The 144,179-nt window shown below is 41.3% G+C and overlaps 1 protein-coding gene across 1 annotated transcript; it reads left to right on the top strand.

Annotated features, from left to right (window-relative positions):
* Positions 1-41,920: 41,920 nt before the first annotated feature.
* On the top strand, positions 41,921-121,217 carry TMC1 (transmembrane channel like 1). Its single transcript, XM_074953791.1, has 20 exons — positions 41,921-42,058; positions 56,307-56,372; positions 58,032-58,413; positions 64,562-64,702; positions 76,919-77,009; positions 77,963-78,044; positions 85,485-85,591; positions 87,373-87,471; positions 92,427-92,569; positions 96,148-96,292; positions 98,431-98,625; positions 104,131-104,310; positions 105,035-105,187; positions 106,748-106,876; positions 111,423-111,490; positions 115,591-115,830; positions 117,575-117,700; positions 119,510-119,588; positions 119,695-119,818; positions 120,940-121,217. Exons 1-20 carry the CDS (start codon positions 42,019-42,021, stop codon positions 121,215-121,217), a joined length of 2,868 nt encoding a protein of 955 aa, XP_074809892.1. The 5' UTR covers positions 41,921-42,018.
* Positions 121,218-144,179: the final 22,962 nt, after the last annotated feature.

The following is a 144,179-nucleotide window of genomic DNA, read 5'->3' as shown; positions in this document are numbered from 1 at the left end:
AGCCAAGGGTGATGACATCAGGGAAGTGAAGAAGGGTGAATGGGGTGGGGGGGAGGGGGGAAAAGAGAGTTTTATACAGAGCCTTGAGATTGAAATCAGTCAGTTAATTTCAGCCAGTAGAAAAAGGAGAAACCCAGGGGAAAAGACAGGATTTCAAATGAAATTTAATGTGGAGAGTCAATGAGGTGGGAAGGAACGAACATGTAGGCTATCCCAGATTTCACGAGCTCAAGAGGAGGGGACTTACACCTACACTAGAAAGATTATGGAAAGAGACGGAAAGGCCTTGTCTATGTTAACTTTTCTGGTGTAATATTCCCCACTCTTGCAATCCCACTTGTGGTAGCAGCAGTGGGAGTGCTAAAGTGGACAAGGTGCCAGCAGCTACCAGTTTTAAATGTCATATTATCTAGACCTGCTTGGAGCAGGGCAAGATGACCAAGGGGTGAAAATGCCAGAAGCCAGTCTCTGCTACTACTGCTACCAGGGGTGGAGCGACACCAGTGGGAAATTTTAGAGCTACAAAGGAACCACAAATTTTAGAGCTAGAGTCACAAAGGAACATAGGCGTGGTGATGCTGAGTGTTGCCACACACAAGCTATGAAATATATGACCCTCTAGTACTTTAAATGCTGCAATTTTCCTGTGTATACAAGGCCTTAGTTGAATTATTTTCTCTTGTATACAAGGCACTAAATGATGGAGGATGAATCAGTTCAGCCCCCAACTACCCTGGCCATACTCTATCACCGGCCAGTGGGGCTGCATGATTTACCTGTGTCTCCCCTGACTATAAATGTATTCCTTTATTTTGGGTACAATTCTACCACCCATACTCACGATACCTTACTTCATGAGTAGCTCCATTGACTTCAACAGGATCCCCTCATGAAGTAAGTTACTATTTGGTGTGAGTAGTAGCTGCAGTATCTGGCCCATAGCTTTTTTTATAGGTCTCTGTTGAGCCCTGTGATAAATGTAATACTTGAAACTCCTTATAGCTGTGACCTTGACATGTTTTACCTGGGCCACTGTTAACTCTCCCTTTATACTAAGTAATGCATAAGCTTGGATTGCTGCAGTAATGCAAGTGCAAACAAACAAAAGCCAACAAGGAAAGCACTACAGCTCAGCATCTGCTGTCTTTTTATATGATTGTTTAAGAAGATCTTGGAGGAATGCATAAACAAAAAGGACAGAGACCAATTACTCAGCACACATACTGAAGTCTGGTTGAGTTTAATTAGCAGTGAACTCCATGACACCAAGGAATTTGTTTTTCAACACTGCCATCATTTACAATTTGAAAGGGTGGAAAGGGCAGACACAACAGCTTTGAGAGAATCCATCTCCAGCAGCACAGCAGGAAGTCCATAATGAAGCCTCATCAGCCATTAAACTGTTTAAGTGGCATAGATTGTGGATTGGGGCATAGGTTGCGGGGGGCACGCCAAACTTTATCTCCTTATTGTGTGGACAGGAGAGGTATAGGCCTTTCCCCCCTCTCATTTAGCAAAATGGACCGAAGAAACAAAGAATTTCCATGATTTATTTCAGCTTGTGGAACTTCATGTGACCAATTTACCATGCCACCTCTGCTCACATTCCCTGAGCAGCTTCAGAGAGTTAGGGCAGTATTATACCAGCTGTGATGTTTTAAATGTTTAAACCATTAGGATAGCATATTGCCATTTTAAAAGGGAGAATAATTAGATGGAGTACATGCCAAGTAACCTTTCTGGCCCTTACCCTATATTCACTGGCTGATTTCTTGTAGGCACCACGGTGACGGTGGGTCCTGAGGAGAGAGAGAAATAAGAGTAGAAGGTAGTGGCCATCTGAGGCAGTTCAGGGAGGGTGTTTCATGTGGAAGGAGGCCCGAAGGTGTTTGTGTGAAAAATTGACAAATGAGCCAGTGAAGCTGGCACCAGGAAAGAGGGGTGATGCAAGAGGAGACTAGACTGAAGTAGCAGGAAGAGTTGTGAAGGCAATTGAAGGGCAGGGCATGAAGCTTGAACATGATCTGAAGAAACAAGGGAAGCCAGCAGAAGGATTCAAAGAGGGGTGTAAAGGAGAAAAGGAGTTGATCTTGGCAGCCATGAAGGCAAGGGAGGAATTAGAGAGGCTGGAAGGGAGGAGGATACGGTATTCAAGGTGGGAGATGATGGGTAGATGCAAATGAATTTTTGCTGTCTGAACAGCAAGAAGATTATGAATCTTAGAAATGCTATGGAGGAAGTAGCAGCAGCAGCAGCATTTGAACCCAGCCTGGATGGGTGGTGCAAAAGAGAGGGTAAAGCTGAAGATGACTCCCTGCCCTCAGGCCCATAACCTGAGAGAATGGTCATATTTTCCACAGTGACAAAATATTGGGGGAGTTCAGATCTGACAGTGTTAAATTTAACATGATGGTGAGGCATTCAGGAAGAGATGTCAAAGAGATAGGTTAAGATATGGGATTGGATTCAGGAAGCCAATTAAGGGAAGGCAGATCTCTGAGATATTGGCTTAGAAATAGTAGTAGAAACTATGTGAGTGGATGAGATCACCCAGCCAGATTTAAAGGGAGAGTAGGAGGGGCCAACAACTCAGCGCTATGGTACCCCACAGAGTGAGAGAGGAGAAGAGGCGCACCCACTGAAAATTATAGAACTGACTTCATTACATCTCAGTGTAGTGGAATAATTCCACTTATTCTACAAGTATTGCAGAAAAAAGAGATCTTTAATAAATGTTTGCATTTGTGACTTACCAATGTCTTTTAAATTTTTATCCTAGCTACCACTAGAAGGTTCAGAAATAAAAACTTAATAATTCACCAAGGAAAAATCAAGTTGTTAGAGAGAGTATATATATAAAAAAAGTATCATTCGCTATTAAAATCCTAATAAATGTCTTGCACTTGACTGAAAATGTTTTGTACTGTTACCAGACTCCACATTCTATCACTAAGTCATATATTCTAATAGCCAAGTGTACAACCTCCCCGACCAGAAAGGATTGTTAAAATCAGACTTTTATTTGTTATGGTTAGTGGGATACACAACTTTGTATGCTGTGTACAGAGTATCACAACAGTCTGCAAGAAGAAAGGAGTTTAGACTGCCAGATCCTCAGGCCAGGGATTTGTCATTTGTGTTGTGCTTGTCAAAAGAAACTGTGATAAAGTAGCATGTACACTTATGGCACCACAGAAATGTATAAAAATAATCATTTTATTGCATTTTTAGTAAAGAGATTTTTCTCCAGAGACTGCTGGTTGTTAATTTCTGCTGACAGAAATTTACGACTATGGTGATTAGAGAGACAAGGTGGGTGAGGTAATAACTTTTACTGGACTTTTTCTGTTGGTGAGCGAGAAGCTTTTGAGACATACAGAACTCTTCTTCAGGTCTACAGTGATGACTCATTATGGGGGCATCCTTTTTAGTGAATCCACTGCTAATGAAAGATGCTGGATTCACAGCTCTAAAGACTGCAATCTTCTGATTTTTCCATTGAACAGCGGATATAGAAGGAGGACAACTTACCTCACACTGCCCCATCAATGTGCCTCACTCCTCACTTGAAAGATACTTCTAAGGGATACGAGTGATATACAGTTTCCAGGGCCCATTTACTCTTTGGATTTTTCTGATGAGACTGACAATATGGGTGCCAATTACAACGAGAATGGGTGGTTTGGGGATACTGATGCCTGTCCACAAGCTGGACTGAGACCTCTTATTCATTGCACATAAGCTACCGAACAGCCATTAGTCACACACTGGCAACTATAAGGTTTTAGACCAAAGTTCAGACATACATTAACAGCATCTCCCACTGCAAAAGGTAATGTGGCCTTAGCCTGCAGCATTCAGCTGCATAGCTGAATTATTCAAAAGCAGAGAACAGTCTTTAGAGGATTACAATTACAGTGTCAGAGATCAAGAATGAAAGAAAAATTAAAATGGTGGCAAAGCAAAGATTCAGAGGCATAATATCACAAGCAAAACATTACCTTCCTCCTTATTCAAATAATGGAATTCAGACACAGGACAAAGAAACAGCAGCAATGGGTAATACAAAACACATGTACCATGTCACATAATCCAGACTGAAACACACAAAACCATTGGGTTAGCATTGAAGACCATTCAGAAGACAGAGCTAGTGCAGAATGCTTGGCAGTATGAGCTGAAGGGAATACACTATTGATCCAACCTTTTTGTGTGGCAGGGCATATATGCTAGGGCTGGTGAATGCGGCACTATGTTGCCTACCCCTCCACAGCCCCTGGTGTAGGGGTAAGTTGGGGTTGGGAGGAGAGTGCCAAATGCAGGAGGGGAAGAGCAGCCCATAGGCAGGTGTAATGAGGCTGTTCTAACTTATGCCAAAGGGTGCATGATCTCTTGGAACAAGCAGAATCCAGGATGTGCAAAGGTAGATTAAAATTGTAGTTGTCCAGAGGATGACAATTCTGTTTTGTGACAGCTTTCGAAGTTTCAAAATTTGTTTTAGCTCTGCATTGGAAGGAAGACAAAACTTTTTGAATATTTTAGTACAACAGATTTTTTGTTGAAACAGCTGTTTTTGGATCAAAAAGCCCAGGCTTTAGATTCAGGTTTCTATATCTCATCACAAGTGACCAGAGAGCCCTGGATACAATTCCAGACAAATACTTAATATAAACTGATCCATCTTGACATATCAGCATATTTCAGTAACATTTAATTGAGCTGAAAATGTTCTGATTAGCTCGACTTAAAACTAGGAGTCTCTCAGGAAGCATACCACAGTACCTAGGCCCAAGTCTCTAAATTGTACTAGTTTCCTGTTTAATTCACTGTATTGGCTGATCCATAAAACCCTAAGAGGCTTGTGAGTCGCTCAGGAGGCGTACCACTGGATCTCTCATTAGCTGAGAGACTGCCTCCATGTTCATGTGCCACCATTAGAGAGAAAAGGTGGTTGAGGTAATACCTTTTACTGGACCAGCTTCTGTTGGTGAGAGAGACAAGCTTTTGAACTACACAGAGCTCTTCCTCAGGTCTGTGTAAGCTTGAAAGTTTGTCTTTCTCACCAACAGAAGTTGGTCCAGTAAAAGATATTACCTCACCCACCTTGTCTTTTCAACATTCTGGGACCATTGGCTGCAACAACACTGCATGTGCCACTGTGGCAACTGATACCAGGCAGAGCACTTTGGCTGACAGTCCCTGGGTTTGATTATCCAGGCTTGGCATTCTCGGTGGAAGCTCCGACCCTCCTCTTAGCTAAACCAAACCCAAATGTATTTGCCATTTTCATTCTCTGGCTTTTCCCTGAGAGGGTTATATGTTGTGTAATAGTGAAAGAGTTTTTCATAGTTGACACTGGTCAGAATGTTACGTGTTATTCTTATTAATATTGTTCAGTGAGCAAGGGCTCGGAGTCTAATCCTGCTCACCAAAAATTGTCACTGACTTCAACAGGAGAGGCATTGGTACACAGAGGATGGTGGCTTTTATAAAATAAAAAGTAATAATAACAACATATGGGGTACTGAATTAATAACACGAACGAGACTGCTAGGCTTAACTAAATATACCTTTAAACACTGATAAAATATGACCTAGTTAATTTGATGAGCAACTGCTTTGTTAATATCTATTAGATTATTAACCCAACCAGTTCTTGAATAATCATTTCTGAATTTTAATTAAAGTTGTGTTGTAAAAGTTTCTCAAATTTTTCCCACATGCATATTTCCTCCATTTTTCATGGCAACCATTTCATATTTAATCACATTTGCCATATTCAGCTAAGCTGAGAATAATGCCTGAGGTAAAACTTTTGAGCAAGTCATGACAAATTTGGTGGCCAATGCATAAATCAGATATAGAAGCCCAGTCACCTCTACCCTTGAAGCCCTCAGAATAATGATAGGAGTGATATAGAGATTTGAAACCACATGAACCCAGATAAAATATTCTAATCTAGACCTGAAATGCTTTGTTATCAGACGTTCATCACAAGACCAGTGAATACCTAAGGCCCTGATCCTAAAATGAGCTTCATCCATGTTGAATTCTGCTGAAGTCAATTTGTTGCAGTTGCACTGATCTAAATATGCACCCACACGAGTCATTTTGAGCCTGACCCCAGGTTCTTTCCATTACCGTCACTTCTCTTGCCAGTGTCATATATAGTAGTACTGCCTGATAAAAATAGGACTATAAGTCATAAACAGAATCACCAGCTGGTGTAGAAGGCACATGTAAAGGGGAGGATAATGATGAAATTATTCAATCATTTAGTAGATGGTGCTTAACCCTGGTGTCTTGGACAAAGTCCAAACAAGATAATCAATCTCTCTACCTATATTGCCCTGTTCATTTAATTGGATGAGATCTCTTTTCACTTCCTGTGCCAGATTGGTGTGAAGTGTGGTTGGCACCGTTATAATTGCAGTCATGTTCAAGTGACTGAATTTCATTTCTAGGAGAAACTCTGCAGGGATTTGCTGTTGCTAGAGTATGGGCCACATAATTTGATTCATAGTTTGTAATTCTGTGAAATGCTTTGAGGCTTACACCAAGTGCTATATAAATAAATGCACAGGAATAATAATCCTTGAAATGTAATCTGATTACACAAAATTAACAACTCTGAAAATATGTCAGCTTGTTTTATAAATTCATATTTTTGTGGCAATGTTGAACAATTTAACAGAATTTAATGGAAAAATGGAGCAGTCCAAGAATTAGGACATTTGTGTGAAAGTTGAAAAAATTGCAAAGTCAGGTGCAATTTAAGCTTGTCAAATAAAAATGGATACATGGGAAAGGATGGGGAAATTGTAACCTAGAGACCATGTATTATTTGTTCACTATGCAGAACAAAGAAGCAGGTTGAGGACCATGGTAGGAGGAGATCAGAGTCAGAAGAAGGTCAGAGCCTTCGTTTTACATCTCATCATAAGGATGGCACCTGCAGTGGCAGAGCACCCCAGCATTCTGATGAGGCATTGGTAAGGTACTGACTCTGAAGTGTGTCATCCATTGAATCCATCAGTGTCACTTTGTGCAGCACCCTGGATTTTCCCATGCAAACAACAAACAACATCAACTCTGCTCGCCTTAGAATCATAGAATATCAGGGTTGGAAGAGACCTCAGGAGGTCATCTAATCCAACCCCCTGCTCAAAGCAGGACCAATCCCCAACTAAATCTTCCCAGCCAGGGCTTTGTCAAGCCTGACCTTAAAAACCTCTAGGAAGGAGATTCCACCACCTCCCTAGGTAACATGTTCCAGTGCTTCACCACCCTCCTAGTGGAAAAGTTTTTCCTAATATCCAACCTAAACCTCCCCCACTGCAACTTGAGACCATTACTCCTTGTTCTGTCATCTGGTATCACTGAGAACAGTCTAGATCCATCTTCTTTGGAACCCCCTTTCAGGTAGCTGAAAACAGCTACCAAATCCCACGTCATTCTTCTCTTCTGCAGACTAAATAAGTTCCCTCAGCCTCTCCTCGTAAATCATGTGCTCCAGCCCCCTAATCATTTTTTGTTGCCCTCCGCTGGACTCATTCCAATTTTTCCACATCCTTCTTGTAGTGTGGGGCCCAAAACTGGACACAGTACTCCAGATGAGGCCTCACCAATGTCAAATAGAGGGGAATGATCTTGTCCCTTGATCTGCTGGCAATGCTCCTACTTATACAGCCCCAAATACCGTTAGCCTTCTTGGCAACAAGGGCACACTGTTGACTCATATCCAGCTTCTCGTCCACTGTAACACCTAGGTCCTTTTCTGCAGAACCCCTACGTCCTTTTCTGCCTTGTCAGGTAACGACCCAAGTTGTGGTTAGCGCCTAGCCAACAGATTACAATAACAGTTTACATTATGCAATGCCATCCTGAGCAGTAACTTGATTACAGAGTGGTCTGAAAAATAACATGGAACACATTATTTTCTCTCTGTGGGCAATCTTGTCTTTCTGTGATAAGTGTGAGTGAAGTCATGGTGCCCACAGCCTTGCTGTTCAACTCCCACACATATGGTGCGAAAGTAACTGTCAGTCTGTAACTGATCCAATTAAGGAGCCAATTATCTTAAATTGTACGACATTGTTGTATGAAGTGTGGTTAAGGCACAGTATTGATAGGAAGGAGAGGTGAGCTCTTTGGGGAAGGGACCATTTTTTTAATGTTAGTACAGTGCCTAGGACAATGGGGCCTTGATTCTGACTGGGGTCTTTAGGCATTACCGCATCAAAATAAACAACACTAATCATAATAATCAGGATTTAAACCTCAGATTTGTGATTGCCCAAAGTCAAAGTCACTTACCTTTTTTGTGACTCTCTTTGATCACCTGTGAAATGGGGACAATAAAAATACCTACTTCACAGGGGACTAGACTGTGACAGGCCCTTACAGAGTATGCTGGGGTGAGCAGTGCACAAGGAACCTTCTTCCCATCTTATCCCTTGTGTTCTCTGAAGCCTGAATGCAGTCCCTCTGCATGGGGGAGTGCCAGGACTGTTCTCTCTGGGCACCCCTAAGAATGGAAAGAGTGGGGAGGAGGTGGTTCCCCTGCTCACTTACTGCCCCTGCCCTCTTCTCTCCTCCCCACACACTGGCTAGCAGAAGAGATGTAGCTCCTGAAGGAGCTTAGCAGGAATTCTGCCATTCTGGACATTATGTTAATTCATTAATGTTTGCCAAGTGCTTTGAAATCCTTGGGTGGAAGATATTCCAGAAGCACAAATCATTCGTAATAATTCTAGGTTGATTATTAAAAACCAACGACTAGGATTCCAGGTAGACATTAGCATCCCCACATACTTCCCCATAATTCACTTTTGCCTTTGTTGTAACTGTTTGGAGAATTACTTCAGAAGCATTGCATGAAACACATGCACTGCAAACTAAAAATAGAAGTCAGTCTATCAGAGGTCCTTTAACACATTCATTTGACTAGCTCCTCTCTGACAATTTGCTCAGCAATGTAGATTACAAAATAAATGATAAAAATATCTGAATAGTGCCTTTGTTGTCTGATTTTTTTCATTATTCCTTAATAACCTTTGAAGCAGCACTGAAACTCTGCCAGGAATTCTTCCATTTCATGATTATATTCTGGCTGACCTATGATATCATTTAGCATTTCACCTACAGTGGTTTATTCAGATTTGATTGTTTGATCATTACACACCACAGACATAGTCTACAGCTTTTGCAGATAATTTATCACTCATTTGAGCTAATTCTGCACTCATTTGCTTCATGGAAGAGAGACAACAGTTCTCTCAATGTTTTTAATGACTGGCTGTATTAATAGGAATGCCTTATGATACTCCAGCCATTATGGCCATAAATCATATGCAGGCCCAGATCACCCTTTGTCCCAGAGAAATTTGTTAGAAGGGGTAGACAACGCTGAGGTGAACTTCCTCAAATTGCCATCAAAGCATCCCCTCAAGGGAGCATTTGGGGCAATACAGTATTTGCAGACGGTAAAGTCTCCCAACACTGAACATCCGAGGGATCCACAGGGAAGGAATCCCTAGATCTGCAGAGAAAGGAGCCATCCGCATGTAATGATCCTCATCTTCCCATGTTCTCCCCCTGGCATCATGGTTCCTGAAGGAGCAATGCAGTCATCAGCTGGGCCTTGCAGTTGCTCAGCAGCAGACGCAGAGGGAATTAATGCAGCGCTGTGCAATATCAGTTCTCTCCTGGATTTCTGTAGGGAAGTCCAGAGCGGGGGGTGCAATGAAGGAGGGCCATGTTGGTGCTCTGCCCCTGCTGTTCATGGCACTCCTCCCTTCTGAGCAGGCATGGTAGTGCATTATACTCACTTCTTCCCTCAGTGTGTAAACAGGTTAGAGCATGGAACTGCTATCTGTTTGGCACAAGTACAGTATAGTACAGACCTGCATGCACTGTGGTGCCATATAAGGGGTAGACTGTAACCTGGACTGCATATCCACACAGAGGTGTAAGGTGAGCAAGAACCCTTCCTTACGTCCATTCCCTGACTACCCAGACCTTGGGTCCAGGAGTGCATGGGCAAATAGAAACTGGGCACCCACTGTTGCCCCCCAAACGGTATGTGGGGAATGGATGGAACCTTGGCTCTGCACTCACTATGTAGGTTAGCAGAACTGAGCCTGTGCAGGGAAGGAGAGGTAGTAATTTGTGGCTGAGATGAGTCACAGATTTTGTAGTGAATATCTAGTCATTTATGTGATATTCAGACTTTGCTATATAAGTTTTGTAACAGATCACTTTAGCCACAGGGCATTGTTTCTGTGCCCTGATTGGATGACTTATCATGAACAACTCCCCCCTTTGCCTCAAATGCATTTTGTTTCATTTCCTAAACACATTTCTTTTTTGATTAAGCAACATTTTGGGCTTAAGCCCAAAATGTTGATATTTTGAAAAGTTGTTGTATGAATGTTTGCAAACAGCAAATACCAAAGGGGTGTGAACAGACCAATTCACAACGTAGCTTTGAATTCAGGGAACTGAACAGATTTTTACACGAGGAATTCTGTAGCAACATCTAAAGCCTAGACGTTAGTTGAAAATTGACTGATTTTTTCCTTTGACCCCATTCTTGAAAGTAATCCTTTCTGGAGGTGTTACTTTTGGAGATTATAGTTGCAAGGTGGTATTTCAGATTGCTCATGCTGTAGAAGGCTGGGAATTTTTGCTGTGGCTTCTAACTCATAAAAGAGGTCATTTTGATTCTAGCCTCTCTCTGCTGGTGGCCAATAATAATAGTAGTAAATTGTGTAAAACTATGTACAGCGCTGCTCTTTGATAAATAATTATTGTAGTCTAAACCCTCTTTATTTTGTATTAGTGACCTTGCCAGAATGCTGATATTTTAATCTAATCTTTTATGGGCAATTAATGAAACACATGGCTTTGGGAGCCATTTGATTTTACTACCTTTCTGTATTTGAGCAATAGTGGGATACCATTAGATAGGATACTCCCATCTAAAACAAGTAGCACAGAGTTCAGGTGCTAACATCCTGTTCTTGTATATTTTGTATTTGTGCTGGGGCTGTGCATATGGGTACTACTGGAAAGCAACAGGTCAGTATTGCGAGGGCCATCTTTCTTGCAGAGAACCATTATGGGTCCAGTATAACAAAAGATCTGGTCTTCTAAAGTTATGTTCACCATCTAGAAAGTGAAATACTGGGAACAGATCAAATCTCTCATTATTTGGCCTCATGAATAACTCTGATGCTTTGTCTACACTGGGAAACCAATTTTAAAACTGGTTGGTGCCAGAGGCCACATCCACACTACAGACTTTTGGTCAGAGCTATGAGGAGGTACCATCTCTGACTGATAGCTGCACTCAAAATTCCCTCGTATAGACACAGCTATACTGGCAAGACTGTGCAGCTTTTACTGATATAGCATGTTTTACTCGGGGAGGTGATGGTGAGGCTAAACCAGCAACAGCACAGCGTTGCCAGTGTATGCTGAGTCGATAATAGGAGTGCTTTGCTGGTATAGTATACTGGCATTAGCTGTACCACTAAAGCACTCCTAGGGCAAACCAAAGTCAAGACAAAGCTTTGGCAGCTGGAACCGTTTTTATAACTGGCTTAGTGAAACCTGCTTCCTGGAGGTTAAACTAAAGTTGAGGACATTTCCAGTTTTAAAACTGGCTTGAATTTCTGGGATGACTTCCTGTGTGTAAATCAGGCCTGAGGGATTAAGACAGCCAGTGATAACAAGCATGCACAAACACACAACTGTGACCTGTGGTGTCCAGGACAATGGGTGGAGCAGTTTTGTATATTTAAAAAGATTCTATTGAAGGACATCACATAGGGCTGGTGAAGGCAGAAAAATTTAGAGCTGGGCCAACAGATTTGGATGGACTGAAATAAACATTGGCCTGACCTGTCACCCAAGATATTAACTGAACCTATTTATTTATTTATTTATTTATTTATTTATGGGATTTGAAAAAGTTTGGCTAACTTAAAAGAAAAAACAAACAAACATCCATCTTTGTGCTCCTTCCTAGTTTTGACTGAAGGAGAAACAAAACATCATGAGGTAAATAACCCTGTCCACCCCTTTCCTTGGGATCATGGAAGCCAGGAGCCTGCAAAGAAGCTGTGCAAACCCTTTCCTATTCCATACAGCTGAGGATGGAGTTAGGGTGAATGATGCTGGTGGATTTGCAACTACATGATGAACTATTGGATATTCTCACTGCCCCCCTTTTTCCCCACACAATGGCTACTGTTTCCTCCCACATCTGTTGTTATTATTATTTATATTATGTCCTGCTCAACGTAGCATCCTAGCACCTTCAAGCTGCAGGAATGCCGACTGCCTTTTCTCAACCTGGAGGTGGATGGGAGGATTCCACTGAGGAAGAACTCCAGCATGCAGCCTGTATATCCAGCATGCAGCCCAGGGATGAAGATTTGCCTCTATTAGGAATCCTAATGAGAACAGAATGTGTTGTAGATATCTTGCAAGAAATACTCACTGGAACAGGCTTTCAGATGGAATTTTTGCACCAAAACAATTTGGATAGTTCCCCTTAACACTGGGATGCCTTTACCCAAGACCTGATGGGGTTTTAGCATTAAAAATTCCTAAGGTATGTTTTTGAAAACTTACTGATTAAAAAGAAGGGAAACAGGTTCTTCATACAATATATGAAACAGCATCAGCTCCCAAACCTCCAAATTCACACATATCGCTCTTCACTTAAAATGTCCACATAAATGCATTATAAAAGAACTGAATCATATAGAAAACATAATCAGTATGAATACTTAAAATAAGGAATTATCTGCAACCCAGCTGATTACGGCCCAGCCCTGCAGTCATTTCTCAAACAAAATCTCCCACTGAATCAGGGCTTAACTTAATTAGATGTTCTATTACATTTTATGGGCCAGATCCTCAGCAGGTGTAAATCAACATGTCTCCATTGACCTCTTAAGGGGTGAATTTCAGCTGGTGTACATCCGTGTAACTCAGTAAAGCTAGGCTGATTTCTATCAGCTGAGGAGATGATCCAACATGGCTTGGGATGTGGCTGTTATGGAAGGGGGGGCGGGGTGTGTCATTTCCAGAGTCCATCAACTGTACAGTTCAGTGCAGTGCAGTACTTTGGCCTCTCCCCTGCTTAAGCTGCCCCTCAGAAAGATTTTACATTCTTAACGGCATTTAGCACTCACCATTGAGATTTCCTGTCTGCACAGGCCCTGATAATTACAGAGTGGGAGCAATGCTAAATCATCTCTGTTGTTACTGCCCGATCCTACCCTATAGCACTGCCGACGGCTGTCTGCTCTGTCTGCAGCATGTGTGGCATTGTGTAGCGAGAGGAGGAGGGCTGATAACTACTGTACTGAACAAGAATACTATCACCTCTTTCTCTTAGGCTGTTATACGTGCTCAGCTGAGTCCCAGGCTAGATTGCAGGCGATGTTCTTTTACTAGCACATCCTGTATGACACCAGATATCCCAATAACACAGCAGGAAAACGTGGCCTGAGAAGCCTCTCTGTGCGTGCTCAACATATTTATAATTATTTTAAAATAGCCCTATTCCTACAAGACTGTGGGGATGCTTCTCCCGCCGTTTACACCAGTGTAAGTCAGGACTCAGAATAACTCCAACTGAGGGTCAGAGTTGTGACCATGAAACTGGTGTAATGGAGAGAAAAATCAGGCCCTATTTATTAAGAACGTTGGCGTTCCTTATACGATGTTAGCTTGCAAATAACTGCTCCAGCACTTCGTGCACCAATGGAAATATTTTGAATAGCATACTATGGCAATTTGCAACCTTCTTGAATGAGGAATGTGTTTTCTCTCTCTTGTGGATCTTCCTTTGGGACTTACTGAACTGTGGTTTTATACACATATGGATGGGCACACTTTCTGGTTGGTCTACCTTAAAGCTGGCTGCTGGCCTTGTCTGGTCCCCTGGGGCCTACCTGTGGCCATGCATCCTGATGGTTCCCTGAATCTCTCTCCCCTGGTCTGGGATCTGTGCTAGGTGAGGGGATGAAGACTGAGTGGACTAAGAGGAGACGCATGGAGGATGCACATTGCTACCCTTCAATCCCATGCAAATTAGCCAGAAAGGATGACCCTGCCTTGCAGCATCCACTCCCAAACCTGGCAGATCTATGTTGATCACCAGGAGCTAACTGGTATGCATGTAGGGGATCAACAGAGGGAGGACATGGAAGAACAGACCATCCACACAGGTGATCCTGGCCTCCCATGGATCCCAGGAGATCCACTCAGATCCCTAGTAGTCTACTAAGTTTGGAAGCAACCCCCCCCCCAGCCTTTTGCATACAGAGGAGAGGAGGAGCCCTGGGCTCCCCCCACCCCCGCTCTGGTGATGTGGGGTAATAGCTGTGTGGGGATCCTTTAACCCCATCCTGTGGGTCTTTACATGGAAGGGGATGATTTGGGCCAATATTAATTGCAGAGGAAGACTGTTGAAAACAGGTGCAACCAGTAGCTGGTGAAACCAGTACAGCAAGCAGATATGCTGTGTCCCGCAGATTTTCTGCATTACCCTCATGTTGACCCAACATCCAAAATAATTGGGTTCATCCTCTGATCACTACTCTGAGGCAGGTCATTTCTATTATTTAAAAATGGATCAGGAGGAGAGCTGGTCTACCTGACTGCCATGCTTGCCTCCCTGGTATCCTTACTCAATTCATTCTTTGGGAAAGAGGTGCAGAAACTAAGGCAAACCAGCTGCGAGTGCTGACTCTCCTAACACTCTTTACTAGAGCTGTTTTTTCAACAGAAAATTAATGTTTGACTTTTAACCCCAATGTGGTAAATATCCGTTTGGTTTCTTGTTGTCTAGGGCAATCTATATCAGAAAAAGGAAGTAGTTGTTTCAAACACACTGTACATTACCGACTGGTGTAATAGGCAAGGTGTGTCTAAGATGACTTAGGGTGACTCAGAAGTATGATGTGCCTATCATTGATTTAAAAAAGAAAGTCATTCAAAAACTGTTTGTGTCTCTTCCCTCTCTGATTTTTTTTGCTCCGTCCGGCTGTGTGACTGAAAGTAGTAGTAATATCAGGGAGCACAGCTCTTTTCTCTAAATTAATCACTGCCATGCTAAACACTGCTTGTTCTGAAATCCTGAATCACATTTGAATTCTTGGTCACAACTTTCTATGGTATGTCATCACCTGGGGTTTTCTCTATTTTAAATCCAAATGCAACTCCAGAATAACGTAGAATGGTTTAAAACTTGACTCAACAGTTACACAAGTGCAACCATACTAACTTAACAGGAAATGTATATGTGTACTTCTAAGGATTGAAATAGACTCAGTGATGGGAGCTATACATGGTTTAATGAGTGTTTGGTAACACACTGTAAAACATTTTAGAGATTTACTGAGGCCTGATGTTCAGAAACTTGAGCCCTGAGGTCTGTGTGCATTTTGCACATAGAGCTACTGCAACGACAGATGCTAATCTAATGTGTGCAAACAGGTATTTTGCTCTGCTTTGCATCTGTAAATACACATTCTGCTGTGCAAGAGCAGCAAGTGCATTCACAAAGTAGGCATGGAATAATATGTGCGTGCAGTTCTCAGTATTCTGGAAATCAGGTGCTTAATGTTTTCCCCAGCTACAGTGGGGTTTCCCCCCCTACAATTTTACGAGTTTTTGTGATGGAATGAATGCCTGTATTCGCACCTTACACACTATTGTAATAATCTTTGTATAAAATATGCCTTGTCAGGTATCATTTGAAAACTAAACTCACGTGATTAAATGTTGCTATACACATTATATTTAAAGTTATACATATAAGCTGAAGTCAGGTCTGAAAGGTGTTTACCATACAACCAGTTTCTCAGAGACAAAAGACAAGCTGATGCCTCTAGCTATGTATCAAAGTTGATGGGCAATCATCTGTCAAGTGGCCATTCTTTGGCAAGGAAGTGGGGAGGAACAAACGGATCTGCCTCTTAGCAAGCAACAGCATGGAATCCCTTTCACCACCAGACCCCTTGTCTTTGTCCTTACAGCCAGAATGACCATCAAGAAAGTGTATCTCAAAGGGGATTGGACTATAAAAGTGAGGGGAAACACACCCCAAAGCATCTCTCCCTATCCATCTCTCTTTTACTTAAGACAACAAAAGAAACAGCCTTTGGGAACAGACTCTGACTTGAGAATTTGGTCAGCAATGTTACTGGGAACATGTGGTAAGGGATTTCACCTTGAACCAAGTCTAGTTTGTTATGTTTTAGTACTAGGAAGTGTTTTATCTTTATTTCTTTTGTAACCATTTCTGACTTTAATGCCTTATACTTGAACTCAGTTGAAGTCTCTCTCTTTGTAGTTAAATAAACTTGTATTTTTCTTTGATCGAAACTAATAGTGTTGTGAATTGTTTGGGTCACTCCATTTAAAGTGGCAAACTGTTGTATATTGTTCCCTTACAGGAGCAACAGACCTAAAACATCTGAACAGTCCAAGAGAGGGCTGGACAGTGCAGAACACATATTTTTGGGGAAAAGTGAGGATTAGGAGTGTGTTGGGGTCACCCTGCAAGCAGTAACCAAGGCTGTTGGAAGCCAGAGTGGCAGGCATGCTGCTGGGGTCAGAGTTGCTGGACCAGGGCTGTGGCTATATACAGACACTCACGGTGTGACCTGAATGCTGGCAGGCTGATTGTGAATGGCCTAAATTGGCAGGTTTCGGAGTGGAAGCACCCCAAGTTGCAGGGCAGGGGTGACAACCCCTCACTGACCTGAATTTCACCCCAGAATGTCATAAGTGGTATAGTCGGCAGGATTTATACACAGCTTGCAATTGTAACTGAGATTTACACTTTTGAAACTGTTACACCATTGCTTAATGAGTCTGCAGAGTGGTGGCTGGGAACAGTCAAAGAAAGGTTAGTTTGTTGTTTTCTGTTTGGTTATTTCAGGTAGGGGAAATAAAAATAAAGCATAAATATGAGCACTAGTGAAGCAGATGTAAAGCCAGAGCTGGCCAGGCTGGAGAAAGAACAGAAAGACAAAGAGTGTGAACACCAAAAAGGCAAGATGCGATTAAAGCCAAGGAGAGGGAGGCAAAAAAGCAGCAGCAGGAAGAAGCACATGAGCAGAGAGAGGAGAAAGAAGCAACCACCCACCAATGAGCCAAAAGCCAAAGCAGCACACTGTTTTTGTTTTTGTTTTTTTAAGTATGAATCACACTGGAAGTTCCCACACTGGAAGTTTAAGCAAGTGGGGTTGTAAAGCTAGATTTGCAAAACAGAGAGCCAGCAGCTGACTGTTCGTGCTCAAGTCCTCCCAATAACAGTTCTGCTTTTGTGCTGTGATTCCATGACCATCTCATGCAACCTTTGCAGGCTGGACAATCAGAGAGAAACGTATGCTCCCAGCCGACAGCTTCTTTATTTAAGCGCTTTGCAGAGCACTTCCAACAGCCTGGGAAGGGAGATTAAAAGAAAGGCAGGTATTTGAGGGAATGAAAAATAAAGTGGTTTGTCCTGCTATGAATTTACTGGCCTCCTACTTCTCTGTGCCTTAAAAGGCAGGGCTACTTAGGCCAGACCTATGGTCTCCAGAGGCCAAGTGCACACCTGAGAGTGTGGGGCATTGCATGGTCACATACACTGGCTGATTCTTCAGGGAAATGGGTTGTTAATCAGTATTACTGCTAAACCCAGCTGAGGGATTAATTTGCAAACTGGACACCATCAGATTAGGCCTGAATAGAGACTGAGGGTGGTTGGGTCATTACAAAACCTAGACTTAAATTCCCCAATACTAATTTCTCCCTACTGTTACTCACACCTTCTTGTCAACGGTCTGAAATGGGCCACTCTCTTACCACTTCAAAAGTTATTTTTCCTCCCTTGGTATCCTGCTGTTAATTGATTTATCTCGTTACACTGACCTCACACTTGGTAAAGCAATCCCCCATTCTTTCATGTATTTATATCTGCTCCTGTATTTTCACTCCATGCATCCGATGAAGTGGGTTCTAGCCCACGAAAGCTTATGCCCAAATAAATTTGTTAGTCTCTAAGGTGCCACAAGGACTCCTCATTATTTTTGCTGTTACAGGAATACAGCTCAAATGAGCATACGGTAAGCAAGAAAGCAAATGAAGCGGGAGGGTATTGTCTATGGCATAAGGGGAATGGGAGGCCAGGTTAGCTCAATTAACTGAGGGAATCTGTTGTAAGGTAGAAGAAGGGACTAGAAGAGAGAGAAAGTCAAACGAGGAAATAAGATTTGCTGGATTGAGGCAGGATACCTGGAGAGGGGAGAGTGCACATGGGTTATGGAGAGAGAGAGAATAAAGGAGGAAACGCTTGAGCATGTGCTTAAGCCCATCCTTAGTGAAGCTGGATTTCAGGCATGTGCCTAAGTCTCATTAAGAGCAAGGAGACTTAAGCACATAATTCAAATTAAATAGGCTTAAATATGGTGCTGAATTATAGTCAGAAAGAGCACCTGGGGTCTGGATGGAAGGCCAGAGGGTAAGAGCATGTGGGCCTAAAAACAAAGGGCCCATGAAAGACGCAGCATTTTCATTACAAATCCCTATTGTCGGGACTTTCAAAATGAGGGTTTTTTTGTGTGTGTGTGGTTTTTTTAAATCATTTGGCCAGCATATGCATGCCTCAGTTTGAAATGGATTGATTTAGTCATTTTTTTGGCATGTAAAAGGCCAAACTCCCCCTCACCCTTTATAGAAGAACAGATCATTGTTAATAGCTTCAGTTAATGCATTTTTTTCTCCTCCTTTAAGCAAACTGCCAGGGGATGGGAGTGGGGAAGACTAGCTGTGCCTTAAAAAACAACAAAACAAAACAAAAAGACAGGCATTTAATATTGAATGTGGACTAATGCCCTTTGCTATTTGAAATGGTACTTATTTCTTTATACAGCTGAGCTAGAAAGGGCCCAATGCTTCAAATAGCTACCGTCCAGCAAACACTATTGATTTCATTGAGATAACTTACTTTAGGGTCTATAGAATCAGGATCTCAATGTATAAAAATGTTGCCTGTATTATAAAGAATAGCTACTTTTTCTAAAGCTATTATTATATCAGTGGCATCTGGCTCCCTGAAGCCCTGGGTGTGAAATGCTTCTATTGATTTCAAATAATTCCATTGACCCCTCCAACTCTGTTCCCCTGGAGCCATTGAAGTTTTATGCCCTTACAAAGGCATCACTGTCTTTAAAAAGCTTTCACTTTTACTGCCGTTATTCTAATTGTTTCCAGCTACATATGTAGATTAAATGACCAAATGAGAGAACGAGCATTTCAGATCTCTAACATTCAAAAGGGAATAGGAGACTGCCTGGCAAATTTTGCTCCTGTCTCGGTCTTGCTCCTGGAAGGTCTTGACTCAGTATTTTATTGTCCAGGCAACATGGCACTTCTGTTGATGCCAGTGGGAGAGCAGATGATCCCAACTGGCTGGGGAATGAGCTTCCAAATTTGCCCTATAGTGGCATCAAGGTACTATGATTAGTCTTTCAGGTTGATGTAGGGCTTATAAAGATTACTAATTGGACTCAGGGTTTCCCCACTATATAATTTGTCTTTGATTTAAGTGGGTTCTTTCTCCCTGTTTAATATTCTTTATTAATTGTATTACCATAGGACCCCAACTGAGATCAGGGCCTCATCATGCTAGGCACTGTATAAACACATAGTGGGAGGTAGTTTCTCCCCTGCCAAAGAGCTTACCATTTCCTCTTACCATGTGGAAGAAGAAACAGAGGTGGGAAGTGACTTACCCCAGGTAACAGAGCAAATCAGCGGTCCAGCTAGGAACAGATCCCAAATCTCCTGATTCCCAGTCCCATATTGTCTCCCCTCTTTCTATTTTGGAGTGAATGAATTGGGAGTGATCTGAAAAAAATGGCATTCTGTTTGAGCTGCAGGGCCCTCAAGGTCTGCCAGTTTTAGGGAGTGATATTTCAAACAATTATGAGTGGAATTCTAATTGTATCACCTGTGAAACTTGCACAACAAATCCTCTAGACAAAGAATATATATCTCCATCCAAATTCCAGTTATACCACTGAAATCTAAAAAGTCACACAATTTAATTCAAAGTAACTCAGTGTCAACAGGGTAAAGCAGAATTTATCCCATTCTATATACAGTCACAAACTCTTTCATATGGATGGGATCGTCAGCTGGTAGCTACAAGACAGAAGTCAACCTATCAACTTCAGAACCTCTGAAAGATCTATCACTAGTCTCCTTCATTAGGTATGTGCTTGCTAAGTATTCTTTAAAAGCACTTATTAATTAAACTTTAGGAATATTCTCAAATTACAAATGGGCTTTTAATTGTGGGGTTTTGGCACTTCTCAGGATTGGACCCTCCAATTTCTACCAGATCATAAATAAAGAAAATTTAGAAAAGAGATTTTGAAAGAATTTGAACTTGTTTTCTGTAGGAGATAAATCCAGACTAAACTGAACTGAATTACAATCCCAGTCACACTGAGAATTAAACCACATGATAGAAAACCTCTGAAGCACCGCACCTTAGACAGCATTCCTGCCACTACAATGTAAACATGGTTGGCCTAGTCAGCAAGGACCTACTTCAGAACAGGTTTTAAATGAAAACAGTCATGCCCAGTCCACAGCTCAAAGATGTTTAAACTATATGTTAAAGAGGTTCTGTTGACACATTGTAATTGTCAATGAGATGGGGCCTAAGTGTCCCCATTACCCATAAACCTGAGGGCATGTCACATTCTAAGATTTGAGCCAAGATTTACAAATGGAAGTAATACGTGCATTTCTCATTCAGAGATCATATGCTGTACATATTTTCAACGTGCTACACATGTGCATGGACTCTACTATCTGAAAGGGGGCACATTCTTATATCTCTGGGATATCACACATCTGAACTGTCCATTCATATGCTGTGTCTAAAAAGAGTTCATACACAGTATGTATATTTTTATTTAATGAGTCAAATCCAACATTAAATAATAATGGACAAACTTTAAAAGATTTTGAGAAGGCACTGGACAGTTCACTTGTTTCTCTGAACTATCCAAACTTCTGTGTCAGCAAAAATTATCTGGAAATCTCACTGGAACAGATTTTCTCATGAGATTTCCAGTTCTTTCTGCCAGGACAGAAATAGTTCAGTCTTTCTTGTAGAATTTCAGCACTTCTACTTCCTGTCCCAGCCAGAACCAGGAACTGAAGAAGGGTACGCAAATTCATTCTAATGGCAGTAAGACAATTTCAAGGCTCTTTGGGGCAAAGGTTCATTTCTTATTTTATCCATTCCAGTTTTCATCGTGTTTTCTAATTAGTAGCCAACAACAGCAGCACCAACTCTTGCAAGTCTCACAACACTTGGTGTTTTTCTTAAAGTCCTAGACCACAGATACGGAGACCTCAGTGGTTCAGAAGCCAACTTAACTATCAACATTACCCAAAAGAGCCACTGTAGTGTGAATAATTCATGGTTTCATTTACTTTAGTATATATTCATATTTTAACAGTCTGACAGGGGAAATATTTAGTATATGTATATATTTTATTCTCACAACAAAATGACTGACCAAGTATTATAATAGTATCAACTGCAATTGATTAATAACATATTAACCAATCAGGATGCTTTTACTAACTTAGGCTGGTTAATAATTAAAATCACACTGTTTTAATTTCATGTGCTGCGAAGAGCCGCAGGAGACAGATTAAGGAGCCGCTTGCAGCTAGCAAGCCTCCATCTGAGTATCACTGCTTTAGGCCAAGGCATATGAATATACCATAATCTCATATTCTATTAAAAAAAGTTTTCAGTCCTTAGAGATAAGCTTACCAATGCACTCTTAAAGTTTCAAAAACCAGAAGTAAAATAAAAATAGATTTGAACTTCTTTTAAGATCTCGTGATTATTAAACCAATTTCATGGTTTTTGGGAACCTGACTTCTGATTTTTGAATGCTTGGGGTTGGCAATACTGCAAACATTAATGAGATGTTCCTTAATCCTGCTAATTATGCCTGATACTTCACAGGGATGGATGATACTGAACAGTCTCTGAAAAGACATAATTAATCAGAGATTGCAATCAATCTGTGCTTTAGAGGATTTAATAATATTAAGGTTCAGTTTGACTAAGCACCCAAAAGCCTAGATGTTTATCAAGACCCTCAGCTGCATTGTCAGACTGCATTTCCAAAACTGATATCAAACTCACAAGATTTCCATAACACTAGAAACGACTCTGAATAGAGCCTTATGCAAAAACTGAATAACTTCAGGATCTTAGAATTAAGCATGAAGCTTGTTTGTGCATGAGGCAGGTTTTTCTCAAGGGCTGAATGAACTCCTTCACAAACTGCCAACCAGCACAAATCTCTCCAGCTTCCTTTCCAAATGCAATGTGTAGTTCTTTGACCTTGTCTTTGCTAATATGACCTACAATGTACATTTAATACTATACTTACTTTTTTTAAAAAAAATTAACAGTTCTATCCTAGTGGAGAGGAAGAGGGAAAGAAAGATCTTCATGTTAAAGATGTCAGTCTTAGCACATAATATATTTTTGGAAGGTGCTTGGATACTGTGATGAAGAGGGCTATGCAAGTGTAATAGCACAGAAATTATCATGTCCTTTCTTTACCCCATCGACCCTCCCTGTCATTTATCATCTAATTTTGGACAGGTCATTGTATTTGTTCTGAGAGATACTTGTGGGCACTACCTAAATAATACTTTTGCCTCCTGTGAGAGACAGAACCAGGAAGTACAGAGTGAAGCTAAGCTGAAAAATAATAGAGAAAAGTTAACCCAAATAATTCAGAGCCTTCCAAAAGGTTCATTTTGGAGGTAGACATAGGCAAAGATGTGGATTCTGCTGAAGGTGAGTTATGTTTTATGGTGTCCGAGCAAACATGTGTTGTTTGTTTATATAGAACCCTAGATGCACATGGCCATTAGGGAGGCAGCGCTACCTAGTGGCTACAGGAGTGGACTGGGGTATGAGACTCTCTTTGAGATTCTCTTTGTGGCTCTGCCACTGGCCTGCTGGATGACCTTGGACAAATTACTTCCCCTCTCTGTGACTCAGGTTCCCACTCAGTAAAATAGGGTTAATGAAACTGACCTTTGTAAAGGAGAGTCCACACGCTACCTATACTAATGGGAGGCTCAGCCAGGCTCTCTCAGGCAGAAGCAGCTCCATCCCACTCCCTGCTGTGCTGCCAGGGAGAGCAGCCAAATTTGCCTGCGGAGAAGCACAGGGAGTGAAGGACAGAGAGCCCCCACCCCACAGGTAACATGGGGGCAGGGAGAGCACTGCAGCCTCAGGCTGAGTGCAGGGCAGGGGAGACACATGGGGCAGTCACGTCCCCATACTCTGGGGTACAAGCTATCTATGGGTGCAAAGGTCTGTACCTAATCATTGATCCCCCAGCCCATCCAGTTCCCCACACCCAGCACTTCTCTGCCTTTTATAGGCTTGCCGAAAGAATGACACCCCTCCTATTCTGGAAAGAGGAAATCTATGATATGAATGAAATCCTCCATTTGTTTAGTCATTCTTCTGCAATGATTGCCTCATATTCCCCATGATTCAAGGCCAAAATTCAGACCGACAATCTCACTCGTGGATGGCAATTCAAGGGAGCAAGGAATAAGAATACAAAATAGTGACTCCCATTTTTTGGGCCAGTGGATCGTGAGCCCATATAAAAAGCACAAGCACTTTAAAAACATGCCTCAGACCAATAGCCAGCCTGTGACACGAGCTCAGTTACATTAATTTGCGGATGTTTTTAACAATTTATAATAGTGCACACTGGGCACTTGTCTATACTGTAACAGCTGCCCCCACTGGTTTAAAATGTAATTCACTTTTCCTGTTTTTAACCAAGCACATTTGCTATGTGAGAGATGTGCCATTGTTCCAGACCATGCCAAGTATATCTGGGATACTGATTGGGTTAAGTAGACCATGCACCGGACTGTCTTGGCCCCTCACAGGACCTGAGCTGAAGCAATTTTTGGTGGGCAGAGGCTGCAGGTTTTCTAATAGTTGGCTACAGTGGAAGAACAAACCACACATTTTGCGGGAGGAGAGGGCTGTGTGTGCAGCTGGTTTTAAGTCTGGGCCAGCTGTGCACCAGGGGACAAAGTTACAAAGGTATTACAGTGCCTAAAGATGCACAAAGGTGCCTAAGCAGGTTAGGAACCTAACTCTCTCCCAGTTAAGTCAATTGGGATCCAAACAGACAGACACACACAAAGTTCAGTGGCCATGTCTGAAAATGTTGGCCCTACTATGCCTCCACAGTGAACTGCAGATATAAAAAAGTGTGTGGGCAAAGTTGTGCCCGCTAAAACAGAGACTATCACTGGAAGCCATTAAGCCTACTCTTTGTATTGTGATCTCCCTTGATATGTTTTTGAAGAATTATATTATACATTTATGACTCTTATTTAGTGGGTTAAGGACAGGAAAGAGATGGATGCATGTTATTAGTGTGACATATGTCAATTTCCCACAATATCTTTGAAAGGCTTTATGGCATTAAGCTTGTGTATTATTGTGGGCTGGGATTGTATGTAGCTTCTTTCTGGGAGAGATGGAATAAATATTACAACCCCAGGCTTTGGGGGTCAATTTTTTAACTGAATGGTTGATGTATGATTGTGTTCTATTCCATAGAGGAGGGCTACCACAGCTCCATTAGGAACTAAAGACAGTGGGTGGCGATTAAGGCAAGGTTGTAACTCCCCAGAAAGGTATCACCTACTGGGGAGGCTTGCATGAATTTTTAAATGTAGACAATAGATTGTTTTTAGGCAGTCTCAGTGTCTATGCCAGTGGTAAGGAATCATGGAAAGAGTCACTTTCTTCTAATACCTAACATGGACATTTATTAGAATGAGGATAATAATGGTAGCTAGTGCCTGAGTTTCTGCTCAAGATTTGCTATCTTAAAAAACAAAACAAAAAACAAACCCCACAGTAAATGTACCCTTGCCCTTGGTCCTGCTCACTTGTGTCAATTTAAAATGAAATCTTTATATATACTTTGGGTTCAGTTTTTCAAAAGCACTCAACATCGACCCACTGCTGCTCCCATGAAAGTTTACCCTTGACTTCAATGGGAGCAGAGTTAGGCCAGTGCTGAGTGCTTTTGAAAGTCCCCACCTTTACTTCTCAGTTTAACCATGGTTCCTCAACACAGTAAAATTGTACATATGGCCAGCTTCTCGGGGCAGGTGAAGGATGGGTTCATCGGCAGAGAGGGAAAGTTGATGTGGAAGTCTGGCATTAGAGCCGCTGGAAAACAATTTCATTTTGTGAAAACTTTCGAAGTTTGTTTTTCTGTATTGGAACAAAACCAAAACCTTGCTCACACTGTCACAAAACAGAATCAGTGGCATTGGAACAATTTTTATAGTGGGTGCGCTGAAAGCCATTGAACTGTAAATCCTGTATGTGATGGAAACCACTTCAAGCCAGGGGTGCTGCTGCACCCTCAGCACCCCTAGTTCAAGCATCCCCAAACAGAATTGTAAAACCCTGTCTGTTTTTGAATCAAAACGGTCAGGTTTCCAATTTGGCTCACTCTCACTTTAAATGACCACATTGGAGAGTTCACCCTGGACCTCAGGAAACTTCCTGTCAAAATAGCCATCAAAAACTGATATATCTTTGCAAAACAGTTTGGCTTCAGTGAAACAGAGTATTTAAAGGCGAAAAAAACTGTCAAAAACGCTCTGACCAGCTGTATTTGGCATCTTGGGTATTCAAGACTTCTCAAAAAGATGTGGTGGAAGGGGACTAGATGTGGTCCCTCTGTGAGAAAGATGGTAGGTCCATTTGGCAACTGGGAAGGAGTGGTGTTTGTTGCTGTTTTCTATGTGGGCTACAGAACCTATCACTCTATAGAGACTTTTGCCTAAAATGTATCAATACCCAAGGATACCTAAGATCCTAACTTGTGATGGACCTTACCAGCACTGTCCTTACTTATTGCTGGCATTTTTATACCTAGACAATATACAACACAGGCTACCTACTACTCCAGTTATGTGTTCATTTTATGGCAATTCGCAGAGGTTTGAGTAGTTACAATTCAAAGAGAACCATGCTGTTGGGCTGTGAGTACATAAGGGAGAGAAGGTATTTGTTCTCATTCGATAGCTCCACCAAAGAGATCTGTGGAATGTGATCAATATTCACTTTGCAAATATCCAAACAGGCAAATGGCAAGTGAGCAAAATAAGTTAAGAACATCCCTCCTCCTCAAACAGCCTTGTCCCTCAAAAAAGCACTTATTTCCCCCCAGTTAAAATTCAAGATCCACTGTCATTTATGTCATCTGTAAATATCTTTTTCTATATAGCTCCAAAGTTCACAAGTCTAATTCATCTAGTTTTGAAATACCTAGGGTGGGCTTAAATAAAAATCCTAAATTTGACCATCAGGCTCTGGGAATATTCAGATCCACATCTGAACTTCATGTCTATCCATCATCCTTATAATGGATTATAAATACCCTAGATATAAGAGAGTTCAGATCCTGCTCTAAACTTTGTGGTTCTTCTACACTATCTGCGCTTTGTGTGGAGAAATACATGTTGTGTCATAGAAAAGAACAACTTGAAGCATTACAGACACACACACACAAGAGCCTTTGAGACCACTGATTAGAATCTCCACTTTTCAGAGTAACAGCCCTGTTAGTCTGTATTTGCAAAAAGAAAAGGAGTAGTTGTGGCACCTTAGAGACTAACCAATTTATTTGAGCATAAGCTTTCGTGAGCTACAGCTCACTTCATCGGATGCGTCTTATGCTCAAATAAATTGGTTAGTCTCTAAGGTGTTACAAGTACTCCTTTTCTTTTTGCAGTCTCCACTTTGAATTCATTCATTGTATTTACAAGGGAACAACAAGGTTCTTTCTAATTAGAAAAAGATGGGAAACCCCCCTCCCCCCGATATTTAAAGAAACCACCACACGTTTGAAATGTTACGTAGCTCAGCAGATTTGCAAATGTGATTAAAAATAATTGGAGAGACAAGGTGCCAAAGATACTTAAAAGTAACCGATGGCGGAAACCAAGTACTTGATAGAAAAACAGAACTCCTCCACCACTTCGATTTAGCTATTTCATGCAGCACTACATGAAGGAAACCTCTTGATTTCAGCAGCACTGTAGAGTCGGGGTTGTTTGTTTTTGTTTTTTTTTTGGCAAGGGTAAAAGAATTTGGTGGCAGGTTTTAATGAAGCCTAAGGCTGTTCCAAAGCAGTAACCCGTCTGACTGTCTCCCGGGTTCTGCGGACGCAGACCTGGGAGCTGCAGAGTTCTGAGAACCTGCGCTTCTCCTGTTTCCCGGCTTCCTTGCTCATGAATCATTCATTGGCCACGCCGCGTGTTTAGCCATTGCAACAGAAGCGTCTGCGCGGTGCTGCAGGAACAGGAAAACGAGCACATCAAGAGGCAACCCTGAATGCATCTTGCCATGGGCTGTTCTGGTAAAATGTTTAACAAGAGTTAAAGTAGCTTTATTCCAACTGGAACACAGGGCTTCGCCTTTTAGGCACAATTGAGCCCTTTGGCATACCTGTACTGTCTCTCCACTGCCAGGTCAGGCTCTACGCCACTGCTCTAATTTGCATGGCTGTAAATAGACTTTCCAGTTGGACCTGTATCCGCAGCACTGGCAAGGAAACAGCTGAGCAGAGGCTGAGGCAGTCAGATTCACGGAAACTGCAAGGGCTGGGTGAACTCAAAGATCCAGAGGTTTGGCTCGGCTAACGTAAGACTTCGGGATGCCTATCTGCATGTACCCCTTCCTACAGCCGCTACTTGTTTCCTCATTTACAAAAAGTATTAAAAGAGAGAGAGAGTCAGGATTAGGATTCCTCCCTTCTGTTAAGAACTGCATGTAAAGAGTCTAGAACACCATCACGTTTATTAGTCCTACAAAACCCAGGAACAATGCTGAATATTCTTGAGCGCCATCTACTGGCACTCTGTTAGTTTTGTATGTATTCACTGGTTTCAGAGTAACAGCCGTGTTAGTCTGTATTCGCAAAAAGAAAAGGAGTGCTTGTGGCACCTTAGAGACTAACCAATTTATTTGAGCATTCTATGCATGTATTCACATGTATTCACTGCATGTCTGCTTCATAGAGAACTTTCTTCACCCTTTCCTCACAACTCAAGACACCCGGCAGTTTCCAAGTCTGCATCCCTATAACCCTCCATCCCTCCTTGGTTCCTAAGCCCACGAGGTAACCTCTTTCTTCTTCACTGCACGCCAGCAGGCTCCTCTGAACTTCCCAGATATTTCACATCCCACCGCCCGTGCCGCTTCCAGCAGCTCCGGCTGGCCTGGAGCAGCGAACCGCGGCCAGCGGGAGCCGCGCTCGGCCAAACCTGCAGATGGGGCAGGCAAACAAACCGGCCCGGCCCACCAGGGGCTTTCCCTGCACAAGCGGCAGAACAAGTTTGGGAACCACTGCCACAGTGGATGTTTAAGTTCATTGGCAATTCCAAAAACTAATTAAAAAATTATATTGGTTAAAACAAAAAAGGAATAGTTTGAAATTCAGTGAATTGAAAAGTGATTTTGGGTTGAACTACATTTCATACAAATAAAATGTTTTGTTTCAATTTTGAGCATTTTTAAAGGTCTTGAATTGTTTTGTAATGAAACTGAAGGGAATTTCAAAACAGCAATTTGAACCAAACCCCCAAACATTGAAAATATTGATACAAAAAGTTGGTCTGAATTTTGTTTTTGATTGAAACAATTTGTACCAACTGATGTGTATTTGCAAGACAATTTGGTGTTGCCAAATCTACATTTTTGGCTGAGAAACGTTTTGCCTGAAACATTTCACCCAGCTCTAGGACCTATACGTTACTATGCACAAAGTCGAGCAGAATGGGGCTCTGACATTGAGTAGGGCCCAAAAGGCTGGGCCCCACTCAAACAACAGTCTTCAAAGGTGATCGTGAACACTGGAAGCAGGAGTCATGGCGATGGAGGGCTCCTTCAGATGTGTGGACCCAGGGAGAGGAAAAACGAGGGTTATTTTAAAAAGGTGGAAAGTGTGACTGTTCATGTCAGTTTTATTTGAAATGGTTTATCTGTGGGTCAGTCTAGGTACTTAAATGGCTCACATCACCATAGCATCCACAGGTCTCCCAAGTACTTAGAGAAATAAAAATCCCACTCTCCCCATCCTCCTTCCAAATTGCAGGCAAAATAGCTTGATTAATTTATAGGTGGATTGTTTGCTTGTCTGTCTGGGTTCGTCTCTGTATGTATGTATGTCATGTATGGTATATAGAACTTGCTGATGAGAAACTGAGCCCTGGTCTACACTAGGACTTTAGGTCGAATTTAGCAGCATTAAATCGATGTAAACCTGCACCCATTCACACGATGAAGCCCTTTATTTCGACTTAAAGGGCTCTTAAAATCGATTTCCTTACTCCACCCCTGACAAGTGGATTAGTGCTTAAATCGGCCTTGCCAGGTCGAATTTGGGGTACTGTGGACACAATTCGACGGTATTGGCCTCCAGGAGCTATCCCAGAGTGCTCCATTGTGACTGCTCTGGACAGCACTCTCAACTCAGGTGCACGATTGTCTGCTGTTGCTCTGATGCAGGGAGGGGCGACTGACGACATGGCTTACAGGGTTGGCTTACAGGGAGTTAAAATCAACAAAGGGGGTGGCTTTACATCAAGGAGTATTTCAGGCAGGAGGGAGGGAGGGAAGGGGGGCCTGACGACATGTACCCAGAACCACCCGCGACAATGTTTTAGCCCCATCAGGCATTGGGATCTCAACCCGGAATTCCAATGGGCAGCGGAGACTGTGGGAAACTGTGGGATAGCCACCCACAGTGCAACACTCCGGAAGTCGACGCTTGCCTCGGTACTGTGGAAGCACTCCGCCGAGTTAATGCACTTAGAGCATTTTCTGTGGGGACACACACACTCGAATATATAAAACCGATTTCTAAAAAAACGACTTCTATAAATTCGACCTAATTTCATAGTGTAGACATACCCTGAAACAGAGAAATGAGTGTTGCAGTTAGTTCTGAAAGTGGCATGGCCTAAGCTCATTCTTCGTTCTTGTGGGAGTCAATTGCACAGGCTAGGTTCAGATGCTGTGAAAATTATTGTCCTTAATGCGGGGGGGGGGGGGACCCACCAATCAGTGAAGATGAATTACGTTTCCCATGTCATTGGGAAACTGGCCAAAAATCACATTTCATCTCTGTCATCTGCAGAGATGGGAGATCAAATGAAATATAGTAAATCATGGAAAGTATGCAATGCTCCTATCCACAGAAGGGCCAGTGTGAGATTAACATGATGAAGCTTCATGCTGTCACTTGCTACTCGGAAGAAAAATCAGCTCTCTCCTTTCTTGATTAACTGATGAGACATTTATATTTCATTGCCTGCAATTTTGTTCTGAATTGAAGCATTACATCCATCTGAGATGGAACTACTTACAACTCCATCTGCTGGTAGCAGCTAAAACTGCAATTCCTCAAACAAAGCATTTCATGCACTAGAGTTTGTCAGAATAAAGTATAATTAAATGCCCCCCCCATTTATATAAACAATAACAAATTTAGAAAATGCAAAGGTTGCATATTGCTTACCACACTGAATATACTGGATGTGCTTACAGATGTTTATTTTCTATATATTGATTTATCTAGATCCTGTCAGGCACCCATCATTGTTATATTTTAGTAATTCCTTGTCTATCACAAGCTCTCATTCTTTCCCAGCGGGTAGGTTTGACTGGTGCATTGTGGTGGGGGTTGTGTTTCTGTGTATGGAGAACTACCCTGGGACAGTTGAGCTGAAGAGTTCAGTTTTGCATTGAGTGAGACAGGAGTATTTGGTGACCTAACATTAGTAGTGGGTCCCAGCTGCTCCCTCTTCTCTTACCTTCCAGGAAAGGAAAGAGTCAGAATCACATATGATGGTCCTTATTGCTGTTTCTGCTTCAGTGACTGCCACTTATGTGAACAACAGCCCCACTAGTAATCAGAACTATGATGTATGTGCAGTGTAGTTGAATTAGTTACTTTGAAAATCTTAACTACACACCCTAACTTTGAGGGTGACTCTAATCTAAGGTTGAGCCAGTTTGTACCTAGCACAGGTGTGTGAGTCAGGAGGAGGAAAGCACAAGGAGCCAGGCAAGATAACACTCCCAGCTCCCCATTCTATCCCTCCCACCCCCAAGCTGTAAATCACCACCACGATGATCCAGTTTGTAGTATATGGGACATTAGCCAGATAAAAGCTTTGGATGCATCCCCCGACATGTCTGTAGTTTTAGTACAGAGAGGATCCTATTGTCTCATCTGCATTTTGACTACAAGGCTGTATCTTATACAGAACTTCACTTCTTTAGATTATGTTTACTTGCTGCTGCTCACCACCAGAGATACATTAGGTACCTCAAGAAGAGGCCAGACCGATATTGTAGATAATGTAAGGAGATTCATTTACAGATAAACTATAGAAATTTACAAGACAGGCTGAGTTTTGCCCAAATCGTCATTTTAAGATATGGCTTTAATGTAGTCAATCCTACATTTATCAATTTTTCAAAAGATCTTTGATAGTGTGAATCATTCTTTATTGGGCAGTAAACTTTACAGCTTTGGTTTTAAGTATATCGTCTAGATCTGCGTGAATAGATTTGGGGCTGGAGCAAAACAGTCATTTTCCCAGCAGTTCCGGGCCTCCACAAGTTTGTAGTATTCTGCAGACATTGCTAGAATGGTTGCTTGATTTTCAAAAATACTTTATCTTTCATTGAGCCTTATCTGTCTCTGCTGAGGAAATGCAGATGGCCTCTCCAGATTAAAAAAAAAACAAAAACCCCCAAAAAACCCCCAACCCCAAACTCATTTATTTCTCTAATAAATTGAATGTTGGGAGTCATGTCTCAAGAGATCAGTAGTAATAGTACAGGGAGCCTTTAGTTAACTAGTAAGCCTTAATCTGTAGCAGGAGTCTGCCACTCATCACTGAAAACCAGAAGTCATTACAGTCAAACAGCTGTTTAGAGATCTATATGAAACAAGTTAACTATTTCAGCGCCTGTCCTAATGGAGAGATGCCTACATCCCAAAAATTAGTATTATACTTGACACTAATTGGCACCCATTTGGCATCTCAGTAGTGAGAACCAAGAGTGAATGGAAATGAAGATTAACAACCTCTCACTTCAAATCATGACTCTTCTTACCAGCACTGAGGCCACTCAGGGGAAGGTGGCCATCTCATTGCACATACAGTAGCTGAAGGTATTAAAAGATGAGTTAGTCATTTTCGGATATGAAAAATTTTCTAGATTTGAAAGGTGGAGCCCAAGCCCTGGGCCCCTGCGGGTGGGGCCAGTGGAGGGGGAATTGAAACAAAATGGTGTGTTTTGGTTTTAGGTTGAAAAAGCCATTTTAGCCAAAGTGATTTTTTTTTAGTTTTTGAAATTGCCAACAAACCAAACAAAATCCAGTATTGGCCCAGCTTTAGTCACAGGCGTAATGGAGCCAGAACATCATTTTGGCACTTTTGCCATTTGGAAGATGTCATTTTGCTCCCAAAATGGCATCCTCTGCACAGCATGACCTCACACTTGCATGGGAGGATCACATTATTTGCCATGCTCCCTGAGCATCCTGGCTGTATTCCCCTATGCAGGCAAAAGGGCCTCCATTCACATTCTGCTACTACAGCTGTACAACCCCTGCTAGCAAGTGCTTCCGGCACATTTAGCTCTTAGTAGTTTTAAAATCTACCTCTCTGCTTGAAAGAAACAGGCAACGAACGATCCCAGAGAAATAACGATCTAGGCTTCCTTTCTTGACTCTATAGCAACAGCTAAGCAGCACAATACTGTCACCAGAACAGTCCCATCATCAGTCAAGGCTACAGATGCTGACTACAGCCAGCTGTGGTGACAATGAGTGAAATAAAAGGATATTAAAAAAAAAAAGCAGCTATATTAACTTTAGCTCTGATAAAGACAAGAAAAGTTATGTTTGCATATAGAAAAGAACGTGTGTGTGTGTGTAATCTCCACTACTTACACACACACAGTTTTCAAATACAGCATCGTCCCCCAAACATTTTTTGGGTACAGATTTTAGTCCAGCTGGTCTGAAAACAGAAGACAGTTATGTGAAAAATCACCACGCAATACTGTTGTGTTTTTCTATCAGACATTTCAATGAAATCTTTATGGACCATCTCTGTTTTCAAGCTTCTAAAAGAGCATTCCTAATAATGATGGATAAACTTTAAAGACTCAGAGATCAAGGCCAGTTTGAATAATTTCCCCAAATTACATATGCTCATCCAAACCTTTTAAAATCTGCATAATGTAGCTGAAAAACTGCTAAAACTGGCTCCCTTATGAGATTTGAGACTTTCCGCTTGAGTCAGAAGTACTGCAGTATTCTTTTTCATGGTATTTAAGTACTTGGAGTTCAGGGCCTAATCAGAACCAAACAGTCCAGAGGGACGCAAACAATGACTAGTATACTGCAGAAGTAACATTTCTGAGAGGTTTGGTTCTAGCAAGGGCTATTCAAATGGCTCAGGAAACAAGGCCTGAATATATTTGTTTGAATTCCAAAGAACTGTTTGGTTCAGCCATATTAATTCCCTCCCCCCCCCACCCCCCCACTATCCAGAAATGTTTACACAAATGGGATTTTTGTTGCACATAAGGTTGTGTAGCTACTTTTTGTACAAGCAGCCAAAATGAACAAGCCACTTGAACAAGCTTATTTGTACGTAATAGTCTCTATTACTTGTCAGTTCCACGTCAGCACTGATGATTTTCCCCATTTGAAAAGTTTCAGTCTTCCAATCTAATTCAAATCAATCTAGCCATCCATTCAATCATGGGGCAGAAATGATACCGTGGGATCGGTTGACCAATTCTTCACCACAAATACTGCACAATTCATGAAAACCTATAGGATGAATGCATCCGATGAAGTGAGCTGTAGCTCATGAAAGCTTATGCTCAAATAAATTTGTTAGTCTCTAAAGTGCCACAAGTACTCCTTTTCTTTTTATAGTATGAGAATATGTGTCAAATATTGATCAATTAAAAAAAAAAACCAACCCACACACCACATGTGCAGAAGTCAGGATTGTTTGCAAATGATTCACCAGCAGGAAAAAGAGCATGTATTCACAAAAAATAAAATAAAATAAAATAAAATCAGTCATCACTAATTGTTAAGTTACATACCTAACACCAAATTTAGGGCTCCTCTACACAGGGACACTCAGGAAAGCTATCCGAATTAATTATTACAGTGGATTAGTTAAACTACATTAAATCCATGTATATTTTTACTCAGAATTAAAGCGTTAACTTGGTTTAGCTTAAATTCATTTCTAAAGTGAGTTGGAATAAGATCATCCACACAGGGTTTTAATGCAGTTTAACTAATCCACTGTAAATTCACACTTCTAGTTAATTTGGATTAATTTTCCGCAGTGTCCTTGTGTAGACAAGCCTCCAGACTTCATTGTGGGCTCTCTCTGTGTGAAGACTTTGGGACAGTGCTCATAGAATTTAACTGGACAGCAACACTTCTTGTCGTCTGACACATCTATATTGAATATTTACAAAGAGACAAGTTACACCCCATATAACTAAGGTTGCATAGGTGTAATTTGATGTAAAAGCGTTGACTCACCATTGGCACACCCTCACATGACTGGGCATGGCATAAGCAGGCTTTCCTCCTCTACTGTCCCCTTCTGGTGGTCACTCCACTCTCATGGTAGTCTGCCTCTTTTTGCAGCTTGGCTCTCCAGCCTGGGCATGTTTTAGTTCCATCCTTTCCAGAGTAACAGGAAGTCCAACAACTAAAAGTCCCAGTCCTTATACCAAAGCCCTCTGGTTCTGGCCTCACAGGCTTCTCTCTACCTTTAGCCCAAGAGAAGAAACTTCCAGCTACCTCTCACCTGGCTCTCTCTCCCCTCACTGCCCTTTGCTCCTTCCTTTCTGAAGATCCAGTTCCTCCTGAGCTGGGCTTGCTCACCACTCAGACCTGACCCAACCCCAGGTGCCACCTAGTGACCTAATTGGGCTCAGGCTACTGTTAGCTCATGGTTAACCAGTGTGGAGTTTATACACCCATTACAGTTGGGTAGAATCTTTGTTACATTTAAGCATTTATCATGCATCTGGTGGGTCTTAGAGCCAAGCTGAAGTGAATGGTTTGATAATTTACAGGGCTGAAGCCTTCAAGTCTGCAAAACTTCAAGCAAGAATTCAAGCTGGCTATTTAGAATCTATAGTCATATGCCAGAGACGAAGCTCTGGGTCCTGCTTGACTAATATGAAAGCAAAACCTCAGTTTGGATTTTTGTGGATATTTGGAAAGAATTATGCCAGGAGTTGCTTTCTTCCTCCAGATTTCTTGTCAAAAACTGGGGCAAGCTGGCTTCAGCCTGCAAATTGCTGAAGTTATGTGGATTTAACCAAGGACTATACCTGCTGCTACAGATCCACAAGATTGTAGGGGCCTACGCAATTGTTTGTCTTTCTTGTGTTTTGAGCTGCCCCAAATTTTTGGGAACCATTCATGTATATATTCGTTTTGCAAATTATCCTTCATTCACTATTGCAACCCCTCAACATTGAGAAGTCATTTGTCAGGCCTCAAAATCGTGATATTAACTAAGAAATAAGGTGGTTTTTTTTTTAAAATTAGTATCAGGTCTTTATTTTTTGCTTATTTCTGATTTTTGAGATTTAGGTGACTTTTGGGCTTTTTTCCATAACCATGGGGCTAGAAACGTACTTAAAAAAAGAAACCTACAGAAGCTAGGGCTTTAAGACAAAAAAAAAAATAGTGCGAAACTCATGGGAGTGGACAATATGTGTTTGTACTCTTTATCTAGGACTAGATTGCCACAGCACCTACTTGACCATGCAGAGAAGTAAGAAAGTGGAGGTTTGGGGGGCCGGGGGTGAGGCTTAGCCCTGCTAAGAAGCAGGAGAAGCAGAGGAATTGTGTCTCTGAGGTTCAGTTTGTTCTCTAGGCTGCTCCTGTGATTGTGCAGTTACATGGCACCCCCTCCTTAGGGCAGATTGTAACTTTACAGTCTAACCCCTTCCTGCACTTTTAAAAGCAAAATGTTATTGTAGTCAAAGTTTGGGGCTTTGTGGATGTTCCAGTTGGAGGTAGAAATTGATGGAATCTGGTATTTTCTTTGGTGCTGTCTTTTTTATTTACAAGGAACGTGCAGATTCCTGAATGCAGAAGACGACAAAAGGAGCAATTTCTTGGTTTATAGCCCTCAAGCCTCTTTAGCCAATAGATCCAAAATTTTTTCTCTAGCTTTTTCCCCCACTATGGTTAGAGGCTCCTGCTTGGCTTTCTTGCTGCTTCCTCTCTTTCTTCTTGTTTGTTCTCAGTTTTTGTGATCTCTTCCCTCCAAACAATGCTCAGTCAAAAACTCCTGGGTAGGTTCACACGCACCCTGCTTTTGTCTCAGGTGGGGATTTATGCAAACAGTAATGTTAATTGAAGGGTAAGTTCACACCTGTCAATCTCAATGAGTTTTAATTAAATCCATAACAAGGTCCCACCCAGCTCATAACATTATGTTGATAATCTATCACAGTAGGAACAATGTAGTGACTTTTATTAGAACTTTGTTGTGAAAACATTAAGAAGCCATTTATTTGTACTGTATTTATAGCCTGCCAACTAAGTGCATCTTATACATTGAAAAATAAATCAAAAGCATTCCATGATCTGAGAGAGGATGTGCATAAGTGACAGAAAAAAATGACATTTATTTTGTAGAGGGAGAGTTATAACATGTTTAAGTTAAAAATGCTGCTTACTGACAAAATTGAGTTTTCAAATTTACTAAGGAACTAAATATTCTCTCTAAACACAGTCATCATTCATTTGTTTACTCTTTATTATCTCTTCTGTGGATTAATCTGGTTGGCAAATGGATACCAAATGAGCAAAATTAAAGCCCTTGGTGTGGATTTGACCCAATAAAAAACCCCAAACAAACAAAAAAACCAAGCTGGGACTCCTTCCTGGCCAGGGATCATCCTCCCCCAGTTCAAAGTCTTTGTCTGCCAGACATGTTTTGAGGTGTTGAGTTGTGGGTGGAGTGAGGCCACGTGATGATGTCACTTCCCCTCTTTTATACTTTCTTCCAGCTTGTTGTAAAGATCTTTGCTGTGAGGTGGGTTAGTCTGCCTCCATGGCATACATGCCTCCTCCAAGAAATCTCAAGGATAGTGGATTCTTTTCTTGATGAGACATTCACGCTGTCTAGCTACTTTGCTGTTGTACCTGAAAGGCTGGTTGTGGGTGTTCCCCACCTCACCACATTTCAGTAACATATATAGCAATACTTTATAAACCTCACATAATGATAGCACATACAATCCAAGAGGATATTAATGTTCAACAGATCAGGACTTTTAAAGTGATACCTCATAAGGCATACTTTTGTACAAAACGTATCATAATTATATGACAGTGGTGAATATGGAGGTTTTAGGGTGCTGCTTTGAGGTACAGAATGTCACCACCTCATTTAAGCTAAGCTCAGCCATACATGGCAATACATTAAAGGATCTTATGGAAGACGCTCACAAAGATGACAACCTTGACACACATGCAACTTCAAGGAGGTTCTTAGTAACATTGGTGTCAGCTGGCCCTAGTATCTAATGGACACAAAGGAAGTGACAGGAGACTACTTTTAAGTAAGTAAAATGGACTCATGACTAAAGGTCATTGTATTGTAATTTCAAATTAAATGAGAGGAGAAATCCTTAACCTTATCTAGGAAGGACGTTGAAGATTAACGAAATGCTATGAACTGGCCAACCAGTCATTGTGGTGGCCAGGCATCAGCAAGGATGTAAAATAATAAAGAATCACCTGTGAACATTGCAGAGCTAACAGACCAACACAACACAAAGAACTTTTAACACCTCTACCAGACAGAACAAGGAAGAGACTAATTGCAGATTTCTGTGAATCTGGAGGATGTCTACCTGGTCGCAGTGGACTATTTTTCCAGGTATATAGAAATACATGTACTTGAAAGTCATGACATACCATAGTATTGAGAAACTGAAGTGCACTTTTGCTCACTTCAGTATTCAAGAACAAGGCTCAAAATTCACTGGTGGATGACAACTCAGAACTACTGCTCCAACTTTGGAACAGAACCTAACTCCAGAGTGGTAAGACATGAAGATAACAGCCACAAAAAAAAAAAAAATCAGATAAAAAGGCAAAAAAAGAGCTTACAAATATTTTTACAACAGATAATTAAAGACCTGCTGGCTGTAGAACCTTTGTGCATGTCAAACTTGATAGGCAGGGAGGGGAGGGGGGGGAAAGACAGCCAACTCCAGCTGCTGTAAAGGAAAAGAACTCATTGCCCAGATCATATATGTGATCAAGACTACAGTGGAGAGTTCAACACAAGCCATTAACATCTTGAGTTTGTTCCTCAGAAAGAGCAAACAGCAAAATCTACAGATGGTGATGCAGAACAAGAAGCCAACCCCAGCCAGTCATTGCAACTAATGGACAGCCAGATGACCAAGTTGTTACACATTTGGGTTGGGTAATTAGAAAACCAGTACAATTCCGAGACACTTGCAGGCTGATACATACTGAATTTCAAAGAGAACATGATAGTGTGTAGCATACCTTAATAAAGCTAACATCAGCCATACCTGGCAGTGCATTAAAGGATCTTAGGGGAAGACATCTTTGGAAGCTCTGTAGTCAGTCCATATCTGATACAGAAGCCTGACCTGCTAGTAGCAGTCCTGCAACCTACTATGTGCATGTAAATTTATTTCCTAGAATGTAGAATACACAAGAACCCCAAAATGGAGAGAAAACAGACTGCACCCAAAGACAGCAAAGCACAACACACCTCACCTTACTTTAAGGGAGCTCTTTCCTGATGGACTCTGATCACATACTTTGCTAGAGAGCCCCCTAGCCTGCAATCAGGGCTAGGAAACCTCTCCTCCCCTGATTACAGTACAGTTCTCAATATACTACAGTGAAGATAAACTAATGTTTGTGAAGCACTTGGATACTGTACTGATGAGTGCTTTAGAAGAGCCCATGTGGAAGTTAGTAATTCTGTCTTCAGAGCAGGGTCTTAATAGTGTTCAGTAAATAAGGCATAAGGTCACACGTTGAGCAGTAAGGCTACAACAAAATATTGAACAACTGCTCATTCGAAGGAGCACTGTCCATGCTGTGCTCTGAATGAGGCAGGGGTTCTATAAAAAGTAGGTGACCATGAAATTAAAGACTATCATTATGAGTATATACCAGGCATGGACAGTCTTAATTCTGGCATTTCCTTACTTTTAGTGCTTGACTTTCCAGTCTAAGTATTATTGTTAATTCCATACAAAAAAGAGAAGTCAGACAAGCCAGGTCTGCATTTATAGTCCTTTCCTTCCCCTTTCCCATACAGATAAGTGGTTTATTTCACTAAATATTTTCAGTGTGATTGACAAACAGAAATAAGATATTACTGAACTGAAATTCTTCAGGATGAAATATAAAAAAAACCTCTGCCTAGGGTTTTTTCCTGGATAACAGATTGATGTTTTTCATTTGCATTGTAATTAAAACATGCACGATTATAATGCTTTCCTTAAATGCCTACAGCTTCTCTTAAATGCCTGCAGTGTCATGAATTTGACTGTCATGTTCATGATTCCTTTAAAGTAAGAAAATATGAAATTAAACCCACAGGGTAATTTACAAGACTTTTTGTACTGTTATTCCCTTTACAGTTTTTTAAAAAATGAGGGTGGTTGGACATGGAATTATTCTGGATTTACACTGGGTATCTGGGATCAGAATCTATCCCTATATTTCTTTCTGAACTACAAATGTTTCCCTGGCTCATCTCATATGAAATTTAATTTTCCATGATATGAAATGTAGATAAATGGGAAATTTCACTGTAAATCTTTTCCTAATCACATAAAAATCATGAGAAGCTATGTTTTCCCTATAATGAATTTTAAATTGCAATAAGTGAAAATAGTTCAAGAAGCTAATTTTAGACAAATGTTCAGGAGTGGTGTAAGGCTGTCATAAAGAGAGAATTCTTATGGTTATAAATGCAGAATTCATCTTTTTGACTGGGGGCATTTATATTGCTGAGGATTAATGGCCTGGTTGGAATTAAAACTGAACATCTTTACATATTTTGTTATTAACTTATGTTGCAGTGGAGTCCAAATAACACACATCAAATGTTAGTCTCTTTTGAAAAATTCCACAACTTCCAGAAACCAAATAAAATGAAAACCCCAAATCAACACGCAACCTCAAGATAATGGACAAGCAAGGGAAATAAACTGGGAAGGGATCCAGCCAGTTTCCATTGCCATATCACCCTCCATCATTCACGTCACCTGGTTTACACCACCCACCCAAATGTAACTTTGCCCCTACAATTTGCAAAACTATATGCAGAAGTCAAAACAGCTTGCTAGGATTTTATAAAATCTTTTTTCCTGTTCAAGGAATCAGTTTCCAGCAATTTCTTATTTTGAGCTGTGTATATATTTTTGCAAATGTTAGGGACAAAATGAAGGAAGGGTGAGTATGAATGAAGAATGATTTAGATTTTAAACGCTTCAGGGCAGAAATTGTAATTTCTTATATCTTTATGTTAGTCACTGTACAACGGGATCAAACCTGGCTGAAGACTTTAGGTGCTAATGCACTCTAAATGTTAAACAATATTAGGACAGTGGTAAATGTATAGTTCCCTTAACTATTTATTTCCAGGCAGTAAAAGATTGTATTAAAAGCAGCAGCAAATATATTTCAAAGGTGAACTCTGTTGCTGTTATCCTAGCCTTTGGACACTTATATTGGGAGAGATTCTTTTTGCTTCTTTTCTTCTAATGCTTTGTCAATCAATTTTTGGAGGTGTAATGAGAATTTTAAAAAGTACTTACCTATTAATTGTAGAGGCCAAGATTTTCAAAGAGGATCCATATTCAGGGATCTAAATCTGTGGCCTAATTTTCAGATATACTTAGGAGCTCCTGGACGCTCAACATCTTTGAGAAATCAACAGGGATGCTGGAACAATTTTTATAGTGGGGGTGCTGATGATAGAAACCATGGAAACCATATATTTGGGGTTTGTTATTACTACTTCAAGCCAAGGGGTATGGCAGCACCCCCAGCACTGTTAGTTCCAGCACTACTGAAAATCGGGCTACTTAGTTATATTCCATTTCTACATGGGAAAGCTTTTTCAATATAAATTAAGCTATGAATTTAAACCAATATACCAGTATAAGCTCTCCCCTCCCCCAGCGTAGACACTCTTATTCTGGTATAAGAATACTTTTTTTTGTTTTGGTTTTGGTTGTGTTGCTTAGGAAGAGGTTTAACATGGACCAAAAAAGTCAACTCTATACCAGAATAAGAACATCCATGGGGGGTGGGTTGTACCTATATTGGCAAAACTTTCCTGTTTAGACAAAGCATGAGGTCCTGATTTAGCAAAGTGCTTAATCATTTAAACAACTGTGCTAGCTTCTGTAGGAGTGTATATTCCAAAAGAATTGCCGTTCCTTTTCAAATTTAAAAACAAAAGGAACAAAAAACACCCTGTAAACAAGCCCTCCCTTCCTTTTGACCCCGGTACTCCAACCCTAAATGGTAAACTAAACATTCATGAAAAGTTAATCACTTGGGAAATTAGTACCTTCTTATGTTTCAGCCCATGAAAGCGCCTCCTTTTCACTGACAGGCAAAACTCGGTTGATATGCTAGACACTTTATCTTGAACGACTTATCCTTCAAGCAATCTCCTGTACAGGCAGCAGCCAGAGCAGCCCTGTGAAATACAGTCACGATGCCTAGACACGAAAAGCCAACCATCACTGAGAGTGCTGGTAATTACAAATATAATTATACATCTTATACATGTATTCACTTACTGTATGCAGCTCAACATTCTGCAAGATTGCTTGAAACTATTTCCCCTGTATTCTTCCTGGTAGAACTTTACCTTCAAGGTGTAATTCACTATCTGTTTAGCAATGTATTTTACTTGAAAGCACCTTTGCTTTTAGTTTGCTTCTTATAAGAGGTCAACTAGTTTTTCCATTAGCTCATAAATCAAAACAATGCAACAACCGCCATTGCTTGACCCACAATTCTATCAACAGATGGGACAGCTGAAGAAAACAAAGAATTTTCGGTGCCTCTTGCAGTTCATACTCAGGCAAAAATCCCAGTTGTTTCAGTATTTAATATGAAATGTAATACACATTATTAATCATGAAAGCCTTTAGTAGTATTTCCATGTTGTTGCTGCATCATTATGTGTTGAATATTAGAAATGTTTTTTCTAGGACTGTAATTATCTAAGGACTAGATCCTGCAAAGTATTGAGCAGCTTCTGAAGGTGTGACATATACTTTTCTCTCATGGGCAATGCTGCAGTTTTCTAAATGTAGTGGGCATGAAATATCTGATTTTTCTCCTGGAAGGAGGTGTGTCAGGGGTCTTATATCAAATTGCTTTTAACAGGAATTCATCAAGTCTCATTAAGGACCATGGATGATACCACAAAGCAAATTTTTAGCAAACTCATGTTGTACAGAAATAATGCAGTAAATTCTACTTTTATAACCAGTAGCTCCAAGAACTGCTCAGCACTTTGCAGGATAGGGCTCTAAAAGAAGTAATTTGGAGTTATATTCTGAAATACTCTCTCCTCCTCTCCAAATACCTTCACATACATTTTTTCAGTCTTTTTTTCTCTTTTATTGATTTATATAATTTTCAGAGTGCTTGTGGGGACTCTAAATTGTTATGTATCAGTGGAATCTAGTTTTAGTATGGGACAAATTCTGATGTCCTCACTCAGGCTTTACTTAGCTAGAATTCTTAGTGACTTCTGTGGGTGTTTGTTCATCTTTAATAATGTCTTACTTGGACAAAAATGGACTACAGCATTCACCCATATTTGTAGGAAATGGGTACTGTGCTAAATTTTAATCCAGCTAGCTAGCTAGTCAGCTGCCAGCATTTGCCCTTTGGGTCTAGATATCGGACTAATAATTCAGTTATGTTAGCATCTGTCAAAAAAAGTGATTCTTACCAGAATTAGTATTTCTGAGATGAACAAGAATGGTGTTATATCTTTTCTGCACTGGATAATAGGATCATAATTAAACTTTAGGTAGATTTTACATCAGATTTTATTAGTAACATATAATATTCACTTCACAATTTATATGAAAATCCATTTGGCATAGCGAAATTATCTTGATTCTATTTAGAGATGGGCTCATGCTGCTAAATTTAGGTCTGGATCTGGATTTCAAATACCCAAAGTTAGGTTGTGTTTAGTTCTGGAGCTTCAGTTCAGCTTATTATAAATATATAGGAAGCCTCTGAGAAATGCTCCATGGTTGGATTTCATACTCTCTCAAGGGCTCAGGATGTTTGATTCTGGTGTTTGGGTTCAGGCTCATCTCTAATTTTGTTGCTATAAAGGTAAATTGTATTATATTATTGCTGGACCAAATGATTTTGGTAACAATCTGTTTCATAATATCAGTCATGGTACTTTATCAGTCTGAATGAATTTCTGTCAGAAACAATTTGGTATAAGTAGGTTTAGCAAAATTCAATATTATTTTTATAATGTTGATGGATACGTTCATTATTTTAAAGTTTTTTAAATTTTTATCTATTTAAATGTTCACAGTTGCAGGAAATTATGGCGGGGTGTCAGACAAATATTTAGTGACAGCAGATGTTGAGATTCAAGAAGTTAAAGCTTTAAACCACAAATTGTCAACATCACAAGTCTAAATATGAAAAGTAAATATCCTTAACTCAACAAATCATGCCTGTTTTTAACTATTCATTCCCTAGCCCATAAGCCTAATTCACTAGTCTAGATCACTGGATTTCGACTCTAAGAAGTTCCCAAGCAGTGTTTTTCTTATTTTGCCTATCTGTAAATTTCTATCATCGTCGACAGAAGTATTTTTTCATTGGTTTGTATGTGTATGGTGAAATAGAAAATTACCAGCACCCTACTGATAAAAATCTAACCCTTTCAAAGCTAGGTATAAGACACCTGACCCACCTCTTTCCATGAGCAGCAATGCTTCAGACATGTCTGTAATGAGTGATATCACATCCATACAATTTAGAAAAGTGTAGCATTTTCTCAAATGTTTGGCAGATGCATTGTTTCTGGGGCATGTTCAGGATGGTGCAACACAGTCATTTACTGTCATGTTGCATGATGTGAAGTGATCAGTAAGAGGTGCAGAAATAGGTGGACTCCTGAACATTGTCTGGTGGACCAAGCAGGGGCATGGGAGTCAGGACTCACATCTTCTATTCCCAGCTTTGTGAGTGATTTGGTGTATGGCCCTCACCAAGCCACACAGGGCTCAATTCTGCCACGCTTACTAGCTGTGGCCCAGGAACATCTTAGTGCTAACTGGCAGAGGAGAAAGGAGGGTGCACAGAGTTTAACAGGGATTCCCTGGGTCAGATACATGCTTAATAATTCACTCGAGGGGGGCATGTGAGGATGCTGCTGAGAGCCAGTAGTCTGTTGTCATCATCCATCCATACATTTTGCAGTGATGTATGATTATGTATCAATACTGGAAATTATATTCTTAAGTTCAGGCATGTCACCAGGAGGAGACATGTCTCAGCCAAGTTCCTTTCAACCAGGAGGTAACAGATGCTTCTCTCTCTGTCTGGTCATCTGTGCATACTGAGCCAAATGTTAATCAAGAGATTGAAATTTTTTCTTCCAAGAGAGGAAGCTTAAAGGAAGAAATAAACAGAAGGGGATCCTGGTTATGAATATAGACAACGGGTTGTTGGGGGTATAAGTTGCAGAGGTACACCCTGGATCCTTCACTGAGGAAGCAAGTTAACAGTAGCATGTATCTTATCAATGGAGGTCACAGCAAAGCCTGACTGTAAAACACTGGCAGAACTTGGGTGAGCATTGCTCTACAAGATATGAAAGGATCTAGTTAAGTAAGTCTAAGTTCTAGAATGCATGTTATGATCTTATATGTAACCATTTGTTTCCAATACTTCTATTTGCTATCACTTGAATTACTACACTTTTCTTAAGCTTTTCTTTGTTTTCACTATAAACATTTCTAAGTGCTGTGTGCCAAGCAGAGCAGTGATGTGAGGTATAACTGGTAAGCTGGGGTGTACTGCTTCTTTGGCAGGACAGCAACAGTGAATACTGCAGGCCTCCAGTGGAGCAGGAGCTGGATGCTTCAGGGAGATGCTCGGAGGGCTCAGAATTGGAGTGTGCCTATCAGTAACCTGTAGAGAGAGAGCACGGCTTGTGTAGACCTAGACTTTGTGTTGGCCATGGCCCATGGAGTGAGGCAGGCTGACTCATGGCAGGCAGAGTGAAGGCTCTCACACTAAGGGCAGGTGGTACTGGGTTGCCTCACAGCCCTGGGTACTCCTGGGAAGTGTCACCCAGTGGGATTACTTTAGGTAATACTCAACATGAGTGCATCTCCATAATGGAGGAGCCCCAGAAGAAAGGTAATGCAACCCAGGGTCACACAACCTATTTTTCCTGATCTCTAGAGGATCAATGCAGCCCCTCCCCTCAGTCCTGGCCAGCCCATTCATCTAATTGATCCAGAGTTCTCTCTTCAGGGCCTGGAAGTGGATGGAGATGACCCTGATAATAGCGAGGCACTGGGTGGTAGGATTGGGACCAGGTCTGTTTTATGTACACTAGACTTGGAACTTGTACAGAATCTTTCTTTTCAGTAGCTAGCAGTACCACCTGTTCTTCTCATTACCAATGCTGTAAATGGGAGAATGGGAATAAGATGAGCAAGTCACACTTTGGAAACTGTAAAGGTCAGAGACATACAATTTACTACATTCCCAGTTTTCATAGACAGTACTGGGCATTAATATTTTGATCCTACAGTCTTAGGACAAAGATTGTAATGAGAATGGGAAATGGCCCTACATCAATCTGCTCAATTGACAAAGTGTTAACAGAAATAGGAAGGAATACAGATGTAACCTGTTCTAGTTCTGGTCTTACGTGCGTAGTTTAAGGGGTTCTGCAGGCTTCACAGACCCCAAATTCTACCTATTGTAAAGCACTATAGGTCAGCTCCTCTGCTGGTATAAGTCAGCATAGCTCCACTGAAGTCAAGGGCTTCAATGGAGCTATTCTGAACAACATTGGCTGGTTCCTCTTTTTTTTTTTTTTAACTCTTTCTTCCTGACCTGATCTAGAAAAAATGTATAAGCTTGCACCCTGCTTTCCACATGGCACCAGGTGTTTTGCAGCAAAACCCTAGATTCTCAGGTAGGGGCCTAATTAAAAAAAACCAAAACTCTAAGCAATGAGTAGTTTTCTGTTCTGGGTATTTATGAGCATGATGCAAGCAAGGCTGTCACACCATCCTTCTGCCTACCCATCTGCTCAGGAGACATGGGCTGGACAGGCAAAACTCGCATGCCTTTTGTCTCAAAATTGTCCCAAATTCAGCAGGAGTGCTCTGAACAGAAACCCTTGTTGGCAGGGCACTGACTTATACTTCACATATATAAAAGGTTTTAATCTCCTAGCCCCCCTGCATGCATTCAAAACAAAGTCAGTATGGCCTGTCTAATGATAGGGCTGAGCACAACCTTGATATTGGTGATGCTGTGCAGAACGTTTCATTGTAAAGCAGGCCCAGGAGCCCTGAGGATTCTGATGGGTCCACAGGGCTTGGGGAAGGACAAACCCTGTGCTTCCCATGATGGAACAAGATGGGGGAGGGAGGAATTCTGAAGGATTTTTTACTGACGTTTCCTCCCCTCCTCAGCCTGCTTCTGTGGGTTTTAATGGCAAGGGAGAATAATAAGGGCTTGATTCTGCAGCCCTGCAATAGGCTTATCAACCCTTGAGCTGAAAGGGAGCTTTGCCTGAAATAGGAGTTTTAAGTCTTGCCCTAAACTTAAAAGGGCAACAAATGAAACCTGTGATGTACAAGTACAGAGTAGTAGGAAACTGGAAGCGGCCAGCCAGATTGTAGGATACCATACAAGTGCATGACAAGATGCCAACCCTCCCAATTTAGCCAGAACAGTTCCTATTGTTTTGGCAAAACATTTACCACCTCTTCATTCTACCAACAGAAACCAGTTGCCACCCCACAGAGCTGAACAGAGTTGAAAGAATGTGTCCTTCCCTCATTTACTTCCTACATGTCCCTGTTTATAACTTTCAGATGTTGAGGAGGTTGCACATTGTCAGGCAAAAAAGTCCTCTTCAGTGAAAGCCTGATGTAGGGAATGGATAATAATAAGGCACATGACTGACAACTAGGCAGTTGGGAAAGTAGTTATTGGGGGAGGGAAGAAAGAAAATCTTCTTTTAGTTATCTGAGCCTGGTCATTAAAAACTGAACCTCATTAAATTTATGTAGTGATGACATTTTGGACATGTATAAACAGTCTATTTAACCAGCTCCCCTTAGCACATTTGAAATGTAGCCTGGAAAAAGAAAAGAAGGACAGTGAAGGCAAGTGGGGGTTGCAGAGTTCCTGTATCAGCCTTCTAGAGTTTTGCAGTAATCTGATCAGCTTCACATATAAGGTCACATCAGACAGGTGACAAGCAAAATCTGACAATATACTAAAATGGTAAAGAAAACTGGAACGTCTCAATGTGCATTAAATTTGCAATATAGATCTATAATTAAGTAGAGGTGAGATGTTTGCTTAAAACAGCACAAAATCTCTTGATTTTTGTAGATTGGATCTTGGTTACTTGAAGGACTTCGTCTCTCCCCATGTGCTACACTATAGCAGATGGGATGCTGCCACCGACAGTTCCCTGGTTAAATGAGATAGGGATGCTAGCAGAGCATCCTAGGGGAAGGATAATTGAGCTGAGCATAACTTGGCCCCTTCAGGTCATCTTTAAGGTCTAGTGGTTTTCCCAGGGTTGGGTTGCAGGGAGGCTTGTGAGTGGATGGAGGTGTGGTGAGGTATTTAGGATCTCTGGGACTACTTATTTTGGACATTAGTCTATTATTCAAGGGTCAGAGAAGAATGTGAAGGGAATTTCTGAAAGGAACACTTACACCAGGGTTCTTACCTCAGAGCCCAGATAAAACTTAAGTCCTAAAGCAAAATTCTCTAAGTTCCAGAAGCAGCTTCTTGTGTTGTAAGGCCTCAGGATTCCCCAGCTTGTTCAAGGTCTCTCTCAGGTTTTCCCTGTCTGGATAGCTGTTGCTTAGATCAAGGTCCATAGGTGTTCCCCTCCTTTGGAGCTTCCTTTCTCCTCAGAAGCTTTTATCAGCTGAGATCTCCTAAGCATTTTATTTGGCTCCTTACTTAATTAACTGCCTTCCAGCTACATAGGCAATTAACTACACCCAGGTGGAGCAGGGTTGGCTCATTCCCTTCAGCGGAGCCTGTCACAGGTAGGCTGGGCATTTGACTCCAGGTAATTGCTTGCAAGTCTGTCTGTGCTCCAGTATATTGTCTTAATGATTAAATAATAAAGTCACAGTATTCATTTTTTATGTCACCCTTTATCCTGAAGAATCTTACAATATTTTCCAACTACATACAAAACATTTTTTTGCCGATACTGAAATGCAGCCTCCTCCAGGGTGAATGCAGGCAACGGTTGAACAGTTGCCAGCCAACAGTGTTACACACCTGGACCATATTTCATGGGTTAGTTCTGAGGAACATTTGCATGCTGCATCGTGCTATCAGAACAAGACCACGGGGAAAGTTTGTCTGTGAGAAAAAATAGAATGAGCTAGAAAACAAAAATTAAATATGAATGCTTCCCTCCATTCCTCCCATTTCAGCTGCACAACATATCATCAAGTGCAAAAGTCAATGGCAGGATGGATGAGGTAGGAATTTATCAGTACCTACAGTTCTAAATCTCAGGTTTATGAGGGCAGAGTGACTTGGGTGAACAAGGCCACTGAATGGCCACCCCACACACAATCTGTCTCTATATCTCATGGAGTGCTCCACTTGTGGCCATCAAAGGGAGAAGTTTCCAGCTTTTCCTCTGAGCAGTCTGTTGGCATCTATGAGCCAGGCTTCACTGCAGCATTAACTCAGCCTCTTACTTGGGTGTTGCCCCAACCCTTCATCCCATCTACACACAAATCCCTCTCACTCAAGTTTGGCGGAGCTTTCAGCCCAAGCTAGCTTGCCTGACTGGGGCTATAGGCTAAAACTTGACTGAGTCTTTGGTTGGTAACCTGACCACTTTGCTTTGAGGATGAAGGCTAAAACACTTGAGTGGAGAAAGTCCTTTAGTACCTTCCCATGACTCCCTCCATGAACTCAGAAGGACAGAGAAGTTCTCCCACAATTCACTGGGAACGAATCAGAGTGACTCAGCTTACCACCGCACAAAGAACCACTGGAGGCATATCCTGAAGTCCTAGTGACACATCCAGGTGCAGCACAGTAACTCAGGCAGAGTTTTGCAGTGTGGCTGCGCACACTAGGCTAGGCTAACCTGGGTGCTCAGATCCTGGTGCTGGTCACCCAAGATAACTGTGCAGTGAATACGTACCCCAAGATATTTGAGACCCTCTTCAAACCTTCTCATTAACACTGAGTCATTCTAGATGTTGCTGCATAGCTCTGCCCTGCTTCTTGGAGCTGTTCACAAGTCTGATCATGTGTAGGCCATTTTGAAAAAGCTGGAAACAAGTGACAGTTATACAGCTAAAAGCATCCCACATACTGATGTTTATGGTCTTGCACCAAAGATTATAAATAACGACTTCAGCAAACCAGTGTATCATGAAGCCTTCAGTTTTGGTGCAGGGTAATAGTAAAGTGTCTGAGGAATACTTCTCTGCTATTTCTGTAGGCTGTGTCATATAGAAGTGTATTGAAGTTTAGTGCTAAACAGCATTTAGATTTAGTGTCACCATGAAATGTAATTTGTATATGGATGAAATGCTCCCCTAATAATTCAGTAAGACAGGGCTTGCCATGAATAATGGTAGCATTGAATTGTGGGCTGCTTAGCCCCTTCTTTTCCTCTTAGAAAACTATTACCGAGTTAATGATCTGAAGTAGCTTTCTAGTAATAAGGCTAAGTACATTTCTATTGCTCCTATCTGCCAAATGTCCAAACTACCAATAATGTTGGTCTTTTAGATATGTGACGAAACGAACAAACAAAACCAAAAAGTCAATTATTAATACAGCAAAGATCTTAAAATTATTTGTATTTCTACGCATGTGGTCTTCGTCACTCCAGCAGCTGAGAAGGGATCTGTTTCTTTCATATGTATAATATTTGCTAGTTTCATGATCAGTTTCATGACACAGCTTTTCTAATGTCAATAAAGTGCAGAGCTACGTGAAATGTTTGCGAGGAAGCCACTAGAAACACTTCGGTTTCTGGCTTTTTTTATAAAGTCCAAACTTAGGTCAGGTGTGTCAAAAATCTCACTGGCCTTTCAAGTGAACCTGAACAGATCCTGTAATGTGTGCATGCTCCCCTGGAGCAGAGAAAGTTTTGGTACTCACCTAACAAGTGCCACTTGCCAGGCCTACACCCTAGACCTCATATTACTCATACAGCACACCCATTTTTTTCTGCTTTGCTAATGTGCATTGTCCACCATGTCAGGTCAGAAGTCTCATAAGTATTTTAAAAATTGGCACCGGTAGCAATGTTGCTGACACTGATTACCATGAAAGGCACATGTCCCAAAGTCTGGTGCTCTTTGGCTGCAGCTCCTCTCCTGATACTTTCAATTATCATTGAACTGTAGCTGTTGATACTCTCTGCTCAGCAACATACAATAACGAGTTATAATCCAATAGCACCACCCTAATAAATAACGCTTTGTACCAGACCACACTGTGAGCTCTGTAGGTAAGAAATAAAGATAAGAAATTTAACATGTCCAGACCACTCTAGAACTTTTGAAGCAATATATTCTGTATTGCCCTGCCCCACCTTTTTTCAAATTACTAGTGATATTTGCATGGACCAGGGTTTTTATCCATGTGAAGTTCATTTTCCCTGCTGCTTATTCCTGTCTTGTTTATACTTGAGCACGTTTGTTACTTTCTGTGTAACATTTCTGTAAAAAACAGTTTCGTTAAAAAAATGGTTTCCCAAAACAAGTCTTAACAGGTTTCATTAGCTGCACATACATCAAGCAGAGCAGTTTAGGTCTCATTTACATGGTGTAAAGGCATTGCAGTAAAATGGCTTAAACTGGTAACAACTGCACAACACACATACAACTGCTGCCCAAGCATTTTGCAAGCATCAGTTATATCAGCTGGATGGAAAGCTGGGGATGAGGGGTTTTTTTGCTGTTTCTAGCATCTATTTCTGTGAGAGTCTTGTTTTTGCTTCCTAACATGCTTGCTCTGGGAAAACTTCTGATAGAGCTGAAAACTGGCCTGAGACCAATATGAGAGCTCTGCTTGGGATATGGAATGATGAGGTGTTCCAGGTGGAGCTCATCAACATTGTCCACAAGCAGCCGGTCTCCAGCAAGGTGTCACAAAGTTTGGTGAATTGGGTGTAGTGCTAACCAGTGCTGGGACAACATCAAGAGGCTGTGGGACCAATATCATAAAAGAGCATTGTCAGGGCTGCTTGAGTCACTGGCACCTCCATCTTGGGCCCTTCTATGCAGTGCTTGTCTCCATCCAGGCAATCATTCCAGGTTGTCGGTGCTTGCGGTGGGTGAAGGTGAGGCTGATGAAAATTGCCAAGAATCAGGAGCGGAGTGTCCTGGAGTCCAAGGGACAGCTGACAGAGGAGGATGACTGAAATGAAGATGAACTATCACAAGATGAGAAGACACTGACATAACTAACTGTCTTCAGATTGTAAGCTTTTTGGGACAGATACTGTCACTTCCTCTATGTATTTACAGTGCCTGAGACAATGGGTACCTAGCCTGTCTGAGGCCTCTAGGTGCTACTATAATAATTATAATTAATAATAATAGACACACTGTGTGTTCTATTTGATGTCATTGTGCCTTATTGCCTTTTTTATTTGTTTGTGCTTGAGGGAAGAAGAATCCCGGAACTAACAATACCAATACCATCAATGTAGTACTGAGATGTTTCTTCAAAGAACTAGTAATAGGCATCCATGTTCACTTGGAAATTTATTGACACTCACCATCACCCCATCCAGCTATCATCCCAACATAAAATACAGGTCTCATCCAGAATGGTGCTCCACTCAGGAAACGTTCATGGACTGCAAGAAGGCAAGGTTCGTCTTCAGTGCCTGCCTGCTGCACCAGTAAATTATTCTACAGCTGATCCTGGGACGTTTGGCTAAGGGGAGTTATGAGCACTGTGACCATTAACTGAAAACTCAGGAGCTCTTATCTGTTCCTGAATTCTGCCTGTAACACTTTCCAATCTTCAGCAGCAATGCAACTAATCAGTGGAAGCTGTGTTAAGAACTGTCACTTCTGCTCCAGGGTCGGGTCTATGTTGGTGCTCATGTTGATGCTGATACTGACTGCATCTGGGAATTCTGGGGTATTAACAAACAACTCTGATATCCTTTAACTCCCAGAATGTTTCACTATGTGGAAATTCTTCTCTCTTATCCCAAGACTACTTATTTTGCTTACGAGCCTTTGGTGAGGGACCTTGTCAAAGGCTTTCTGAAAGTCCAAGTACACCTATGGAACTCGTTGCCAGGGGATGTTGTGGAGGGCAGATGGTCAGGGACGCAACCCCATGCTCTGGGTGTCCCTAATCCTCTGAGTTCCAGAAGCTGGGACTGGATGACTAGGGATGGATCATTCAATAATTGCCCTGTTCTGTTCATTCCCTCAGAAGCATCAGGCACTGGTCACTGTCAGAGGACAGGATACTGGGTTCGATGGACCATTGGTCTGACTCAATGTGGCCATTCTTAAGTTCTTATCTACTGCAGAGAAGGCCAGAGTGTTTGTGGAATGAAGCACAATAATGTGTAATTCCAGCAGATATAAAAGGAACCTGTAATAATTTGTCACTTAAATGTTGCCACAATGGTTTCTGTTGCACAGTAAATTTGTTTTTTTTAGAGGGTCTCTTTAGGACAAATGGATTTAGCAGGTTTGCATGGTCTATTTTTGCAGAAGAATGAGGTCATGGAGGCAGGAACTACCTTTCAATCTAATGCTGTAAATTGTCAGCTTTTGCAAAAAAACCAAGATTGTGCAAGGTCTGCACTATGAACTCACTACTCTTGCAGTTGCGTGATCCCCTCTAATCCTCTCTTTGCACTTCCAGGCTAATACAATGCTTTTTGTCACATCCTTTTCACAGTAATATCCACTTCTATTTGGCCCTATGTTTTTTTCTTTGTTTGTTGTTTAAAATCTCTGCTATTTAGCACTTCTACTGCTGGTCACATAGATAATCAAGCATGTAAACATGTTGACTTTCTATTATTTATTAGTCAGGATGATGAGTGATCCTATTATTTAGTGCAACATATTATCTTGTCCGATATGCTGGATTCAGTTTAGCACATTTATTATCTTATGCCACTATATTTAATTAAATTCAATCAATTACTTTCTATTGCATTTAAGTTGCTACGCTGCATAGGCATTGTTTTTATTTGTTCCAGATAAAATGTTAATTTCTGCATGATATACTTTTAGCTCCAGCGAATGATTCAGAATATATTCTAACCCCCCAGCTGTTTGCTTATTGTCTGCACTCATCAAAATCTGAAGTAAGGCCAATCCTATATCATTATAATGCTTCCTTGGGAATTTCTCTTTGGCTGGAGGAGCTCAGCAAAGGAATTAGTTGCAAATAAAAGACGATGAGCTTCTGTTGCATGCACCCTATCTTTTTAGAGATGTCTGTCTTCGTCATTGCAAGCTCTCAATAGCAATGTAATGATCTTTGTCAAATGTAGATCCAGTTACTGCCAGCAACAGTAGGCATATGTCCAGGCCGAACAAAAGAGCACTTATTTTCACATCCCACTGATGATATTGCATGATTACATTTTTGCATAGCCTTAAAAATTATTATGCAGATGTTGTTCAAATAACAGAAAATACTATTACAAAGAGATGCTTTATGGAGGGAATTTAAATTTTGTGCATACGTCCCTGTTTTAATGTGTCTGTCAAATACTGGATAATAATCCTTTCCATGTTAATTCACAGACAGAAACAAGACTCTTTGTTGTTTCTTGTTTACAGCTTTACATATTTTACCATTTTTTGATTTATAATCTCCTATCTCGGCAAAGCTAAGCAGCAATGCCTGATTGTTTGGTTACAGTTTTCACTGGATAAATTAACTTCTACATCATCATTTAAGAGGTCACAAGCTGCTTAATATGAGTCCATGACAGAAACTGCGGCGGAGGGGAGCCACTACAAGAGTGAGGAAATGTGAAAAGGCACACAAGGAAGTGAATAATAATGATAATTTTAGTTTCCTGTTGACTGAAAGGTTATTTTAGAAAATTTGAGTTGTACAACTTACTATAGGCTTACTGTCCTGACACTACAGGGAGAAAGTTAGGTAGAACATGTCTGAAAATATATGGTAAAAAGTAATGGAATAACAGCTGCATAGTTATATTAATGGACAATATTTCTTAATTTCCTCCTTAATTCTTTCCCACTACATATCAACTTATACATTCCATTGGCATACCTCAAGCCCTCTCCCTCATGCTTCTGGACCTCCAGGCTCAGACAGAGACACCTTGAGAACTTTTCAGGGAGCCGGCTGCAACCTTCTCCTCATACAACAGTAGAAATCTTTCTGAGGGAACATCACTGGTCTCCACACCAGTTGACCAACATCAGGTTGACACCAGGTCACCAAATAGCTCTTTTCTACAGTTGAACTTTTTTGGAATTAAATACATAGGGTTCCCTACCATCACCACCACTGGTTCAAAGTGCCCCAGGGAGATTATCTGGGATATACTCCTGGTTACTTGTGGCTAGCCGGTACAGGATATCTCCCGCTCTACTCATTAGTAATCACTATTAGAGCGGTGTGAATATTTGACTGGAATTTCAACTTCCATAAAATGAAGGCAGGTTTGTGTGTTCTAGATCTCTCCAGGAATAATCAACCCAGTTCCATAAACATTTAGGTAACAGGCTTGATAACGTTTGCAGAACCATAGATCCACACCCTCCAACCACATATCAGTAAACAGAGCAACTCAACCAACCTCCTCTATTCATTACAACCAGTGTCCATAAGTGCCCTTCTCTCATTAAGCCAACCATCAGCTTCCTCCATCACTGCATTACTGGACTCCCTCAGACAGTAACACCGCAGCCATGTCCCTCCACTTAGGACCGGGGACCCCACTCTAACTTAAGTATTGTTGTCCTGGGAGTGGAAGGTGGCTAGTATATAGGGTCCTCTCCCTGAAGTCTCCACTCCCTATCTTGTCTCTTGGGGGCTATGAGGTAGGGCAAATCCCTGTCCAAGAAAGAACAAAATAATTTCTTGCCACTTTGCTTAGAGTTTTGAATTCTAAATCTGAAGCTTCAAGAGAAACTCCTCTCCCCTCTTCTGGAATCCTCTACCCATCAGCTGTGCTGCTACTCCTAAATCTCATTCCCCCTCCACTCAGTGTTACCAGGAAATGGCTCTTTGTTAAAGCTTGCAGGTGATCTTAGAAGATTCCAGAGCACTAGTCACTGCTAATCTTGCACATTTTAAAAGAAAGTTTGAGAATTGCCTGGGGAGGCAGCAGTTTTTTCATTGTCTTTCTGCTAATCAGGAGGTAGCTGCTAGTTACCTCATCTCTCCATGAGACTTCTACCTCTCACATGCTCCAACTTCTTCCTATTTGAAAAAGTAAATCTCAGTTTTTATTACCACCATTCTCAGCTCCAGTGCTCTGGCTGAAGAAAGGGGGACAAGGGGTGTCACATGCCACTGTGTTGTTCATACTTCCCCCGTTGTACTCACAAAAATATATATTCTAAAACTTCAGTGTTCCAGTATGTTGGGTTTTTGTAACTAAGAGCCCAAATATGACACATTCAAGTCATTTCAAAGCATATTTTTTAAAAATGTCTTTAATGACTATTCATCTTTCAATGTACAGCACAATATGATTTTCTTTCATAGTGGGCATTGAAGTTGACAATGAAGAAGGCAGTGCAGCTGAGAGCGAAGATGATGACAGCAAAATAGGTAATCAGTGATGGACAATTTCAATTCTCCATTCAGACAGTTTCTTGTTGCAGTGCATGACATGAAATGTGGAGGCTTAATCCAGTTCCTGTTCGGCAGGTCTCCACTTAACAAAATGACTGTTTTTAGTGAAGAGACTCGGGCTGGATTTAAACTAGTCATCTGAAGTGAAGAGCTCTATAGCTTATTACTATTCTTTTGAGACATCCTGATCCCATAGTTCATGAATTACTGTAATCATGTTTTGACCGAAGTGCACTCTGAATTTCATGTTTAAACTAATATCTTTGGAAAATAACTCCAGTGGTTGGAAGGCAGCAGGGAAGTCTATCAGCTAGGGTGATAATATAATGAAATTGGTATCTTAATCTGTCAGGGGTATAGGAGTGTTATGAGCTCTAATGATAGAATCATAGAAATGTAGGGCTGGAAGGACTTTGAGAGGTTATCCAGTCCACCCCTGGCACCAAGGCAGGTCCAAGTATACCTAGGACTTCCTTGACAAGTGTTTGTCTAACCTGTTCTTAAAAATCTCAATAACAGTGATTCCAAAGTTTCCCTGGAAGACTATTCTGGAATAGCCTTCCAGGGAAATTTCGGAATCACTGTCATAGCTTAACTATCCTTATAGTTAGAAAGTTTTTCCTAATATCTAACTTAAATCTTCCTTGTTGCAGATTAAGCAGATTACTTCTTCAGTGGACATGGAGAAAATTGATCAATGTCCCCTTTATAACAGCCCTTAACATATCTGAAGATTTATCAGATCCTGTGCTGGGGAACAGGGGGTTCAGGTCTGCTCCCAGCAGCATCGTAGTACTCTGGGATATGTCTCACAAAGTGAGAGTCAGTGGCCACTTTGCCCTGCAGTGAGAGACAATGGCCACGTCACCCAGTGGTGAGAGTCAATGGCTGGAGTCAGGGAAACCTGACTCCAGCCAAAAGGGAAACCTGGGACCTCCCTGCTCCACCGGGTTCCAACCCAGGGTCCAATGAAGCAGTAATTAAAAAATGTGTGACCTAAGGGGCAGGGGCCCCTATATCTTCTCCCTGGGCCACTTCCTACCCTAGCTTCTGTTCCTCTATTGGTGTCACTGGTTGCCTGGGGGTCCCTTCTGAAGCTCTCGCTGTCCATGCTCCGAAGGGTCTTCTTCTCTCAGCTATAACTTGTTGCCAATCTCCGCAATTGATAGGTCTGTGGTGGCTTGGCGTTGAGGACTGGGCCTGGCCACATAGGGCCACAGTGGCTTCTTGGCAGGAGCCTGCAACTGTCCACCCAGACTGAACTAAACTGTTCCCTTCTGAGCTTAGCCCCTGCTGTGAGCATGCCCAGCAGGGGCAGCTGGGCAGGGCTTTATGGGCCCAGAGGTACTCCTTAATCCTTACTTCACCAGTGTAGGTTCATACACCCCATCACATCCACCCCCCCCCCATAGTTTTCTTAAGACTAAATATGCCCAGTTTTTTTAAAGTTTCATCATAGGTCAGGTTTCTAAACTGTTTATCATTTTGTTATGTCATGTGCAGCTATAGTATATCATATTGATAACATAAATTCTGTACATGTGTGTGCGAGAGAGAGAATTGTTGGTGTTGATACATAATATTAACTTTTTGTTTTTGCGTGTCCCCCCACCATCCCCCATCATGATTGTGAAGATGAAGAAGAATCTGAAAAAGAGAAGAAAGTAACTGCCAAAACCAGAAGAGGAAATGCCAGAGGGAGAGCCAGAAAGGATTCGGAGGAGGAAGAGGAGACAAGGACAGCTGGGCAACACAGACAGAGAAACAGGAGAGCACAGAGGAAACAGGCTGGGAATGAGGACAGTGATTCTGATGGGGAATCCTGCAAAAACAAGAAGAACAGGGAAAATCAGATATCCAAACAGCAGGAGCCCAATGAGGATGAAGAAGAAGACAATAAAGGGGGCAGAAAAGGAAGAGGCAAAAATGAGACCAAACAGGAAAAAAAACCTGACGAGAAAGGGAAAAAGGAGAAGGACAACAAGAAAGAGGATAAAAAGAAGAAAGATTCCTCAAGGTAATTATTTATGTAATCTGAAACCTATCTGAACTTATGGCTATAGTTAGGAAGTACCCACAGCCAGCACAACTCCCTTAGCTATAAGAGCCAGTTTTTCAGAAAAGATCAAGGCCAGAGTTTCAGGGACTCAGGACCCACAACTGAGGCCAGATTTTCAAAAGAGCTCAGTTCCCACAGCTCCCATTGTGACACTTAAGGCCAGATTTCCAAGAGCCCATGCCAGGTATGCTGAGATATTTTGCAAACCTGTCTGCTTATTTAGGTGCCTAAATGGAATCTGAAGTCTTTTGAAAATTGAGCACCCAGTGTGGGTGCTGAGGCCTTCCGAAAATTCCAACCTTTGTGTTGTTCTGGTAGCAGCCTTGATGCTCTCATTCTTCCGCCTTCTCTTTCCACCACCTCATGCGTTGTGCGTTGAAAGGAACCACCTGCTGGGAAGAGTGCATCATGAAGCAGATGGAGATAGATACATTTACATAGCTGGGAGAGATATTCCACTTCCCTCATTTTTACATTCACTATGGGTGTCGGTGCCCCCAGAGACACCTCAGAAGAACACAGCAGGAATCATCAAAGGAAAGGAACCCATAATGTGAGACGTGTTGTCCTGACAGGCTTGACAAAGCCCTGGCTGGGATGATTTAACTGGGAATTGGTCCTGCTTCGAGCAGGGGGTTGGACTAGATGACCTTCTGGGGTCCCTTCCAACCCTGATATTCTATGATTCTATGATTCTATGACTCTCATATTAATTTCTTCCCAAACACATTTCAATACAATTCTACTCCATTTCCCCCACCTTTTAGCATTCCTAGAATTTGTCTTTGTTCCAGCTCTTCACTATGAAATCCATTATAGCATTATCCTTCCTTTATGTGGTTTCCTGCACTCAAGTATATTTTACTAAAATCGTATTCCTGACTGTGCCAATTGATATTCTTTCACTTATTGTTGTTCTTGTCTTCTGTTGTGAACATTAAATAGTTATGTAGTAAAAAAAAGACCCACAGAAAAATGTAAAATTGAATGAAAACAGAACTTTTTGGACTGGATGATAAATTTCAGTAGAGGAGGATATATTCATTTAGGCTAATTAATTAGAAACATTATACAGGCTAGGACATTGCTCATGGGGATAGCAAGGATAACATTTGAGGAATAACTAAAGATAGTTATCTATTCCTGGAAGGACATCAAGAACATTGTCTCCTTAGACAGTAAGTGGGACAACTAACAAGATCACTTTTCCAACAAGCTATTGTAAATAAGGTATGAGCTCTGGGACACCAAGAGTAGAGGGACTGTCGCTTCTGATAGCAGAAGCTTATGAGGTATGTCACAAAATGGCATCTTAAAGATTTTAAAAAAGTAATTGTAAGAAAGTTGAAATGAGTTGAAGAAAGTTTTTTAAATCGCATATTGTTCCGACAATTTCTTACAACAACAACAAAGGGTGTTTAAAGGGTATTTATTTTGATAGGCGAGTACAAATAACGTATGAACAAAGAATGATGTGCTGATGATCAGTTTGGCTGATTTAATTCAGATAGAGCATTTGCAAACCTTGGGGGAGGAGGAGAGGGTGGAAAGTATGAGCTCTTTAGTATGTCCATGTGGATTCATCACAACAAAAGCTATCTATGGCAGTGGTCCCCAAACTGTGGGGCGTGCCCCCCCCAGGGGCAAGCAGAGGAACATCTTGGGGGGAGGCATGGTGGGACCTGGGCCAGCTCCCATGGTGGGAGGGGAGGGAACGGCACCCAATCCTGCTCTGCCCCCAGCCCAGCTCTGCTTCAGCCCTGCCCCTGGTCGCAGCTCTGGCCCCGGCTTCGGCCACCAGCTCCTGGCCCTGCTCCTGGCCATGGCTCTGCTCCTTGCCGCAGCCCCAGCTGCAGCCCTGCTCCTGGCCTTGGTTCCAGACGTGGCTCCCAGAGGGGGCGCAGACCAGGTAAGGTGTGTGTTTGACCAAAAAAGTTTTGGGACCACTGACCTACTGATTTAAAAGTGATGCACTGCTTCTGGCTTTTCAGGCAGAGCAGATAAGCATGCTGAAAGAAAATAAGAAGAAAAAATAAACAAGGAAAAGAAAAGCATAATGAGGAACCTTGGAGCATTCACTGCTAACTTTTTGCCATGTTGTGCAATTATTTGTTTTTCCTGTCCATATTCTGTCCATGAGAGAACTCTACCTCTCACCTCAAGATTACTTAGATTCCTCAGCAGCCTCCTGTGAAGGACCTTGTCAAGGTCTTTTTGAAAGCTCTGAAAGCCTTTCATCTGAGCTTGTTCATTATTATAGGGCCAGATTGTGATACTCCTATACTGAATAGCACTTTATGAGTAGTCCCACTGATTTCACATAAGCAGCATTTAAACTGGTTGTAAATAAAGATAGAATTCAGATCTCTTGGTTCCAACAGCAGAGACCTTACACTTGAGCTAAAGGAAAACTGTCAGAATTTTTCACCCAAATTATTATTTTTAAATGCAATTTAATTGAAATCAAACTGTTTCACAAAAGTTTGATTTCAATAAAATTTTTGATTTTGCTGATGAAAACATTCTAAATAGAAGAGATGAAAAAATTTGGTTGGCTTTATTTTGAATTTTGTTTAAAAAAATACATTTTTGCTTTTGAAGAAAAAAAAAATATTTTACCAGCACTAGGTCTGACATTACCTCATATAAGGAGCAGTGGGACAAATAAAAGCTCTAATATATATTTTATTCTGCCTTGTTTGCAGTGTCTCGTTCATTTTGTACAGCATCCTTTCCTTACTGGCTCCACAGTATCACAATTTATTTTTCATACTCCCCCACACATTCCTCTCAGAACTAGCTACAACAAACACAGAGATTCCCCTGTGTCAAAGGGAACCCTCCTCAGCTGCCTTGGTCAGAAAGGTTTCTGGCTGCTTTGTGCTGCCTTGGCTGGAACGGGGCAAAGGATTTAACCCCTTTATCATAAATAGTATAATATTCAATTCCCTGTCAGTCCTTCTGATTTTTGTTTTTAAAAGAGTACTCCCTTGCATTAGGATTCAAGGGCCTCACTATGATATCCATGAGACATCTGACTTTTGATTTTCAGTACATTGGCCTAGGTCTTTCTATAGTGCTCATCTCAACACCAAATAATAAATATATCTGATTGGCTTTCAGCAAGGCTCTTTCTTTCTGTAGAGGTTTGTTTTCAGCAGTGGGATTTTTTTATGATACATTCTTGCTGAAATTTTATGGATGATGAGTTCAAGTTCTTTAACGTTCAGCTCTCTTTAGTACGTAACATTTGATTCTTTAGTAACTGAGAATTTGGTAATTGTAGGATACTGTTTTTCTTTTTTTCTGACTCAGTCTAATGTGTCTCATACAGTCATCTCAAATGCTGTTTTTATATCCTTCTCACATAGCATTTGTTACCAAAGCTAGAGCTTGGTGAAGAGTGAAAAAAATATCTGTTTTGATGTTTTCTAAAAAGAATTTCACTTTGACTGTGCTGGTGTAACTTTTTATTAGCTTTTAATGATCATTCATGCTGGGAAATGTTTTGGTGCAAGTATTAATAGAAGGAACATTTTAGGTCAATAACTGAGGTCTGGTTATTCACACAATTCATTGCATTAGCAAATGGAATTTGTTTTGAAAGGAATTCGAAGAAGTTTATAAATCCTTGGTTATCCAGTCAGGGAACAGAAACCACATTACGTGACTTAATCACACAGCTCAAATATCAGATCATGCATATCAAGCATTCAAAGATGTAATGGCAGCTAGCAATTTGCAAACAGTCCATAGGCTAAACTTAGCATGAACAAACCATTCCTAAAACTAATTCAAATAACAAACAATTTCCTAAAGGCGTCAGTCCATTCACAGAACATTCAGAACAGGAAAAAGAGCTAAATCCACTGGATAATTTCTTTGTAAATTCCTTTAGTTGCCATCCTCAGCCTGATTTGAATTGAGTTCAATGATTTTTAAGCATTTTCCCCCATGCCGCTGCTGCAAAAAATGGTTTCTGTCATACTGATGGTTATCTGTTTGTAGTCATAGCTGGGAGAGCAGTAGGTAGTTATTGTCACAGTTCAGGGCAATTGCACCTGTATTTCCCTCTTATGATCCTTCAAGGGCACCACTCTAGGCCCCCAGCTCCTCAGCAGTCACCTCTATGGGGCAGAGACCAATGTCTCTCTCCCCCTCTTGACCAGGGTTTTTCCAGGCTGCACAGTTTCCTGCCTTCACTGTGATATCCGCAGCAAGCCAGACTGCCTAAACAGGCCAGCACCTGCACTTTACTTTCTCTTCAAAGGCTCTGGGCACTTGTAACTGCCTGCAGTTATATGTTAATATACAGGTTTTTGTAAGCACACATATTTACTCTTAAGGTGAAAACATTACAGAGAAAAAATATTAAAAACAATTAAAAAAATTACACGTGCCAATAGCTTGCCCCCAGAGATCACCCCCCCCCCACTCCAACAAGAACTCTGATAGGAGGCACCCCTTCCAACTCTTCTAGAAGGATTGGGGCCATCCTTGGATAGAAGGTTCTGTCCGTTGGATCAGAAAGAGTATGTATAAGCTTAGGCTATTTATCCAAAAGTCCATTCTTTGCCTGTTGGTCTCTGGAGAATCTAGTTTGAACTAGTATATGCAAGCCATCCCAGGAGGTGGTATCTCCCTGCAGGGGGAGTTACAACCTGGCTGATTTGCCTTAATCACCACCCAATGTTTTTTGTTCCTGGTGGATTTGTGGTAGCCCTTCCTCATGGAGTGGAGCATAATCATACTATCAACCATGCAGTTAAAACAATGGACCCCAAAGATGGGGTACAATATTTGTCATATCTCCCCCATAGAAAAGATACATACAATCCTGGCCCATAATAATACATAAGCTTAATACCAAAAGGTCTTTCAATGATACTTCATGAAATTGCCATATCTGTCACAACTATCTTTAGCCATGTTATCCACTCAGGTAGTGGAGGGAATATTACTCAACACAGACCCATATCCAGAACATTCTGAGTTACCCACTAACAGCATGGTATCGGCTTAGCTTTACTGTGGTAGTGTATCTGGATTTATATATAATTGGAGATAATTGCAAGGATGTTTGTATTTTCATTGGGTTTGGCTAGGGTTTAAATTTAAGTTTGATTCAGAGCCAGGTTAGGGGTTTGGCAGTGCTAAAATTTCATGACATTTTGCCCCTAAATAGCAGAAGTCACGTGAAATTAGCTGATCTTGTGAGAGTTCTGAGATATGTAAATTTGCAAAATCAATTTCTCATGCAAAATTTCCATACTCTTATGTGAACTGATGGTGTCACAAGATTTCGGCCACATATAAATTGGACCCAGAAAATAAGTCCCTTTGCAACCAAAGCCGTAGGGTGGGGCTGAAATTCAGAGATTAGAACACAGCACTCCCTCCCCACAAATTGAAAGTGGTTCAGATCCAAGATTCTGGTTTTATCCTCTCTCTGTATAAAACATGCATAATTTAAAAAGCCATAGGCTCTGCCTTTCTGTATTAATAAGAAGATGGATGATGGTCATTATTGCAATTTAAAGATCAGATTATGATTAGCCCTGTTCAGGTGTCGGGGAAGAGAGAGTGAGGGTATGACTCTTCCTACTCCAAACTAGCCAACAGAGATGAGCCTTCACAGGTGGGGAATGGCTCTCTCAAAAACTGCGGTTTGAAAAAACACCTCCCTCCCATCGGTTTAAACACTCTTCTAAAAAGAACCTATACAATGTTCCGAGTTGGGCTTCCTTACATGAACCTTTGATCTAACAGATTGGATTACCCTTGAGGAGCAGATCTCTTGCTCTCTAAAGGCCTGATCCACAGCCCATTGAAGTCAATGGAAAAATTCCCACCCACTTCAATGGACTTTGGATCAGGTCCTACATCTCTGTCTCTGTCATAGTCCAGCTCAGTTTCAGTACTTCAAGCTCCAAATACTTCATTTCAGGTCAGGGTTACAGAAATTCAAGTTCAGAGTTACAGCTGCAAAACACAGACCTAGAGGATCAAGTTAAGGAGTTAGCACTGAACATCTGCTTCAGTGAAACCTTCTATTACCCTCACGTTTTTAAACTTACTGTATTTATCCCTCCACTTTTGTTTGAAGCTCTGACTCCGACTCTGAAGAGGAGCCAATTACGGAGGAGGAATTGGCCAAGCTGAAGGAAGAGGTAGAAGAGAAAAAGAAACTAATTGCCACATTACGAAACAAACCATGGCAGATGAAAAAGAAACTAGACGTCCTGAAGTATGGTCTGATTCATAATGAATAACGCTGTCACTGTGGTGTTTGTACTGTATACTCTCTTCTTGCTGTTTTTCTCAATTTTCTCTTTATTTCTATATCTGTTGAACTTCAAGCAGCCCCAGAGATCAGGCTCTTTTTTTATTTTTTTTCTCTGAAAGCCCATCCTTGGGACTTAAGTGGCATTGTGTGTCAATGCTCCTTCACCTTCTTAGATCTGGGGTGAAAATATGAAGGAGTCAGATCTGTTTTGTAGGATTCCATTACCCACCCTGATCAGACCTTTCTGATCATGATAGTTTCCCATCAATTAGAAAGGTCACTATCTTTGGAGCTGTCTTGAATGCCATCTGATGGCCTGTGTGCTGTAATTTTAGCATATATTTCAAGATTGGTGGAAAATTCTCTGTCTCTTAAACTGCAAGGGAAATGAATGAAAATTTAATTGAATTTGGGAAAAACAAAACATTGGGAACATTTTATGCATTTTCTTGTACGTTGTAGGCACAAACTGCCTTTGGCCTTAGTGAATGCCACACTTCCATTTTCACCAAAGCAAAAAGGTTGTTTTCACTAGCAAAAAGTCTCCAGTGGAAACAGATGCTTATAATCGAAATAGATGAAACAGAAACAGAGTGTGGGAAGGGGTGTAACACACAAGCAAAGTGAACAATGTGATGCCAGCAAATGTCATGTTAGTTCCACTATTTATTTACTTTTGCGGGGGGTGGAGGGAACAGTTAGTTAGGAGGGGATCAGCTAAATGGAAAGAAAAGTGGAGAGGGGACATTGAAGGGAAGGGGTGAGAGTAGACAGGATAGAGAAGAAGGTGGGAAGGGGGCAGGTGAAGAGACTGTGAGGGAGGGGCAGGATTGGAACAAACAGCCAATTGGTGCAGGCCAGAGAAAGTCCAGTCCAAACTATACAAAGTTCTCAGAATGTCCAGACATCCCTGCTTTGGCTGCTTCTAGAGTCTCCGGCTGGTTGTTCCGCTCTGCAGTTTTTCTCCAAGGCCACATGGTGAGGGGAAGAGACAGGTGGCACCACCTGAGTTCTAGTGCCCTCAGAGTAGTGGGGGCCTGTCCTGGATAGTTCTAAAAGTTCAGGGGAGGCTGAGGTGGCCCCAGCTGGGCCCCATTTTCTCTTCTCCCTGCTTTGGCTGCTTAGTTTGCTTAGCAGAAATTTATATAGTTCCACGCGGAGCCCTCAGGGCTTATAGTTTTGTTTCCATGCCTACTTGAGTCTGTTTAATTGAGATGGGCCTGGGTCTCAGGTATTTTCTCTTGAAACAATCTGAAAAATTCATCAGAAAAAGCTAGAATGTTTAGGTCTTGGCTAAACTGGCAAAACACATGAAATACTAATCTTTCTGTCGGAAGCAACTTGGCCCGGTTGAGTTAAATGACACTTTGCAATCCAGAAGTCAATGCAATTATGAATGAAATGAAATGAACAATCTGCTTCCCCAGGAAACTGTGCAGCCCTGCAGTGTGCTTTTGTAACCTGGTTTCCTCTGTGCCTGCCAGCCTTCCCTCTCCCTGTGCCCTCACTGACTGCTGGTAGCATTCTGCCAGTATCTTCCAGAAAAGGGCTTTTGGTTCCATGTTTTTGACTAAGGGCTCCAGGCAGGTACTTCTGTACCCTTATAGGTTCCTCTGAATCTTGCAATTCATTTTTCTTCTTTTGGGAACTACCAGCAAGGTTACCCCCAAGTATCTAGTACTTCCAAATTATCTTAACTAAAAAATATTTTGGTCTATAAGTACCTACTACATGGGGAACAGAAATTTGATAACAGAGGAATTTTCAGTCTAGCAGACAAAGATATAACAAGATCCAATGGTTGAAAGTTGAAACTAGACAAATTCAGACTAGAAATAAGGCACACGTTCTACCAGTGATGGTAATTAACCACTGGAGCTACTTAACAAGGGTTGTGGTGGATTCTCCATCACTGGAAATTTTAAAATCAAATTGTGATGTTTTTCTAAACAATTTGCTCTAGTTCAAACAGAAATTAGTTCAGGGAAGTTCTATGTCCTGTGATATACAGGAGGTCAGCCTAGAATGATCACAATAGCCCCTTCTGGCCTTATAATATATGAATTTGTGAATTTGGAAAATGGACATAAATTTCAAAAAAATCAAAATTATACCAAATACTCTTTATCTAGTCTAGAACTATAGAACCCTCACGTAGATAGGATAAACCTTATAGTTACAATCTGTTAAGCAGGAACAAAATTTTCACCTTAAAGTTCAGTTTTCTCTTCCAGCATTAACACTGACACGCTCTCTCATTTTATTTTCATGACCCTATAAAATATAACTGTCTGGGAACAACTAGTGCAAATTTTTTACAATGAGGGTATTAACCATTGTAATAATATACCTAGGGACAGGGTGGATCACATCATCTGAAGTCTTTAAATTAAGGCTGGATCTTTCTAAAATATACACTGTAGCTCAATCAGTAGTTAAGGGATTGACGCAGGTGAATTTCTATGGCCTGTATTATGCAAAAGGTCAGACTAGATGATCATAATGGTTTCTTCTGGCCTTAAGACCTATGGATCTATGAACTGTGTTGTAACCAGGTCCCCTAACTCTACTGCTATTGTAGGATAGGTGAATATGCTCTCCATTATCTGTTAAAGTTTTCTCATTGTTTCTCTGTGGCTTATACTCCTTTTTTTGGTACTCTGGCTGTGGGATTTTCAGTTAGACAAACACTGAGCTCTTTTAAAATCCCAACCTGGATAGTCTTCTGATGTATTTTGATGTTATAATGTCAATTTTTTAACCAAGATATTCTTGTTCATTTAACAATTTTAATTATATATAAATTAGTTTAGTTACTCAATTTTAAAATTAGATTAGCTAAATTATTATATTTTTGCTATCCAGACTAGAAGACTACAAGTTTATTAAATTTTATTTTCTCATATCGAAAGGTTTATGTGAATACACATATATGTACCAACGTGTTTTCTGGTGTCTTTCCAAAACAATGGTTTCTTTTGTGCTGTGCTAAGCACACAACTCTCTTTGAAGTAGGCTTAGGAGCATTTTAATAGCTGACCCCAGAAAATATCAGAGTTCCAAGTGGAAATGACAGTTCTTTAGATCAGTTCTTTATACTGAAATCTATTTTTGTAAACCAGTGAATCACATTTGTTACCATCTAGCTACATCAAATACATTCCAAAAATAGTTACAATTTATACGAGGCAATCCTACTTTAGATTGTCACTATTATGTATGGAGAGTCATATCTCAGCTCAGCAGAGAAGAAACAAACAAAAATTAGAACCTAAAAGCTAATAACCAGGCCACATATTCAAACAAAGGTGCCTAAAGTTAGACATCTAAATCTATATTTGGCGCCGTACATGTGTCTTGATTTCATTGAAATCAATGGAGTAATTGTGCACAGCACCTCTGAAAATGAAGCCAGTTATTTAGGTATCAAAATATGGATCTACTGTAAAATTTTCCAAAGTGTCTAAATCCCATTTTCAAAAGTGATTTAGGCACTTTGGAGTCCAAGTCCTATTAACTTTTAATACAAGCGTTTGACCTTGTTTACTCACAGTTTTTGTACTGCTTTAACTATGTCATTTTAGAAATATGTTTGGACACATTTATATTGATGTGAAGATGCTTATATCACCAGAGCTTACTATGTGGGGGAGGAGGGGGGAAGGGAGGGAAAGGGAAAGAAACATTATGTAGACTGGCCAAAATCATTTTTCAAAATGGGTCTTAGCCTATTTAGTAACTTAGGTGCTTTTGAAAATGTTATCCCTAGGCACCTAATTTTAATAACCCAAGTTTGAGAATGTTGGTTTTAGATTTTAATTTTGATTAAAATATTTGCTCCATCCTTCCCCTGGCTCTTTTCTGAGCACCTGTACCGTCTGACTACCTGAGCTGGGAGCGGATAGGTGCAATTCATATCAAATAATTGTTACAACTGTGTACGCCAATGCTCTATAGCTAGAGGGAGGAAAGCCTTCCATTCTGCTTTCTCCAATCTCTATAAAGTGAGATTTCATTGGCAGTTGTCTCATCATTCTATCATTTTTCTTTGCTTCCATTTTTCCTAGGGGAAAAATCATTAATGAAGAAGCTTTAGTTAAACTATCATGACAAAGTTAGAGTAATAAGTGAGCATCACACTGACCAGAAAAAGTGATCACATTGTAAAGAATTTCATTCTGTTTTAGAAGGAAGTGTATTGTTTTATTTTTTGCTTTTTAGTTTTGTTCTGAAAATGCATGAACTATACATTTTTAATGTACAGGTGCAGAATTCACATACAAAGACACTTACACTTACGTTAACGTCTGGCTTACACCTACAAGGGAGATGTATCATAGGCTGAACTGCCATTCCTGCCTTACACCCTTGTGCCTAGCATTATGCACCTCACGTGGCCCTGATTTTTCTCTCAAGATCCACATGTGGAGGGGACCAGCAGGCAGAGCTATCCTGGCTTATGATGAATTTGGGGTTATAAATTTCTGTAGCACTGCTACCCAATCTTCAGATCTCACAGACAACTTTTCATAGGTTTGATGATTTGCAAAGCAGGAGGGGGCAGGCCAAGGATGGGAATGGATGGGGAGAGAGAGTGTGTGTCAAAAAGAGATATTGAGAAACAGATTAACTAGATGCATCATCCTTCAAACAGCCTCATAAGGAATATTCATGCTGGGATGTGGGTAAGGTTCAATAAGAGCCCATGTAAAGGCTTTGCATCTTGGGAATCTCAAGGGATCCATAGTGGATGACTGAAGCTTCTGCTTAATCTATCTGAGGGCAAAACTTGCCCTTTGATGGAATGATCTGTCCCTTGTCACCCCCTCCTCTATTAATCCCCACTTCCACAAGTTTTTCTTCTTGCGGGGGTGGGTGGGTGGGGGGGGGAGGGGGGAGGAATCTGACCTATATGGTATGTAAGAGCACAGTTCTCAGTTACCTGGAAGAAGGCCATATTCTCTGTACTACCTCAGCATAACTGAAGTAGGGAAGGATGGTGATTCAGCCTTTCTCTGAATTTCCTGGCTTTACTGAGGTTAGACATTTTGCATTTCCTTCCTTCCTCTTCTTGTTTAACTACATGGGCTTTTTCTGGTTTCAACTGGAGTGGGACAGACCATTATTCCAGGATGTGCACTATTCCTTTTGCTGAGTGTAATGCCTATGAACGAGGTCAGATGGGACACTTTGGAGAATAAAGCACTTTGTTTATTCTAGGAAAGTTGTAGCATGGGCAGTGTCTGTATAAACTTCTCCATGTTACCAAGCCAGTGTGCATTAATTCTGAACTGGAGGGAGAACAGCTGAGGATTAGAAGGTAGGCAGGCTGTCTCCTGTCCTCTCCTCTTTTTTGGGGGTGGTATTTTCTGTGATATAGACACTTATCCTCTGGGAACTGGTCTGAGACACCAACATGTTTCACAAAGGCAACTCCAATGGTAATGACCTTCAGTTCCTATCTACTGAACTGGATTTGGAGAAAGTTGGACCTACAATTGATGCTTATAGAGATAGAGATAAAATATTATGGGCCAGATCTTCAGATGGTGCAAGTTGGTGTAACTCTATTGAAATTTACACAGATTTACACCACCTGAGGATCTGAGACATACGGGTGTATCCATATCTAGCCAGCTACCTTGTTTTCCAAGCTAATGGTTCTTGGTTCTGGAGTGATAGGACCACATTTGAAAAGTGGGATTCTGTATTTGGTTCTGGAGCACCGTTCTAATTCTCACTGTTGACATGGGTCAGTTAGATTTTACACACACACACACACACACACACACACACACACACACACACACACACACACACACACACACACACAAGTATGCATTGTATAATCTACAGAGACAATTGACTTCTATATATAGTCAGATCTACTAGCATGCTCTTATTAAATTACCACATAATCCTGCAATTATACAATAGCATGCCATGCAACTATAATTCTCCCTTGTTTAAAAATGTAAAATGTAAAAGCTACCCAATAAAGTTAATACCAATGTATGAACTACAATTAAATGAATGACAACAAAATATGAAGGAGATGGCAGACATAGATCAAGCTTGTATCATTCACAAAGTAGCTTCAAGTAAATATGGAATGCAAAGAGAATCATAAGACAACTTGGGAGTCGCTGTAGGAACAGTGACAGTGAACAAAGGATATTTGAGAGGGCCCCTAAAACATAACTGGTTCATATAAAATTAAAAGGAGGAGGGACAGAATCTTCAGTCTGTTACCAGGGCTGGATTTACACCTTATGCACCCCTAGGCACAGCATCGTCAGCGCCCCTCCTGCCTACAGCTGACCTATGTGTTGCACACAGTTTTAGAGAGGTCAGGTGCCCCTAGAATGCTGATGCCCCTAGGCATGTGCCAACTGTGCCTAATTGGAAAGCCAGCCCAGGCTGTTACCAGCATCCTGCAATGGGGGAAGTAGAGCCCAGCTGCTGTGCTACCGGCACTGAGCTTGGTTCCGTTGAAATCAATGGCAACACTCTCACCGACCCCAGCGGCAGCAGTGCAGTACCAACCTGGGAACATTTTTTTCAGTGGATTATTTCTAAAGAATAGGGGTAGGAGGGAAGGTGGGTGGGAGGGGGGTGTTTAGGCTTTGTCTTTTTTCTCTAGTTTTACTTTCCAGTCCAGAGGAACCATAAAAATAGATTTACTGTAACAGAAGACAGTATTCTATAAATGCAGCACGACAAAAAACAATCACACGCTACTCTGTGAGAGGAAGAAAAAGATTTTCTTCTTCCACTGTTATCTTCGTACCGCCACAGATCTCTTGTTATGAACTTATTGGCAGCCACCACAACCAAATTAAACACCACTGTAGTTTGTCCATTATTACTGTTGAGCTACTTTCCAAGCTAGCTGCCACCTGGCAACAGTTGTGTTGCTGTCAACTTTTAGCCGGTCTTTTTAAGACTTACTTGGAGATGTCCAAAGTGATCAATATTAACAGGACATTTCTTTTTAATGACTTTTTTACATGTTGGTGACTGAAACCTTCCTGAACTGTTGCTGAAAAAACGTGAGCTATCCACTTGAATCCTGTTCACCAGCAGCAACCTCTAAGTGCTGTAATGCATCCTCTACTTTGTACATGCTGAACTGCCCTACATGCAATTTACCTAGCACTTTGGAAGCTGCAACCTCATATCTAGGATTAATAATTAACCTGGGCTACTTAAGGGCAATACTACCTGACTCCATGAAATATTTAGTAGCTCCTTATGTTGGTAATTAGATTAAGATGTTTTTTCTCAACCAAAAAAGCTCTCACAGTTAGCTAAAGGGGTACACTTTGGCCTATCTTGTGCTATAGATAATTTACCTATAACATGATACCAGTGATTACAAAGCTCACTTTTGTCTTTCACTTTTGTTTTTGATACTTTCTCATATTTGTGAGGTTCTATCACAGCTTATGCTCAAATAAATTGGTTAGTCTCTAAGGTGCCACAAGTACTTCTTTTCTTTTTGCGAATACAGACTAACATGGCTGTTACTCTGAAACTTTGCATGTAGTGTGTGATAGTTTTAAAGATGCTCTCAAAAATGTGCAGATGGGATTTAATAAACTGTTGTAATAATAGGACTGCTCTTCCTCTGCTTCTCACTTTTCTTAGCACAAAGTGCAGAGGCGTGTTATGATTCTCCAGGGATGTGCAAATAAAGTTCTTATTCTCAAAGCTGAGAACTGAGGTAAAGAGCATTTCAAAATATGCTTAGGAAATGATAATGTGCATAACATACAAACATGTAGAGGACAGGGAAATACATTTATTATCTGTATATTCCCTGATAGTTGCATGTTGATTTAGATAATGGCATAGAGAGTACACTTATAAAGTTTGCAGACCATACCAAGCTGGGAGGGGTTGCAAGTGCTTTGCAGGAGAGGATTAAAATTCAAAATGATCTGGACAAACTGGAGAAATGGTCTGAAGTAAATAGGATGAAATTCAATAAAGGACAAATGCAAAGTACTCCATTTACGAAGGAACACTCAGTTGCACACATATAAAATGGGAAATGACTGCCTAGGAAGGAGTACTGCAGAAAGGGATCTGGGGGTCATAGTGGATCACAAGCTAAAAACAAGTCAACAGTGTAACTCTTAAAAAAAGAAAAAAGAAAAAAAAAGGAAACATCATTCTGGGATGTATTAGCAGGAGTATTGTAAGCAAGACACAAGAAGTAATTCTTCCGCTCTACTCCGTGCTGATTAGGCCTCAACTGGAGTATTGTGTCCAGTTCTGGGTGCCACATTTCAGGAAAGATGTGGACAAATTGGCGAAAGTCCAGAGAAGAGCAACAAAAATGATTAAAGGTCTAGACAACATGACCTAGGAGGGAAGATTGAAAAAATTGGGTTTGTTTAGTCTGGAAAAGAGAAGACTGAGAGGAGAGATGATAACCATTGTCAAGTATATAAAAGGTTGTCACAAGGAGGAGGGAGAAGAATTGTTCTTCATAACCTCTGAGGATAGGACAAGAAGCAATGGGCTTAAATTGCAGGAAAGGAGGTTTAGGCTGGATATCAGGAAAGACTTCCTAACTGTCAGGGTGCTTAAGCACTGGAATAAATTGCCTAGGGAGGTTTCCATCATTGGAGACTTTTAAGAGCATGTTAGACAAACACCTTTCAGGGATGGTGTAGATAATACTTAGTCCTGCCTTGAGAACAGAGTACTGGACTAGATGACCTCTCAAAGTCCCTTCCAGTCCTATGATTCTACGGTTAGAGCCAGCCAGGACATCGGAAGTTTAGGAGGGAGTGGGGGAAATTTCCTTAGTTTCCCCTGACCTACAAATCACTGAGGGCTTGACTTTGATCTCACAGCAAGAAAATCAGAAGTAACTAATTTTAATTCAATGGTGTATCCCAGTAAAGAGCCACTGAGAGTCTCTGGTGGAGGAGGGATGAGCAGGAGCAAGGAAAAGAGTACTTTGCAGTAACTGTTTGATAGCTGCAGCATCACATGGGGCTTATGGTTTCCTTATTAGTTTCCTTGAACGCAACTGCACACATATTCTCTGCCTCATCACCCACAGGCCCTCTTTCACGCTCTGTTCCACCACTAGATGTGCTTGTCATATCTTTTGTTAAATACTGCGGTGGGAATTTTTCATGGAATTAAATTGTTATTGAGACTTGCACTCAACTACCAATTAAATAGGGACTTGAAATTAGTCATGCAAGTATTCCTATTCCTGGACTGTAGCTGGGCTGCTGCAGAGCACAGAATGGCTTCTCTACAGGTTTTCATGTGGCAGAGTCTCCCCATGAGGATGTTATTCACTGTGTCTTCTTAAAGGCCCCCCCCCACGAGGATGTTATTCACTGTGTCTATAACGAGTGTACAAAAATGCTCTTTAAAAGTCAGCTATAACCAAACCTGCACTGCCTACTCAGGGAGAAGGTACCTATGTAGAACATCAAGTGTAACTTTGACACATAAAGTGCTTTCATTCTGACACAAGATGCTGAATAGTGGCAAGCTTCTTCTATCTACCCAATAATACCATGTGGTATGTATTTCCTTTCATTTGCTGTGGAATGTGTGAGAGGCTTCTGAGTGGTTCTTTAACAGGAATGGTGAGTGCTATCAGTACTGTATTCAAGTGCCTCATACTTTGCAAAGGTACTTAGATTATGACAGGCAGATAGAAAAGGAGTACTAGTGGCACCTTAGAAACTAACCAATTTATTTGAGCATAAGCTTTCATGAGCTACAGAAGATAGTTCAGTATTAAATATACAGTTGAGCCCTGTTAAAGTGAAGGTCCCCTTCTATTTAAAACAGAACATCTGCATACGTGGATAGTAACTAGACTAGATGATTAATTTGGCCCAATGTGATTTGGCCCAATGTGAAAGTTAAAGCCCTTAACAAATATAGACAGACTAAATACTGTCATGCAGATAAGGGATTTTTGTAACATACATGGGGAACCACCAGGGACCGAGTCAGAAACCTGAAAAGATATGGAGAGGAAGAAAAGCCTAACAGTCAATAGGAATGGGGGAGGGGACCAAATGAAAGAGGGAGGGGAAGGGGAACTTCACTGAGGGAAGTCATGGGAACATACCAGCAGTAGTCCAGGAAACCTAGATCAGTCCATCCAAAGGGCAAGAATTCAGTTTGCACTAGAAATCTGCAACCAGCTTGCAGATAGAAACAGAAAACCCATCCTTGCCAGAGAATCCAGGACCCAGAGAGGAATAAAAAAACTATATTCTAATGCAGAGGAAAACACATAAAAGGCATTTGATGTGACATTCATTGCATTGCAAACAAGCATGCCCAGTTTAAATCCTTGGATTCAATTGAGGGGTTGAATTCATGATCTAAAAGACATGTTTTTATAAACTCTGCCTGTGGAAAATAATTTCTTTGTTTTGGCTTAGCCAAACTCATGATACTTTTATAATAGAAAAGAGAAGTTTCTGGAGAATATCTGTGCCCAGCTATGGATGTATGATGTGTATAATAAGGAGGAAATGTTTTCACATTAGTGACATTGTGTCAGGCTTTTGTTTGAATATTATCCTGCTGACTTTCTAAACTCTGTTTCATTTTGAGAAGTGTATTTTTTAATTTTGAAGACTGGAACAGTAAAATAAAGTGGATGAATGGCTGAAAGAATAGATTTTAACCATGCCACTGCATATTGTGATTTCTTCAGCCCTTTCACAATCTAGGCCCTGTGCTTGGATGTAAAGTCTCCATAAATCAACTAGTGCCACAGTAAGTGGTGTTGATGGTGATTCACTAGGTGACAGTCTTCCTTCTGAATTGAACAAATGGTGTTAGAAGGATCAGGGCTACTTCTGAATGCTTGCAGTCATTAAAGTCCCACAATATTTTTCATAAGAATAAGAGAGATTAGCTTTGGTTCATGTGGCAATTCTGAGCTGGTTAACAGTATTCTTCTTACATAAGCATCACCTGAAGTTTTTAAAAATGTTTTGACACATTGTAATATTTTTGTTTGCTTGTGTGGCTATACGCTGTGGGCAGCAGATCTATGCATAAGAAATAACTCCAGTCAGACGGACTCAGACAATTAATCTATTTGCATAGCTTCCAGAAAAGAACTGCACCACAACTACTAGTTAGCAATTCCCCAAGTGCCCAAGAGTCTCCAAATGCCTAAACAGGCAATTAATCAAAATGTGTAAGGCGCTCTGTATTAGGGCCATCTGGTGACAACCAACATGTTTTTGATATCACTGTGCAAACATTGGATTTCAAGACGTCTTGTTTCTTTGATATAGTACTTTAGATATGGTCATTCAGCAGCGAAAGCAGCCACCTCTCCTCAAAAAAAAGTACATACACTGGTGTCTTAAAATTTGTGCTCACAAAGGAGAATACAATGGGGGTGAAGAGGACTCTAGTAAATGACTGGTCTCATCTGATCATCATTTCAAAGGGCTGATGTTACACAAAATCTTAAAAACATTTTAAAGGAACTCTCACTCTTTTTTTCCTTTCACTCTTATGTCCTATCTGACTCAAGGGAATACTTTAATAATTTTGTCAATCAAAACTCTAATCTTCTGGAGCCAACTGAAGCCACAATTATGAGAAAATGATTCACAGACTGTACAATGGACAAGACCTATGTGGAGGCACTGAGGGGAGTGAAATATATATAGGCTAGAAGAGAGCAGACACAAGGGAAGCATGATTACAGTCTATAAATATCTTCAAGGTAACAGTTAAAATGAAGGAGAAGAATAATTCATTTCGTTCCAGTGGATGAATGGATCACGACCAATGGCTTGAACAAAAGGAAATAATTCTTAAGAGGAAGTACTACTGGGGAATAGGCTAGATTACAAAACAAGACACCATGACTTCAGGTATTCAAGAACAGGCTAGATAACATTAGCAGGAATTAAGTAGACATCACTTCTGGAAAATGCAGATGGCTCAGACTAGATGACTCAAGTTGTTTTCTTCTGGTTGCACTAACGATGATAAAATTTCTGGGAAATACAAACGATAAGAGCATCAATAAGAGAACAGGGATATATGAACATCCAACGTGGAGTAATAGGACATGTTTTTCCAGCCTGAAGTGGCAGGAATTCCTGTGTTACCATATCATCACATGCATGTCTCTTTGTTCTTATTTCTCAGGGAAGCCCAGCTTTTTGTGGAAAAATTTGAAGGTGCACTTGGAAAAGGAAAAGGGAAAAAGTTTTATGCATACAAAGTGATGATGACAAAGGTAAGGATTTTATTTCATCAATTTCATACAATGCAAAACAATAGACTGTTGTAGACTATCATTCACCACATCCTCATAAATACCATCCCATTCTTCACTTGCATTTTTAACCACTTTTGCCCCAAATGATCCCAAAGCAGAGGTCATTAACCAAACCCATACCTGCTGATTGGGGTCTATCTTCAAGAGCCTTCTAATTTGTTCCACCAAGAGTTCCATCCTCTGGAGATTAAAATTTGGTTTTGGGTTAGGCCCAGTATAAAGAAAGCCAATGACAATCATACTCCTTGAGAAGATTCAGATGTTCCACTCTCCACATTGTAGCAGAAAAACTGGCATATGGCAAACCTGCACTTTACATATTAGATTGCAGTTCCTTTTTCCCTTATACAGTGCTTGGATAGATTGTCCCTTTGCCTCAGAGCTGAGAGAATACTGCAAAAAATCTCTGCAAATATTCATTCAAATTTTTAAACAAGTTTTGCTTCAACCATGTTCAGTACTAATTTGGCTTCATTTTCTATAGACATTTGTGGAACCACATTTTACTAGCATTAATGTTCGCAAAAATACCCCATAAATTTTCAACGTTCATATTCTGAAATATGCCTGGAAAGCCGGATTAGCATAGTTGCTCTTATCCAATTGAGGGACAGAGATACCACCACCATTTAGACTAACCACAACTAAGCAATACAGTTTGAATTTCAGATTTGGAATAAAATACATTAAATGATCAGAAACAGTTCTCAAGTCAAATAATAGTCAAGAAAAATCACAATCTGTTCAGACATTCCACAAACAGGAAGAAAAAAAAAAAGGCAAAACACAGCAAATTAAGTCTTTGATACCAAATGATTCACTCAGTTCGATGCTGGATCTCCAAGGAGTGACTGAGAATGTATATGAGAACACTGAGAATGTGGCCTCTTTTTCTTTGTGAACCTTTACAGAAATGGATGAAATTTCAACGAGATTTTGAGAATTTTAAAACAGCCTGCATACCATGGGAAATGAAAATCAAAGAAATTGAAAGTAAGTATTATGGAGAAACAATAAAATTAGCATTTAGCAGCAGGTGTACTCCCAGAGGCTCCCCTGATTCCAAGAACATTCTCACTGCTTTTAAAAATAGCTTTCCAGATGTTTTATTCCTCAGAAGAGAAGATGGACCCGCCTTCTTAATTTCCAGTGAACCCAAAATGGCCTCTTCATCATTATTCTAGAGCACTGACACCACTCCTAGCTGTAATGGCAGAGGGCACAGCCACAGTCTGAACAAGAGATTATGCTTCATGAAACAAACTTCAGAGTCAAAGCTTGTCTACACAAACATGTAGCTTGCAGCAAGCTGGAGCGTGAATCTATCTCACACTAGCCTGCCCCAGACTAACATCCAAAGCGTCCTAGGGGCTCCTCTCGGAGATTGGAGCGTAAGTTTTTCCTTCCTTCCTTCAATAAAGCATAGTTTACTATTCTTAGGCCTGAGTGTCCTCCTTCCGCTGGTATCTCTCCCCCTCCCGGCCCTTGTGGGCACAATCCACATGAACCCTGCTGATGTGTATTAACAGTTAACATGCTTTGATCTAGTCCTCTTTGAAATGGGACAAAGAAGCACACCGAGCAAGCCAAGAGACAATGTACTGATTGGACCTGAAGACTAAACACTCCTCTGATCCTTAAAAAAGGGTCTTTGCAGTCAGGGGTAAGGCCCTTTGGTATGTTTGTCCCATCTGTTGTCTGGGTAAAAAACAAACGGAATTCTGTGTTCATGGCTCTCAATCTGGCACTTTTTAGTACCACTACATTCACATAACTTGTTCCCTCAAGAACATCAGCTGATCTTAACTGCTGTGCTGGTGTTTGTGGAAACAGGTTATTTTTCAGGTAGCCGATACCCAGACTATCACTTCCGTCATTTTGACTGCATAGCCCTTCTCTTATTTTCAAGGACAACTCCAATGTACCATAAACAGTATTGTCACCACTACATCTAGTTGCAGAGATCATATATAAAATTGTCATGTTGATGATTTGGTAGTGCAGAATCAGATAGAGAATTCAAATCCCACTTGAAAGAACTGGAAAAGAGAAGGTTTCAAATTTGTTAAGAAGTTCTTTCGATATGGTAAGAGAAAGAGCTGCTTATCTAACTAACAGAATTATAGGCCTGGAAGGGACCTTAAGAGATCTTCTAGTCTAGTCCTCTGCACTCAAGTAGGGTTGACGACTTTCTACTCGCACAAAACTGAACACCCTTGCCCTGCCCCCTGCCCCTTCTCCGAAGACCCGCCCCTGCTCACTCCATCCCCTCCTCTGCCTGTCACTCGCTCGCCTCACCCTCATTCACTCGCTTATTTTCACTGGACTGGCTCAGGGGGCTGGGGTACAGGAGGGGGTGAGGACACTGGCTGGGGGGGTGGGGCCAGAAATGAGAAGTTCAGTGTGCAGGAGGGGGCTCCAGGCTGAGGCAGTGGGCTGGAATGCGAAAGGAGCTGAGGGCTCTGGCTGAAGGTGCGGGCTCTGGGGTGGGGCCAGGGATGAGGGGTCTGGAATACAGGAGGGGGCTCCAGGCTAGGGGGTGGAGCCGAGGAGTTCAGAGTATGGGAGGGGGCTCTGAGCTGAGGCAGGGGTTGGGATATGAGAGGAGGTACCGGCTCTGGGCTGGGGTGCAGGTTCTGGGCTGGGGCTAGAAATGAGGGGTTCAGGGTGCAGGAGGGGGCTCTGGGCTGGGGCAGAGGGTTGGGGTGCAGGGTGGTGTGAGGGCTTTGGCTGAGGGTGCAGACTCTGGGGTGGGGCTGGGGATAAGGGGGTTGGGGTGTAGGAGGATGCTCCAGGCTTGGACTGAGGGGTTTGGAGGGTGGGAGGGGGATCAGGGCTGGGGCTGGTACAGGGGTTGGGGCTCAGGAGGGGGTCAGAGGTGCAGGTTCCGGGTGGCACTTATGTTAAGCAGCTCCTGGAAGCAGCAGCATGTCCCCCATCCGCCTCCTTCACTGAGACACAGCCAGCTGCTCTGCGCACTGCCCCATCTGCAGGTGCTGCCTCCGCAGCTCCCATTGGCCACGGTTCCTGGCCAATGGGAGCTGCAGGGGCGGCACTTGGGGTGGGGGCAGTGTGCAGAACCCCCTGCCTGCCCGTAGACATAGGAGCTGGAGCGGGGACATTCCAGCTGCTTCCTGTGAGCCACGTAGCACAGAGGCTAGCAGGGAACCTGCCAGCCCCACTGCACAGTGCTGCCAACTGGATGGTCAACAACCCAGTCAGCAGTGCTGACTGCAGCCGCCAGGATCCCTTTTCTACTGGGTGTTCTGGTCAAAAACCAGAAGGCAGGACACAATCAAGGCAGGACTAAAGTATTATTTAGACCATCCCTGACAGGTGTTAGTCTAACCTGCTGTTAACAATCTCCCATGATGGAAACTCCGCAACATCCCTAGGCAATTTATTCCAGTGCTTAACCAACCTGACAGTTAGGAAGTTTTTCCTGATGTCCAACCTAAACCATCCTTGCTGCAATTTAAGTCCATTGCTTTTTGTCCTATCCTCAGAGGTTACCAAGAACAATTTTTCTCCATCCTCCTTGTGATAACCCTTTATGTACTTGAAAACTGTTATGTCCCCTCTCAGTCTTCTCTTCTCCAGCCTAAACTGGTAATCCCAACTGGTAATGTTTTCTAGACCTTTAATCATTTTTATTGCTCTTCTCTGGACTTTCTCCAATTTGTCCATATCTTTCCTGAAATGTGGCACCCAGAACTGGACACAATACTCCAGCTGAGGCCCAATCAGCACGGAGTAGAGTAGAAGAATTACTTCTGGTGTCTTGCTTACACCACTCCTGCTAATGCATGCCAGAATGATATTTGCCCTTTTTTGGTAAAAGTGTTACACTTTTGACTCATATTTAGCTTATGATCCCCAAATCCTTTTCTGTAGTACTCCTTCCTAGGCAGTCATTTCCCATTTTGTATGTGTGCAACAGATTGTTCCTTCCTAAGTGGAGTGCTTTGCATTTGTCCTTATTGAATTTCATCCTGTCTACTTCAGACCATTTCTCCAGTTTGTTCAGATCATTTTGAATTTTAATCCTCTCCTGCAAAGCACTTGAAACCCCTCCCAGCTTGGTATCATCCTCAAACTTTATAAATGTTCTCTCTATGCCATTCTCTAAATCATTGATGAAATTATTGAACAGAATTGGACCCAGAACTGATCCCTGCGGGACCCCACTTGATAAGCTTGACTGTGAACCACTGATAACTACTCTCTGGAATGGTTTTCCAACCAGTTATACACCCACCTGATATAATTTCCATCTAGGTTGTATTTCCCTACTTTGCTTATGAGAAGGTCATGTGAGACAGTATCAAAAGCTTTACTAAAGTCAAGATATACCTTCTCCCCCTACCCACAAGGCTTGTTTACCCTGTCAAAGAAAGCTATTAGGTTGGTTTGACATGATTTGTTCTTGACAAATCCATGCTGACTGTTACTTATCACCTTATTATCTCCTACGTGTTTGCCAATTGATTGCTTGATTATTTGCTCCATGATCTTTCCCGGTACCGAAGTTAAGATGACTGGTCTGTAATTCTCCGGGTTGTCCTTATTCCCCTTTTTATTGATTGGCACTGTATTTGCCCTTTTCCAGTCCTCTGGAATCTCACCCATCTTCCATGACTTTTCAAAGATAATACTAAAATTATGTTACAGTTTTATTTGTACTTTAATTTTACATCAACTGTGAAATGTCCATTACTTTCAAATGGGAGTTGCATTTTTATTCATTGTGACCTACTCCGGGCATGGGATTCTTCTGGGAACCATGTGCTGGGTCACTAGCCCCATTCACTAAACCGAGATTCTGAAACACAGACAGGTATATCTAAAAAATCATTGTAAAATGTCTACATTGTATACAGTCTTCTTTTGTGAAAATTTATTTAGCTTGATAAGGCATTAATAGCTATTCATCAGAAATATCCTTTAAAGTCTTAGTTACCAGACAGATGATAATGCCCAGTATAGATGCCACGGATAAGTTTAAACATTTTTCATTACCCAGTATTGAAATTAACTTGGGAAAAGTGCTCTTGGGATACAACTTATAGGCTAGCTTTGTTGTTTGCCTATAATATGCTATTTAAGTGTTCTCAAATCACAACATGTAAAATAAAGATGAAAAAGAGAATATGATCATGAATATCACTGTGCATATATAAAAGTGCAAAATACTTGTGATGAGAGTTGTGCCAAAATTTGAGAATGGTCTTATCATAAAGTAAGCTTTATATTTCACAGGGAGAAAGGCCTTCCAGTAATGAGCTAAGTTACCAACAAATCCCCTATAAAGCAAACTTGGCTTAACATCACAAGGACTTGAGTGGGAGCCTAGCCACTGTTCAGCCCTAATTATAGCACAAGATAGCTTTATTGAAGGTAGCTTTGGAGCATGCAATAGACAGTGTCAAGGTGGCCATGACCGGGAAAATTATCAACTGTGAATTTTAGCTGATTTGTATTTTGTGTTGCAAAGCAATCCTAGACAAGGCGGCACTAGGCCAAAAAGAAAGAGTAATTCACCACATAATAACTTGAAACACATGGCATCACAATCAGCAGAGAACAAAGCAGGCTATGCAATCACTGAGGTTTAATTTAGCACGCAGAAGAAGCTGTTTAATAAATGTAGTTAAATCAAATTGAGCAGCAGGAGACAGGTGGTTCTTTTGGTGGGCTGGTAACAGAATAGAATTCATTCTGAGAACCCATGTGAGTGATCCTTCAGTTATATTTGGTAAATAAATGGGCCTGGACTGAGTTGTTTTGCCATTAAAACCCACGTCTGTTTCAAGTTACATTAGTAGGACAAGTATGTAAAAATAGACCAGGATAATTAACTGATACTGTGTCTATGTACAGTTTTTTTCTCTCCTGTAATGAAATAAGCTCCTTTTTCTTTTCCTTAGCTTAAAGATGCCTGGACACTCAGAATATCACAGTATAAATGTTACCTTTATAATGACCCTCAATAAGTAGGATTGTGAACTTTATCTTTATAAACAGTAATAAAAATAAAAATCAAGTTTGGATAGAGACCAAGCATGACATGTATCAGCCCAAAAGAAAACTATTTTGCAACATTAACTAGAATCGTCACTCTACTGCAAATTAATGTGTTTTTACTGTACAGGTTTGCATGGACAGCATGTGTGACTACCTAACCCTTACCAAACAAAGACATCTACATTTTAAACCTAGAAAATCAGCAAAGCAAACCATATAATGCAGTGATGAAATGCCTGAGTTAGAATTTCAGAACTTGCTGCCCCGCATCTAGCATAGCTCAGGGGATGGGTGGACATGAAGTTACTTTTAAGACACCTTTATCCCCGTCTACCCATCCTGGGGCCACTGGGTGCTTGTCCAATCCAAATGCGCATTTAGGTCCATTACAACATCTGGGAATCAGATGATGACCAGATGTCCCAATTTTATAGGGACAGTCCCGATATTTGGGGCTTTGTCTTTTATAGGTGCCTATTACCCCCCACCCCATCCTTAGTTTTCACACTTTCTCTCGTCACCCTAGCTAGGCACCTGTGTGCTGGGATATAGGACAGGATGGCATACAAGCTGAGGATTCTCCTATATTGAGGGAGACCAGTTCAGGTAGATTTCTGGCTGTTTTGTGGCACAAAGGGTAAAGAACAGGTCAGAGGCAAAACCTATGCCTTTGTCTTGTTACAATTTTCTACTTAAATGGAGCTGCTAGTGGAACTGTATGGGAAACTAACATTAGAACGTATAAAGGCTGCCTTTCATAGGACCTGAAAAGTTCAATGTGCTGGACAAGCAGTGCCAATTGCAAATACTAACATAAAAGCTCAAAGTCAACATAAACAGGACTAGGTATTTCAGTTCCTCTGCAACAAGGGCCTGGGATGATTCTCCCCTCCCCAGTTCAATCTGATCTAGTGACAGTTTTAATGAATAACTACAGGTCAATAAATGTTAGAATTAACTGGGGTACAATGCTAATCTTAACTGATTTAGCACCAAGAGGGTCATTACCAGAGAAAATAGGTGACATAGTAACAAAACAGTCTGTGAAATCATCAATTACAGTAAATGCTCACATGTCCCAAACCAACAGGAGCCACTTTAGCAGTAAATAAAAAGATCATGTGACCAATGGTTTCAGTTACGGCAGCTCTAGCTCTGAGCCACGTGGGGATAAAAGTCTTCGTTTAATCATAAAGCGTTTGATTTTTGATTTCAGTGGAAGGTTTCTTCACATAAGTATTGCAGAATCAGGACCTAAACTGCTATTATTTTATGATTATTATTATTATTATTAATATAATAGTAGTACCTAGAGGCCTCAACCGAAACTAGGGACCAATTGTGCTAGGCGTGGTGCAAACACAGAGAGAGACAATTCTTGTCCCAAAATGCTTACAGTCAAAATGGACAAGGCAGACAAAGGGTGTGAGGGGAAAGAGAGGCAAAATATATGAACAAAGTCACACAGCTGGTCAGTGGCAGAACTGAACAGCTCATAGCTCTCAATTAAATACTCTGACCCTATGATCAAGCTACCTCCCCTGTTCTTTCCTACCTAAATCTTTCCTATTTACAATAATAATCTTTCACACCGTGTATACTTGTTTCCCTAAACCTGAATCTTAAACCATCTCTTGTTGTCATTGCTAAAACTTTTATATTCGTGATGCATAGACTAATCAGCTTGTTGTGAAGAATCTTTTGTATTGAGTAACTGTATCCTCCTGGTTCTCAAGGTATTCTGCATCTGGTGTTGTGACTGACACCAGTCATAAAAATACCACTGTATTCTATACAATAACAGGAACAGTAGTATCACCATTGCAAATTCTAGTGTTTTGGACCACTGCTGCAGAATAGTGTGTGTGTGTTTTTTTAAATTCAGGAAGTTGTCTTTCCAGCAACATTTTATTTTTTCCCTGGCTAGTAGGCCAGAAACAAAGCATATGTAGAAAGGCACTGATAAGCTCTAGAGACCAGGATTTCAAAGGTATTTTTAGTGGAGTTAGGTGCCTCATCTGTTTAGGCACTTTTGAAAATCCCACTAGGCACCTATCTGCATCCTTAGGCAACCAAATACCTTTGAAAATCTGGCCCTAGGAGATCATCCTGAAGTTCTATTCCATTGTGTTGGTGTCATGTTATTTATATTCCTTCAATATAAATGTATAATCTTTGGTAAATGGTGTCTTGGCTTCTGTTTTTTAAATCATGTCAATGAAGTGAATGCTAGTCTGCAATCTTGAAAAATTACGGAAATGATAAAATAGGTATTAATATAGAATAAAGAAAAATCTGATATTTTTGTGTCTTAAGCACTCATGAAAATGCTCAAGTAATCTTGTCTCAAAGTAAGAAGACAAGAAGATTGACTGATCTGTCTTTTCATCACTGCAAATGTTTTCATAGGTCATTTCGGCTCTTCAGTAGCTTCTTATTTCATATTCTTGCGCTGGATGTATGGAATAAATATGATTCTCTTTGGATTGACATTTGGCCTTGTAATGGTGCCTGAGGTGAGAATGGGTGATTTGGGATTTTTTTAAATTGCATTTCTTATTTCTATAAGAGAATAAAATGTCACTGAGAAATGTTGCTTAAAACTTTTACCTTTGTTACTAGAACACTTAGGGCAAGATCCCTACCAATGCTCCAGCTCCTTTAAGCCATGAAAAGAGACAGAATGGTGTAAAACAGACCTAAATGCCCTGGTTCTGCCCAGGGGCGCATTCCTGGCACAGGCATTGCAGAAGACAGCTATAAGGCTGCCTCCCAAGAACTTAACACTCCCTGGCATGGGGGGGAGGGGGACATGGCAGAGCAGGGCTGAGCGTGAGACAAGTGTGCGGAGCAGGGCTGCATCTTCCAGTGCTGGGGATATTCCAGGCAGTGCTGCGACTCTTAGGGCAGTCCAAGAAGTCTGTCTAAATTACATCAGGGGCATCGCCACTCTATACCTGGAGCAGCACAAGATTGGCAGTGGAGAGGGGTGGGGAGCACAAAGGTGGTTTAAAGCTACCTTAGCCCCCATCCCCTGGACTGTGAGTTCTGTGCTGCACCTCTAATAGTATGTCTGCACTTTGAGCTGGAGGTATTATTTCCAGCTTGAAGAGACTTATCCCATGCCAGCTGTGATGAAGAGCTAAAAATAAGACGTAGCCACAGCAGCGCAAGGAGCAGGCACAGCTAGCCAGCCCACATATGTACCTAACATCTTGAATGGGATTGTACTCAGGGCAGCTAGTCTCTCCCCCTGCTCAGGCTGCCATGGCTAGACTCCATTTTTAGAGTGCTAGCTTGCTCAGAGCTAGCCTGCGGTACATGTCTCCTCAAGCTGGAAATTATACCTCTAGCTCGAAGTATAGACATATCCTTAGACATGCAGCACAGAATCTCATCCGTAAGGTGGAATTCAACCCAAACTGAAATTATCCCATGCAAAGGACGAGTATAAGACTTAAGCAGGGCTCAAAATAGGACTTAAATGGAATTTAAGTGGTACATAGGTCTTGGGCTGGCCCCTAAATTTCTGCCATAGAGAATATCCTCTTGATTATACTTACTTCCAGTGTGTACATGTAAGTGAGTGCAGCAGATAACATCAAGCCCACAAAATTTATTTAGGATATGACATTTTCCAAATATTTTCTAATGGATGGACCAAATTCTGCTTCCATTAGGGTAGAGTAATTGAAGCCAATTGAGTTACTTTGGATCTACACCACCTTAAGAGCCTGGTTCTGTTCCCATTGAAGTCAAGAGAAAAACTGCCAGTGACTGCAGTGCAACAATATCAAGACCCAAGTGAGAGTAGAATCTAGCCGAGTACTTTCAGTGGTTGTGCAAACATCTCACCAGAGGCTCCGATACTTTCAGAATCCTAGCTGTCATCATCTGAAAACTATATGCATGTAATGACCCAATATATTTTCTATTAACAAAAGCAACAAAGCAATAGCACAAGAAAATGAATTTGCATCGCTGAAAGAACTCACTTATCTGATGAATATTTTTAACCTCTTTATTGCTGCTGAATATAAGAGGTACAGCTTAACATTCCATTGATTTTTAGTAGACTACCATTTAATAAAAAATTGGCATGGAATACTTCAGTAATAGCATCAATCATGATAAAAGGCATGAAGGGGATTTGGAGAGGTGGATTGCTATCAGTAGGGAGTTAAGGAGAACACAAAGCAAAATCTCCAGTGCAGTTGGTTGCATCTGCATTTTATACTTCTGGTTGTTGGTGTTGTGTTTTGAGCTGTTATCTACATTCATCGTATTTTGGCTACAGGTACTGATGGGGAAACCATATGGCACGTTACCTAGAAAAACTGTCCCGAGAGGTGAAGAAAGAACTGCTATGAATTTTGCAACTTTATGGGACTTTAGTGTAAGTGTGCATTATTGCAATACTGCATATTATCATGACTCTTTTGGCTCTAAAAGGCTTTGATTTCAGTGCTCAGTGCTTCACTGTTCAATTTCAGTAGTTTAATATGAACTGTCAGGAGATCATTCAAATGGATAGAAATCAATTCAAATCCTCTTTTCATTAATTCTGAGTATAGATGTTTCTTGATCTAAAAACAGAACGTATGAATATTCCATGTCCATTACTGTGTCTTTAGGAATAAAAAAGGAGAGGAATTTGGGACTAAGAGTCTAGACTGATTTAGTCTCTGGTAATTCCATTTGCTTCAGCAGAGTTGGACTCTGGATGAATTTGACCCTCTGTGATTATATGCATTTAGATTTCAAATTGGTGATGCTGTGTAAGTTCCATGTAAGACAAAACCTAATACTTTAGGCCTTTTTTAAAAGATAGACTAGAAGCAAAATTCTGTTTTTTAAATATGCAAACATTTTAGCTGTAGTGGGATGGATGGCTGAATCCCTTATTGTTTCTTTGAAGCTCATTGTATCCCTAAGAGATGAACCTCCTCAACTGAAAGCCTGAAGGTAGACTTCTAAATACCGTACAATACTTTTATTTATTGAAACAATATTTTCACCACCTTTCACACAGGGGAAACTTTTGTAAACATGAAATAAATTTAAGATGACTGTATGGAGGATAAATTCCATATTACGAGTCCAGAAAATGGTTGTAAGGCAATGAAAGTCTCCGCATTGTCTGTCAGGCAGCTGCAGAGGTCATTGTAAGGGATTTTGTACAAACAAAAAAGGTGGAATCATCCAGTTATAGGCGTTCTCCAGATTAATGGGAACAGCATTCAGATAAGGGTGACTTTGACTGAAGCTTCTGTACAATCTCCCTTCTACATTTAGGCCTCAATCCTTCAAATCTTTATGAACATGCTTAACTTTAAACACTTGTTATGGATTTCAGCAAAGGTAGGTATGATAGAATATGTGGGAGGTGAAACTGGGACTCTGTTTCTTTGGACAATTTACAGCCAGACATGGCAAACTCAGTAGAACAGTTCATTCTCTTCATACTCATAAGCACTAGGAAAAGTTTTAAAAATTACTCAGAGGAAGAAGGAGTTAAAGTCTGCTTGGTTTGGACTGCTGATGCCAGGAAGGGTGATGAGGGCTGTGGGCAGTGTTCCATCCCTCACCCTAGGGAGTTCTGCCAGCTGGGGGCAGCTGTAAATTCTGAAGCATCTCCTAGCATTCTCCTAGCAATACTAGGAGCCATGCAGACAGAGGCTGTGGTAGGGATTCACTGAATTAGCTCAGCCCTTGGCCATTCCTCCCATCAAGCACTGCCCACTTTCAAGCATGTGCTGGCTGCCTAGAGGGGGCCCCTGCCTTGTGCCACTTCAGTCCCAGCCTTACCTCTGGCTCATGGCTTATTCCTCTGGTACAGTGCCTGGAACAGTGGTGGGCAACCTGTGGCCTGCTGGCTGCATGCAGTCCATCAGGGTAATCAGATTGCAGGCCATGAGACATTTTGCTGACATTGACCATCTACAGGCACAACCCCCCACACCTCCCAGTGGTCGCAGTTCACCATCCTGGCCAATGGGAGCTGCGGGGGCCTGTGCCTGTGGACGGTCAATGTCAGCAAAATGTCTCGTGGCCCGCAATCAGATTATCCTGATGGGCTGCACCACTGGCCTGGAATGAACTCTGGGCCTTTCGTTTACTTCTTTGGACAGTTTCAGCCTGGTAGCAAGCCACCTGTGGAGGAAGTGTTGGGTTTTTAAACTCTCAGCAAACAGACATAATACCAGACTGGATGCATTGATCTGTATGCTGACTTCCTGACTTTTAATGCAATACTTCCAGGCTGACTCACTGAAACCCAGTGAATTTTTAAAATTTTAGTTTAATAAAGTGTTCAAAGTAACACATTTAGCTCTCTCCACATTGCCTGATGTAAAGTGGTAACTGGCCAGATGAGCTGATTTCCTTTAGTCCCAAAGTGATGACCCCTCTCTAGATCCATGAAAGGAGGTCAATGTTCTTTTTTGGGTCTGGCCCATGACAAGAAGCAACTGAATAGCATTCTGCAATCACTGATGTATGTCAGTAATTAACAGAGTTGAACTCCATTTTATTTGGATGATCAGGAGAGACAATAGTTGAATGGTAGTAGCAGGAGACACAGCAGTGAAGTCAAGTGGTGAGGCCTATTTAAAGAAAGAAGTATTGCAGAAGAGAGGGACCTTGGAGGAGAAAAGTGTGCCTTATAGCAACATGGAGGCCCTTGTAAGAATAGTAGATCCTAGAAGAAGGGGAAGAGATGTTTATACAATTGTATGGAGAAGGTGAAAGAGAGAACACTTGAGAGAAAAGAGATGGCAGCAGGAGAAGGGAAGCTCCTAGTAACTGAGAAAGAAATGGAATCTGGCCTCTCTGAAAGAGAAAGATTAGCAAATAGAATGAAGGCTTGATAACTGCAGAGTACCAGGTAGCAAAAGAAGCAAATGGGAGGTAGAGAAAAAGAGTTGGCTATAAAAGCAAAGAAAGAGATAGTGAAAGACATGGACCCCAAGAAGTAGTAAGGAAGACAGAACTTTGACAAATGAAATATAGGCCAAAGAACATTCCTAAGGGACAATGAAACCTTTATCCAGACAAGGATGGGAGTGGGGACTATATAGCTGAGATAATTTTAGAGGCAAAAATATTTTTTTCAGATCCAAAATAAAATGATAAACTAATGTGTACATTTAAGCAAACATTTTTTTTGTATTCTGAGTAATTTCCCAATAATATTTTTCAAAAATAATAAAACAAAACATGTCTAGCAAAACATGTCTAGGAGGAAATTGTGCCTGTCCGGCTCACCCATGGGAATGTGGCTATTTTCATCCTGCAGAAATTGCTAAATTGCTGTTGCCTTTTGTATTTTAATCTTGAATTGAATTTTTTATATTTGTATATAATCTACAGATCAGACCCTACTCCACAGCAATCAGAATCTCAAGGCTCATTATAATCATGCATGCAACTAAAGAGAATATGCTTATCTGTCTTGTGTTAGGCTGTGGGAAGGGTGTAGAGGGAGACCCTATATTTATGGCTATTGCTTCACAGCTAAAAATATATCAGGCTTCACAGTTAAATACAGTGGGCAAAGCCCAGGAAACAACATTCTCAATTATTCACAGTGTAGGGCTCAGCTAAAAGCTTTAAAACACCTACGACAACACTGACTTAGCAGAGCATGGTGACTTTAAATCTATTTTAATATGTAGTGTGATCTAAACAGCCATCCGGAAATGTATGAGGCTGTGTACAACTACAGATTAGACAACCCAAGCCCAGCATAAATTCTTACATGAAATTAAACCATTTCTTATTAGAAGTATAGTAACTCAAGACAAACCTTCTCACTTTTCAGAGTAGCAGCCGTGTTAGTCTGTATTCGCAAAAAGAAAAGGAGTACTTGTGGCACCTTAGACACTAACAAATTTATTTGAGCATAAGCTTTCTGAGCTGTAGCTCATGAAAGCTTATGCCCAAATAAATTTGTTAGTCTCTAAGGTGCCACAAGAACTCCTTTTCTTCTCACTTTTGGTGCTCTACAAATAAATAATAATATTTCCTTTAGCCTAGAATCAGATGCCTAATATTGTCTCTCCTGCATGCATATCTCTATAGCTGTTCTGATACCAATACAAATAAGGGGATACGTCGATTACAAAACCAAGAAATCTGTGAATATTACCTTTAGTTACCATATATTAATATTTCATTCTCACGTTCACAAGAATTGCAAATGAGGTTCTGAAGACTGTGTGTGACTCATTTCAGACATTTTAAAAGCTCCAATAAATCAAATGCATAGTCTGTGATTACACAAAACAGAAGGAAGTTCATCTATAGACATTATAATCTATGAATGGATTAATTTTAGGAAATACCAGCAGCTAAACAGAAGGAAAGTAAATGGACCTTTTAATTTAGGAGGACGAAAGAACTCCGCATTAGCACTGTCAGTTCATAATCAGCACCTCTCAGATTCATCAGCAGTATACTGATAAATTACACTTTGGCATGCTGAACTCTAGTGTTTGATTTGAGTTAATTGGGCCCATTTGGAGCTTCGCTGCTGCTCTGCATGTGCTATGCTGTTCATCAAAGTGGTTTAAATACACTGCTCTCCTACAGGGGTAAGTTCTTATTCGAACCAAAATGGTCTTTGATCAGGCTAAGCCAACTACCTTGATTACTTTCAGACTCCAGCAATTGGCAATTAAATTATTTTGAAAAAACAACAATTCAAGCCAATAGAAACTTCATTCATATGATTTTTTTAAAGAAATGCAAATTTTTCAATACCAACCTAATAATTTGTTTTATAAACTGTAGATACAAGAATCATTTCAGTATCCAATGAAACCCAGCTATCTGCTGAATGAAATTTATCAACTGTTAACCAGCACACAGCAACACTATCCAGTACTTTAGGACAGAAGTGAAGAATTTTATACCAAACTGGAACTGGAGGAAATTTTAAGAACATGGAATATAAGTAACCAAACTTTCTGTTTTGTTGAAAAGCCACTTTCTGTTAAAACACACATAGAACCAACCAAAAAACCACTTGGATGAAAAAGCTTTCAGCTGCTATGTTATAGATGAAGTGTTCAACCTATAAAATACCTGACAGGTTATGGACCTGACAATCAACATGAGGATCTGAAAAAGATTTCTTTAAAGGCTCCAAAATAGAGCTGTTCTGAATTCTCACAGAATAGTCAGGCCCTCGCTGCCAGGTTTACCATAATGATGTCTGAGGATGTCATGAAGACATAAAAATGAATGTCTCTTTGGTATTCACTGCTTTTGGTGAAGTTTCATGACGTGGTGTGTGTATGTATGTATATAACAGGCTAGCTAAGCTGTTACCTGCCATGTACTTTTCAGGGCCTTGCACAGTATTCTGTGCTCTTTTATGGCTATTACAACAACCAGAGAACAATTGGATGGCTGAAGTTCAGGATGCCTCTTTCCTATTTCCTTGTGGGAGTTGGGACCATTGCCTATAGCTACATGGTAGTCATCCGAACGTAAGTTCCTTCTGTCTTTAGGGAAGTAAAGAATGAATTAAAATAAATGCAATTCTCTTCACAAAGGATGCACTATCAGAAATGATAATGTAGCAGTTTTAACAGCAGGACTGATGCAGCTTTGGTGGGGCAAAGCTGCAAGGAAATGCTGGACTATGTTAAAGCCATTTTATAATTTCTTAGGCCAGTATTTATTTATTTGTACCAGAAAGCATGTCTCAGTCTGGCAGAGGTGGGGAAAAAAATCTTTACTGAAGTAACATAACACTTTCTCTCTGCACCTTAAAGGTGTAAAATGAATGTATAATGCAAGGAACAAAGCTGTCAACCCCTCCTTTGATAATAGTCTGCATCTAGCACAATGTCAGATAACATCCAGGCCATGCAGTTGTTCCTCTTTTAATCATACCTGGTGTGAAGTAAATTAAAAGAAAAAAGGAAGAAGAGGAAAACACCTGACCAAAAATTCAGCTGTATAAGTCACAGTGAGCAGTAAATGATTCTCAGCAAGACTATAGTGGTTAGTTCACATTTGCACAGTGGTGTAGCAGAATTAATGCCATTGGTCATGGTAAAGTATTAGTGTCCTATGGCAGACAAAGTAGTCTCCAGTTGTGCTTTCTCCATTAAATTATATTTAGAGCACAATACTAAAAAGAGTAGGAAGAATATGGGTAAGTGGACAAAAGGAAAGAGAGGCTAGATAGGTTGGTGCACTAAACACTAGTACACTTCCACCTCTGGAATTCTGGGTTTAAATCCTGGCTTAGATCCAGAGTGAAAATGAGTTTGGTTGTCTTATTTTAGGGCCAAATTCATTACTGGTATAAACTGGGGCTACTCCATTGGTGGTATGCCAGTGGTGATTTGGTCCATAGTACCTATTTGATCACACTAGAAAACCCCTTAACATAAGAAAGATCAATAACTGAACAAGCATACTGAAGTGTTTCTTTAGAACAAGCTCAGGATCGGAAAAGTCAGACCATCGCAAGTCAGGATTATCCGGTGCTCTAGTACAGCTGGGCAGTAGAAACTCACACACATCCTTCATGTGCTGTATCAGGCTGTTTGTTTTTCACTTTCACAAACACTAGATTAACTCAAACAATACATGGTTTCTTAGATAAGGTAAGCAGCATTCCCAAACAAACAAAAAAAATGGCCTTATTCTTTTTGTTTAAAATAATGTGTGTGTGTGGAGAAAGAACAAAACACTTTGATGCAGCAGGCATAGTTTTTGACCTAGAACAGCCTTTAAAAATGTTTCTTTGATGGTATATCCCTGAAGATTAGAAGATTCTTCTCACTGAATCCTCTCAGGGAATTATATTTGAGTGGCTGTCAATCAGAAAAAAGAATCCTTATAACACAGAATCTCTGAGGACAAAACAAAGGGAATATCCTTGGAGAAGCATAAACCATATGTGCTAAATTTCCATCTGGACACAGATACTAGTGCTGATCCACATTTAGGTAACCCTATATAATCTTTTGTTTAAGGCCATTTTTTCATTGCAATACAATAAGAACAGAAATTAAAACCTAGTGTCATTAGGGTTGTTGTTGTTTTTGCTGGTGGTTGAGGGCAGACAAGAGAGAAAGAGGAGTTGACTATTAAGTTTATAGAAACCATTTTGAGTTAGGGCACAAAACAGCAACTCCTTCACTCACCAGCCCAACACTAAGTGGAAAAATCCACAGCCTTAAGGTTGCAGAATTCACATATTTAAGATAATTTTAGTTTCAAACTCTTAAGGAGTTTCCAGTGCATCATGCAGTTGGGGCCAGATTTGCCCGTCCAAGGAGTGGGCAGGAGATATGGCTGCCCATACCTACAACTATTCTGAAATCCATAGGCATTCTTTGCAGTTCTTGGGGCATCCGAGTAGAGTCTGGGCATTCACCCAGGCCCAGAAGCTCCATGTTACTCTCTGGGCCCCCCTGTCTCCATACAAGAATGGCTCCATCTGGATTGGATGGTCAGGAATCAAATTACAGAAAGGTAGGTATGATAGATTCAAGAAATTGACACAAGGAAGCTGTTGGATTTGTGGAGACTCTTGTGCCTTCCCTCATTCCTCTTTTTCTTCTCTGTAATGGTAAACAGTGGGTATATATATCCACTATCTAGTTGCTGCTTGCTTTAATAATGACCATGCAGTGTTTCTATATTCTTTAAATGCTTGTGGAACATAATACTGGAGAGTATTTTCCCAGATGATTTCCAAAGGAGAAGGGGATGATGAGGACAAGAGGTGTCAGAAGAGGTATTCACAGCAGGTTATTTTCATGCAACTTCAGATGACTAGCAGAGACAGTACACTGAGAAATCTGTGCCTCAGATACATATATGGTAACAGACTCAAAATTAGCTGCCTGGACTCACATGTAATATAATGCATATAGATACAAAACAGTAATTGCACACACAAAATATGCATTTTAGTATCCAAATTCCCATGGTACATTGGCCAACTGCATGTTGGACCAAATCCTTCCATCCTACATACACCCCATACACTGAGTTGTTCACCAACTTTCTTTTTGGGAACTGGGGAGAATGAATCCTCCCACAACGTCTCAGAGAAGCAGCAGGGCAGAAGCTTCACAAGGCCCATTCAGAAGCCCTTTGTGCTATTAGTATCTTCCACCACTCCCACCCGCAGTATCAACTCCACAACAGCTCAGCTGCCAGAGACAACTCCGTCCCCACGGATGAGAAAGCAGGAATGCTGTATAGCAGACACAATTAGCCTGGGTTAATGCATATATGCTTTCTTGTGCATCTTAGGAGTTTTGTGGTTCACATTGTTTATTATTAATAATATGATTCTGCTCCAAAGCATAACCTTAAAATAGAAATGGTTTTCCCTGAGCATGAAATTAATGAAAGTATTCAAGGCTAAATTTATCATTCCCTAGTAATGTATCCCTTCCTTGTGCTTAATGATCTGAATTAAGTAATAAAATATACAGCAACCTGACCATCAACATTAAAAGGCTGATAATACCTTGAAATAGGGAAGTTAACAGTCCAAGGTGAAGTCAAACCACTTAAGAAACAATTTGATATTGGTGGATGCTATTATAAATCCAGTTATACGCACATCACAGACTAGCAGTATAAAAGAAAGCAGCATTTGTGATTTGTTTATTCGGTGCAACCAGATTTTTTTCCTGGCTAGTTATTAGAATTTATTTTTCTCTTTGTCACACCTAGGATCTGATCAGCAGCATTGTAGTGTGTTCTATAGGTTTCGGTTTAAGATAACTTAATCCCTCCCTCTTGATATTTTGTTTCCTGCTGAGTTTCTCATCCAACTGAATTTCTCCAATGTGCTATTGAAGAAACAAATAAGAAATTCTATGGTGAGAAAATGAATTGACTCCACTGGATATGATCTATCCATCATTTCTTCATCATCATGGGATTGGAGTGCATTTCTTGGATTCGGGATGACACGGCATGATATTCTATGACATTAGTAGGAACATTTGAAAATCTAAATCACTTAACAGAGCCAGCTGCTTCCTTCTAACCCCGGGTTCTTTGTGCATCTTTTTGGCCTTTACAGAATGGCAAGGAATGCAAATGAGGAAGGTGGTGGGGATGATACAAGTTTTAATTTCAGCTGGAAAATGTTCACTAGCTGGGATTACCTGATCGGCAATCCTGAAACAGCAGATAATAAGTTTGCCTCAATCACAACGAGCTTTAAGGTAAGATATAGCTCACTAGAGAGTGGGAACCTGATTCTCCCTTCACACCAAAGTCAGTCGGTCAGTGGAAATATATCACTGTTAAACCAGCATGAGAGTGGAACTGTGGTATCCAGGCTCTTTCCTTCTCGGACTGCAGGGAAGCAGTACTGGTAGCAATGGCTGTGTGCTGTGGGATTGCTGTACACGTACTTGCAAAATGATTCCTGTGCAAAACATGTTTTCCTTCTTCTCCTCCTCACTGTTCCTCGCTTCCAGTTTCTATGGTGCTTTTATTTTAAAAAAAATGTTTTGTTTGAAAAATGCTGGTGACATTTTGCAGCACTGACATCATCATATTCTCTTGCTGCTCTGAAGAGATACCATTAGACAGCAATGTCACAAGGGTCCATTTGGCATGTCAAAAAAAATTGATTCAGAAGTTTGACACCACACCTTCATCTCAGGAAGAAAAAAAAGGTCACTTTGTGTTTTCTCACAACAACAAACGTTTTATTTTCAAGTGAACAGGGAAACACAGCCCAGTTCCCTGTGCAATACAGCACATTCACTGACTGGACTCTAGACTTAGGGCTGTCTCGTGGACTTCAGTAATCTCTGGTGTGCTCATGGGTGTGGGGGGGTAGTGCAACAGCCGCATTGGCTGGAGCCACTCTGCCTGTGGAGTGCTGAGGCAGGCACCTTAAGACACTAGGGGGAGTGAATTCAGGAACCGCTTCTACCATGCACTTCATTTTGGAGATGCAACATGCACTCTCCTCCATTGCTGGTGTGGAGAGTGCAGGAGGCTAGGGCTGTGTTAAGGAATTGGAGGGACAAGAGCTCCACTAATTCCACACTTCTCAGCCAGCCACACCCTCTGTGCTTTCTGGAGTACTGTCCAGGGTGCTAATAATCCCCTCCACCTTATGCATAAAGGGCATCTCTCCCCCATGCAACTAAATTCACTGGAAGTTACTCAGATCCTGTGCGTGGAGAATAAGGCCCAAGGAGCTCAAGCAACAGTGGCTCTTTGTGCAGATTCCCACGGGGGCTAGAGGGCTGTGAAGGTCTGCCTGTGTCCTCGCCTCACATTCTCCTACACCTACACGGGGGCAGCCAGGAACCGGCATGAAAAGAATGAAAATCACTTGAGAGAGAGCGAGAGTAAAGTTCTTGATGGATATCCCATGATGCAACCATCCTACCTTCATTTCTATAAACAGGCTGGGAACTGAACAGTCAAAGGGTGAATTCCTGGCCTCACTGAGCTCAATAGGACTTTTGCCATTGACTTCAAAGGGGTCAGAACTCCCCCAAGAATTTCTGCTCTCTCGTTTTCCTTATGTAATAGACAAAAGTGGAGTAAAGAAAGCAGAGCCACACAGAGTTATTAGAAGGCAATAATCCAGCTGCCCTACTGGGCGATTGATACATTTATGTACAGTAAAGTAAGAAGCTGTAAATAAACTCTCCCTCCACAAGAACATCTTGGTGACAGTCTGAGCTCTTTCTGCTGCTGAAGCTAGGAAGGGATGGGGGTAGGGTTAGTTACTCAAGAGCCCTGAAATTCATCTGCACTCTACACAGAGTAATGTTGTGCAAATGTTTCATTTCAAAATCTGAAATCATCCAGCCTTGGTCTAGTCTTGGGTTCCTTTACAGAGACCCTTTTCAGTCCCCCTGAATTGCAGACCCTCAAAATGAAACCTTGCTGTCTCTGGAGAGACACATTTTTCAAGTTTCCCAGTTCCTTAACAAAAAGATTTCTGACAACTGGTCATACACTTATCCTTCTGGGTCTCCAAACTCGCAGCACCTTGTGAATTCATAGTCAGCGCTGGCTTTGTTTTGAATTACAGCTTTGGCACGTGAGTTCAGGTGTAAGAGAATCTCAAAATGAAACTCAATGGGGACAAAACCATAGAAAATGAGCCTGATGATACCCATGCAAGCCAAATCCAGCAATGCCCCAGAGCTCCAATGGAGATTTTGATACAATGTCACCTTCTTAAGAAACCTGATGCCCAGGAGTAAAGTCCATTCATCACAACTCATTTAAAAAGACTCTGTTATTTAGCAGCTGCACAGACAATACAGAGCCTGATGCTTTTCATGCTACTCACTTACAGCTACACTTTTGTTTCCAATAAGTGCAGGAAGCTATTGTGGAGGAGCAGGAGAACCGAAAAGAAGAAAACATTCACCTAACCCGATTCCTGAGAGTTCTTGCTAACTTCCTGGCCCTGTGCACACTGGCCGGGAGTGGTTACCTCATCTATTTTGTTGTGAGGAGATCCCAGAAGTTTGCCCTGGAGGGCCTGGATAACTATGGCTGGTGGGAGAGAAATGAAGTTAGTCCCAGCACATTTTATGAAATAGATGTGGTTTGAAGCCACAGGTCTCTCTCTCTCTTTCTCTGCTCTCCATGGTGCTTTTTTTCTGGTAGTCTTCTAATTAGGGCTTGGATGGTAAATGTGTAACAAGGGATTTCCCTTTTTTTTCTCTGTTTCCCATATTCATTAAGACAGTCATGTTTTGTTTTCCTTTTTAAAATGGCTTTTCACACCGAGCTCCCCCACTTCAATTCCAGCTCTGACTATAAACTCCTCCATGCCTAAACCTGTCTAATTTCTTGTACACATTCAAAGCAACTAGTGACAGGGCCTCACCTACTTTATTAATACAGCCTGTTAATGGCATTGTGCGGGTTAGCCAGAAAGATGGATGGGGTTGAATATTAATACTAACATTTCTGTTTTAAGCCTTTGTTATTGGTTCATGCAGGTAAATACAAGCAAAAAGAGAAGTCATAAATCACATAAATCACAGGACATAGAAGAGATCCATTAAGTCTTTGGTTAAACATGATTTGTAACATTCACAAACACACACACACAAGTCATAAATCACATAAATCACAGGACATAGAAGAGATCCATTAAGTCTTTGGTTAAACATGATTTATAACATTCACAAACACACACACACAAGTCTGGGTCTAACAAATGGAGCGCACTCCCCCACAGTACAGACCAAATAAAATTTGGGCCTGATTGCCCTCTTGCTTACACTGATTCTATATTGGTGTAACTCCACTGTCTTTACTGTTACTCCTGATTTACACTGGTATATGTGAGATTAAAATAACATATTTTGTTACAGGTAGCTGAGGCAAAAATTTTGTTCTGCCAAAAAAAGGGAAGAACATCAGTTGGTGCTCTATAGCGTTTACGCTATATAATGTTGCCTGGCTTAACTCACAGGTCACATTCACACAACAGCACCTGACCTAGCAAGGAATTGTAAACTATGATTTATTAAGAAGGTTCAGTACCTCATTACAGTAAACCTCTCACTGACTCCATTGGGAGAATTTTCAGAGCAAGGGGTGATTAAGGAGTGACGAACAAGACGCTGTATTAGGCACAGTGATATACAATACTCATCACTTTCCTTGTAAAAAAAGGGTGGGCCAGATTCTGTCTTGCAATCCAACCTTTTGACACCAGTCTGGTGGTACAGAGAGGCCAAAGGGTACAAAGATTCCCTGGTACAATGGGTCCCCAGCTGGGCAGAACCAGTAACTATGCCATCCATCCTGGCAGCCCCCAGCAAAGTGGGGGTAGGGCATGGCCGAGTATTACTGTGCTTCTGCTATTCTCCACTGGCACAAGCCAGGCCCAGTGCAGAACTGTCCTCAGAAGTAGTGAGATCACAATTGGCTCCTTTTATGGGCTGTAGCAATTGGATTATGCACAACTGAGAATCTAGCCCATTCTTTGGAAAAGAAAAAAAGTAGACATTGATTTGTGGTGGGAGACAATGTTGCCTAGTGAATAGTGCACTGGACTGAAATTCAGTTGACTTGTGATCTACTCCTGTCAGTGGCTTGCTGGGAGATGTGGGTAAATTATTTTACTGCTTTGTGCCTCAGTTTCCCCATTGGTAAAATGGGGATGATAATCCTTACCTCCTTTGTTAAATGCTTGGCTATCTACTGATGCAAAGCCCTACATAAAATAATAATATATAATTTGGTAGAAAATAGGTAATGGGAGGAAAATTCACATCCATAAATTCTCTCTATCGGTTTGTCTTTATCTTAAGTATTTGCAGAGTGTCCATACTACCTAAGCAATAAAGCTACTTAACAAAAGGCATATAATAAAAGCATAAAGAACATGTGGAAAGACAGACTGATTCAGCCAAAACAGAGTCAGTAATAACACTTGAAAGAGAAGGAGGTCTTGTTATATTAAAAGTCTTTCCAGCAGCAAAAAACAGATTTTACATTTAAGATCTTGCAAGCTCAAACACAATGGATTTTTGCAAAAAAAATACCTTCCAACTTATTTAAGAGCTACCAGCAGTGCAGATAGAGTAGATCACTGCATTTATATTTAAGGTATCGTTAAGTCAATGTTCAGTTTTCATTCTAGACATCTCAAGGTTTTGCTACTATAAAATATAAATCTTCCTCCTAATTAATTTTTAAAAACTTGATACAATATTTACATGGAAAGTAGACCTTTATTACTGCCTTCAGTAGTAGGGAATATTAGACAAGGCTATTACTATTGCATTCAGCAAGAATGGAAAGAGTGATTTATATTTACTAAACAGTTTATTCTTAAACTTATAATTTAAACAGTAAGCGATCAGCATTCAGTATTCATTGCTGGCATGATTTACGATGCTGGGGGCTTGTGTTTAGACTTCACCGCCGTTACAGCACTACTTACAAGATTCATAACCTCACTTAGCAGCGGGAAAATCAGAGCTGCTTGTGCAGCTGTTATTTTCTAGCCCTCAGAGTGCCCTGGAAAGGGTTGCTCTCCAGAATAGTTGACTTCTCAGCGAGGGGAAAGGATGTGTTCGGAGCTACAATTTGCACATTAGTTAGTGGGTACCTGGTGATTATTGTTCCATATGTACCTTTACTCCCAGCTCTATAGGTGGACATTACTTTTCTAGGTCACTTCCTGCTCCTTGCAGATTTTTAGTGATTGGCAAAAATCCAGCAGTTATGGAGAAGCTGAATATTGGATAGGGTGGGTATCAGGGTTAATTCACTAGTGCACATGCACCTCTAGGAATGGAGCACCTGATTTCCCACTACATTACATTCTTGTTATGCCAGTGTAATTCCACTTAAACTACTGCAGTTACCCCAATGTAATATTGGTGTGAACAATATGGGAGAATCTGCCCCAGTGTCTGACCCTGAAGCAGAGCAAATGTGCAGGGTGAAGCATTGCTCCCTCCAGACACGTATATTAGATGTAACTGAATTTGAGTTTTTGAAGAAAGTTTTCAATGAAATTATGAATTTCAATAAAAAAAGTGAAAAAAATTCAAAGACATTTACTTGAAAAGGTTGGCATTTTCCAGACAGCTAGAGAGGGCTTTTTTAAAGAAAAATTTTTGGTGAACAATTACATTCTGCCTACCTAAATCTCTTTTTGCATTTTCAATTGCACACCATATTCTTCACTTTCTGACTTAAATAGTCATAGTGTTGCTGTGTATTGTTTTATGACTTACACCTTCCATCCCACAAATGGCTGTTTTTCATTGATGGTTGCAATTAGCTAGAATGATATTGCAGAATAAGAGGGGGTTCAGAGACAGGAAACAAGAATGACTAGGGGCATGGAAAAACACTGACATGCAAAGAGATAGAAAAGAATGGGATATTTTACGTTAGAAAAGAGGTTAATAAATGGGGACATGATAAAAGTATTTAAAATAATGAATGGTAGAGAGAAGGAAGTTCAGAAACTTCTGTTTGTTTACCCTGTCTCATAATAGAGAAACAAAGGAACAGTCAATGGAATTGAAAGGTGGTAAATTAAAACTGACAGAAGGAAATACTTTTTCACATAAAACACATAATTGGACTTTGGAATTTATTGCCACAGAATGATATTGAGGTCAGATTTAGCATGATTTAAAAAGAGGGACTGGACATCTATGTGATTAACAAGAGTACACAGTTATGATAATAAACATTAAAAAGAGGGAAGAATTTTGGAAGGGATATAAATCCTCATACTTTAGGGTTTAAACCAACCTCAGATTATTAGTGGTTACAATGAGATTCCATTGGGTGCCAGATTATCCTTTAACTGCCTATTGGGGAGTTGCTTACACCCCCCTTTGGAGCATCAGGTGCTGGACACTGTCAGAGACAGGATGCTGGACAAGACTGGCCACAAGTCTGATCCAATATGGTAATTCCAATCTACCTATCACCTGTGTTTGCATGTGTTTCTCTATCTGTAGAGATTAGTTCATTGATTCTGTACTGACTCAGAGGAGTGTAAAGTTTCTTAAGCACTTCTGAGATTCTCTTAGACAGTCTATTATTATCAACATGCCTGTTTTGTTCAATAGCAACATCACCAATAAACAGTAAGGACACCTCACAATAATGTAAAATGATAAGAACAAATGTTCAGGATTTCTATCAAATTTAGCTATACCAAATAGGTAAGCACCTAAGAACCATCATCTGTTAAATAAATAGCATACAGTGGTAAATAGATTTCGCCTTCTTCAATTATAAAGCCAGAAACTGCAAGGGATGGCAGCTACATACTTATTGTTTGTTCAGTTTTAACAAGTAAATGTGATTTCTTTATGCTAGAATTAGTTATTTAAATAGCGATAATTAAACACCTTTAATTAAACAGTTTTGAAATTCTATCATCATAAAAGCTCCAGCTATTCATAGAGTTTACATTGTGCTACAAGCCCCATACAGAATATGCTACTGGTTGTCTATAAATATGAAAATCCAGTAATTAGCACTCATTAAAATAAAAAAAATAGAAAAGCAGCAAATAGAAATGCCATTTATTTCTTATTTCTCATTGATGAAACTCTACGAGACACCAATGCTCTGTAGTTGCAAATGCCAGAGGGTAATTTTTCTTGCCTGCATAGTCCCTTTCTGGTGTCACATTACGTGTGAAAACAGAAGTGTAACCTCAGCTTTCTACCCTTTGTTATTAGGATGTTGTAAATTTATTATATTTTGTTTAAGTTTTGGAAAGGTAGGTACAGAAGAGGTTAAATTTCAGGGAATTCCCAAGATATGTGGGAAAAACCAAACAAAAGAACAAAAATCTACTTCACCTACACTCCAGCAACCAACTCCTTATGAGTCCAACTGGAATTAGATTTAGTTTGTGGAATGTAGAATCCATACCGAGTTTCAAAATTATTAACAGATAGCTTTATGCTCTAGGATCATTCAACACAATACACTTCCATACAGTTATATAGATAAGTTAATACAGTTACAGAAAGCTAATCACAAAAGGTAGAAAGGAGAGGACAGACTGGATTTGCACCTGCAATGTGGACAATCAATTACAGATAATTTAAGGGCTATATAAAGGTCCAGATACTGAGTTAGTGGTGCATTGTTCTAAAAATACCTCATTTTGTTTAAACCCAGATCCCTTTGGCAATCTATTCACCTGAACACACAAGAGGGGTGGATGTAACATGAAAAATTATTGAAAATGGGAAAATCCCTCAGATCTGATACAGAATTAGGCCTGAAAATAGGTGCCATTTAGAATAAAGTAACTAATGTTTTATTATCCCTTTCAGTGCTAGTGGTTAAAAAGAACTTTAAAAACAGATATTAAGAAAAGTTCCTCAATTATCCATTTACAGTAGATTACAGCTGATTTTTCCCCACCTTCATCCCCCATATAAACATCGTATGTGAACTCCCACAATAAGTTTTGTTTATGCACTGGGTGAAATGCCAGCTAAAATGGCAGGGGAAGAGCAAAATCCCAGGACTCATCTCTAACTTTTTCTTGTGTGATTCTTTGCAGGTGAACATGGTCATGTCTCTCTTGGGAATGTTCTGTCCGACTTTATTTGATGTAATCAGTTCTCTGGAAAATTACCACCCTCGAATAGCTCTGAGATGGCAATTGGGGCGCATCTTTGCTCTCTTCTTGGGCAATCTATACACATTCATCATTGCCCTGATGGATGAGATCAATCTCAAGGCAAGCTAACCAGGAAGTCTTCCATCACCATTGAATGTGTTTTTTTAAAAACTTCTAATGGCTGAAGTCAAGGTTTCACAAGATGGGACTGTGACCTACAGGGAGACCAAACAGGTGTTAAGAGGTTGTGACTGCAGCTGGGCAGGAATTTTTCAATTAAAAAAGTTTTTTCATCAGAAAAATGCTGATTTGTTGAACCTGAAACTTATTGGAAAAAGAGTTGGTTTAAAAATTTCCTCAACTAAAAAAAAAAAATTGAAAAAAAAATTCTGAAATTGTCAAAATATTTCATTTTGACATTTTCAGAACACAAATCTCTCATTTGAACTGACTTTATGTTAAGAACATTAAGCTAGTTATAGTCAAAAATTTAAAGAAATGGTCAAAATCAAAACAAACATTTTGATTGATGCAAACCTAATTATTTTTCATTTTTATTTTGCAATTGTTTCCCCAAGATCTTTACTTTTCATCGTGATTCAGGATTTTTTTTTTTCAAAATCTCAAAGAAATTCACAGGATAGGTAACTTTTCCGCACCTCCCCACCACCAGCTCTAGCAGCGACCACTCCACCATGCCCATGTTGTTCCCTTCCAGTTAAAGGGAGGGAACTTCTAGGGTGTTGGGAAGGTCTAGGAATGGGAAAGATTGAGAACCACTGAGTTAAGTTCACACAGCTGATCTGCTGTTTAGTAAAAACACATTTGGGATTTCTTTTTCCAGCTGGAAGAAGAGAAGATAGTGAAGTATAACATGACAATATGGGAAGCCAGCCTCTACAATGGTACGATATCAGAAAATGCCACTGCTCCTCCAGTACAGGTGGATCCTGCAGACATCCCTAGAGGGCCATGTTGGGAAACAATGGTAGGGCAGGTAATGCAATTCATTTAGGATAATAGTGAATCTCTCAGAGGATTTTACATCAGCACCACTCTTTGTTTCTGTTGTCACCTGGCATTTCCCTAAAGTAGGAAAAGACCTGGGGATCGGGGGAAGACAGGGTCCCATGTCACTCCTTAGCTAATGGGCAGAGAAATGCTTATTCCTTTTTTGAATCCTCTGAGGCCCTCACTGTTCCCGTTGCCCTCACACATTGACTATAGCTTGTAATGGTGACTGGAAACATTTCTTTTCTCCTCTGTTTTTCTATCCTCTTGGCCTTCTCTCTTTCTTATACAGCATATTTAGCACTCATGAAAGGTGATGAATTTACCATGTGGAAGATGACTGGCACCATTTTGATTGGAATTCTGATCACCCAAGACCAATTTGTGACAGCAAAATTAGTGTGCCGAAAGATACAAAATGTGTAATTCAACAAGACAAGTCTTACAAAATCGTGAATAGCCATCACTGCGTTTAAGAAGTTATTTCTCCATATTTTATGGAACAGGTGCAATTGCTGCAATTTAAGACTGTGGGCAGTTTCAGGCAGCGCAGTTTAGTGATGGGTGTACCTAGCAGTTCTGTTTGATTCTGTTGAACATACATATTCATCTTCAGTATCCATGTTCTATGTGGCTTCTGTGATCTCCCCGCAGCCTGTTTTCCTCCTTTTGACCAAGTCTTATCCTCTCTCTCTTAACTTCCACCTTTTTCCTCTCTCTGAGACCAAATCCTCCATTGAATCCTAGCTTTTGATGCTCCAGTCACACTGCCAATTTCCCCATCTGGAGATCAGGATCTTCACTGGGAAATCTTACAGTCCTTTCAGAAAGCCCAGTGGAGATGTCACCAGTTGGGGGCAGCTAACCTGGAAGATGCTAACAGTTTAGCAGACTCTCTGCTGGACGCACTGGTGCAGAATTACAAGCTGTGGAACTCAATCTGTTGTGTGCCTCAGAGGAACAAAGGTTTTAATTCAGCAGCGCTTGAGACCAATCAGTGACAGTGACTGACTTTCTGGAAACCACAATAATAGGACCCAAAATTGAGGGAAGAGTAGGTCTGGGGTGAGGCCTGATAAGTGGTGAAGCATCTACTGGGGCCTCCCAGAGGGATGTGGGCAGGGAGCAACTTTTATGTTGAGATTTTCCATCTTCCTCCCTCTCCAACTCCTGTGGGAACTGGGGGGAGGAAAGAGAGGATGTTCCACCCTACATGTTCGAATGCTTAGTGTCAGGGGTAAAAAGGGGACTTAGGATATCATCTATGGGACTGGATTACACTCTGGCAGTCCCAGTTGGTAGTGGTCACTTAGCAGGCTGTTATTCACCATGTTACAGCAGTCCCAGCATGTTACAGCAGTACAGCTTTAACATGCTGGGGGCCAATTTGGCCCCTGGCAATCCCCAGGGATCAGTAAGGGTAGTAAAGGGGCAGAAAGTTCCCCTCTCTTCTAAAATGTGCTGAACACATCTGGGGATGTCTCCCAGTATTATTTATTTATTACTAGCCTAAACTTTCTCTTAAAAGAAAACATTGCATCAACAGGAATTTGTGCGACTGACAATCTCTGACACTATGACAACATACATCACAATTATAATTGGGGATTTCCTGAGAGCTGTCTTTGTCAGGTTTTTCAATTACTGCTGGTGCTGGGACTTGGAGTATGGATTTGTAAGTATCTCTCTCTCTCAATTCCATTGTCAGATTATCACTTGACATGTTGGTAGTAATTTGTATTTTAATCTTGAGCATCCCAAGTTTAGGGAAGACAAGACCCATCATCTTCAAAATCCCTGAACAACATTAAATATTATCTTTTCTCCTCTCTTTTTGTCTCTCTTGCTACTTTGCTTTGTTTATACACATTTCCATTTTAAAGGATCTAATCTATATCCTACTGAAGTCACTGGAAAGGCTTCTGTGAGCTGTAGATCAGGCTTTAAATGGTTTCTTTTATGACTAAGCCAGCCAGTGGGATGGGGGAAAAGCATCAAAGAACTGGTTTTAGATACACTAGAAATTGTTTTAGCTGGAACACTGTTTTAACTAAGATTAATCACGATCATATAACATTCACCTGATTTAATCAGTGACTCAATTTGTTTGGTGACAGGTGTATTCGGAATATCTAGAATGAAAGCCTGTGGCTTCATTTAAGTCTTTTGTAAAATCCCATGGACTTCCATGGAGCAATGATTTCATCCTTAGTCTGTATAATGTTTTCTAAGGCCAGTTCTTTCCTGGTTTCACTATCCAACAATAGAAAGCATTCAGAATTGAACTTGATGTAAACTTAAGTCTATGTCTACACTAAAGACTTCTTCTGGCACAGCTATGTTTGTCGGAGCTGTGAACCCTGTCTGACTAGATATGCCTGCAAAAGCCCCTAGTGTAGATACAGTTATACCAACAAAACGGTGCTTTTACCAACATAGCTTGCTTTATTCAGGGAAGGGGTATACTGGTAAAGCATAGTTTTGCTGATATAAGCTGTGCTAACACTAGGAGTGCTTTTGCGGTTAGAGTATACAGGGATAGCTATACCGGTAAAGGACTCATAGTGTAGAAAAGTTTTAAGTGTAAACAGAGTTCCCTTACACAGTTAATTTCTTGGTATTTCTAATGCACCCATCCTGGTAATATTTAACACCAACACAGTAAATAGAATGCAGTGTGTAAAACTGTAATCTCCTTTTGTTTCTCATCCATCCCTCTCTCCTCGTATTATGCCATGAAAGTATGCATGGATTTATTATTACTTATATTAGGAGCTATCTTCAGGGGACAAAATGACACTGAGCCATTCAGTCGGGTTATTACTCAGGGACAGCTAGTGCAAGGTGATTAGGATGCTTGCCATTCTGGTTTCTGGTGGAAGAGTTCCATAGCTATGAGCCAGCCAGTGAGAAAGTACTCTGTTGTGGCAAGTTTCAGCCTTAGCTCTGTTAACACCAACACCCCCCTGACAAATGGAGCTATTGTGGTTGGTCTCAAGAAAAAGGCAGTTCCTGAGATAACCAGGTACAGTCTCTGTAATGTCAAAGCCAGGCACATAAATGAAACTCAGTGTTGGACAGGGAGTCAGTGTGCCATGTGAAGCTCTGGAATGATGTACTCTCATTGCTCTGTGCTACTTAGTAGATGGGCTGCTGCATGTTGGACCAGCCGGAGCTTCGTCAGTCTTCAGATTTACCACAGCCATTGTGGTAAATGGCTTTACCACAGCCATTGAGCCCAGAGGTGAGGAACGCATGAATCATTGTGGCCAAACTTACATCGGACAGAAAGGGGCACAGCCTCCTCACTGGCCAACGGTAGCAACAGGCGTTTTGGGGTACTATGGCTATTAGGGGATTCAGGAGCACTGAAAAGTCCAGAATGACTCCAAGCCTTCATGCCACTCTAATAATTGGAGAGCAGATGCCGTCCATTCAGAGTGATGTTATAGATTTGGCCTGTTTCCCTCTTCCTACAAACTGCTCCTCTAATTTGCCCAGTGTTAAGAGCAGCCAGCTGCTCTTCACGTAGGTGCTTATCTCGCTGAAGCCCTGGGAAAGGTGGAGGTGCCAGAGTTTGACGTGAAGGAGATATAGAACTGAGTATCATCTGCATATTGCTTGTACCAAAGGCCATGGGAGCACATGTACTATAAATCTTACTGGATGGATGATAATCACAGTCCCTGAACCAGAGTGGCAGAAACTCCTTTATTATTCTCTGCAGGGAATGTTGTTGGCTTTAGAAAAAAGATGAAAAAAAAATGCCAATTTGCTTCCTGGTGGTTTCTAAAGCCTGGCCAAATGCAAACAGTAAGAAATGTCACTTGTTAGATCATCATCATTACCCCAAAATATAATACTGTCCCGGATTCCTGGGAAAGATGTTACAGGTACTGTTTAAGAACAAGTGTCAATGAGGTGATATAGGCTTAGGCCAAACTATGACTTTAAGCATGGGAATAATCTTACTAAAGTCAACGGGCTACTCACACTTAAAAATGGTGTGTGCTTCAGTACATTGCTGAATGGGCCCTCAACTTGAAACAAGTCCTGTTGCTCATTGTGCTCCACCTACTGCCCTGGAGCCATTGCACCCGACTAAGAGATCATGCCTCTTGACCCAGCTACTTTGGGCATGCTCCTCCTCCCTCTTTTCCTGACTCATAAAAGATGTCATTTAGCCCTCAGAATAGTATAGACACTGCTTTACTCACTTGGATTTAAAGTATTAAACAGGCTGGTCTTAGTTTCTAGTTTTTACTTTTGAAGCAGGAGATCTATTCAGCCATTTAGCTTTTCAGTTTCTCCAGTTAGTATTTCATACCACTGCCTAATTTTTGCTTCCCCATTGCTTTTAGCTACCTTCTTGTATGTTAAAAGAATAACAAATACATCAATAAAGCATAGGCTGGATGATCAAGAGCTCTAATTAAGTGTGGACTAAAAGAGCAATACCTTGTCTCATACCTTTTACACTTGAGCAGGCCTGCCATGCACAGCTACACTTTGACAGGATAGTCACACACTCTTGATTGCGTGCCTGGGAATATGCATTGTCAGTGATCCTAGGGCAGTCAGCAAATGGGAGGCTCAGATAAAATGTTAATGAAAGCTGAATGGAATCTTTACTTGGGAGTAAGTGGATTCCTTATTTTTGTTATTGATTATTATTCACTAAGTGCCACTAATACATTTACTGGTTGATGAAGCTAAATGAACTAGCTATGGATAATACAAGGTCACATTTAAGAGATTTGCTCAGTTTACAAGTCAAAAGTGAAGGGTCCAGATTCACCGGTGCAATCTAGATACCTTGTGCTGCCCTAGTAATGTAAAGCAGCCAAAATCCAAGCCAATTAAGACAGGTTTATAGATGCTGTTGGAGCACACAAAGCAGCCAGAATTTACTAGTGAATCTGCCTCAGATTCTCCCACTACCAACCCTGTTGACACGATTTAATTTGGGGGAAGAAAAATCAAGCTGTGTTCATTCTGCCTCTTCCATCATCACTAGTAGTAAACTGAGAGTTTTGTTGATATTGTATGAAGTAAACTAAAATCCACTTTACTTATCCATAAAATAGTGAGAATTTGTATTGGCTGGCAGTATTCTTTTACTTTAGAGCAAAGGCTATATAAACAACATACATATCACAGTACTATATAGACATGTATATTTCATACAAAAAAGCTACGTTAAGAGAACATAAAGGTTGCAAAGTCAAGTACACAGGTTATAGTATTTCCTAAGGTTGCCTGTGCAACCTTTTCCAGAGAAACCTTCCCCTGGTTTCCCCTCTCCCCCAATATATTCTGACTAGCTCTAACACACACACACACACACACACACACTTACTTATACATAGATAAGTGCCCAAAGGTGACCATTCCTGGAATACTATGTCCAGTTCTGGAGTACACAATTCAAGAAGGTTGTTAATAAATTGGAAAGAGTTCAGAGAAGAGCCATGAGAATGATGAAAGGATTGGAAAACACACCCTCTAGCAATAGGCTTAAGGAGTGCAATCTATTTAGTTTATCAAAGAGAAAATTAATGATGACTTGATCACAGTCTAATTGCTTACATGGTGGGAAAAGCTGATTATAGAGGACTCTTCAGTCTAACAGTCAAACAGATAAGAAGATCAATTGAAGCTAGACAAATTCAGGCCAGAAATAAGGTACACATTTTTAACAGTGAGGATAATTAGCAAGTGTTAATTGGAACAATTTACCCAGGGTTGTGGTGGATTCTCCATTGCTGGACAGGGTAGAATATATTTTCTAAAGAGATATCCTCTAATTTAAATAGGAATTAATTCAGGGAAATCCTATGGCCTGTGTTATGCAAGAGGTCAGACTAGATGATCTCAGTTGTTCCTTCTGGACTTAGAATCTATGAATCATTGTTTTAAAAGTTCAAAGCATATCCAAATAAGAATGGAACTCTTTGTACTTTCCAGTACTACCTTCACCTCTTCAAAGAGCTCAATAAGATTTATAAGGAAATATTGCAGGCTGTACTGAAGGCAACACATTGGTCTTGAGTCATATTCATTTGTTTCATGAATCATTGTTAATATGCAACAGAAGAGTCTTGAGAAGACATTGCCAATATGTTGTTGCTGTTGTAGATGACAGTTTTAATCTACTCCTCTGTGTCAGTTTAAAACATTATCTGCAAGCCTAATGGAAGCATTTGTGCCTTTTCTTTCAGCCTTCCTATTCAGAGTTTGATATAAGTGGAAATGTGCTGGGACTGATCTTTAACCAAGGCATGATCTGGTAGGTGTGGCAGAGAACATGTATGGTATTAACAGACTGTTGTATACTAGGTCAGCTTAGCCAGCAGGGCGTATGGATTTTTTCACGTTGCCTGTGAAATCAAGCATGAAACACAGAAATTCACATATTTGCCACTTCTGAAATGCTGGGCTTGATTCACCACTGTATTATTCCAGTTTTATGCCACTGTAGCTCAATAGGTATCAAACTGGATACCTTGAAATCGGTGGAGTTAAATTAGCAAAGAATTAGGGTAACAGTGGTGAGTCAGTCCCAGGCTAAGGTTATGGGACCAGATTCAGCAATATACTCTGCTATCTTTTGCACTGCTCTGATGACACACAGCAGCTGTAAAGTTAGGTTTATAGCTGCTGTGCATTGTCGGAGCAGAGATAAATAAATACCTAAATAAATCTGCCAGTGTGAACTAATGGATCACTTAGTGGTAGTGCTCAGCTGTGCTATATGACAGACCTGAGTTTGAGACCCATTTCTGGTCTTCATGAACTGAGCTAGTAAGTGCTGGGACCACTGTGCGGCAGCATGCTAAGTCCTTTTGTGGAGTGATTTACATCACTCAGGAATGATCCCTCGCTCCATTATTGGGACCTATACTGACATATACTGCTGGGCATGCCTCTCAACCCTCACTTGTAAAGACAGGGACCGACTATGCTCTACAGTGCTTTTACTCTGATATAACTTAATTGGACTTCAGTCTCTATACGGTGCAAGTGAGAGCAGCATTAGGCTCATAGGGCCCAAGTCTCTAGTGCATTAGGGGGAGTTAGTCTTCCTCTGGGTACCCAGACAGCAGCTGGGGATGTCCCCCTTTCCTGGCCACCAAGAGAACTGGAGCAGCCCCTGGTACTCACAGCGGAACTCGTGTATCCAGCCTCCTGTGCATCTAATCTAGGCCTGGAGCAGCAGCCTCATGCTGCAGCCAGTCTGCTCATCACATACATCACAGAGAAACAGAAATATGGGCCTGTTGGTTAATCTGGCCCTAGGTACATTGAAAATCCACAGGGCCAGTGTCTACCTGGCACTCAAGGTTAAACAAACAAATTAGCTTGTAAAACAGCATATTGTTGTGTGATCATAAAGACAGCAGCAACTGACACCCCAGTTGCTCATACTTAACATTTCTGCTGCACTCACTCCACTGTTCATCAAGAGGATACAGCTGTAGTATAAAATGCACTCCCAAGTTTATGCACCATGAATGGCACTCTCATTCCACCACCATAATTAGCACTTTTTGGGGGGCAGGGAAGATGGGAGGGGATTGAAAGTCAGCCTTTGGTTAGGAGAAGTTGGGAGGTTGGTTTCGGGATCAGACTGGGTTTCTTTTTGATTACTTTCAGAACATTTCATGTTTAATACCTGATTCACATACAGATACTATACACTTCTATACTCTGTCACAATATACACTTTCTAATATAGCATGGTCCCCAATGTGGGATCCACATGGACCTAGCAGTCCACCTGCCTGCTACATACTGAAGGAGCGGCGTCCACCGACTCCCTTGACGCCTTTGAGGAGCGGTGGGCGCTGTCCGGGGTCCTCTGCTCAGTGTCCCCGTCCGGTTCCCTTTTTTTGACCCTTTGACCGCACTCCCGTTCCTGTTCTTCATTAGTTGTCCCACGTAATCATTTGGTTTCCAGGTCCTGTGGATCCCCCCCTTAGGCTGGGGGGGGATCCTTTAGCAGTGGGCGAGCTTTGCCCGCCCACTTCCTGGATCCCAATAGGACATACTGAAGGAGCGAGACCATAACATGTTAGCTAATGTTGCCTATATCAAGCAGTGAACTTGAGCAGTCATGTTTTTTAGTGATTTATCATTTATAATAAACATTCGATCATCTCAAGTGAAATTAAGAGAGACAGTAAAAATTACAGCAATAAAATAATGAATAACTATTTTAGTAAAAAATTTAATAAAATATATAATTAGTTATTATATATTTTTAGAATTATTTCGAGCTGCACACACATGTACTCACTTGAACTCTAGTGACAGGAGAGCTTTTGGTGTGGCTGTGTCTAGCCTGTATCTGGAGAGGATTTGAAAGGCCTGCATGTGTGTAAATTTGCATGTGTATGCAGGGAGATTCATTTCTCTCTTTATAGAAAGGCTTCCTGTTCTGTAAAGTGAATGGAATGTAAACCTTCTCATGTGAATTTGCATATCAGTGAGCCATCTGCAAAATTTACTCTGCATTGCTTCAAATGTTGTACCTAAAAATGATGATAATGGGCACAAATTAGCTTGATCCTCAACTGACTGGAGTCAGTGAAAGTTTTGTAACTGATTTCAGTGAGAGTATGATCAGGGGCACAAGGTGTAGTATGTGCCCTCAGCCAAGGACTAGCAGAGTCTGTATGGTCTCTTTCCATTAAGAACAGATGAAAAGAAGAAGGGGGTAAAATTACAATATAATAGTAATACCTAGCTCTTATATAGCATTTTTCATCCACAGATCTCCAAGTGCACTCCATAAAGGGAAAGACCATTATCCCAATTTTAAACATGGGGAAACTGAGGCATAGAGAAGAGGTGTGACTTGCCCAAGGTCACCTGGTGGACCAATGGCAGAGCTGGAAATAGAATCAAATCTTCTGGGTCCCATCCACTTAGCCACACTGGTAAATAGGATTAGGTCCTCAAATCAGAGGGGCAGGAAGAGTGAGCTCAGGCCAAAGAACACGAGTGCCCAGTGTTTTAAAGTCATAAACATGTAACCATAAACAACTAACAACATTTATCAGAATCAATAGGTACTTAATTAGAATCAGGCACTAAATAACTGTGTGTCACATTTGGGTGCAACTGCAAAGAGAGAGAGGTTTTAAATGAGTACAAGTATAAGATATTAAAGTCAGAAATAGTTACCAGAATAATAAAGATAAAATGCTTCCTAGTAGCCAAAACTTTACAAGCGTTATTTGGTTCAAGGTAAAATCCTTAATACATGTTCCCAGCTACTGGGCTGACCAAATTCTCAGGTCAGAATCTCTCCCCTAAAGTCAAAGGGATGGTTCCTTTGTGTTAGGTAAAAAAAGAGAGAGAACCTGCGGTGTTTTTGCCCCCCCACGTTTATAGTCCAATCACCCTTTGAAATGCATTTTCCTGAGGGTTACCCCTAGATGAAGTTCATTCCAGCTGTGAGGAAAGAGACATGGAGTGAAAGAGGTTCCTTGTTATTGTTTGCTAAAATACAGATCAATCTGTTGCTGTCTCCTTTGTTGCCAAAGAATGGCCACTTGACCAGTGATTGCTAATCAACTTTGATGATACCAGGCTAGATGCGTCAGTTTGTCCTTTGTCTTTGTGAAACTGGTAAACACTTTGTAATAATAATTTCAGTTTATGTTCATACCTCTTACTACACATTCCATAGGTACATTACACAAGAATATTAATGATCGGAATGTTATTAGTTTTTAAATGATACCCCACAAGGCATATTTTCCACAAAGATTATTACAATAATCTGTGAATACAGGAGTGCTCTCAGTCACACCATCGTAACAGAATAAGTGAAATAAATGTCAGCTCAGGAGACAGCAAAAATATTAATAAGACAATAGCAAATTAAATTAAGACCATGCTGGATTATGATAAAACAAGATACTCATCAAGCCTGCAAGAGATTATGGGGTATAATGTTTGGGATTATCTGTTCTACAAATGAGTGACAATCTATCTGAGTGGATTTGAAAACGAAAGAACCATTTAAAGAAGAAGAAAGTGAAAGGGGGAAATCAATAACAGTTTTCTGACTGGGTGCTTAAAATTCATTTGGAGAAAGAAAAGCGGGGGGTGGGCGGTGAGGGAAGTCTTGAGACTTGAAAGAGTTGATTTAGAGTATTTTAGAGTATTTTAGAGTATGATTTTAGAGTATTTTAGCCATATGCCGTGAAGTCAATGGAAGAAACAGAGCCAAGACCAATAAAAAGAGTTAAACAAGGTTTCATAAGCTACAAAACGGAGTGCATTGTAGCGGAGGATAGGAAAGCCCAGGGTGGGTGAAGAGTTATGGTGTATCTAAGGCTGCAGAGTTTTACAGAGCACTTTCTTCTTTGTTTCTAGGATGGGTTCTTTTTACGCTCCATGCTTGCCAGCTATCAATGTGTTCCGTCTCCACACCTCGATGTATCTGCAATGCTGGGCTGTGATGTGCTGCAATGTCCCTCACGAGAGGGTCTTCAAAGCCTCTAGATCCAATAACTTCTACATGGCCATGCTGCTCTTTATTCTCTTCCTCTCTACTCTGCCTGCTGTGTACACTATTGTCTCTATCCCACCATCCTTTGACTGCGGCCCATTCAGGTCCTTCACATTTTATATCCATCTCTTTCTTAACAAATAGGTTGTCTCATGGTATGACTACTGTGCAGTGAATGACATAACTAACACGAACTTCCTTACTAAGTGGTGGCACTTTATAAACTATGCTAATTTTACTTGTGCATAGGAGCATAATCTCTGAAGATGAATTAAATGTGAGAGAAATGATTAACTATTTAAAAAGTATTCACTAACTGGTGAGACAGAAATTCTTTTTTTAAATAAAGTTTCTTACTAGTGTGATCAAGTCTGAAATTATATGTAAGGAATAGAGAACCATTCTGTTAGAGATACATTCTCTACCTGCTTGAGATGATCTGTTAGAGTGTAGAATAGACTCATTGCTTGGGAGACAGAACATTTAGAATAGTACTGCAGAAAGGGATCTAGCAATAGCAGAGGGGAAGACTAGATGACTGAATAGGGCTTTTCCATCTCAAATTTCTGAGACTCTCTGCAGTACTTCAGGGAGTTAGATTCAGTAGCACTGTTATAATATATTTCTGGTGCTGTGAGTCATCCTCTGACATTCTCAGGAATGATGGAAAGAAAGGGTTGACAGCAATTATGTGTGTAAATCCATGCATATTGAAATAAGAATAAACAGTATCCCAGATAACGTGGCCTACATTTTCAAAAGGGACTAGTGATTGTGAGCACCTCAGTTTTCAGGTAGCCAGCTTGAAACACCTGAAAGGGAATTTTCAGAAGGTGCTGAACACGAACTCTTCACCAGTCTTTAAGGTGTCTCAGATTAGGCATCCAGAATCACTAGTTGGTTTTGAAAAAGATGGCCTACATTCCCCTGCAGGCAGGTAGCAGCAGAGGGGGATATAGCTAAGGAGACATCTGCCCATCCAAGAACCAGCTGATCCCACACCCTATTCTTCACCCTGTGCATTGCAAAAGTGAAATACCAGGGGAGAAATCTTCAGCATCTCTGTTTGCCATTTAGTGTGACATATTACACTAGTAAGCAAGCAATAGTTAGACACGACATTTAGATTTTAAAATGTTTGAGTCTTTGATATCTGCTTGCAAAAATGTGTTAATGGAGTAAAAGGAGAAGAGCAGTAAAATGAAGATCTGGTTTCCAGTGAAGGGCTTGAAAAATTCATTAGTAAAGTGATCCCAGTGCATCTTCTAAAGGCACAGAAGTCTTGACGTCTTAGCTCTAAAAGTTCCTTTGGGTATAGGCAAATCATTCAGGAGATGTTTTCCAGTGGTGTGTCACACTCACCATCACTATCTGGGAGAAATGCAAATCTGCTGAGACACGAAACTGGCTGGATTTCACGGAACTGATATAAAGCAGGTGATACTGATTGACAATTTTCATTTAGTAAATCAGATCATAGAAGACATAAAGGGTGACATCTGGGGACTGGTCTCTGTAACTGCAATCCTGGACCATGTGTAATTCAGGATTAGATAAACTAGAACAGCTGCAGTTAAGATTTCCTCTGCCCCGCTCCCAAAGGAATGAAGTTGCATGAACAAGTTACCACTGTTAACTTTTTCTGTGCTGCTTTAATATGTTAACATGCATAAAAAGTAATGTTTTTCTTAAAATCGGTTCAGTAAAGAGCATTTAAATAATGTGAATGACAATAACTTATTGTTGGGCCCATCCCTGGTCTGATAACATCATGTTGTATGTTGATACACAATGCTACACTGGCATTGGCAGGGTTTATGATACAGGGTTAATTTTTGTTTTTAACAGTGGGAAAACCAGAATGTTTGAGGTCATTTCAGAAACCTTGGAGAATGACTTCCCTTCCTGGTTTGGAAAAGTATTTAGTTATGCTTCTAACCCTGGACTGATCCTGCCCTTCATATTGCTTATGGTGTAAGTACAATATCTTAACTCAGATCAAAGCTTTCCTATGTGAATCTCTACCCAATTCCTTTCATGTCAAGCCTCCACCACCATAGTCCACTGGAAACATAGTCAAGTACAACACTGATTGCCTTGTGTTGAGGGCCTTGAAGTATTCATGACCCTTCTGCTTGATCATAATTAATGTGTAGTTGCACAAAGGGCAGGCTTCCCAATCTCTCTCTCTTGTTCAATGGCTTAATTTTTGTTTTGTTTTGTTACCAAAACAACAAAAATAATTAAGAAGCAAAAAAAAAAAAAAAAAAAAAAACCTATATGGGGTCCAAAAAGCAGCAAATTTAATCAGTCTTTTGGGCAGAACTGCACATCATAAAACCTAGCATGTTTAGTAGGGAACTCTCAGAAGTGCTATTCCCCTGACAAAGAGCTTTCTTTAAGCCTGTTTCTGGGCATCTTGGGTTTTAGTATAATAATAAAGAGGCCTGAAAAGCAGCAGAACTACCATCATTTTGCTAAACTAGGTGTGAGGTAAGAGTTGGGGGCATGTAGCAGAGAAGCCACATAGAGGGCTTCCAATCTAGATTCTTTGGCTAAACCCCCCATGTAAGAGGTGTGCAGCAAGCCATGATTGCTACCTCCTTGTACGAGAAGTTCCCTGTCCAAAGTCAACTTTCTGAGGCTTTGGACTACGAATGGACATTTGTCCATAAATCAGTCCTGAATAAGAATAATAATCCTGATATCTTTAATCCCAAAGGACTTTACAAAGGATCACTTTATAGGATCACTTAGTACACACAAAAGTGCAGCTACCTCTTGGGTGAAATTCAGTCATGATTTAACAGAGCACAGTTATACTGCCAAATATTTTAGAACAGGAAGTGAAAAACAGTAAGTGTAATAGAAACTGCAGAAGGAACTTACACAGGCAGAATGCAATTTTGAGATGAAATTTGGCAAAGACTTGGTGACAATCATACTACATACAGAAAGACTCTCAATGAAGAATATGGGTAGCTCCCGTTGATTTCAAGGAGAGCAACTCATATTTTGCATTAGGCAACTGTGGCCCAAAACAAAGGCAAAGACAATACAAGGCAAACCAGAGACAACAAAATAGGGAGAAGATTAATCACTTATTTCAACCAGGAGCATGACATACTGTTAATATCATTATAAAAACATCACATAGCTGGATCTCCAGTTAGAGTTTCATTAGGTGAGAGTAGGGGGTGAAAATGTGCTAATTTCTTACAGTTATTTAACAAAGAAAATTATGCCATGGAGTTGTGATTTTGTAATCTGGAAGATTATGATTTAGAACAAAAAATCAACTAGTTTTCCATGTTTTTGCTTTTTGTCTTTGCTGTCACTACAGCACTTGAATTTGCCTATTGTTGTGCAAGTTTAAAGGATTTTATAAACAACTTTTGGTCATTTGAAAAACATATTATACATCTTTTACAAGTCAATTTTGCAGAACGCCCATGTTATGGAAGAACAGCTGGATGGAACTGCCTCCTTAACTACCGTAACTGAAAGGAGGGTTCTTAGATAGGGAAAGTGAATTTTTCAGTTGGTTTGTTCTGGGATCTCAAGTAGAGATATACTTTCTTTCTCCTGTGAAGAAGCACATAACTGAACTGTCAAAACGTTAGTGTTAATAAGACAGGGTAGTGGAATAAAAGCCACTCTTCATATTAACATACTATAGAGGATAGGGACAACCTATTTATTGTTATGTGGCTTTATTAAGAATTGTGTTAGATTTTATAATTGTTACCTAACAAAATATATTCTTTTTCCTTTAAAATTTAGATTGAGTATCTATTATCTCAATGCTACATCCAAATCCTACAAGGAAGCTAACTTGGATCTCAAAAAGAAGCTACAAAGTGTAAGGATGCCATAAAGAGGGTAGAACTGTTACTTTCTATTGTTGTGAAACAGTAGAGAAATAGTTAAGTAATTAAGGTATGTTTCCCTCTCTCCCCTTTGACCAGCAAGCTGAGGAAAACAAAAAGAGAAACAAACAGAAAGCACAACAATCACGGGAGATGGAAGAAAACTCCCTTGAGGCTAAACCCAAGCAGCAAGGAAGCAAACAAGACTCTGCAGCAGATCAAGGTGCGACTGCTCTGAAGATGTCTGTACATTTGCTACCATCCCTCTACACTGTCTCAGCTTCTTTACTTACTGTACAGTGACACCCTGAGAGGGACAGTCATGAAAATTAAACAGTGCAAATTAACCACAGTACAGAAGCTTGCAGTCACCAGGTTAATCTTTATGGCATTGGTCTTTCTCCTTCCCTTATAAGAAATATTAGTCTCATTCAGTAACAATCCAGAACCCTACAGTAGTAACAAACTGCAAGCTGTATTACTTTGGACTGTTAGGCCCCAATCCAGCAAAGCACTTAAGCAGGTTCTTAACGTTAGTGGGACTATTTGCACACTTAAAAACTAAGCATGTGCATAAGTGTTTTGCTAGACTGAAGTTTTACTGCAGAATACTATAGTAATTTTTATATTGGAATATCAAGGGCCAGGTTGTGGCTTTTAAGTCCAGGCTCCTGCAAGGGGGGGGTGGGGGGGGGGGGAGCAGCAAGGCCATGATGTAGTAGGAATCCTCAGGAAGAATTCTGGCTCAGTCAGCCTAGGCATGGTCCCGGGCTGCGTATGTGGCAGCCCTACCTGCCTTAAAGAGGGTGTGGTGTGCTCTCCCCTCTGCACTCAGGCACTACTGTCCTCATTGTCCATGCCGCAAAACAAGCACACCGTTTGGCATGATTGGCAGCAGGAGAAGTCAGGGCTGGAATGTTAGGGAGGTTGTAGGTCAGGAATGAGGCACATCAGCAGAGCTATGTGGGGAATTCCAAGCGCACCCTGCTGAAATTGGCCAGTTTTATAATGAAATTGCTGAGTTTTGCCATCTCTCTCACACTGCCCTCACTCCTCCAGTAGCCCTAGAAACTGCCTCCACTTACTTGGTGCTGCCTTCTATAGGGGTGGGGGTGGGGGGTGGGGGGCTTCTACGTTCCTTACCTAAGGTCTTGGAGGATGGGAAGGGCTGACTGGAACACTTCAGGGGAGAGCTGCTGGGCCACTCCCCATAACCTCCCTCTAAGAGATGGGGTTGGCAGAGCCTGCTGGTGCTCCTACAGTCTGTGGCTGACATGCCACAGCACTGCTCTAACAGGTAATCTCTGTTCTATGGCTCAGTTTGGTTTTCTAAATACATTTTAGGTACCCAGAAAGGACGAGGTGACAAAGAGTCTAAGAAAAAGACCAGCCATCAACAGGAAGCAAGCCCCTCCCAGCAGCACGGCCCTGGCCCAAATGCTCATTATTCCTTGCATGGCAGAGGAGGAAGCCTTGCTCCGCCCCCACACATAGCTGTGACTCGACCACCAGTGCCAAGAGGATATGGCATGCCCGGCTACTCCCCCAGAAATCCACGCTTTGAAGGTTTTCCTGGAGGACACCCAAGAATGCCAAGGGGCACTCCTAACTATAGACAATAGTAAAAGTGAGCTACAGGATTAAATGGTACAATCCTGGCAAAAACAATGGCCCTGATCCAGCCAACAAACGAGGTGTCCCATTGATTTCAATGCGACTCCTCCTGTGCATGAAGTTGCTCAGTGTGCCTAAGTATTTTCAGGATTGGGGGCTTCAGTACCAATATCTTACAGAAACCACTGCATTAGTCTTATTGTTAATTTGAATGTCTTGGAAGGATGTATGTTGTCATGAGCGTCAAAGTGTTTCTAAGTGTATAAATATTTATGATGAGAATGAAAATGTTAGTTTATTCTTGCATAAGTTTCTCAGTGTGTTTCTGTAGCATCTCATTGTTACTTCATTTATTTTTAAAACCACAGGCAAATTGTCAATATAATTGTTTGGAAATTATACCTGAGTCAGTTTTACTTAAGCAGTGCACACAGCTTGTGCTGGCCATTTACAGAGAAGTGAGATTCACCTGATTAGTTTAGACTGGAAATATATGGCTACTTTCAATAGCCAAAGCATGACCTTTAAATACCCAGAGATACTGTGCAGCCTAGTGTTTGAAGTATGTGCTTCCCAGTTCAGAGGCATTATGCAGCTGAGCTTTTAATTTTATTAAAATCCCTATTTTTCCTGTAGGTACAGTAATAATTCTTACCGTATGCAATATCATACAGCCATCTCCCCAAGCACCTTTCCTGTTTTAATCTCTTTCGGACCCTTTAAAAACTCACAGTTCAAAGGTGGTTCAAAACAACTCCACAAGGACTCCCGATTATTTAGTTCTCTGACACATACTGGCCCTCTAGGCCCCAAGCAGTTCAGTATTTCTCTCCTGATTAACCTGAAATAACACAAACTCACAGAGTCTTCATCCCAGCTGGCCTTTACAGGATCTCCTTTACTTGGACGGAGTCCCTCACAGGCCTTCTACCCTGAAGGCCTTTCTCCCACTTACTCCTGCTTCTACAGCTGTTTTTTCCACTGCTAAATCAGGGACCTACAAACATCTGCTGGCTCCCTGGAGTTACAATTTCCCCAGCCCCCACTCTCTTAGAGCAACTCCTTGCTCTTTTTTTTAATCCTGGGAATCACCTTATTCAGCCCAGATTCAGCTGACCCTGTAAGCAGGGATGGCTTAACCCTAAACATTTCAGCCCATGGGGCAAGCTGCCCAGTTACATCATTTTTTAAAAAAGCATTTCATATGCAAAAAGAAACCACATAGCCCTGCCCTTCAGTATCCGCCTCCAAAATGCTTTCCAAGGTTGGGGTGCTTTACATGGGGGTCTTAGGGACAAGTAATGGGCACTTGCTATTACTGCTTAATTATTATTATTTATTTGTCTGGGGCTCCCAGATACTACCACAAGACATGGACCAGGACCCCATTTTGATAGGTGCTATCCAAACACAGAACAAACAGGTAGTCACTGCCCAAGTATTTACATACACCTGTTTGGCAGTAGTTACACAGCTTTACCGCATTGGCCAGAATTTGACCCACGATATCTATAAAAAAAAAATGTAAAAAAGGTTAGTCAATGCAGCTCTGTTTTGTAGTGTAGAAGGAATGTTAACCAGGTTTCATAAGGCAAAGCCTGGGGCAAATCTGTGACATCATGAAACAATTTAGGCTACCCTTAATTATGGTGTAACTAAATCAGGAAGTCAGACTAGATGTTCATAATGGTACCTCCTGGCCTCAGAATCTGTGAGCCATGCCCCCTTGACCCAGGGCTGAATTTGTTCTGGAATATTGAAACCAAGGGCTAGATCCTCAGCTGGTGTAATTCAGCATAACTCCATTGACTTCAACAGCCATTGGATGGCCCTCATACCATAGGCGAATAGTGACCTTAGAGGTGAAAGTCTGTATCATAATTATCAACCCCTTTAGCCAGCCAAACCCTTTGTCTTCCTACTTTGGGTTTCCCTCATTCTCTCACCTGCCTACAAACTGGCTCCTTTCCCCCCTCATGAAGACTGAGGTGTTGGAATGGACACTGTATCTGTGCATTTGTATTGCTGTACTCATGCAGTTCTGGATTAGCATTCTGTGAATAATTTAAGGAAAAATGTAATGAAGTTCAATTATGGCTGACACTCAGATTTCCAAATTCATCTGAGTAAATCTCCTTTGATGGGTTTTTCTATGGGAGTGATTATTATTGTGGAAGAAAGGGTGGTCCAGGAGCTAACGTGGGACTCAGAAGACCCAGTTGCAATTCCCTCTTTCCCCACAGACATTCTGGATGACCTTGGACAAGTCCTTTATTTTCTGTTCTTCAGTTTTCCCATAAACTAGGCACAACAGTCACAGTCCAGGGCTAGCTGCACCGCTGACCCCTCTCAAGTCTCCCAGAGAGCACCCGTCCAACTGACAGGCTTCTTGCCTTTACTGTCCTAGTGTGGAACCCTGCAATTCTCCTTCTTTCTGACCAGGTCCCTGGGCAACAGCACCATGTGCTAAGCATGATTATTAAGCAGGCCTGGCTGGATCCGGCTATGGGTGCTGGTGAAGGGGAGGGACACCAAAGGCCTTTGCCTCCCCCCATGCTTTAAATTTTTTTTTTTAGTGGGGGGCATGCTCAGCACTTTTTAGAACTTGAACTCAGCAGGGACACAACAAAGGGGGAGGGGCAGGGGGCCCAGTCCTCCTCTCCCACCCCCTTGGATCCTGACTGGCTTAACGGTGCTTAACGGTAGCTTAAGGTGGAGCCTTTCCCTGATGGAAGTGAGTGGTGTGGTGAGCTGGTGCACAGGGTTGAAACACCACTGAGATTTGGCTATGGTGGTCACTCACATGTTTGTGAAATTCCAGACATTCTGGCACTTCTGGGAACAGCACTTACTGTGTATGTGAGGTCACACCACACGGGGGACTCAATTTTCAAGACTGCCCTGCTCCGCCGCCATCAGCATGACCCCTGCATGAAAGGTTGCGGGGATGAGGCAGCATGCTCTTCAAAATGGCATTCTCTCATTTAATACCGGCCAAATGCATGTCCAGTTTTGTCCCAGTACTGGATGGGGGACAAGCCAGCCAAAAAGACCGGATGAGTGGCACAAAATTTTGCCCATTTTGGTTGCTTCTCCTGCCATCACCCACACGCACATTTTTGCAGGCCTTCAGTGCCACTGGAGCTGGCTGCCTTGCAAGATATCCCTTCTGGAGCATGACCAACAGCTACGACAGCAACACAGCCTTTTCAAAGCAAGATATTGTTTAATCACTACAACGCGAACAAAGAAGAACAAGAAAGAACACAGACTGCATGGATATCTGTTTTACCTGAAGTTTAAATTGGCTTAGATTAACCTAGGCACCCCACCTCCAGGAAATTGGGAATCAGTTTGCTTTCAAATAGTCTCTGCTTCTCTCTTCCGCGTGCTTCAGAGGCTGAAGTTCTTTGCATTCTGCCTCCAACGCCAAGTTCTTTGTTCTAGTCTCCCACCCGGATTTTCCCCTCACTTGTGCCAAGACCAGGTGTTGAACTCAGCACGGTCAGAGTTAAACTTCGAAAGTGGATCACACCTGCATTGTCAGTTAAGTATCAGTGCATGGGGGCCACCTGAATTTATTGTCCAGAATACCTGAAGTCTAACCACTGTTTCAATTAACCACACATAATCATACAGCAAACGCCACAGTAACAGTAGTAGCCCCACTTAACGGGATATTGGGTCAATAGGTACATGAAAGACTGAGATGCTTGGATACTAAGGTCATGACGCCCACAAGAGTACCCATGATAGATAGTATTTCCTTAGGATACAGTAAGAAAGATGATCCTGAGTCTAAAGAACAATTTGGGATGTAACGTTCTATAAGAATGCAAGGCATTATTGTTTTTATCTGCTACTTCAGTTTGCTGATGATGGACAAGAATGGGGTGTAGAGGTACCTAGTCCATCTGGCAGTAGTAGTGGGTTAATATTATTTCCTGGGCTGTAAGCCTGATCTCTGCTAACTGGACTGAAGGCTGTAAAAAGATCCCTGAGCAAACACATTTTAACTTTTCTATGAATATTTTATTTTCTCCAGCTATTTTTGTGGACCCCTCACCAGTGTTTATAGGTGCATTCCTTAGTCTAGTTAATGTCCACTGAGTAGGAAAAAAATTCATGCATTTGCCAATAATATCTGTAACTATATTAAGAAACATACACTTTACAATGCTGCTACAGTGCTTCAGTGAAGACTCTGTTAAGCCTATGGGAGAGCTTCTCCCATCAGCGTAGTTAATCCACCTCTGTGAGAGGCGGTAGCTATGTCTGCCGGAGAAGCCTTCCAGTTAACATAGTGCTGTCAACACTGGCAGTTAGGTCAGTATAACTGCATCTCTCAGGGATGTGGATTTTTCACATGTCTGAGCGAGGTAGTTATACCAATGTAAGTTTATAGTGTAGACCTGACCATAGGGTCAGATTGTGAGCTGGCTTGCACAGCTACGGATGGGGAGGGATAGCTCAGTGGTTTGAGCATTGACCTGCTAAACCCAGGGTTGTGAGTTCAATCCTTGAGGAGGCCATATGGGATCTGGGCCAAAAATTGGGGATTGGTCCTGCTTTGAGCAGGGGGTTGGACAAGATGACCTCCTGAGGTCCCTTCCAACCCTGATATTCTATGATTCTATGCCCCAGTACCCATAATCCAGGTAGCAGGAGCAAGCCATAACATGTAGGGGACGAGAGCAGCCTCTAGGAGAGCGTACATTCTGCATCCCATGTGAGTTGCAGGAGTGGATAGGGTGGGATGAGGTGTAGGCATGCTGACCATAGTACACTGGCACTGAAGAACAGGGGTACTTTTCCCCAGTGCAGCAGGGGGAAATTGCAGAGCAGACGGTAACTCTCAGAGTCATTGCTTCTTGGGCTGCTTCTGAGACCGCCTCTTGCTCAGGGCTGATGTCTAAGCCATGACTGAGCCCTCAGCTTTGTAAGGGAAGAACATTGATTCAGTGTCATGCTTCCACCGCAATAGCTTATGAGAAACATGAATATTAGGATTCATTGCTACACTATATACTAAATATCGGATGTTCCCTACAATATTCTGTTGTGTATAACTCAGGACCATTCTGCAGCTTAAGGCCCAGCCTGTGGGATTTAAGCCACTTGCTGTGTTTTGGGGTCTGTGAAGGGGCTGCACCATGAGAGGGATACCAGAAGGAATTCTGGCTGCCTCAGAACTTCACTTGGAATCCAGAGCTGCCCATGTTGGAGCAGTAGCTCCACCTTCCTTTGAAAAGATGCAGCTTGTGCTCTCAACTGAGCCAACCCTGCTCTGCAGACCAGAGCAGAGAGATAGAGTCACCCTCCCTCTCCCTGATCCCCTTGGGGAGGTTAGTATCCCTGGTAGTCCAAGCCGTGAGCCATTCCTCCATGCCCCAGTGAGTCTGTGCTCAGCCTCTGAATGCGCAACTGCACACCAGTACAAAGCCAGGCACAATATAGTCCTGAATAGTCAAAGGTTACCCCAAGAACCCATCTAAGCCTGATGTTAACCACAGCCAGCAGAACTGAGGCAATTCTTATGCAGGGAGTTTACATAAAGGGCTATTATATTCCCTGTTGCTAGCACTACACTCTCTGTAGTAAGCCCACAGATGCGATTCCGTGCAAGATGGGCTAGGGGAGGGGAGCTGACCGTAGCAGATGGGATTATTACAACCTATGTCCTCATCTAGCAGTTGCAGAGCAGCTCTGCCTGCACTCCACAGCTTGGGAGAAGGACTTCGTCCTCCTGGATCCCCACAGAACTCTGTGCCAAGTTCGTTTACATGGGCTTTGTGCAGGAGAGAGGATTTGGGCCAGTTTAAATAACTCTCTAAATAAAAGAAAAGGAGGACTTGTGGCACCTTAGAGACTGACAAATTTATTTGAGCATAAGCTTTTGTGAGCTACAGCTCACTTCATCACGAAAGCTTATGCTCAAATAAATTGGTTAGTCTCTAAGGTGCCACAAGTCCTCCTTTTCTTTTTGTGGATATAGACTAACACGGCTGCTACTCTGAAACCTCTCTAAATAAACTTATTCAGAGGGGTTGTTGGTAACTAATTAGGGACAGAGTGGTTGAAATAATTAACAGGTGTGTGTGAAAAACCCATGTCAGTGTCCAGGGACAGCGTTGTTCCTTTCCTTAATCAGTGTGTACAGAGTGGAAGCCACAATTTGCAGATCCTATTGGAGGAGGGTGAGTGGAAAGCTCTCCTCAGAGTTGTGGCTCCATCATCCTTGCAAAATGATGTTTTACTGAGACATGTTTGCTTGCATTTATGTTATGAGAGAGGATTTTTAGGTGAATGTCAACAACAGAGAAATATTTGGCATTTAACAGCAAGAGTTCAGTGTAGTAATAAAGGTCAGCCTGCCATTAGTCTGGAGAACAGCTGTATATAGCGACCCATACATAAACAGTCTGCACCTTTCTTGCCCTGAAAATCTGAAAAACAAAGCTCAGATACTGCAGAATTTCCTCCCATGTAGTTGAAATGGAGATCAATGGAGACCTGCAGCATCTCAGAATAGGACAGTGATAGAATGTGGTGGATTAATATCTGCTTTAAGTATTGCACACACAAATGTGCCATATCAGAGGTTTTCTTTTGCCCCTGGCTTCAGTTTTCTTTTTTTATGTATTCTTCACTGGGATCAGCTAAAACAGTTAACTTCATAGGCAATTGTGATTTAAGAAGTGTCGTTATTTCAATAGTGCAATAAAGGTGGATTTTCAAAAGTGATCCGCATTGGCCTAACTGCTCCTATAGAATTCAGTGGTTGATTTTTCAACCTAAATCCATTTGTATCTCCCATGGGTTGATGTTCATTTTAATAAGTTACAGAGCCTTGTGATAAATTACATTTATTATGCACCTTTGATTGCCTCATCTATACTCTGTCCATTAATCCATCTCTGCTGGGATTACTTATACTGTTTCAAAAGTCTGTGCAGCTTCCAAAAACCTCTTAAAAAAAAAAAAAGCCAGAAAACTGTTTCTTTCCTTCTCCAAAGTATAGAATTTCTTCCCACAATTATACTAGTCAGAGATGCAGGAAAGACAATATTCAGTGATGGTTTAAACTGAAATATCTTAAAACCCATCAGAACTCAAAACATAATATTTATTTTACAGCTGATTCAATCTTATAAAAATGATTTTTCAAATATTTTCCCAAATAAAAATGACAAGTTCATGGCGTCACAGTGTTCATGATTCACAAATACCCAAATGTATCTTCTGTGTACTGGAACCATGTTTATTCATCCAACAATTCATAACAAAAGTGTCCATTGTTTTATTCTTCAAAAAGTTTCCATCATCTAATCATAATGCAGAAACATTTCCATGTGACCTACATGACCATTCACAAATCTCAAATGCCAAAACCCAAATACGGAAAGCAAAAAGTTTTCAAACACCTCGTAGGCTGAAAGTTATTCACCAGAGCTATTCCGCTAATACTTATGGATTATCTAACTTTCTAGGTACATCTGTGGCACTCACCCTTTACAGAAATCAGAATCAGTTCCTCACCAATTCTCTATCTACAAAAGGGGCTAAGCTAGTAACAAATGATCAAACACCATTACTTTATACCACTGAAATGGGAAAGAGTCTCAACCAGATAAGATAAACAACAATTCTTCTAGCCCTGGAAGGTCCTGAAATAATAAAGCTTTGTATTGCAACATAATGATATACAGAGAAGCTGGGCTAGTTAGGTGGCTGAAGTCCTGTCTCTTCTCTTCACATGTTTCAATGCCTACTGGGTTCGGTGGGAATTATGTGGATGACAGTGGGGGATTAAGATGCCTCTGTAGCTTTGTGAATCCAGCCTTATGCCTTAATCCAGCAAAGCATGTAAACATGTGCTTCACTGTAAGGAATGAGTAGTTCCACTGTCTTCAATGAGACTACTTATTTGTTTAAAGTAAAGCACATCCTTACATATTTTGCTGAATTAGCCTATGAACACCTATGCTAGCCTATGAACACCTACCTTTTTATTATTGTTACCCTTTTCTTCTCTCTCTCTCTCGCTACTGTTTGTTAAACTCATTGATTACATCTTGTCTTAAACTAGATTGTAAACTCTTTGAAGCATGGTGTGTGTGATGAGTTGAGAATCTGTCTATACAATTTATGAATTCTTTGTAAGATTGTGAACTCCCTTTGTATCTTTACCAAGCTGAAAACTCCCTTTTGAACGTGTGGGCTAGTTACCCTCTCCGTGGTCTCCTTGCTTCCATGCTGGACTGAAATGCCAAGGTGTAGTGATACAGAGCTGACAACAGTCTTTTGTTAAGTACTATCAGCACCTGCATAGGCCTTACCTGGGGAGAATGAAAAAGAGTAACTGCATCCTAGGGGAAACCAGCTTTCTCCATCTTCCCTCACCAGGGGAATAGGGGCAAAAATTCTTCAAGCAGGACAAAGAGACAGGTACTAAAGCAAGAGGATAGAAAAGGACTCCTAAGGGGAAGACTCAGAGAACCACACACGAAGTTTGTTCAGGAAAGGGGAGAGGGATGGACCTGCCAAGGTACAGGAGGTAGCTGGAGGGAGGAAAGCGCCATGTTTCAAAACCAAAGCCAAACACTGTGAACGGAAAGACCCTGCATGGCCTCAGACAACTCTGAGTCCAACCCAAAGAATTCTCTGGAATGTTGAGGAAACTGAGGAAGGGAAATGTATACAGGGCTTATTATTTTTGTAGGGGGCTTATTCCTTCACCCACTTACTTCCCTGGTCCTTCTCACATGAACAGAGAGCAACAATACCCGAAGTCCAAAGGTGCAAACAATTCGATGTTTATTGGGATGAACTTCCAGCAAGCATGATTCCAGTTTCCTTCCTTAGTATCCTCCTTCCCAGCTCTGAAACCACCGAGCCTTACACCTGCGTCCCTATTCCCATTCCTGCCCTTAGCCAAACATGATTCCAATTTCCTTACCCCCATTCCCTGTTCCCATTTCCCCCTTTAGCAAAACATGATTCCAATTTCCTTACCCCCATTCCCTGTTCCCATTTCCCCCACACCCACTCACTTCCTGATTGACTGCAGACTATATAGTAAAACTTGAGTTCTGCTTAGCTATACCTTAACCAATCATTTTCATGAAATTTAACTAACCAATCCCAACATATTGTAACATGATTATGTAACCAATTATATCCCACCACCTTAATTAATTTACACCCAGCAAAATTAATTATACAGCAGACAGGAACAATCACAGAACCAGACAGAGATTATACAGACAAACAATAGCAAAGTGGGAACTATAATGACAAAACAATACAGAAGTGAGGATTTCACATCCCAGCTATTGATAAGTGAGTTCTTGCCAGACAGGATGCTAGCAACCTAAGTTTCCTTTTACATCTTCTAGGCACTTCCCTTTCTCTGGAGGTGACAGGCACTATCAGGACAGGATTGTATTCCTAACAGCCCAATAGCACCTTCTTTCAATGTGACTAGTTTGGAATGTGAGGATGTGACTGGTCTCTTCCCAGCTTATGGCTGCCTCTGCTGCTTAGCCAGAGGCCTTAGCCTAAGAACAGGGCCTCAGACTATCGCAGTAAGAGAAGGCCCTTACACCAGCAGACAGTGATTTTGATTCTTTCTTTTATACCTCTATAACTAGCCAAGTGATAAGAATACACCTAAATTCTTAGAGTATAGGCCTTTACAGACAGGCCTGAATATCTATATCCTAACAGATCTATGTGTTTCTCTTGCTATTTAATAAAGAGCAATGGTGTCTTAGAATCTTATGCAAAGTCTGCCTATCTGTCTTTGTTATGTGCAATGCCTTATCACATGCACATTAAACTGTAACCCAGAAGGCTCATCTGGTAGGATTCTGGGAGAGGGTGTGTTTATGCTACAGGGGTATCTAAGGGGTCAGCACTCATTCCAGTGTGCTGGGCATGGTCCGTATTCTCAGGAAGGGGTACTAGATACAGGATCTGTGCCCTAAGAGTATGCCTAGCAACCCCAAGACAGAGACAATTCAGACTCTGGGAGGACTAATACTGCAATAATAAAATAAAAAAGACTAATAAACAGGCAATTTAAAATTAACTGAATGAATACTTAGCTATTACTTATATTCTGATAGCATGTCATCAAGTGTGGGTAAAAAATACATCAGTCTAACAAAAAAGAAAAGGAGGACTTGTGGCACCTTAGAGACTAACAAATGTACGTGAGCATAAGCTTTCCTGTAGCTCACGAAAGCTTATGCTCAAATAAATGTGTTAGGCTCTAAGGTGCCACAAGTACTCCTTTTCTTTTTGCGGATACAGACTAACAAGGCTGCTACTCTGAAACCTATCAGTCTAACAACTAAATCCACAGGAGAAAGCCCTGGGAACAAATATATGTTGGAGAAAAGTACAGCAGAAATCCTTGTATTTTTTTCTTTTATATTTGCTGATTAAAAAACAATCTGGCTCAGAGTGAAAATACATGTGCATTGGTGTTTTTGCCAGCAGAGGTCACAGCAACACAACACATTACTGTAGTCATAACATAGAAGCTACAATATTAAAGGTAAAACCAGTGCAATTTGTTTACTTGAAACCTGACCATTTAAAAATAATTTATGTTCAATACCTTGTATTTGTTTTGTAAGAGGTTTTTTCAAATAATGTTTTTGTTAACCAGAACAAATAGTTAATTAACAGAAATGTTGGGGTTTTGTTGATAGTGTTCAGTGTAAAACCAGCTCACTAACACTATTGTTCTAGGGTTATATAAAAAGAAACTGAGGAATAAGGAAACGAAAAGGTCATGTGCAAACCTAATCACTAGAACTGGGCAAATTCTACAGCAATTTCCCTCTAACATTTGTTTGAATTTTGAATGAAATAATTTCTGATGTGTTCACCATGGAATGAGTTTACTGGCCTCAATGTTTCATAAATTCACAGGGGTCAGATGGCCCATTAGGTCATCTAGTCTGACCTGTGTAACACAGGCCATTGACTTTCATCTAATTACTCCTATATTGATCCCAGTAATGTGTAATGTTAATAGAAACAGCAAACTTTAAGCAAATATTGGCAAATATTCACAGAAAGTAAACTTTCAAACTCATAAACATGAATTTTTGCACTCACAACCTGATTCTAAGAGTTACACTCATGCAGTGAGGGAAGAGGAACAATATGCCACTTGACCAATGTCCAAACTAACCAATCAGTTCAGCCTGAATTTTACATTTTGCCTGATCAGTACTCATCTCTAACCAACTACAGACTAAGAATCACGCCTAGAAACGATTGAGCAAATAGTTTCTAGTAACAAAACCTAAGCTGCTCTCAGAAAAATCGTAATGAGAAAAAGATGAAATTCATTGAGCAGGCTCATCCTTATGACTTATGGACCAAGTTCTACAAAGAACACAGCAGTGTTCTGGTTCGAGTTAACTGTTCCCAGTGGCCCAAACATCACAATAAACAAAACACCACTCAAAGAGATTGATTAAAGTGAAGGCTGAAACTTTTATTAGGTATGATGTACCAAAGCTAGGAGAAGAACAGCCAAGTAGCTCCCACCCACATGAACTACCCAGCAAGAAGAGCCTAGTCCAGTTTCCAAACAAACTATCATCAAGGCAGAGAAATCCTAAAGAGGAGGCAGCTTCCAGCCCCTTCCTATGAAATCTATCCAGGGATCAGGACCAAGACCCCCCAGATTCCACCTTACTTTCCCTCATGCAAGGGATAAGTATTGAAATGTGAAGTGCCTCTTTCTGAAACTGAACACTGAAGCCTTGCCTTGTCATGCAATACATGGCAAGGGTCCAGCCATATGCCACCCAACTTAGCAACTCTGACTCCCTGCTACCACAGGAAACCTACACTAGACACCTGCCGAACAGTTGCAAAAAACAAACACCCCTTCTGTCATAAATAGAAAGGGAAGGGTAAACCCCTTTAAAATCCCTCCTGGCCAGAGGAAATCTCCTCTCACCTGTAAAGGGTTAAGAAGCTAAAGGTAACCTCGCTGGCACCTGACCAAAATGACCAATGAGGAGACAAGATACTTTCAAAAGCTGGTAGGAGGGAGAGAAACAAAGGGTTTGTGGGTCTGTCTACATTTTGTCTTTGCCGGGGATAGACCAGGAATGAAGCCTTAGAACTTTTAGTAAGTAATCTAGCTAGGTATGTGTTAGATTATGATTTCTTTAAATGGCTGAGAAAAGAATTGTGCTGAATAGAATAACTATTTCTGTCTGTGTATCTTTTTTGTAACTTAAGGTTTTTGCCTAGAGGGGTTCTCTATGTTTTGAATCTAATTACCCTGTAAGGTATTTACCATCCTGATTTTACAGGGGGGATTTCTTATTTCTAATTCTATTTTTATTAAAAGTCTTCTTGTAAGAAAACTGAATGCTTTTTCATTGTTCTCAGATCCAGGGGTTTGGGTCTGTGGTCACCTATGCAAATTGGTGAGGCTTTTTATCCAACATTTCCCAGGAAAGGGAGGATTGTTCATTGTTCTTAAGATCCAAGGGTCTGGGTCTGTAGTCACCTAGGCAAATTGGTGAGGCTTTTTACCAAACCTTGTCCAGGAAGTAGGGTGCAAGGTTTTTGGGAAGTATTTTGGGGGGAAAGACGTGTCCAAACAGCTCTTCCCCAGTAACCAGTATTTGTTTGGTGGTGGTAGCGGCCAATCCAAGGACAAAAGGGTGGAATATTTTGTACCTTGGGGAAGTTTTGACCTAAGCTGGTAAAGATAAGCTTAGGAGGTTTTTCATGCAGGTCCCCACATCTGTACCCTAGAGTTCAGAGTGGGGGAGGAACCTTGACATGGTGGCAGAGTGGTGGGATTAACCTGAAATCATTTTGAGATCCAGTTGAGATTTTTTTGAACTAGAAATACAGATTTTAAAAAAAAGGAAGTCCAGAAGCAGCTGAAACTGAAAGCAGCTTGTTTTTCTCTGCTTTGTGGCCAAGCAGAGACAAAAGGGGATTATCTTTGTGAATTGCAGGTTTTCTTTGCCTGGAGGCAGGGTACTTAACTCCTGCAGGGAAATTCACAGTCTTCCAACCCAGAGTTTTTTGTTTCCCTAAAAGTAAATAGAAGGAGGTGTTCTACCCATTTGCCTGGAGACAAAAGTGGCAGGGTTTTTTTTTTTTGGATTTTGATTTTTTACAAGGAGCACAAGTTTAAAAAGGAAACTTGTTTTTTCTTTGGGCTGGGTAAACAGGTTTCCAAGTAGTTGGAAGTTTTTGCTTTGATTTGGGCCCAGAGCAGAGACAAGGGAATTGTCTTTTTCTGTAGGCTGACAATCACTATCAGAGAATAGGTATTCTATTCCAGCACAGCAAAATTTTACAGCCAAGTTTTGTTTGTTTATTTCTAAACCTCGGGTGTAAAGTTAGTTAAAAACAGAGAGGTTAGAATGACAAAATCTGCGGCTAGACTACAGCTGGAATTAGCCAAATTTCAGGCTGAGGAAAAACAAAGGGAACATGAAAGACAGATAGAACTCATGCGGCTGGAGAAGGAGGTACAGGAGGCTGCCCACAAGAGGGAAATGGAGGCAAGGAAGCATGTGGAGGAGGAGAAGGAAAAAGAGAGGAAGCATGTGGAGGAGGTAGAGAAGATAAAGGCTCAGCAGAATATACCAACAAACCCTAGCAATCCTTCTCCAGGTACCACTTCCCATCCCAGAAAGTTCCCCACCTACAAGGCAGGTGATGATACTGAGGCCTTCTTAGAAAACTTGGAAAGGGCCTGCCTTGGGTACAGCATCTCTACCGACCAATACATGGTAGAGCTGAGGCCACAGCTCAGTGGACCCTTAGCTGAGGTGGCGGCTGAAATGCCTAGAGAACACATGAATGAGTATGAACTGTTTAAATCCAAGGTGAGAGTCAGAATGGGGATAACACCCGAGCATTCTCGTCGGAGGTTCAGAGCCCTAAGGTGGAAACCCGACGTGTCATTTACCCGACATGCCTACCACATTGTGAAACATTGGGATGCCTGGATATCAGGAGCAAGTGTTGAATCTCCAGTAGATGTGCCCTTCCTAATGCAAATGGAACAGTTCTTAGAGGGTGTTCCTGAGGAAATAGAAAGATACATCCTAGATGGGAAGCCCAAAACTGTAATCGAGGCAGGAGAGATTGGAGCCAGATGGGTGGAGGTGGCAGAGAAGAAAAAAACTGGTCGCAGTTGAAGCGGAGACCAGAAGGGACAACCCCAGACCACACCCTATTACCGGGGGCCGCCCAAAGCCCCACCTACCTCCCAAAGAACCCTCCAGACCCCTTATCGTCCCACCACCCCATTCTCCAGCAACCCTCCTCGCCCCAGTGACCCATCAGCTGGACGATGTTTTAAATGTAACGAGCTGGGGCATGTAAAGGCCAACTGCCCCAAGAACCCCAACAGATTACAGTTCATTGCACCAGAATCACACCAGAGGTCCACAGGCCCAGATACCTCCCAGATACCCTTGGAGCGGAGGGAAACTGTGAGTGTGGGCGGGAAGAAGGTCACCGCGTGGAGGGACACCGGAGCACAAGTGTCAGCTATCCATGCTTCCTTAGTGGACCCCAATTTAATCAACCCAGAGATCCAAGTGACGATTCAACCCTTCAAGTCCAACTCTTTCGATTTGCCTACAGCCAAGTTGCCTGTCCAGTACAAGGGCTGGTCCGGAACGTGGACTTTTGCAGTCTATGATGATTATCCCATCCCCATGCTGTTGGGGGAAGACTTGGCCAATCATGTGAAGCAGGCCAAGAGGGTGGGAACGGTCACCCGCAGCCAGGCTAAACAAGCCGTGAGGCCTAGCTCTGTTCCGAAAACTTCTATCAGGACCCGGTCAGAGGTGATGGACCCGGACCCCAGACCAATGTCTGCAACAGCAGTAGTGGATCCAGTCCCAGAGACCCAGACGGAACCAGTCCCAGAACCGGAACCAGCCGAACAACCAACACCAGACCCATTGCCAGCACTGAATCCAGTACTTGCAACCTCAACACCAGAGGGCCCCACCGACCCTGAACTGGCAGCAGCCGATAACCCGACACAAGAGGCTCAGCCGGAGCCTGAACCCCAACATAGTGCACCAGCGGAGAGCGGTTCACAGTCAACAGAAACAGCTCCATCCCCTATATCACTTCCAGAGGGACCAAGCCTAGGTCCACAATCCAATGAGGAACTGATGTCTCCAGCATCAAGGGAACAGTTCCAGACCGAACAGGAAGCAGATGAAAGCCTCCAGAGAGCTTGGACGGCGGCACGGAGCAACCCACCGCCTCTCAGCTCTTCTAATCGATCCAGGTTTGTTGTAGAAAGAGGACTTTTATACAAGGAAACTCTTTCTGGTGGACACCAGGAAGACTGGCATCCTCAGAGACAGTTGGTAGTTCCAACTAAATACCGGGCCAAGCTCTTGAGCTTAGCCCATGATCACCCTAGTGGCCATGCTGGGGTGAACAGGACCAAAGACCATTTGGGGGGGTCATTCCACTGGGAGGGAATGGGCAAGGATGTTTCTACCTATGTCCAGTCTTGTGAGGTGTGCCAAAGAGTGGGAAAGCCCCAAGACCAGGTCAAAGCCCCTCTCCAGCCACTCCCCATCATTGAAGTTCCATTTCAGCGAGTAGCTGTGGATATTCTGGGTCCTTTTCCGAAAAAGACACCCAGAGGAAAGCAGTACATACTGACTTTCATGGATTTTGCCACCCGATGGCCGGAAGCAGTAGCTCTAAGCAACACCAGGGCTAACAGTGTGTGCCAGGCACTAGCAGACATTTTTGCCAGGGTAGGTTGGCCCTCCGACATCCTCACAGATGCAGGGACTAATTTCCTGGCAGGAACTAGGAAAAACCTTTGGGAAGCTCATGGGGTAAATCACTTGGTTGCCACTCCTTACCACCATCAAACAAATGGCATGGTGGAGAAGTTTAATGGAACTTTGGGGGCCATGATACGTAAATTCGTAAATGAGCACTCCAATGATTGGGACCTAGTGTTGCAGCAGTTGCTCTTTGCCTACAGAGCTGTACCACACCCCAGTTTAGGGTTTTCCCCATTTGAACTTGTATATGGCCGTGAGGTTAAGGGGCCATTGCAGTTGGTGAAGCAGCAATGGGAGGGATTTACACCTTCACCAGGAACTAACATTCTGGACTTTGTAACCAACCTACAAAACACCCTCCGAACCTCTTTAGCCCTTGCTAAAGAAAACTTACAGGATGCTCAAAAAGAGCAAAAAGCCTGGTATGATAAACATGCCAGAGAGCATTCCTTCAAAGTAGGGGACCAGGTCATGGTCTTAAAGGCGCTCCAGGCCCATAAAATGGAAGCATCGTGGGAAGGGCCGTTCACGGTCCAGGAGCGCCTGGGAGCTGTTAATTATCTCATAGCATTCCCCACCTCCAACCGAAAGCCTAAGGTGTACCATATTAATTCTCTAAAGCCCTTTTATTCCAGAGAATTAAAGGTTTGTCAGTTTACAGCCCAGGGAGGAGACGACGCTGAGTGGCCTGAAGGTGTCTACTACGAAGGGAAATGTGCTGGTGGTGTGGAAGAGGTGAACCTCTCCATGACCCGTGGGCGTATGCAGCGACAGCAGATCCAGGAGCTGTGCACTAGCTACGCGCCAACGTTCTCAGCCACCCCAGGACTGACTGAACGGGCATATCACTCCATTGACACAGGTAATGCTCGCCCAATTAGAGTCCAACCTTACCGGGTGTCTCCTCAAGCTAGAACTGCTATAGAACGGGAGATCCGGGATATGTTACAGATGGGTGTAATCCGCCCCTCTGAAAGTGCATGGGCATCTCCAGTGGTTCTAGTTCCCAAACCAGATGGGGAAATACGTTTTTGCGTGGACTACCGTAAGCTAAATGCTGTAACTCGCCCAGACAACTATCCAATGCCACGCACAGATGAACTATTAGAGAAACTGGGACGGGCCCAGTTCATCTCTACCTTGGACTTAACCAAGGGGTACTGGCAGGTACCGCTAGATGAATCTGCCAAGGAAAGGTCAGCCTTCACCACACATCTCGGGCTGTATGAATTTAATGTACTCCCTTTCGGGCTGCGAAATGCACCCGCCACCTTCCAAAGACTTGTAGATGGTCTCCTAGCGGGATTAGGAGAATATGCAGTCGCCTACCTTGACGATGTGGCCATATTTTCGGATTCCTGGGCAGACCACCTGGAACATCTACAAAAAGTCCTTGAGCGCATAAGGGAGGCAGGACTAACTGTTAAGGCTAAGAAGTGTCAAATAGGCCTAAACAGAGTGACTTACCTTGGACACCAGGTGGGTCAAGGAACTATCAGCCCCCTACAGGCCAAAGTGGATGCTATCCAAAGGTGGCCTGTCCCAAAGTCAAAGAAACAGGTTCAATCCTTCTTAGGCTTGGCCGGTTATTACAGACGATTTGTACCGCACTACAGCCAAATCGCCGCCCCACTGACAGACCTAACCAAAAAGAAACAGCCAAATGCTGTTCAGTGGACCGAAAAGTGTCAGAAGGCCTTTAACAAGCTAAAAGCGACCCTCATGTCTGACCCTGTACTAAGGGCCCCAGACTTTGACAAACCGTTCCTAGTAACCACAGATGCGTCCGAGCGTGGTGTGGGAGCAGTTTTAATGCAGAAAGGACCTGATCAAGAATTCCACCCTGTAGTGTTCCTCAGCAAAAAACTGTCTGAGAGGGAAAGCAACTGGTCAATCACTGAAAAAGAATGTTACGCCATTGTCTACGCTCTGGAAAAGCTACGCCCATATGTTTGGGGACGGCGTTTCCACCTGCAAACCGACCATGCTGCACTGAAGTGGCTTCACACCGTCAAAGAAAATAACAAAAAACTTCTTCGGTGGAGTTTAGCTCTCCAAGATTTTGATTTCGACATCCAACAAATCTCAGGAGCTTCTAACAAAGTGGCTGATGCACACTTACGTGAAAGTTTCCCAGACTCAACTGGTTAAAATCGTCCTTGAGATGTGGAAAATATTGTTAGTCTTTATGTACTTGGTAGCATATTTAGAGATGCATGTGTCTTATTAACTCTGTTTTCCTAGAGCTCCAGGAAGAAATCCCAGCCAGTGTTTCACCCTAGCTGAGATTTGGGGGGCGTGTCATAAATAGAAAGGGAAGGGTAAACCCCTTTAAAATCCCTCCTGGCCAGAGGAAATCTCCTCTCACCTGTAAAGGGTTAAGAAGCTAAAGGTAACCTCGCTGGCACCTGACCAAAATGACCAATGAGGAGACAAGATACTTTCAAAAGCTGGTAGGAGGGAGAGAAACAAAGGGTTTGTGGGTCTGTCTACATTTTGTCTTTGCCGGGGATAGACCAGGAATGAAGCCTTAGAACTTTTAGTAAGTAATCTAGCTAGGTATGTGTTAGATTATGATTTCTTTAAATGGCTGAGAAAAGAATTGTGCTGAATAGAATAACTATTTCTGTCTGTGTATCTTTTTTGTAACTTAAGGTTTTTGCCTAGAGGGGTTCTCTATGTTTTGAATCTAATTACCCTGTAAGGTATTTACCATCCTGATTTTACAGGGGGGATTTCTTATTTCTAATTCTATTTTTATTAAAAGTCTTCTTGTAAGAAAACTGAATGCTTTTTCATTGTTCTCAGATCCAGGGGTTTGGGTCTGTGGTCACCTATGCAAATTGGTGAGGCTTTTTATCCAACATTTCCCAGGAAAGGGAGGGTGCAAGTGTTGGGAGGATTGTTCATTGTTCTTAAGATCCAAGGGTCTGGGTCTGTAGTCACCTAGGCAAATTGGTGAGGCTTTTTACCAAACCTTGTCCAGGAAGTAGGGTGCAAGGTTTTTGGGAAGTATTTTGGGGGGAAAGACGTGTCCAAACAGCTCTTCCCCAGTAACCAGTATTTGTTTGGTGGTGGTAGCGGCCAATCCAAGGACAAAAGGGTGGAATATTTTGTACCTTGGGGAAGTTTTGACCTAAGTTGGTAAAGATAAGCTTAGGAGGTTTTTCATGCAGGTCCCCACATCTGTACCCTAGAGTTCAGAGTGGGGGAGGAACCTTGACACCTTCCATCCCCTCTAACCAAACTTCCTGTGTGCTGTAAGGAAGACTAATAACCCCCCACAGCTAGTTGTCATTCTACAATGTGGAAAGTGTCCTTCCTAGCCCCTTGAAAGGGTGTTGGCTGAAATCCAGAGCAGAGTGGGAAATCTAGCAATAAGAAACCCCAGAGAAGGGTGGATGGGACAAACAAAGCAGGTATGAGTGGTAGCCCACACCCAGCAGGAGGAATATAGGTTTCCTGATTATTAACAGATGAAGCACTGAACTCTGAGATATTAAGATAACTGTTTTATTATTATTTTCTCCATTTTAGTCTTTACACGGGGCTGTAATTTTCATGGTCTATGATGTGCCAGAGATATATCACAAAATCCCATCACCTTGTTTTTTAACATCTCTGCCAAAGCAGTGGCCATTTCTACCTTGCTTACAGTCCTAGCTAGCATTTTTGAAGCTATCCGCCATTGTTTGAAGCATGGTATCTTTGCATTTTTGTTTCTCGTTTTGTTTCTTGTTCTCTACAAAGCCATCCTGTTGGTATCCTCAGCTGCATGGCCCAAGATTCAGTGCACACACTTCTCCCTTCCCCACATCTGCCCCAAATAACTGCTACCCCAGGGGTACAGCTCAATGAGGGACGGAATGTAAGGGAGGGGGTCACGTATCCAGAAATGCAAGTTTGGGGGCAGGGTAGGAAATGGGAGAATTGCATATGAAGATTTCCTGTTAAATGGTCCAGCGTAGCTCTGCACTGTGCTCTAAAACAGTGGTCCTCAACCAGGGGTCTCGGGTTCCCTGGGGGGCTGCGAGCTGGTTTCAGGGGGTCCTCCAAGCACGGCCAGCATCAGACTCACTAGGGTCCAGGGCAGAAAGCAGAAGCCCAACTGTATGGGGCAGAAGCCCAGGGACCTGAGCCCCGCCACCCAGGGCTGAGGCAAAGCCTGAGCAATGTAGCTTCGCAGGGACCACTGTGGCACCAGGCCCCAGGCAACTGCCCTGGTTGCTACCCCCTAATGCTGGCCCTGGCTTTTATATGCAGAAGAACAGGTGTGACACATGGGGGCCATGGAGTTTTTATAGCATGTTGTGGGGGGGGGCCTCAAAGAAAAAGGTTGAGAACCGTTGCTCTAAAACATCATAAACTTGCCCTAAAGAGATAACTGTATTTTGTATTTTAAATAGGGAAAGTCCTTCCCTGCCTCCAAAAGTAATGATATCCCCATTTCCAATGCGTGGCATTTACAAACCAAACGAGTTAAAGTAATGTCATACAATCCGCTGCTGGAAGGCTAAGCTCTCCTTTTATATAAATCCTTCTGCAAATATTCCTCTAGTCTACTGATCTGTCTCTAACTATTGCTGCATTTTTGTTGAGCAATGTATTTTTATTGAATTGTGGCAAAGTCAAGAGTATATACAGTAAATGGTAAATAAAATCAGCTTGTCCTGGATTTGGAATCAAGTTTCAACTGGACAAGTCACTGCTCGGCTCATTTCCCCTTTGAAAGCCTCATTGCTATGTAGTGCTGTGTGCCCTGAACATTGTGTCTCATGCAACCTGGTCACAGTATTAGCTTCATTTTCGTGGCAGATGAACTGATCTCTTGTGTAATGAAGGTATTTCTCCTGTACTGACAGCCGGAGAAAGACATATGCAAAATGTGAACGTGTCTTTAAAATTCAGTTTAATCTTATCTGGCATCGCACACTAGAAAATGCTGTTGTCATAACTGTATGGCTATTGCAGGACACCACTTCAAAACAGTTAAGAGTGGTTGGGTGCCTTATCTGGCTGCATTTCCATAGTTTAATATGTCAGGATTTCTTTTAAATTTAACCTTAATACTGAATTTCCCAAGTTTATAATGCTTGTTTTGGAGATTACTACAACATCCCTGTAGTTCCCCCCCCCTCCCATTTACTGATATGTATGCTTAATTTGTACTTCCATTTAATGTAGGTTTTTCTCTGGGATTATAGAGAGAGAGAATCTATAAATCTTGAGGTCTTGAGCTTTTGGATGAAGGTGGCTGATACATGTGAAGAAGTATTATTATAGGTTGGGATAGGTGAATCTTGTGATTTAGTGACACATCTGAATGATGCCACCACTGATAATGTGGGTTAAGCAAGAGGGAGAGAGAATGTGTGTGTGTGTGTGCACATGTAAAAAGACCACCATTGGTCTCCTTTTCTGCCCCTTTACATAATCTATTGACTCGTAAATCTTCTCTACTGCATCTTCTACCTCCTGGAACGGCTTTTGTGCCTTTCTGCCTTATCAATTTCCCACTGAATTTGAAAGCTTATCTGAAAACATATCTTCTCCCATGACAGTAGGGAGTCTTGATTTCTTTCAACCACTCCTGTTTATTATTTTTTACTTTGCAACTTTATTATTTAAGCCGGTAAGACCATTAAAATATGAACAAGATTTGGCCCCTGTGTATCTTATCCACATCAGAAATCCCATTGACTTCAGCCAGGTACTTGTGTGCATAAGGTGAGCAGGATTTGGCCCTCGTTTTCTGTGCATTTTATTACGTAAAAGTGCAGGTGTGCACTCTCTCTTATGGGGCAATGGCCTTTTTGCATTGGTATTTCAGAGCAGCAAGTGATTTCACAACTGCTGCGATGAGTAAAATTTAAACAGATATTTTCTGTTTAATCATGTAATGGTTTATTTATACAATGGAGATTTTCAGTTTTAAATATTTAACTTGTTTCTGGATTCTCTCAACTCTTGTGCTCTTTGTTCTGCCCTCACATTTGTTATACATTTCCCTGGTTGGATGCCATTATTAAAAGTCTCACCTTCAAAATAATTTATTCTACACAACATTCAAAAAGAAAGGTTTGTTTTAAAGATGACCAGTTGGTTTGTTTAACAAAAAGAAAACTAATTGGAATCTTGTTGGTTCACATTTCAACTTATTCCAAGCCTTTCAGATGAAGTATGCTTCTTAAAATGTAAAACAGCAACATTCCAAAGTCAACGAAGCAACAGAACTTGATGGACAGTTCATTCTTCTGCCTAGAGCTTAGCAAGATTCAAAGGGGATTGGATATTCATAGGAACAATATGGATATCCAGAATTATTACAGCTTAATTCTAACAACAGCTTGGGAAGGGAAGAAAACATCATGTGTCAGGGCTTAAACCAATTCTAACTATTAAGGATTAAGTCGAGATCTTCTCAGAGAGCAGATTATCACACATCTACCTACGATAGGGTTTGTTGCAGCTTCCTTTGGAGCATCAGGATCTGCCAACTTTTGGAGACAGATGAACCAGGGGTTGGTTTCAGTATGGCACTTCCCATGTTCCTATATCAGCCCAACTCATGTGCCTAGTCATGGATGGTGCCCAAATCAATACTCACTGATGTCACTGGCAGTATCTCCATTGACTTCTCCGAGTGCAGAATGGGGCATTTGGTGAAACGGGTGCTTTAAACAAATTTGGGAACTTCTAGCATTCAACACAGTACACTGCCAGAGAGCATTCTTAATGATCTGTAATAGTTTTTATGTAAGTGTTCCAATGCAAAAAGAGTAATTTAGATTTCTGGGTCAAATCCAATCACCCAGCTCTCCTTCCAAGCAGCTGATCTAGGAGCTAGGGAAGTGGAAAGGGGAAGGAAGGACGGACAATCTGAGGTTGCAGTAAATGTCATGGCCCTAATACGTATCCCTGTGGTGGGAGGTGAAGGGAAGATCTGTTTCCCTCCCCCTCACCATTTGTCCATCATTACAAACACTTTTACCAAAGCCACGTTTTCAGGATAAATTATATGTCATCCCATTCTGTTCTGATAAATAGATTCCACTGTATCTATAACATACCATATAATCAGATAGGTAATAGGATTATTGATATATAAATTACAATGTGTACATGGGTCAC

Source organism: Natator depressus, chromosome 5, assembly GCF_965152275.1.
Source record: "Natator depressus isolate rNatDep1 chromosome 5, rNatDep2.hap1, whole genome shotgun sequence".
In the NCBI taxonomy this organism is placed as follows: Eukaryota; Metazoa; Chordata; order Testudines; family Cheloniidae; genus Natator; species Natator depressus.
Note: the sequence above shows the minus strand (reverse complement) of the source record. Positions and strands in the feature narration are given on the sequence as shown.

What these genes read in the sequence shown, in the direction of transcription:
- TMC1 (XM_074953791.1), top strand. Translation starts at nt 42,019, where the DNA reads ATGCCTAGACACGAAAAGCCAACCATCACTGAGAGTGCTG. An exon ending in GCCTTGTAATGGTGCCTGAG is followed by an intron (nt 85,592 to 87,372) that starts GTGAGAATGGGT and finishes TTTTGGCTACAG; the next exon opens with GTACTGATGGGGAAACCATA. An exon ending in GCTGGTGGGAGAGAAATGAA is followed by an intron (nt 98,626 to 104,130) that starts GTTAGTCCCAGC and finishes GATTCTTTGCAG; the next exon opens with GTGAACATGGTCATGTCTCT.